At 41.5% G+C, this 139299-nt stretch overlaps 7 protein-coding genes and 1 pseudogene across 9 annotated transcripts in view; 2 read left to right on the top strand and 6 right to left on the bottom strand.

The window, feature by feature from the left end:
• Positions 1–9464: 9464 nt before the first annotated feature.
• pafah1b1b (platelet-activating factor acetylhydrolase 1b, regulatory subunit 1b) lies at positions 9465–31343 on the bottom strand. The gene is made up of 11 exons (XM_080835867.1): positions 31218–31343; positions 20038–20389; positions 17096–17180; positions 16706–16780; positions 15993–16199; positions 14276–14444; positions 13066–13168; positions 12320–12548; positions 11985–12086; positions 11322–11478; positions 9465–11017 (listed from the first exon to the last, which is right to left on the bottom strand). Exons 2-11 carry the CDS (start codon positions 20067–20069, stop codon positions 10944–10946), a joined length of 1233 nt encoding a protein of 410 aa, XP_080691993.1. The 5' UTR covers positions 20070–20389; positions 31218–31343; the 3' UTR covers positions 9465–10943.
• Positions 31344–34027: 2684 nt separating this feature from the next.
• On the bottom strand, positions 34028–47754 carry LOC308360026 (clustered mitochondria protein homolog; the record flags this gene model as incomplete). Its single annotated transcript, XM_080831766.1, has 27 exons — positions 34028–34094; positions 35909–35982; positions 36353–36487; positions 36697–36790; positions 37069–37190; positions 37803–37928; positions 38169–38249; positions 38489–38628; positions 39072–39225; positions 39415–39499; positions 39833–40077; positions 40177–40239; positions 40363–40515; positions 40595–40695; positions 40976–41074; positions 41293–41525; positions 41903–42199; positions 42435–42829; positions 43113–43205; positions 43387–43534; positions 43632–43757; positions 43905–44059; positions 44328–44449; positions 44794–44937; positions 45313–45484; positions 45979–46169; positions 46404–47754. 27 exons carry the CDS (start codon positions 47752–47754, stop codon positions 34028–34030), a joined length of 5166 nt encoding a protein of 1721 aa, XP_080687892.1.
• A 2216-nt stretch (positions 47755–49970) lies between these two features.
• On the bottom strand, positions 49971–52628 carry ccdc92bb (coiled-coil domain containing 92Bb; the record flags this gene model as incomplete). Its single annotated transcript, XM_080852313.1, has 3 exons — positions 49971–50677; positions 52004–52051; positions 52499–52628. 3 exons carry the CDS (start codon positions 52626–52628, stop codon positions 49971–49973), a joined length of 885 nt encoding a protein of 294 aa, XP_080708439.1.
• A 2405-nt stretch (positions 52629–55033) lies between these two features.
• On the bottom strand, positions 55034–59864 carry LOC308371003 (TLC domain-containing protein 2-like; annotated as a pseudogene). Its single transcript has 4 exons — positions 59848–59864; positions 58854–58934; positions 58180–58261; positions 55034–55404 (listed from the first exon to the last, which is right to left on the bottom strand). The product of its transcript is annotated as a TLC domain-containing protein 2-like (transcript).
• Positions 59865–61287: 1423 nt separating this feature from the next.
• Positions 61288–70172, top strand: aifm5 (apoptosis inducing factor mitochondria associated 5; the record flags this gene model as incomplete). Its single annotated transcript, XM_080845795.1, has 19 exons — positions 61288–61321; positions 62589–62682; positions 63185–63294; positions 63658–63767; positions 64440–64484; positions 64824–64905; positions 65218–65330; positions 65811–65897; positions 66162–66253; positions 66467–66597; positions 67090–67205; positions 67322–67393; positions 67994–68057; positions 68167–68243; positions 68346–68463; positions 68997–69095; positions 69427–69502; positions 69747–69851; positions 70124–70172. The coding sequence occupies 19 exons, from the start codon at positions 61288–61290 to the stop codon at positions 70170–70172; spliced, it is 1674 nt and encodes a 557-aa protein (XP_080701921.1).
• Positions 70173–106874: 36702 nt separating this feature from the next.
• Positions 106875–108559, bottom strand: LOC308379370 (beta-crystallin A1-2-like; the record flags this gene model as incomplete). The annotated part of the gene is made up of 5 exons (XM_080856485.1): positions 106875–107022; positions 107329–107471; positions 107793–107934; positions 108185–108303; positions 108503–108559. 5 exons carry the CDS (start codon positions 108557–108559, stop codon positions 106875–106877), a joined length of 609 nt encoding a protein of 202 aa, XP_080712611.1.
• A 7520-nt stretch (positions 108560–116079) lies between these two features.
• On the top strand, positions 116080–133857 carry unc119a2 (unc-119 lipid binding chaperone a2; the record flags this gene model as incomplete). Of its 2 annotated transcripts, none has more annotated exons than XM_080855083.1 (5): positions 116080–116374; positions 131856–131969; positions 132172–132265; positions 132952–133124; positions 133745–133857. In XM_080855083.1, 5 exons carry the CDS (start codon positions 116080–116082, stop codon positions 133855–133857), a joined length of 789 nt encoding a protein of 262 aa, XP_080711209.1. The 2 variants fall into 2 exon arrangements, with proteins under 2 accessions (XP_080711209.1, XP_080711210.1); XM_080855084.1 differs by having other exon boundaries at positions 116251–116374; positions 131856–131980; positions 132177–132265.
• Positions 133858–136843: 2986 nt separating this feature from the next.
• The window catches only part of slc13a2 (solute carrier family 13 member 2), a gene marked incomplete at both ends in the record, with an annotated part of 7074 nt that continues 4618 nt past the window's right edge, over positions 136844–139299 (bottom strand). Inside the window, 5 exons of the mRNA XM_080852564.1 lie at positions 136844–136978; positions 137222–137359; positions 137862–138023; positions 138702–138817; positions 139142–139299. The exon at positions 139142–139299 is cut by the window's right edge and continues 21 nt beyond it. Coding sequence (XP_080708690.1) covers positions 136844–136978; positions 137222–137359; positions 137862–138023; positions 138702–138817; positions 139142–139299 — 709 coding nt within the window. The remainder of the gene's footprint in view (positions 136979–137221; positions 137360–137861; positions 138024–138701; positions 138818–139141) is intronic.

Genomic DNA, 139299 nt, shown 5'->3' on the forward strand with positions numbered 1-139299 from the left:
TCCATCATTGCCCTGCGCGTCATGTCTGTGTAGAACAGGGGTCTCAAACTCAAATTACCAGAGGGCCGATGAGAAGAAGATGTGACACATGTCCTGGAGGATCTATCCAGCTTTCCTGGAGCTGGCTACAATACTTTCCAAGGTGAAGCTGTCTGAGTCTAACCTACTGCCAATGAGAGACCCAGACAAGCCACTGGAATTCTGCACCTACACCAAAGATCACCACCCATCGCCATCTGCTGTGGCTCCGGCTTGTCATGTCCCTTGCTGTTGTGTCACTGCATCAGATGCAGCTCGGACAGATGGCGCTAATTCCAATGCACATCTCCACCCCTACACTGAGAGATATCAGACGTATACACTCAGTCACGCTACTGTCACCACTGGTTCCCGCAAAAAAGCCTTGCTCAAGGGGTTGGGGAAGAGTTTGTGAGGAGAGGCCAATAAGGGCCCCAGGAGCCCCAGCAAATAAAGGTCTTGGAGATGATGGTGGTCTAGCAGTACACTCAAGGTCGCTCTAGCGGCAAGGGTGCTGAGGTGGAGACCTCAGGTCTCTGGTGGTTCAATATGTTCCGGGCATGTTGAACTAGGCAGCTGATGGGGCACCTTGACAGGGAAACAGGGGAGCAGCTGTGGGCTCTGTTTGGACATCCGGTCACAGACCTGTTTGCCTTGAAGCAGAATCACCTGTACCCTTATATTTTAAACTGACTATGCCAAGGATTTGATTTAGAAATTCCAAGACTTGCTAACATTTTATATTATTTTCACAATATCACTGCCTGCCATTGTCTCATATACTCATTACTAGCAGTGGAGAGTCTGAGTAGGGTTGTTACAGGATATACCCACTCATGGAATGCCTTTTGTTCATTCAGAAATAAATACATTATTCAACCAGACTAAACTGTTGTATTAGAGTATAAACTAATCATTCTGAGGTATCAAGTTACATTGTATTTTAATATTTGCCTGTAATACATTACTGTTTAGCACTTGTTGAGTCTACAGTGGTAAATAAATAGGTTTGTGGGGTTATGGTGACCAAACTGACTGCAAAGAACAGGGCCTCGGAATCCATACTCCGGGTTTTAGCAGCAGCTTTTCCCGCAGTGTATTTGCATCTGATTAAAATATGTCGATGCGAGGGAACCAATGGGCGTGGAGAACAACAAGGCATGGTGCCTGTCCACATGGGCACCCGCTAACTCTGAGTCCTGCTTATTTGCATGTGTAGAGCGTGGGCACAGCCCGCTGCCTTTGGACGTGTCAATCACAATGAACAGGCGTCCTCTTGGCCACGCCTAAAAGACGTATTGAACAGAAAACAAAGTAGACTAATCGAGGCCATGCACTTAATTTATGCACAAAGGGAATTATCTATCACTCCCGTAAGACATCATAATACACGTATGATATGAAGCTTTGATTGCTCGCCGGTTAAAGATATGAAGATATGATTGCTCGCCGGTTTCGGAAAACGTAAACCTTTCAGATCGGTGCTGCAGACCGCAGGGCTGTGGGTTCTAAATGAAGTTATAGTAACCTATATATTAACCAGTGTACGTGTCGTCGTGTTTTCTAATCCAAATGTTCAAGCAATTGTAGCCTACTGTTGCGCAACTCAGGGCGCGGTGCGCTATAAGAGGAGGTTGGAGTCAAGTAAGTTCCTTGTTCAGAGCCTGCCCTGCAGGTCCACTTCCGTGTTGGCTAGTCTTCGTTTGACTCGCGAAATGTATCGTATCAATTTATTGCTTCGACTGAAAAACCCAAGTCTCTTGTTAGCCAGTCAGTAGCTGTTTTTAAATATATATTTTTGTTAAACTATAACCTACAGCTCTTTCATAGCAAACACAAAACACTGACCTGGTAGACCTATTGAATATATTCTTTTTGCCTACTATTATACGTCCTTGATTGCCCTGTAGAAACAGATTTCTTAACAATACCGATTAAGTCTTCTGATTTTTTTTTAAACTATGGTGTCTGTCATGTGGATTACAGAAAAGGTTTCAAAGATGTCCAACTAAATCAGATGTCATGCAGGCAAGTGTAGCGTGTGTTGGAGAAAGCGTTACCCTGCCATCGCATATGCCCTGGTCTTCACAGGGGCAGCACGACAGATGCTCTCTCTCTTTCTTTTTCTATGTATCTCTCTTTCGCTTTCTTTCTTTCTCTCTCTTTCTCTTTCTCTCTCTCGATCTCTCTCCCTTGCCCTCTTTCTCTCTCTCTCTCTCTCTCTCTCCCTCTTCCTCTTCCTCTCTCTCTCTCTCTCCCTCTTCCTCTTCCTCTCTCTCTCTCCCCAAACTAGCACAATACGATTATTTTACGTGGAGGGATTAGATTTCCATGAAATAGTTGACACACACATACTCCTACAATTCTGTACTCCTACAATTCTGACTCTCGCTTAAATAACAGCCTCAAACCACATGGGGGGCAGCTGGCGCAGTTGTGTAACATACTGCCTCTCATTCCAGTACAACACCAAGCCTAATAGATTTCCCAGAAGTTGTTTCAGGATGAGTGATAGAGCAGTACTTGAGCTGCAACAGTATGTGTTGTGGATTAGGGGCAGATTGGAGCAGGGGTGCTACTGTAGGCTGCTGTCCTGGGGCATGCACCGAGAGGGGGGATTCTACAGTGCATCAAACATGCAGGTCATGTTACGAGATGTATCAGAGCTAGAGTGGGTATGTGAGTATGAATGGGCGCTTGCATGGTAACATGTCTCTGATTGGACAGTAAAGGGGAAAACCCTGATCTGCCATTACAGTGTCAGAGGGTCTCCTCCAATCAGCATCACAGTCAGGAATGGATGTGCATGTGCGCTCACACACAGACACACTTACGGCTCACACATACACACATGCAACATTCTCATACTAACGTGGGCTGCAGACCCTAGATGCATGCACGCGCAACCCACGTGAACAGTGCAAACACCGTTAGAGGAATGTTTACACTCCCTCTTTCTCACACACTCCACAGCTACTGTCGGGGACGCTGATTAATGGAGCTAAATTAAGCAGACAATCAATCTTCGCATGCATCTCAGACCCAAATACAGATTGGAAGAGCCCCTTCCAGGCCATCACCCATAAAGGTTTCATTTTAATAGTGCATACATCATAAGCAAGTACAAAGGCATCACAATTCTTTGTATTCAGGCTGAGTTTCTTCTCTTCCTGCTCAGCCATGTACAAAGGCCACACAGCATGAACTAGTAAAAGAGTCAGTGGTTGGTGGCATTTCATTTGAATTCAAATTCAGAATTTAGAAAACTGAATAGGCAAACACATAGGGACAAAGTAAAGGTTTTTGCTGAGTGTAAGGAAAGTATATTGGGATTTGTCACAGCTTGAACATCAAAATGTCTGTGCAGCATGAGTACAGAGCAACGAGAACTGGTAGGTCATGACAAATTTAACCAGGAGGACGTGCTCTTGCTTGAGACAGGATGTAAAAACATGGACATGTTCTCTTTTTGCAGTGCATGGTGGTACAGCTTTTGAGTAATGAATCACCTCTTGAGACAGAAAGAAAGTCTGTCCTCGCAAATTGTCATTGAGTGCGGCGTATCTAAGACGTTAGAATGCTCTCTCGGTTATCTGTATGGTTTATGTGTGATGTGTGTCTAACAGGGAGTTTTTCCTTGCCCCTGTTGCCATTGTGCTTGCACTAAGGGGGTCCAGGCTGTGGGCTCTGTAAAGCGCCTTGAGACAATGTATTGTTCTTGCGCATTATACATAAAATTGAATTGAATTAAAGATGTGTTTCTAGCAAGCTGATAGCTAGTAAAGAAATGCCATTGGTGGTTGTTGTGGCTTCAAGTTCGTTCATGTGACGGAACACTGTTAAACCACTGGACACTGAAAACATCATATGGTCCTCAAGGCACTGACTTTAATTGCTGATGGATTATAGTCTTTAATGTATGTGCATTCTGAAAGTATGCATTCAAATTAATTTTGTCCCTCAAAGACGAGATTTCAGACATTTTTGTAAATATATAAAAAAAATTACGGAACAATTTTGTCAGAGCCCTGTCTTGCGCCCAAACCTCTGTGGAGCGATCTGGAAATGGCTGTCCACCAATGGTCCCCATCCAACTGCAGAACATAATGGGTCAAGGTTCTGAGTACATGCATCAACGTGAGATCTCAGTTTTTCCTTTTTAGAACATTTTCAAACATTATAATCCTGCATTTGATTTGTCATTTTGGGGTATTAAGTGTAGATTAGATTAATTAATTGGAGGGGTTGAATGATTTTTAAAATGTAATGTAAATGTTAAAACGTACAGGGGTTGTCACTGACTCTTATAGAGAATCTGTCATCTTTCAGCAATGTCTGGAATTTGCATGTGGGGCAGGAGAACGAGATGGCAACCAACAATCAATTTCCTACATTCTTTTTCTTTTTCTTGTTTGAATGCAAACTGCACATCTTATCAAAACTTTGTTAATGTCTGACTTGATTTATGATCTATGAGGTTTGGAAAGTCATCATGTAAAATCACAAATCTTCCTAATACATTGATTAATGCACTGCATGTACAGAATTAAAGCAGCTGAGTGAAAAATCAATCCATAATTTCATGTTCTTTGTATTGTATTATCTAATGATAAATTGCATATGTTTCAGGGCAGTAGAAATAAAGTCAGAAAAATGGTAAGGAGGAACTTTTTAGGAACAGCATTACAGTTGGAAAGTACATATAAAGAACCTTAAACATGTTGACAAGATGCACTTGTTTTTGCTTATACAACTGGTGTGGTAAGGATGTGAGGGGACAGATCAATCTGGTGCACCACCAGCTTAATTTAATGTTTTCGCTTCATAGAACTTAATGTGCAGTTGAGTTCCCTCTTGTGGCAATGAAAAAGACTTGCATGGTGAAAATTTGCTGCGTGACTGTGCGTATATGAAGTGTTGCATAGTAGACTAGTGGTAAGTCTGGTCCATTCCTGCTTCCTTGTACTTATACTTCCTCTAGCTTGGGCACTTCAAGTTGGAGTTAAATGAGGGCTTATTTGATCCACTTTCCTAGATTTCCTAACAATCGCATATAGAACAACAGTAGAGTGAATTCCTTCTACTATTTTTTTTTTTAGGAAGCCCTGATGACTAGATGACTGCACTTTTCTTTGTTTGTTGTTTAATAGGGTACTCAGTGAAAAAAAATCAGCACATCCTTGTTGGCTAACACATTTATGGATTTAAATTTTGTACCTCCAGAGAGTTTGATCCATAGATTACTTCATTTTTATGTTTTGCCCAGTTTTTTCTTTTTCTCCCCAAAAAGAAGGATTAAGACTTCAGACCATGGCTGGCCACATGTACGATGAATGAGAGAGGGCATCCTATGATGGTCAGTGGTGGGCAAAGCATAGCCAAGAAGCGGGATGGCTCAGGTTGGAGCCTTTCCAGCTAATGCAATGTTTCAACGGAAACCCAGACACGAGTCCTATTGTGTAAACAACCTTTATACAAGCTTAAGTGGTTAAAATGAGTATTCTCCAATCATTGCCTTTACTTGATACATTGACCTAGCTAGACAGTTGAAAGTACTTTGATCCAGCTTGATGAGCTAAGCTGATTGAAATGGTGCAGGTCATTACGAGTATGCAAGCAAATAATTTTCCTCTTTGCAGCATGTGCCTAAATGCTACCAGTAGAGGGCGGTCTTTTATAAGTTTCTGGCCCACTGACCCCACTGTACCAGGACTTCCATGTTGTCTCTTTTAAATGAGATTACTGGCACTACAATACCATGGTAACCAAATTGCTTCGTCAAAATTAGATCCCTGGCACCACAACTGGGATGCAAATTCTGTTGAATGAAAGCATGTTTCGGTTTAGGTTTATAAAGAAGTGAACATAATCAAAGACACAAAAACACACACACAAACAGACCCGTAAGCTCTGTTCTGGCATGGCGTTACCAAAGCTATTAGGAGGTTTACCACTTACTCTTGATCTAACTTATCCATGTTTGTCATTAAACCATGTCCTTGGAATACTCCCAGATCCTGTTAGTCTGTTTACACCTGCATCACAATGGTACAGTGCAATATAACACAGGTCTGACCTTCCCTCATCTCTCAGAGCTGACCCTCTCAGCCCACTAAGGTCAGTGACCAAAGCACACTTCCAACAGTAAAGGCTTAGGTAGGAGTGATGCACAGGATCAGTGCAACAAAACAAACATCACAAGGAGAGCCTTCTTGCCTCAGTTTTGCAGGATTTCTTTAAACTCTGAATGTAAATAATACAAAGCATCTCTGAGTGCATACATGCATATCTGAAGTGTTAACAGGAGGGAAAATGCAAGCTGGTTAAAAAGGTGAGAAGTCAATGATGCTGAGAGGCATGCGTGTTTGAGTGTGTGTGTGTGTGTGTGTGTGTGTGTGTGTGTGTGTGTGTGTGTGTGTGTGTGTGTGTGTGTGTGTGTGTGGGTGTAAGAGTTGAAGGCAGATCACATTGTAAGTACAAATGTGGGTCAATTTTTCTGCCCCACTGCTTCCTTGACTATCTACTACACCCATCACCAACACGTTTCTGCAGAGCAGGTGTACACAGTCTCCCATCCTCCTCATGTAAACATCTCCATCCATCCAATTATAACTAATGCCTGTCCTAATCTGGACATCTCTGCCATCTTCTCTCACCACTGCTCTCTCTCTCTCTAACAAACAATTGAATCATCATCTTTTGTTCCCGGACTCCCTCATCATCTGATATTCTTGTCTGTTTGCTCCCCTTGGTCAAGCAGTGTGGCTTTAACAGACTCACGACAAATGTCTGCACCGCCCTGGCGACTGTTGCCAGGATACGGAGGAGTGGGGGGACAGGAGCAGCTCTGAGTGTGTGTGTGGGCTGGGCGTAGGTCTGGTTGGGAGCAGAAGGGATGCATTATTAAAGAGAGGCCCTGAGCCCCCGTCTGCCTTCTGCAGGTGGGATCGAAGGAGCATGTGTCTTACAGAGACGTGATAAAGAGTCAGGCTGACGTCCACGTACTAGAGATATTAAAAAAACAGCACAGGAAATTATTTATAGAGTTGAAACTGCTTGGAAGTTACAAGTTATAAGTCTTCATTGGAGAAAAATCCATCCTTTCATTTCATGTTTCATTTTTAATAAAGGAGGTTTAGGGGGAGGGGTAATGAGCATCTATGTGCTCAAGAACCATTTGGAACTGGAGACTGGCAGAGACTTCAGAGTGTGTGGATGGGATTCGTATTTATTTCAGTAAGGTTAAGTCTACATGCCTTCTTCCACAGAGCTGGTCGAAACAGGTGTGAGCAACAGAGCATTTTTGCAGCATCACTGCAGTGGGCTCCATTTCCATGGGAACCATCCCCCGTCATCCGTCGCTATGATACAGTCCTTATGATGGGGGTGTTGAGAGGTCTGACGGTGTCATCCATTGCAGGAAGCACCATTTCAGGCAGGTGGGGGTGTGGGGGGGGGAGGTGGGGGGGAGGGTGGCAGGGCACCATCTGTCATTTCAGCATCCTGTGAGGGATAAGACTGGCAGAGGCTGAGCGCGGGTCCCCTCGGGCCAAGCAAAGGGTGGCTGTTACACTAATGCTTCAGATGGGATGATGAATTCCTGTTTTTCTAGTTTCTATGACAAAAATAATGAGGGTAGCCCATTAGGTAAACATATAAAAAAAAAAAAAAAAAAACAACCCAAACACAATCTGGGCAAAAGGTGCACAGGCAAATGCTACACTGCAAGCAAACATCCAAGATGATTTGTGTGATTTAGTGGTAAGCCGGTCATGTCATCTCAAATAGGCTTTCAGCATGTGAAATAAGGTTGCACTCTCAATCTTGCCCTCTCTTGGCAAATGACAGCATGGCTTAGGGCGTCCCAGGGGAGATGACACTGTCCTAGCCCCTTCCTCTTATGCTCTGCATATTTCATACTCCCCTGCCCCAATTACAGTCTCTGTGCTCAGACTACAGCATGGTCTGTCCACTGTGGCATTCAACCAAGTGCCCCCCCCCCCCCAAATAAAGTGCTGGTTTGGTGAGCCCTTCCTGGCTGCTCTACATAACTGTCTACCTGGCCCACATATCCATCTGTTAGTCATTATTAGAAGTAACTTTTTTTTTTTTCATTAGGTGAAATCGATCAATCTCCTGTTGCTGAAAAAAAAAAAAAAAGTGTAGATCGTGAGGCTGTACAACTGACCGTATCAGTATCTGCACTGTTGATAAATGATAATGCATTGTTGGCAAATGATACCACAGACAGGTCTCATGTATTTACACATCTTTATTATTTTTAATTATGTTGCAAACAATGACATCCAGATATATCGGTACACAATTTTACCGTGTGCATGTGTGTGCCTGTGTCAGTGTGTGTGTGTGTGTGTCTGTTTGTGTGACTGAGTGAGGGAATGTGTGTGCTTGAGTCGGTGTGTGTGTGTGTGTGTGTGTGTGAGAGAGTGTGTGTGTGTGTGTGGGTATATATATTTATATATATATATATATATATATATGAGTGAATGAGTGAACAGTGAGATCACAAAAGCAGAGTAAAATCCTGTTAAGTCAGACGGCCCTCAGTATACAAGGCAGAGAGAAAAAGACAGATGAACATTTCAGCGGTCTCCAGGCCACCACGCCCTGGCTGGCCAGGTCACACAGTTATCTACGTACAGAACGACGGGATTGGTTACGTCCTTTCAGCTTCTAGCTTCCTTCTCCTGAAAAGTGTATTAGGGAGATGATTTGCCACCCCTCTCCCTTATTCACCTCCTAAACTATTCTTCTTCCCCTGTCATTTTCAGCTTCTTATTTCTTCCCACAATTATCCTCTTGAAAGAAAGGAAGTGCTTTTCCTATAGTCGTGTATATAGCTTGCACAAACATACATACATACATACATACATACATACATACATACATACATACAAAAACGGAGCTCTTGAGACGCACAGAGCAGCCTATTACTTATTGCACATATTGATCTACCTGGGTGGGCTTTCTCTCTAGACGTTACAGTTTTGTCAGTTTAGACAAATGCAAAACATACAAACACACACGCAGAGACACACACACACACACACACACACGCAGACAAACATGGAAACATAAAAAAAAAAAAAAAAGAAAGGACACAGACTTTTGTATGAGACACACTCCGAGCTGAGAGAAAAGCCTGACAAGATAGCTCATTCAGTGCAACGACACTTGAGCCGTACCACTGAACAGGTCAAAAGCTTTCTTTAGATGGGTGATGCGCGCATGCACACACACGCGCACACACACACGCACACACACACTCCAGCGCAGCAGCTGACAGGTTCATGTACAGATACACAGGCAGATGACAAAAGCAGAGAAGCAGCAGAATGGATTGGTATCGCAAGCGAGAATATTCTAGAAAGCACCCAAATTCCCTCCCCCCCAACCAGCCCCCCCCCCACACTCCCCATTCAAGCAGATGGTTCTGTGAAATGGTCTTTGTACACTCAGTCACTGTGATGACTGTTCAAGAACCCCCTTGGTGGACTAGCTTCTGTACTAGTCTAGAAGGCCTGTGGGCATTTGAATGAAGGAACACACTGCTGGGCAGTTGGGAGAGGGGACAAGACAGGAAAACGGCCCAATCTGTTAGTGCTGGGACAGGTGAACTTCTCAGTCTCATCTACGGTGGAAGAGTAGGTCTCTTTCATTGGTAAAGAGCCAGCTCACCTACAGAAATGTCAATGCTTCTCTTGCGTTTCGGGTGCGGGAGAAGTAGCTTGAGCCGACTACCTCAGGACTAGACACTGTGAATGTGGAAGTACTGGCTGTCTGTAGAAGTGCATGCCACGAGGAAGGGACTGAGCACTGGTCAGTTTGCCCCTCTGCAGAGGAGGCCATGGCAGGGGTCAAACATACTTCCATCATTTAGAAAAAACAAAACAAAATCAACATTTGGAAAATGTTTAAGTTACTTTTTTTTTTTTTTTTAGGTTTAAACGCCTCTGAACTGCATATGGTTCTCATGTGCTCATTGAGGGGAGGCGAGATGTCGAGGAGTTCCTGTCTCACAACCGGAGAAGTGGAACCGTGGATCTGAGATCCCTCTCAAACTTGTGATCAGGGTTGTCCCCAAGCAACAGATTGACAGGGAAGTCCATGACATGACTTATAAACGCCTTGACTAACTGGATTGGGAAAGAAAATCAGCCTTTACGTAGAGGAAAGAGTATGCACTGGATGTCAGCCACATTCACCTGCTTGTTAAGGACTCCAGGCTGACCTGAGATTTAAAATACAAACACACAGGGGTTTCCATTATACTTCAATGTAGGTTTAAAACAAGTTCCTCTGTGCAAAGCAATGGCAACACGCGGGGTAGATTAAGTTGAGGGAGAAAAAAATGCACTATGTTGTCTTAAAATCCACCTCTGGCCCTCTCCTTCTCTGTCTCTCTCCCTTAGGCACTGACAGTGTACGAACTGCGGCAGCAAGAGATACATGCAAGAGCAGGAAAATGAGAGAAAAGAGGGGAACAAAAAAAAAAAAAGAGAGAGAGAAAGACAGAAAAGTTTGGTTTAGTAGTGGCCTGTGTTTCAGGTCCCTGGACTGCACTCGTCTCTTGCGATGTGTCTCCTTGTCCAGGGTTCAGAACATCAGGCCATGTGTTTAACTCTACCATACTTCTACACAATGGCAATGCAAATTTACAGTGGACAAGTTTGGGATTTACCATGCAAGAATACTTTTTTTTTTCCTTCTCGTGTGTGTGCCATGTGTATAACATTTAATAAGCTCAGTTCTACACCCAGAATAATTTACATAGGAGGACGCTAGTTATGTCGACAGCTCGGATAAAGGGGGGTGTGGTAACCACGGTGATGAGTGCTTCCTGGAGGATGAGTGACTTGGAGGGGGTGGGCAGACGGGAAAGGAGCGGAGTCTGGTCAATAGGATCAGCGGCATTCCCAGACTTTGACTGTTTGATCTACGCTTCCGGTCACCACATAGGGAGACGTCTTATGGAAATCTGTGAAGGGGGAAAACAAAGACAACACAAATTAGTTTACTTTTTCATATTATGTAAAGATCACAAAACAAACAGCAGCATTTGACTTCCAACATAAATATAATACGCAGACATTTCCATACTACGACTTCCATGAACATTTAATGTAAGCGTCCCTGAAACTGCCTTCACAAGGAATGGCTTTACTCACTATCAACCTACGTCTGATCTTCCAAGCTACACGCTTGAGAAGTGAGTCACAGCTGCTGCACACATGCTTGAACCAACAAGATGAGTTGCTTCTAAGCAACGTCTGGCGACTCACCCAGAGAGGTCACAAAGTGTTCATGGGCAGACAGGGTCTTGGTGCAGCGCTTGTTCTTGTAGTCCCAAATGCGCAACGTCTTGTCGTCGGCACAGCTCACGATGAACTTCCCGCCGGGGTGGAACATGAGGCCGCGCACCCAGTTATCATGGCCAACCTGAGACGGGACAAGGGTGGGAGTGAGAGCGAGTTCAGAGCGTGGAGTCAGGGATATGGACACTGGAGCACGTACACGTAGCAATACGGCTAGAGGGTTCAAATAATGACACCCTTTTCTAGACATAAAAAGGTGCAGTCCTCAATCCCGGTGAAAGACTGTTGATATTTCAACACCAATGAAACCAATGAAATACAATTTTTTTTACAGTGCTTCTGAAGCAATGTTGTTGATTGGATGGAAAACGTGTTGTGAGCCAGGACTGCATAGAAACACCAGAGGCCTTTTTTTAAACGCAAACACTGAACGGACAGCTAGAGGACCGCGAGGAGAAATTATGTGATTTTGACAAAAGGTGTATTGGATCAGAATCATGGACTGCTCCTTTAAGTTGGTGTACCTTACTTCTAAAGCACTGAAAGGTAGCAGATGAAACGAAATACCGAGCTAGTGAACCTGCCTTTTAAACAGTGGCTGTGGTGAGGACGTAGAGGCAGCACACTTACCAGTGTCATAAGGCACATGCCTATACTGACGTCCCACATCTTGATAGTCTTGTCTCTGGAGCCAGACAGCAGGAATGGCCCAGGCTTGCCACTCTTCTTGTTCTGCCACGCATCAGAGAATCAGGTTAGGCTGGCATAACATAAGGTTTGAGCATCCTCTATGATGACAGCAATTAAGAGGACTGTTTTTACATGCAAGGGTGTGAGAGCAAGGGTCTTGACACCCAAACACACACTCACAGTATGCGCGTGCATATGCAAAGCCACATTTTGTCTCAGTCACGCTGTCACACACACACACACGCACGCACGCACGCACGCACGCACGAACACACCTCTGAGCCAGTGGCCTCCAGGATGGTGGGGTGTGCGCTCTCCGGTGCCCAGGAGATGCACTCCACCACGTGCTCGTGCTCCCGCAGCTCCGCCTTGCACTCTTTGGTGGCCACCACCCACACGCGCACCGTCTGGTCGTTGGAGCAGCTGGCGATCAGCGTGCCGTCCTGGTTGGGCCGCACCATGCGCACCCACTCCCTGTGGCCCGTGAACGTCTTCACACAGTAGCTAGAAGCCAGGGGAGGGAAAAGGAAAATGAACTGCTTTGCGTGTTACAAATGTGCCAAATCATAAATCATAAATTTCCATTTCACATACATCATTGACATATGAGCAACCTCCTTCTGAGATAAATACAGCATGTATGGCGAGAGGATGAGAGCCTGTGGGTGCTTGGAGAACCCAGTCTCATGACTGAACACTCTTTAGACAAAAACAAGCTCTGCCCTCTGGTCAAAACAATGCCTCCAGTTCAGCTGGGGTCAGAACGAATGCAAGCAAGCGATTGTCTTAGCGGGAGGGAGAGAAACATCCTCATGAATGTGTAGTGTGTTTGAGGCATAAGATCACAGGACAGCCAAAGGAATGTACTGCGTTTTTTCTAGCAGGTTTTGACCCAATTGACATGTAGTCCATAAATGTTCTTCAATGCTCACTCACAAGACTGTAGAGATTTGTCAAGTGAACATCCTTTTCATTTTTTTTTTTAGATTTAATAACCCAGACTTTCTTTATTAATACGTACCCAGTGGCCACCTCCCACATCTTCATGGTCTTGTCTCTGGATGCAGAGATTATGTGATCACCATTGGGCATGATGGCGACTGACGACACGTTGTGGTCATGGCCTGCAAGAGATACAGAGGAATCAGCGCCTGCACAGAATGGCTAATTCTCAGAGGGGTGAGGGTGTGTGTGTGTGTGTGTTGGGGGGGGGTTAAATCTAATTTGTTTACCATCTACAGCCATTAACAGCTGTTAGATGTTTGCACAGGCTCTGAGAAATGCTGACTCAACATGAGCGTCCCCAGTATACCCAGGCAGATATTATGTCAAAGCCGTCCTGTTTGGATAATGCATAGAACTTGTATTGCCACAGGAACACAAAAACACACACGCTATCGGGAGTGATCCGCCATTATTGTTATGCAGGAACACTGTGCCTAGCCTCGATGGGTGGGGAAGGTTTGGGGGCGGCACGACTGTCACCTAATCAGGGGGGGGATAATTAAGGGCGGCTGGTCGGAGGCACTAATCCACCCAAACAAGCCGACCCCCTGGGAAGGCAGTCTGATGGCTGTGTGGACACACAAGGCCACCGGAGGGGATAGAGGCGACGAGAGGTACTGTGAGGTCTAAGCTGCAGAGATAGAATCCATGTGACCAAAAGGGAAGCCTTGTAATTGCTTTACATATCCAAACCGCTGACACACAACTGTAGTATTTCACACACAAAAACATGCGTACAAAATAGCTTTGCCATTACACACCAAAACAAAACTTGCAACAGGGTTAAGCGGTTCAAGCAGTGAGGCGGTGGAGAGCCATGACCCTGAGGACCCCGCCAGGCCGATTACCTTCTGGCCCAAACAGAGTTGTTAGATTAATCCAAGCTGGGTTAATCGTGCAATCAGTAGGGTCCAGATAAACAGTAACACAGTCAGGAGCAGTTTCGCTCTGTCTCTCAGACAGTCAGTGGGAGTTGCAGCCAATTGTTTGCAATGCCCCTTGGAATCATAAACAACTCTTAAGTTCACGGTCAGAATTATCTTCAAAGATTACAGAGCAGGGGAACCATTTGCATGAAGGTGGTTAATAGGGTTAATAGTAAGTATGTCAACACGGATGGTTCTTTATTGTATTACAATATGGCTTCACTTTACAATCCCTTATCCCCATAACTGCCTAAATATTCATGCATGTTATGAACAATCCAGTGAGCAATGGCGCCTCACCATGCATGGTCCTGATGCACTCGAAGCCCTGGAAGTCCCAGAGCTTGATGGTCATGTCTGCGGAGCACGAGGCCAGTAGCTTTCCCGATTGGTCGAAGGAGATGTCCTGCACAGAATCTGTGTGGCCTTTCAGGGTGCGCTCAAAGTCTCCTGCCTCATAGTCCCAAACCTTCACAGACACAGAGAAACAGACACAGAGGGAAGGAGAAGTTCAAGACAGCTGTAAATAAAACACTTTAAGTAGACACTAGGATATCATGAGAATGAAACAATATGTAGCATCACTGAATACATTTGGAGCCCCAACATCATCAGGCTAAATGATGACAGAAAAAACAGAGCTGATCACAGCCCAGGCCATATTGAAGCCCTTGTAACAGCAGTGTACACAACACATGCATCAATCACGATTCTCAAACAACTCATAGATGCAGGCAAAGGGGAGGGGTTTTGGGGGGATGGGAAAGGGCTGTGGGCTGTATGATGTATGCTGTGAGCATTCACACATTCAAGAGTATCAGCAGCCTCCTGCCATCGACTGAGTGACAGGGTATTAAACTTGTAAAAGGTCAGACGAGTTCACACATGAATTGCTGGTCAGATCAGTGTGAAATGTCAGCGACTGACTTCAGTGAGAGGCAATTGCAGAGAGTCTGACAGTACAGCTTCCCGGTCAGTCCAGAGAGACCCAGTGTTAAAAAGCATGTGAAAACCTATTCAAAATAGATGGGGGTGGGGTGGGGGGGCTTTGTCTGGATCAATACATGTGCAGAGGGGGACAGATGAAAAGCCAATAGACCCAATTTGAATTGGCAGCAAACACATTTTGAGTCAGGGCTGGAAAACCAGTATTTTCTATCCAACATTGCCAGCAGGAAATTTAATACAGCCTGGGTAACAATGAATACTACAAGTATCCACATACTTCCACTCGGCTTTTTAGGATTCATGCCCTTTTCTGGTTTTAAATGATAACCAGAGCCAAACTTGGCTCCCTCTATCAGACCACCTGCTGCCATGAAATACACAGTAACCATGGAAACCAACACACTAGGATCAACATTGACCTTTTCTTTATGAAGAAAGGTGTTGGAACACATGAACATGTGAAAGCAAAGAGAGAGGGAGAGGCTAACAAGGGGAGGAGAGCGGGAGGAAAGGGAGGCGGGGAGCTTGGCCGCATCAAGCTGAAAGCAGTGCCAGGCCTTTGTTGCCCCTGGAAACCACAGCATCACCAGCTCTCCATGGAGACAGTGAGTGACTCAGCAGAAAAGAGGACAGCGCATGTCTCCTCCTCTTCCTCCTGCAGTTACACCACCCGCTGCTTTTTCAGTGGACAGCCAGGAGAAATGTATTTGCTGGCTCCACAGCAAAAGAATGGCATCAGTAAAATGTGATGCAAAAGAGAACGTATGATATACAGTATGATCTCTCCATAAGAGCAGAGTCAACCTCACCAATGAGCGAGAGGTAAAACCAAACACACATGCTCTGGGTGCTTCATACCCTCTCTGATGAGATCTGCTTAGATGCTAAATCTACAATAGGCTACTAAGGGCCCTAGAGGTACTCGTAATAATTTAGACAGATTTATGAGTCAACCCTGACTCTATACAACTTCATTCAGATGCACACATACATACATAATGAACAGAGAGATCCTTGCTTTTTCCTGTTGGACATAAAAACATGCACAGAGGCGCACACACACACGCACCTTAATAGTGGCATCTTCTGAGGCGGACACCATGACACTGAAGAGTGGGTGGAATATTACGCGTGTGACGGGGCTCCTGTGGCCACTCAGGGCGTACTTCTCCGGGGGCCGAGGGATCCACTCTTTGGGGTCCCTCTTCTGTGCGATGGGACCTCCAAGGGTGATCTCTTCCTTTGCCTCGCTCAGCTTGGACTCCAGTTCCATAACCTGAAACATGCTACCAGGGCTCAGAATCTACCAAGGGCTGTAACTGCATGGTAACATGTTGTTAATGGGCCTATACCATCATGTGTACCTTAATACATCTGAAGCTAGAGCCAATACCTTGTTGGCATTCTCATTCATTCACAGATACCTAGACATGGGTAACTGTCACACCATGGGTAGCCCTCAACATAAGGCCCAAAGTACATGCTTGTACCTGCACATCTTTTGTTTACATAAAAGGCTTGATTGCATAACATAACATACCATTCACACAGCCTCAGTAAGAGCTAAACACTAGCCGTTTTTCAGTATGAACAGCGCTCAACAGTCCCAGTGCTCAACATGTTTTAAGTTAAGCTTTAGAGGAAATGTTAAGCTGTGAGGAGACACATATTTTGCAGGCCATGTGTACACAGGATCATGAAAAGGAGCAAAGTTGTGTATTTCTTTACCAGGATAACCATCAGGCATGAATAGTTTCATTTGTATTGGAAAGGACAACATACTTTCTTTTGTAATCTGATGACTGAGGTCCATTTCTTTTCCAAAAGGCCTGCATATTTCTTATCTAATTCTTCATTCTGGGAAAGGGAGAAGATGAGAAAGACATTTGTTACTCATATTACTACCATTTACTGTAACCACTATGAAGATGGGTTTAACGGCTACAGTAAATGTAAACAAATAGGCCAGACTACTTTAAGGCTCATATTACATTCACAGAATTACCACAATGCTACATTTATTTTGAGAGAAGACATCTAAATCATTGTATTCTAGGATAAATGCAATTTTAAATGGCCAGTGCGTTAGGCACCATCGTACGACATCTGCTGCTAGTACCCCATAGATTTTTTTTTACTAACATGCATGCCACAAAAATATTTTTTTCTTACCATATCTAGCTCCGCCTCTTTCTTAAAAGAAGAGTATGCTTCTTCATGGCCGTTAGAGCGGAGGTAATCAGCTATTGCTCGATTTCTGGAAAACAAAAATGGAAAGAGGGTGAGATTGGAGTGCTACTCAGCAATGGTGTAGTGGTGTTGTGTAGTATTCACTTTAGTTATCTGTTAACAGACATCAGGCCACATGCCTCAAAAGTGGGTACACACTGAAATTGTGCTGAGCACTTTTCTACATTTATTAAAGCGCAAAATGGAGTCTGATCTCAGTAAGACTTCATTGTCAATATATCCATTTGTCCTTCTCTTTATTTCGTATATCAGTCATAATTTAACCTCGAACACAGATGTGACCACATGGCAGCTGAATCCCCTAGGCAAGCCTTTTGTGGGAAGGTTTACGTGGAAGGTGTAGACTCTTTCGTTTGTAGGCGTTTCGACCCATATAAGGATAACTGTTGGACCGATCGTTTACTGAATTAATGCGCACATGATTTTACACCGACTCCCTCATGTTCAGATTTATGAAAAGAAAGGGCGTACATTTTGTGGGAGTGTACAGCCTACATGGTCCTACGGCAAGTTGTACACAGAAGCTGATACATTTGGCCCATCAGCTCACACGGTTTAGATTAAAACATGGAAATACTTTCTGTAGGTCACTGAGGACAGGCCCATGAAATTGAGCAGGGACATAATTTCTTGCCCTACACAGAGAAGTGCAACCTGCTCCAAAACCAGCTAAGCTTTCAGGTCCTGCGCAAACAGAAACGTTTCCAGGTGCAGCGTGATATCTGTGAGATAAAGTTGATTTGGACCGATAGCCTGAGGGCATATCTAATGCAACTCTCCCTCTGCCCTGACACTACAGAGATCAAAAGGTGCGATGGGGGGAATGAGGGCAGCCAAGCGAGAAATGAAATAATAATAATAATACCTTTTATTTATATCGCGCTTTATCAATGACTCAAAGCGCACAGTCATACCAGTGACGGAGAGCGAGGGAACCAAGCCCATACTTATTCTCTCGCTGACATACTCACTCTCTCTATCACACGCACACGCACTCACATACTTTGGGCTTGGCAGTCCCCCCCTCCGACCACCAACATTCATTCTAACAATCAGTCTTACAAGCATACGATGCATGTCTTTATGATGGTGGGGGAAACCGGAGTACCCGGAGTAAACCCACGCAGTCATGGGGAGAACATGCAAACTCCGCACAGAAAGGACCTGGAAGGAACGGGATACAAACCCCAGAAACAACCAGGATTCGAACCCACGCCCTCAGGGCCTTCTTGCTGTGCTCATTCACATGCTCATTCACTGCCAATCAAACCAAAGCACGAAACGATTTCGCCGTAAGCACTTCCCGGACGGACGGGAGCTGTGTGAGGGCTGTGGTAAACCACTAAAACTGATAAAGTCTGGTGAAAACTGGACACCAAGAACATATTTTTTAATGTGCCTGTTGATCTGGGGGGACAATTGCATATTCATGAAAACCTGACATTTTCTTGAAGAGCCCTACACAAATAAACCTTAATGCATAATAACATGCAAACAACACCAAGCTTTTTAATGGTGATAACTCGAATCCCCATCCCTCACACACAAACACTTTGGGAAAACATGAACTAGGAAAGAAGGCCATTTAAAGAGGGGACATGGATTTCGATTGATGCTGATGGCCATAATATTGTCTCCATGGAAACCAGTCGCGGCATGGAGCGAATACACGTCAATACAGAACAAGTGACATAATCCACAACATTACATAAACATAGTAGTTCCGTCATACACACAAACCATGTATTGAAGTAAAGAGGGACCTAAATGTTTGGTGACTGCTAACCTACTGTGCTGCACAGACAAATCCAACTCTAAATTTCAGTCTTACATCAATCACATTTAAAGCACAAGAGACTTGTTGTCCATTCCTGATGAGATATACCTGATGTGAGAGAGAGAGAGAGAGACACACACACACACACCTCATCTCATCTCCTTGTCCAGTGATTCAGCGTTACACAAACACGCCCCATGTCTTCTCTCTGAGTGTGGTGAATATTTCATGAGCTCATTGCAGAACTAAATTTAGGCCCTTGCCATCAGCACATGACAGAACCCCTCATTTACCCTATGGTTCTCTGGCTTTGATTTACAGAAGCTCTACAGGGCTGTGGGGAGTTATATGCTATACGTATACAGAGAGATTTAAGGATTCTGTAAGTTAGCTCAAGCTGCTGTGAAACAGTATAACCATATGTTCACGTCTGGCAAGTACTATTACGCACAACGTACGAGGGTCTATTTCGGGAAAGACACAACATAAATAAATAATTAATAGGCTTTTAAAAAAAGCAACATGCTGGCGAGGATGAAAAAAAAAAGTTCAAGTGAAGCAAAACCCTGAAGAAACCGGGGATGAGTAGCTGCCTAAACTCCATTTTAGGACGCATTTCACCCAAGAAGTGGGGAGAACATTTTGGTCACTCAGTGACAACTTCCAGGTTGTTTTTTAAGGATGTCTGTGTCAATCCCATAATGCTTTGTTTGCAGGACAAACTCTCCAACTGTGCCATGATGACACAACCATGCTGCGAATTGACATTTTTTAATGGTGAGCCGTGGCATTATGTCATCCTGTCTAATGTTCCAGGGCACAATACAGCTCGACAGGACGGGGTTCTCGAGCTGTACTCACATTCAATTTTGGGGTTTCAAACACTATGCCTATTTCTTATGTTGTGGTCCTTATTCAGCAATAACACTGAGGAATTGAATAATGATACATAAAGATACAGTCATGATGGACATGCAACAACTGAGGACATTAAAGTGCTTGAACAATTATGAGTAAGTACGATTATGAGTCACTACACTTCCCAAGGTTAGTGTATGTGTGTATGTGCAAGTTAATTAACACTTACAGTTCGTCACGTTGTCTCTGCGACAGCACCATGGTGGCTGCAGGGTTGGGGTGCTGCCTCTGCTGCAGCCGTTTGTTGCAGGGTGTGTGTGTGTGTGTGTGTGTGTGTGTGTGCACGTGTGTGTTTGCCACTACACGGCACTCAGCTCAGCTCCTTTCAGGAGTGTGTGTGTGGGTGTTTGTGTTGGAATGTCCCGCTCGTTCTCTAGTGTGGAGGCCGAGATGTACAGAAGCCAGCACTGGCGACACACTCCTAGGAGAGGTATGGTTTATGGAAAGTCCCCAAGTGTTGAGACCAAGTGATGCTCGCAGGTGACTGGGGCCAAGATTCAACAGAAGGATCTTCCTTTCATCTGGAGAGACAGGCAGAGAGAAAGAGAGAGGAGTTTAGTTTCTAACAATAGTTTGTCCTGTCAGGCATATTCCCAAATACTACACATTGGAACACTGGAAGACCAGCTTACATTTCCACCACAGCATAACATGTTGATTTGCATTCACTTCCTAGACACAGGCAAAACAAAAAGAAAAAAAGAAAAAAAAACACAAAAAAGGTTCCCAGTGATTATCTTACACCCACCATTCACTTTCTTGACAACACTATGCGTACAAAACAATCATTCCCTTAAATTCTGATCCATACTACCAAAATCTGAGTAAACAAGGCGTGGTCCTCCTTGCACCAATGTACACCAACAACATCCCGCAAAGCCTCCAGACTGGTGATACCTGGGGCGACAATAGGCTTAAGGTTCTTAGCCCCTCAGAGTTGGGTGGGTGGGGGTGGAGGGGGTGCGATCTGGTGAAGGGATTACTAATCCCTGGGGCAAAGGGAAGAACCCTTAGCAGAAGACCAAATGGCCTATCCCCTCAATCAATCAACCAACCAACCACACACAGTTAAAACCGTAATCTGGACAATCTGCCAACACAAATAACACTATGCAGGTGAAATGAAGAGAGAAAGATATTGTCAGTGCTACTAAACCTGGTATTAGGACTGTTATAGTCTCAAAAAAAGAGGTACTTCTTATTTAAAAAAATAAATAATGTGATATCATGTACTTAGACTTCGTTACACAATCCATATGAATCTTGGTTAGTGGGTTGGTTGGTTGTAGCCTCGTAGGCTAATACATAATAGAAGGTTTGTGTCCCTAGGTGTGCATTTCTCTTGATGCTAGCACCCCCTTAAGTGGGGTAGGGGAAAAGCACTTTTGGGGCAATAGTTTGAAAACTGTTTTTCCAGAAATTAGGACATTTTCACGGCAAGATGGCCCCTAGGTAGGAGGTTCGTTACCCTAGCTCATTACTATTCAATTCTGGAGTGGCGCCCCATAGTGATTTATGTTCAAAGCAATAGTTGCATGGGCGCATCCCAAATTTCGTTCATAGAGTGTAAGCTACTGACTAAATTCCATATATCTAGATCCGCTACATTTGCACGAATCCACTACATTTTCATTTGACACGTTTGCTAAAATGGCTGCCAACAGCCAATCAAAATTCAGCAACCAATAGGCTACATTCCTGTGTGAAAAGACAATTATATCTAACCTTTGTGGGTTCATGCCATGGCATATTACGCTACTTGAGGCCGTTTGCACATACTGCTTGGGCCCCGATGAACGCTGCTTTCGGCTATATTTTAACTTATTATTATGACTAGTGCAGTGCCCGTAGGAATTATGCATTCTGTAGTGTAAGCAGACGTAGGTGTAGGCTAGCTGTTGTTCAGTGCAGAACTGGGAGGATAACATGACGACGTGGCCCGACATAACTTACAGCGAGAATTGCGCGTATTTCGTGGACTCCAATGCAATGGGAAAGCAATGTACAATCTGAAAGCCTCCGAAGCTTATCAATATAAGCTACCATTTGTAGTGGCCACTCTTGCGTTGTGATTTTGATTGGCACCCAGCCGTTTATTCATACACTCTGACAGGTTTAATGAACACAGAGCAAAGGCAATCACACACAGTATCTTCCGAATGACAGCCTCTCCCAGCCAGGGTAAATGCAGACTGAGGTTTATAATATTGCAATAATGAGAAAACAAAGTCTACACACGAATTACAACAGATACATCGGGACACATCTGAAAACCTCTCTCATTGCGTCAGTAGATGCATGAACGCATGGTCACTGGTCTAGGCTTACCATCAACATTGAATAGAAAGCTAACTCTTATACAAATACATCAAACTACAATATACTACTTAACATGGTAGTGAGAGTTGGTTACATGCCAGGCCCATACGCATCAGCTGGGGTAACATCTATGACAACGACTGTTCTATGACTATGACATCATTCACGTCGCGCGGGTCCGCTACATAGTGCCTCACTACAGTGCCTACCGCGAACGGTAAAATACAAATATCTCGCGAACTATGAATTCAAAATCAAGGATGCACAGGTTCATGACATGCGTAAGCTATACGCCCTAGACAGACTTTGATGGATTACTATTCCCTGTCTGTTAGATGACTGTACAACTCTAGACATTACTTTGAAACTTAATATAAAGAAGCTTAAAAATAAACGAAACGAAATCAATCACTGTCTTAAGATTACCTGAGCAAAAGTCTGTATCTGTTCACCAAGAAGAATTTGAATGCGGACCTCCTTATCGTATCCAACGCTATTCTGAACTTTGAGTGAAGGCAGGATAGTTTAATACTGTTAGGCGTATATTGTTTGATTGTGACGTCACTACCCATAGTGCCGACGGGACGGGAAACGATAACCCATTGTTTCCTACGGGAAACGGTAAAATACAAATATCTCGCAAACTATAAATTCAAAAATCTTCAAAATCAAGGATGCACAGGTTCATGACATGCGTAAGCTACATGCGAAATCTCATAACTAACGTAACTACCGTCAGGGAGATACGCCCTAGACAGACAGACAGACACACAGAGATTCCTGGATTTATAGATAGATAGTGTATACCTGTCCTGCTTACAGCTGCTTACAACCTGAAACACATGCATCTGGGGGCATAAGGTCGCAGCAGCCTCTTGTCATCAGAGAAAAGTGAGGTCTATTTTCAGTTGGACTATGACATAATCGCCAAGGCAACGCGGCTCTGGCACTCCAGTGAGAGGGCACAGTTCACTCTTGGAAGGGAAAGTGTCAGCCATGTGAGCACATTCTATCACACCACCTCGCCCCTAGTTCGAGGCAGGTTCCAAGATTGGCAAACATACCTCTAACATGTACATGCTCTTTTCATTCCCAAACTTTCTGGGACATTTCAATCTTTCCACCTTAGCGTAGACTTCTTAACTGACACAGGACTCAAATCCGTTTTGAAGAGATTCAGCCAACTAGCTCAATCTAGGAATGCATGTTGAGAGAGTAAGAGCTAATTAGGGCCAACCCTTTAACTGACATTGTATGTGTTGAGTTTATATAGGACTTAATGCATTAACAAGACTGCATGAACTGCTAGAGACAGCACAGTCTGTGTCGAATCAAGGTAAGGGTATGAGTTTGAGCTGTCGCCAGAGTTAATCCTTATCCAAGATAAAACATACTGCCTGGTGAAAAAACTAGTCTGTGGTGTAGGCTACGCACTGAACTTAACAGCTGACTTCTGATGCATTCCCCAAATGCTTCTTTGGTCATTACACAACCCGAAGCGACTATAGAACACGTAAAAAGGAACAAGCCATTCCCATGAAGTTAATCTGCCCTTCACAGTATAGGAAACTACAGAACAATGGATTACATTCACAGAGTTCATGTGGCCCCTGGGAACTGAACTATGACCCTGCTAGCACTATGGTCTACAACCTGACAGGGTACACCACAGACAAGGTAATCTGACCAGACTGTACTTAGCCGGAGGCCAACCATCAGCAGCCCAATCAACACAGTTGTGTAAGGTATATAGATATGGATGTATGCCCAAAAAAAATAAAATAAAATAAAAAAAAAAATTATTGGTGGTGTCAGGCAAAATGTACTACCACATCACCAACTCTCTCCTCTCTACCATCCTCGAATTCATGGGGCCGTCATCTTCATATGCTTATAAGGACCACAGTCATAAGAGCCAACATGAAAGACAACTTACTGACAGGAGGACTGCCTATTTGGCAAAAGGGAGACAAAAGTTGACTTTTACTGCTGTTGAAAATAGGCCTTGCCCCTCTGCAGTAACTTATCTCTGGTACTGCAGGCCATGCAGGGAATCCTAACCCTGTGCAGCTGTTTTGCAGCAGTCTGGGAACAGCGCTTCACTGTACCTCCCTTGCATCAGCCACTTGACTTTCGTTTTAGGGTTTAGTGTACGAGTGGAGTCCGAGGGATACCCAGAGTAGTGTTAGCTAGTGGGCAGTACAAACAAACCCAAAAGCTTAATTAAAAAAAGAAAAAAAAAAACTGAAAAGGTTTCGATAATATAGGCAAGGGAGATTGTGAAAAAAACGAAAAGGAGTTAATTATTGTACCATATTGTGTTCACATGTGCGGAAAGTCTTTCAACGCTCACATCTATTGACGTTAACACGTCACACTGCTGCTCATAATAAAAGGTTCAATCGATGGAAAGATAGGTTAAGTGTAAGCTTTAATGCACATCTTATACTCTTGCTGGATTACGGTTGTCTAAGTCAAGGGACTTGAGTGTATGCGATTTAATTGATTGGTTAACTGAGGTGCCTTCAAAATAGCAAACTAAGGCCAGAGGTCTAAAATCTACTGAGCGCATAATATAGTAATATAAATATAAGTTTCAATGAGTATAAATTGATCATTCATATAACTATATATATATATATATATATATATATATATATATACACACAACTATATATCTTTTAACAACTAGCCTAGTCCTATTAAGAATCCTTATATATATACATATATATATATATATATATATATATATATATATATAAATAACTGGGGATACACATACTTCTGGACACCTGTTTTTATTGCTGCTTGCAAGTTATGGTAAAGTTAACATTACCAGTGTGAACATTGCGTTTGCATAGAGATGCTAGGTTTGAGAGTGGTAAATAAGCTAAAAAGAGCTAAATCACTGCACTTCATTGCCTTGTCAAACTATGATGGTGAAAAAAGTTTGTCACAAAATAAATCACACTCTTTTGGCTTATATTTGAGGGCATGGGCACGATAATTATTTTATCACATAATTTGACTTTGTGGTGTCTGTGCTGCTTTGTTCACAAGCCTTGGACGATCGGCAAGATCACAGTTGGCACACCCACCACGCCTGTAGGGAGTTGAAGCACAGCGGTGTGCACATACAATGCCCTGCTGTCGCGTATTACACATCTTACAAACAGCTTTTATTAAAATACAGATTCTAATAAAAGGGGGTATCAGTAAACCATGCCCCCCCCCCCCCCCCCCCCCCACACACACACACACACACACACACACAGAAAATACAATAGCATGCATGTCAACTCTTTATTATTGACATAGAAGATCAACTTTGGAGGGATGACGACAAACGCTCAAGTTAGCGGTCTGCATCCCTGCCACATGAACTCACTGTGCAGTCTATATGCTGCACCGCTGCCATTCATAATAGTATGAAATATGCAGTCTGCAGACATTTGAATCACCAAGTGCTAACTCAGGGTCTGATATATTTAGAGCGGCATAACTGGAGCAACAGTTGAGTGTTGTGTTTGTCATTTATGTTCCTCAATGTAGCCTAGAGTGTCAACATCATTAAACAAAATTAAGCAGCACTTGGAAGCCAACGTACCAAATAAAGCTCACATTAGGGTCTTAGGCTATGGGTCAATTTTTTTAACTGCCATTTAAAATAAAATCAGAAAATATCATACAGGGATGAATCTAGATTTCCATTCATTCCAAATGAAATGGAAATGATGGGGACCCAATATGCACCAAACCATGCAATACTGACACACAAAACGCATGCAATTTGCAAAATAGATAAAACCGCAAGCGATGCACCCTTTCGGACAAAACATGGCAAACACAAATTCTGGCAGCCATCTGCAGTCACACACAGGGACCAGGACACAACAGCACAACAACAATAAAAACCACCCACATAGATACTCACGAGGTGTGTGTGTGTGTGTGTGTGTGTGTGTGCGAGAGAGATTGTGAAATTTTTCCTGTTCCATGAACTCCTGAGGACTTTTGTACCTCTCACAAGGTCACACACTTACCCAAAACTTCAACACAGCATACAATGATGCATGGTATCCTTGTATCCATATAGACAGCTAATCTAGGCAAACTGTGCTGGCTAAACAAGCAAGAGCCAATTCATCCGATTTACATAATTTCCCTGTAGATATCGGACCCATGCCACAAAGTGATTAAACAGCCATGAACAGCCGTGCCATGAAAGGTTTGGGAACCGCTGGCATAGAGTGAGTAGATGAATAATAGCCTACAGAATATGTTTGTCTAGAAATATGGACCCAAACTAAAATAACCTGATAACCAAGATCAGTACCCAATCTGCAGAGCATTGCTGTGTCCCCAAACTCCAGACTTGCACACATCAGAACAACTGTACCCCGAGAATGGGTGTTGAAGACCCAACAACAGCCACAGTGAGCTATGGGCCTAGTTAGACAACATACACTGAATGGTGCAACCACCATTTGAATATGCAGGAAATAAAAGGAATGGGGGAACAGAGGGGAACTTGTTCAGTAAGAGCGTGTGTGTTTTCTAAACACAGACCACAAGTCCCGCATGAAAATATCATGCTCTTTCCTCGGAGAAATGAAAACAAACTCCTGCATGTGCACACATGTGATCTGCAACAGGGTAAAACCTCAGGGGAATGATGCCCATCAGGCACCTCTGAGGTAGTTGGACATGCCTTGACATTTTTATTTTTGATCTACAAACATTGATCCCAAAGTGCCATGTGCCATTATTTAGCACAAACTTAACAATAAAGAGAAGTAAGAATGTGATTATAACATTCATAGACACTAGTATTAGCCACATCAAGGTATTTCAAGCATTCAAACACTAGTGTTTGCCACATAAAAGCATTTAGTGTAAAGCGTCATTTCAAGCATTCATCAGTTTAATTTCATTTTCAGAAGTACTGAGACATTGTTAAACATACCTATTTGTTTATTATTATTATTATTCCTTTTATTATTATTATTATACCTAGTGTTTATGACAGGCTAGCATAGTTGATAAAGCTAAAACCCTGCTAAAATAAACCAGTCCACTCTAGACACGTAAGACTGGAATCGAGATAGCAGAAAACACTGATTTTGTTCTCGGCATCACTGATGATGGCGTAGTCAGCGATGCAGAGAACAATTAAATCATTTTTTTCTGCATTCTCGATTCCAGTCTTTGCACCGGATTACCCCACCAACAACACGGCAATAGTGTTGCTGTGAACCTTAAAGGCTTTCCCTTACGATGAATACACTGAAATAAAATGACTGTTTGAGAAACACCTCAAATAAGTTAAAATGTTCAGGATGTCTACTGTAAAGAAATCGTCTGCTCAGCTCCAAGTTGAATTCCTTTATTCTAGGGCAAGCTCTTCCAGGGTTCAACAAAGATGCTCTCATGTTCAGTGGCTTCAATCTCTTTGTTCTTCCAGTGGTGTTTACAAATGTTTTTACTGCCCACTTAGACTAATTACTCCGAGGTGCACTTAGCACATCATAGTCCCAGCTAATCAATTTTTACTATTTGGTTTGTTGGGGTTGAGATGGGGGTTGGGGTATGGTGTGGGGATAATTAATAAGGGTTCAGCTGTAGGAAGTCTTCAGATGGATGCTGTGATGTCCACATAATGGTATACATTGCTTAGCATGAACAGACTACCAAACCCAGGCTGAGATTTAAAGAAAGATATTGATTATCTGTCAGCACAGGGACAGCACCGTTCACCCGATATCTGCTCATTTCCACTAAATGGCCAAAATGTCATGAGGAAAAAGGATGTGCTCTCCGATGCTGATGACTACACAAGGCACACATGGACACATGGTAGGGCCTAAGTCAAACATTTCAAATGGGCTACCTTTAATCCATTACATGTATTCACTTAGCAGATGCATTTATTAAAATAACCTGACAATTAAATACAGTAGGTAGGCTTTGCTTTTTATCAGTTCCCTGTGTAAACAACCAATAACCATGGTGTCATGTGCACCTAGCTCTGCCGGGTGAGCTTCAGGAAGACAATACACACAGGCTTGCAATTGTATATGAACCTCTTTACAGACAGAAACTGTGAAAACAACACAAAATCAGTTTGCCCACTTTCTCACACCAAAGATAATGCAAACGGTAAAAGCTTTGAATGAGGTCTAGCTGGTTGAGCCCATGCCTTAGGGCATCTGACAATATATGGACACAACGACAGTAAGAAGATACAGATAACTGTGTTTCAAACACTTGTTTACAGAACAGAATTTCCTGTTACTTTGATTTAGGTACTCATAGTTTGACATCCTAAAGACATTCAAAAGGTCTATGGACAACTTCAAGGCATCCTTCCATTAACAATATAGCCCAACACTGTATCCTTTCACAAAATAGGACCTTTGAGTGTTGTACAGTGAGTAGGTTACTAAAGCTTGACTTTGCTCCGTTTCCACATGAGCTGTCTTAGCTACATTGTTATACTGTGAATCTCAGATATGCTATATTCTCCAATATGCATAGACCTCTGCTCTGAACAAGTCAATTGAAAAAAGGCAATCTTAAAAACCTTTTAACCTGACAGCCCTGCACCTTCTCCCATCACGTTATGTAGTCTGTGAACCGGTGTTTGAATTCAACAGACATTCACAAAACATCTCTTAAATAATTTGTGCCTCAATTCAACTAAACCAGAACAGCACCTTTCTCCACTTCAGTGTACATACAGAGAAGCCCACCAACAGGCAATACTAGGTTTCTGAACTTGGACAATCATAGATAACTGAGACACGTGTCATACCGTGAGTACATGTACTCACAGTAAAACAAACAGGCTTTACCAACAATGTTGCCCACTGTCAACAAGAAAATGGTGTGTCTGGGTTGAAGCGCCCTCAGACATTCAGGTGATGAAAAATGGAAAGTGACAGACTGCTGAAGACGGTTATGACTAACCTACGTTACAATCTTAAACAGCCAACGATAATCCTATGAGAAAGAAACCCTTCTCCACACGCCTATGGAGTTTCTCAAAGTCAGATTATTTTGTATTATTAAAGCTTATTCTTTTAACCTAATTTGACATATTTCTCCAGACCTTGATGCTAAACATCTTGTTTATACAGTGAGTTCTGTAATAGTGTAAGATCCAAGCATGCAATTCCAGAGTAAAGAGAACAAATTACCAACCATTACACCAGTAAAATTGGTTTAGCAGACCAATCATTGTGTTGCATAGTTCCTGCTGCCACAAACAAGCTGACCAAATATATTCTTGCTTTTACATCATTTGGTCTAGCATAGCTTTCACGGTTTGCCAGAATCTGCTCCAATACAAAATCTAAATTCTATAAGGACTATTGTGTGGCACAACACAAGTGTTTGATGTAGTGAAAAAGCACAGAGCTGGAACAGCAGTTTCTCTTTCCAACAAGACTAGCCATGCATGAGTACTCTTTCTAGATAGTGGGCTTCAAAGCTATTTATGAGTGGTAAACAAATGATAGCATAACAATGCAAACAGACAAATTTGGACTGCAGTGACTGTGGTGTGATCTGCCACATGATGAAAACTCCACCCAAAAAGCTACTCAATGATTTATCTGTGTGCGAAATGTCTCCGTTAGCCAGCGGTCATGTCTAACACAAGCCTAGTTCACTAAAGCAGCATATGCAAGCTATCTGTGAGTAACGGTAATGCCACCGTGAGTTTACTGGTACCACGAAACCAGAATTTTTGTAGAATTATCTGCCGGCCTTGTGTAGGCCTCAGAACATCCTCGGGTAACAAGCTGAGTGATTCATAAAAAGTACAGCAATGACGACATAACGTTAGATCGTTTTAAACTGACATAAAAAGTAACAGCAGCAGGGAAAGAGATGATAAACGGTCGCATATACAAAAATAATCCCCGAAAGGTTTGGCCAGGATCAACTTGACACGGTTAAGACAGACAAGTTCTCAGGACACTTGGTTAATGTTAGCTTGAGCACACAATGACAGTGAGATGGTCTATGGGCTAGCCGGACTATTGTGTTACTTGATTTTGCCATACATCATTTCTGAGAATACATATGAACTGAAAGACAAGGGATTGGGCGATGCTTGCATGGGCTACAATTTCTGGCTAACTGTTCAATCCTTTACTACAGCTCCTCCTTGCTTGCTGGGGTACATAATATGCTACCAGCCGTCATTCTATACCATTTACCAAAACAACTGCACTACAAAATATGACGTTATGTCTCTGCTTAGCTGTTGAGCTTTGGAGCTGCATCAGTTTGTGGGACAAAATAATGTTCTGGCAACGTTAATTAGCTAGCAGTCATTTATGATGTGGCACCGAATCCCCGATACACGCCCAATTTGCACTCTGATACTACAGTACTGAATATGGGCTAAGGCTAGTAGTTCGATATCATACATTTTTATCTGTGTTGTCTTCATCACTATGAATCTCTTCATGTTTTGAAATACGACAGTATAGATGACAGCAAACAACTTCAAACAACTGCATTATTGTTACAGTCATGTACCATATGTTTCACCCCTTAACTTCAATGTTTCTCACCGTGAACTTCACGTCTCTGGTTCACATTAGCTACTGTTGCGTAGGCTAGAAGTAAGTAATTACTAACCGGTCAGCTTCCTCGACACTAACCTTAGCTATTTTGCTACCTAGCTAGCTAGCTAGCAAAGTCGAGTGGACCCAGTTGGTGAGGAGTGCCGTTTTGTTTTACAGATAACAATGATAACCGTATACACACTATATTAATAGAAGTCCAAAGACTCAAAAGGACATACTCGTTTACAAAAATAAGGTGAAAACGAGCATGAATCACGATTCCTTGTTTGGTACAATTTCGCCCTTTGCAATGTAGCTAGCCAGCTAGCTAACGGCCTATTCGCCATTTTGAGACAGGCAGGAGGCGCAGATTTTGCAGCCACATCGGCATTTTAAGCACTTCCTATTTTAAACGAAAACTTCACAGTTCAGAAAAAACAAGCAGTCATACCTTATTTGCAAACCCAGTTGTCATAAAATAGTGACCATCAGTAAGTGAACGGTAAAATATAAAAGCTTCTTAACAGGACGAGTCACTTCCGACAAACCAATACTACCCGGTGAGGTCAATGTTGTTTCTCCTCCTATGTTTCTGTACCGCAATCGTACCCGAACGACGGGCACGCGCACGGACGTCGAGATGTGGGGCGCCTACGTTACGTGCCATAGTTGCACTACAAGAGATGTGTATCTTTGAAAGCATCTATAAAATTACTTACCAGACAGTTGCACGAATCGTATCGCTTCGTTCGTAGTGACTTATTTTAGTTATAGTGAGCACTTTGCGCATAAGGTATTCCGAAACGTCACTATAGAGCTGGTCACAATCAAGCCTCCATTCTGTTGTAGCCTTGAATGGGCTGAAAATAATATGTAGCCTATTACATTTTTTGAGACTTACGTCAGTGCTTTGAGATTTACATCAATGATGTAAGCTACTTCAAAGCATGACGGTTGACAACAAATTTCTTGCTCGATTTTTGTCTCAGTCTACAGGTATGTTATTGCACTCATTTGTAGGTTTATGGCTTTAAAACGTGAACAAATAAACTGTGCAGTTATAGCCTAGTACTGAACATTATTTATTGGCCCATCCAAATGGAACTGCTTGGTTTGAACTCTAGCCTTTTTCAACAATAACACCTTGCACCTTTAAAGTATGCACAGGTGATTTTATGATGGCTTGCAAATAACCTTTACAAGCTCCACTAAATTGCAGCTGCATTTAAAAAGGAGTAATTAGGCCCAAAGGATGCCACACATGTTTGGGCATGTGTGTCTGTGATTGTTTGTCTACACTTCTTACATGCTTGACATCATGCCGAAAGTTGATGTGATTAAATAGACGTTTCATGATGACGATATTGGAACAGATCAAATGTTGGCCCAGCACTGACTTCTCTCTTATCCACATTCGTTCAACACTTTCACGCTTGGACAGTTGGCATGCACAGAAATCTGCTTACTAGGCCAAGTAGCCAAAGTCCTGTTTCTAAAAAGATGCCAAAGGTAGATAGCCTTCACTGCACCCCCAAGGCACCATCTTATGGTTGACTCTGGTATTGCACATATCTCACTTACTCAACAGAGGGAGGCAAAAGCAGAGAGTATCATGTCTTGTGTTCAAAATTCTGATTCATGTTTTTAAAAGCTGTTGAGGAAGCTCAGTCATGGGTAGTTTTTTTTGCTCAGCTTTCTTTACACAATGTTGAAATCTAAAAAAAGTCTGCGGAATATTAGACAAACACATCACACATGAGCATTCATAAAACAGCAGAGAATCTTCCAAATCAACCGTTTATTAGGTGTTTTTTCTTCTTTTTACTTTTCATGGAGCCAGTAAATCAATTTCTTGCATTACAATCTATTAAACAATTATTACTTACTCCTAACAAATGAACAGAAATAACAACAGAATTATAAAAAAGCAAGAGTCATTTTACATTACATCTGTTTTCTGGCATACATCTGTTCATTAATGTATAAGTCAAACAACTCATTCAATTTTTTAAATATATTTATCCTTTCAGACAACTGACATACAGGTTTCATATTTGTATCAGTAATAATTATTCAGACAGTTACAACACATTCAAAAGAAAGATGTATAGAAGTTCAAAGATACATCCTTCAATCGTTCAAGATTCTATTCAGGGTTCTTTTCTGAGCTGTTTTTTTAATGAGTGCACTGTAATTAATTGAGCAATTCATCACAGGCATTATTTTCTAGGCAGAAATTGTCACCTAATTCATACAAACAATCCAACGAACCATCTGCAATGATAAAAGAGTTTAAACATTTTTTAAGTAGGAATTGCCACATTCTTGGAAAACTTACCTTGTCCCTATAAATTTGCCTTTTAAGGGCTTTTTATGCCAGACAACTGTTCTTTAAAGAACCAAATGGAGTTGATTTTCTAACCAAAGTGGTTCTTATAAAATCTGCCAGTACAAAGAACCATCAGAGAATTATTTCAAGAACTCAGCTCAGAGTTTGTTAAGTGGAACATTTAAGTTTGGGGATAAGTACATTTTTCCTGAAGAAAAGGTTGATATTATCGGAGAATTGTAGGCTAACTGAACGTAATCAATAGGCAAGCTGTTATCCTAGTTTCAAAATGTAAGGTCATACTATTTAGAATGTGCCGCCCCAATGTTTATTGAAGACTTCAATGAATTGGACAGAAAATGCTAAACTTATGGAACTAAAAAGAAAATGAATGAATAAAAAACAAAAAACAAAACACCCAATATCCCAATTCTTATATATTTATTTAAACCTTCCCATCCTTAAAGGAAAAATCTGGTATTTTGTAACCTGGGCCCTATTTTCCCATCTTTTTGTATCCTACTACTATGGCAAAGACAAAATTGGTCCAATATTGAGTTGGAACAATACAACTGGTAACCACAAAATGGCTATAAAATGTAATTCTATGGGGCAAGCATTGGCATGAAAGTGAACCGTTTCTTTCTGCCACTGACAGGCTCATAATGTTCTTTTAAGTGTCTGACAACATAAAAAGGATCCCTACAGAGATACCTACCTCAACAACTGTAAATAAACTGTAGAAAATTACTGTTTCTACAGTCATTAGTTTTCCCGCAGCGGAAGAAGAGAAGAATAAACTAATGACTGTAGTACACCGATTACGATCGTTTTTGTCCCTAGTAAAAATGGGGGGAAATAGGGCCAGGGTTAAAAAATACCAGAGTTCTTCTTCAAGGGGGCACTGTGATTGTGGCCATTCCTGTTGGATCTCAAGCCCTGGCTGCCAGTGACTGTGTTTTCAGTCCCTGGTCCCTTAGATTCTCCAGATCTTTGTTGCTGCCAGGAACAGGAACGGAGGGGGAGAAGGAGTAAGGTCAGCCATATCAGTAATATTACATATCCCATGTGCCATATCAGTAATATCACATATCCTATGTGCAATATCAGTAATATCACATATCCCATGTGCAATATCAGTAATATCACATATCCTACGTGCCGTATCAGTAATATCACATATCCCATGTGCCATATCAGTAATATCACATATCCCATAACTGAACATCCAGGTAAGCATCTTTGGAGTGGGCCAATCCATTTCTCCTAAATCAGTGGTTCCAAAACCTTTCATGGCAGGCCTTTAACAATGGGGAAAAGATACCCCCAAAACACAGTGGCCCATTAATAATGGGCCATTATTAGGAAGATACAAATTATGACCTTCAGCTGTTGCATAGCTCTTTGACATGGTTTGTACATTTGAACATTTGAACATTTCCATGTCATAAATCAATATACTTTTTATTTGATCAGAGCTAATTTCTGGACCAAATAAGTTTTTTATTTATTGGCTATGTATTGTTCCATTCTTGCATTGGTTCATGTTTGGCGCATGTCAATTGTATTAATGATTAGGCTAACTATCCCTTCTGACAGGCTAAACGGTAGGGCCTGACCATATTATATATGTACAAAGTATAAACCCATCACCAAATAGGTTAGCTACAGGCCACTATGCTGTAAGAGCACTGCCATACTTCATTTGACCCGTAGTTGGTTGTTTACGGTTCTCATCAGTTTCTTTGCCTTCAACAAAAGCCTGCCTGCCCCACACTTTGGGACCCAGTGTCCTAAATTCTATGCAAATGGTCCCATGCATACACACACACACACACACACACACACACACACACACACACACACACACACACACACACACACACACACACACACACACACACACACACACACAGACACACACAGCAATGATTGCACTGCTCCAAAGTAAGAATGTGTAATGTAAAGTAATGTGTGTGTGACCGTTTGTATGTGTACAGTCGTGGCCAAAAGTTTTGAGAATGACACAAATATGCATTTTCACAAAGTTTGCTGCTTCAGTGTCTTTAGATATTTTTGTCAGATGTTACTATGGAAGACTGAAGTATAATTACAATCATTTAGTAAGTGTCACTGGCTTTTATTGGCAATTACATGAAGTTACTGCAAAAAGTCAATATATGCAGTTTTGACCCTTCTTTTTCAAGACCTCTGCAATCCGCCCTGGCATGCTGTCAATTAACTTCTGGGCCACATCCTGACTGATGGCGGCCCATTCTTGCATAATAAATGCTTGGAGTTTGTCAGAAATAGTTTTTTTTGTTTGTCCACCCGGAGGAGTGATAACTAAGTGGCTCGGGGAACAAAACATTGATATTTTGGGTCCATTGGCCAGGAAAGTCCCCAGACCTTAATCCCATTGAGAACTTGTGGTCAATCCTCAAGAGGCGGGTGGACAAACAAAAAAAACTATTTCTGACAAACTCCAAGCATTTATTATGCAAGAATGGGCCGCCATCAGTCAGGATGTGGCCCAGAAGTTAATTGACAGCATGCCAGGGCGGATTGCAGAGGTCTTCAAAAAGAAGCACATATGCACATATTGACTTTTTGCATTAACTTCATGTAATTGCCAATAAAAGCCTTTGACACTTATTAAATGCTTGTAATTATACTTCAGTCTTCCATAGTAACATCTGACAAAGATATCTAAAGACACTGAAGCAGCAAACTTTGTGAAAATGTAAATTTGTGTCATTCTCAAAACTTTTGGCCACGACTGTACGTACATGTAAACAATCCTTTTATCTCACCTTAGGGGGATGAGGACAACTCCACTGATCAGATTGAGCTGTTCAAGGATCCATATCCGGCTTGGAGGGTCCAACTGCACACAGAACACAACAGACATGATTTTTATGTGGAGTCGTCTGTATGGTGGGGTCTCTCTCTCTGCCAGCAAACAAAGAACTTGGCCCTGCTTAGTTCAGGGAAATTGTGTCTAAGGGAGGGTATGGTTACCATTAATGACTTGGCTTGTTTTTTCAACTGGTGAAATAGACCAATATAAATTATTTGAATTTTTTTTTAAGTCAAAGTCTCTCCCTCTCTCTTCCTCTCTCTCTCTCTCTCTCTTTCTCACTCTCTCTCTCTCTCTCTCTCTCTCTCTCTCTCTCTCTCTCACACACACACACACACACACACACACACACACCAAACATAAACATAAACATCATAGTAAACATTAACAAACAAACATTGAGTGGAGCAATGTTAGCATCATGGCCCGTGTGGTAGATCATGTTCATGGTGCGCTGCAGGGTCACGGCTTGTTGAGTAAGGTGTTTCAGATACTCTGAGCTCTCCCTTGTCTTATCATGGTGCTCTCCAAGCTGCAGAAAAAAAAGAAGAAATGTTTGAACACTAGAATACTCATTTGGAACCCCAAAGAAGGCCCAAAATGCTATTATAGCACATAAGTGCCCCACGATAGGTTAACAGATAAACCCTCTTGCTTTGTACTATCTAATTCTCAAGAAACTCAGTAAAAGGTCTTGTAAAGGCGGATATAAGGGGCTTCTCTGTAATATGGATTACTCACCTGGTTCTTATAAATTGCATAGCACTCTTTCTCATGCTGGAGAGCTGAGCGGAACTCCCCCTTGCTCTCGTATGCTTTGGCCAATAAGAAATGGCTAAAGAGGAGAGAAGAGAATCACAGGGTGACAAAGGTAGAAGAGGGGTGTGTGTGACCACTAAGCTTTGGTATGACCATAATTCAATTATGGAAAATATTGAAAACGGGAAATAATTACATATTTCATTCATATTTCAATGACAAGAAATATTTCATCGAAGATGTTAAAACTGTTGAAGTCTTGAATGACATACTAAGCTTTTGAGATCAAATAGGTTAAGTGAGTAGGCATTCTCTTAGTCTGTGAGCCAAACCACTGTCAGCGCATCGCTTTACCTGTGTGCTACTTTTAGTGAGGAGGGTCCATGATACTTGATGTTGATGGACAGAGCATTTTCCAGAAACCTCAGGGACAGAACATACTCTGACAATGAATGCAGCACCAGACCGATCTTACTCTGCACAGAAACAACAATGCAATTGAGCCAAATCGTGCACAAACAACAACAATCTTAAAAATGAATGCCGTAGATCTAAAAATAGATTGGAGTTCCTTGTGAACTCTCTGCACCAACTCTAACAGCTACGAAGGAGGTGCCGAGTTGTTTTGATTCTTATTACTTCATGCAAGTTAAAGAGTGGTCAACCTGCATCTCCACACTTACCAGGTACTGTCAAAATAAAGATAAAAGCTGCCATTTCAGTGTATTGTGATGTATTTTAGAATATTTTAAAGCCTCCAAATTATATGGTTTTACAATATTTTTAAAATGTAATTTTTGTTTATGTTTGTTAATATGCTACTGAATGTTTTACAAGACACTTTTTTTTTCAAAAGTCTGAGAAATGATCTGGATAACATATATATTATACAAAAGGTTGTCAGCAGTTTGTAAAGTGGGCAATGTAAAATCATACAGAAGTCAGACAAAACCACAAGTCAGATTACATCAATATACAATATATTCAACACCCACTTAAAATATAAACTTGTACATTTCATTTTTGTTTTGGTTTGAAGAGCTCAGCAGGAGACCTGAGTAGGGCCGCTCCCCACTGGGTGCACTCACGTCGAGCAAGGCCATCTCAGGGTGATCCTCCCCACACACCATCAGGACGAGGTATCGCGCCCGGTACAGCAGCCGCAGGGACGTCACAGGCTGTCCTCCAGCGAAACAGTACAGACCCAGGTGCATCTGAACGCAAAGAAAACAGGAAAAACTGTGAATTTTCTTTTGATTGAGTCTGTTGTTTCTCCCTTGAGATGTTGTGCCCTTTCTATGAAGAATATGACAATTCATTACCACATGAAGGCGTGTCTGTTGTTTCTTTGTTATGGAGTCCTTGCTATGAAGAGTATCACTAATGCATTCCCACATGAAAGAGTATTTGAACATAAAATGTAGCAAATGTCAATGATAATAAGGAAGACTTACGTATTCTTGAACAGTGTGAGGATGTTCAATTCCCAGTACTCTCTCACTCATTAAGACAGCTTTTTGTTGGTTGTATAGAGCCTTGCATGATGAACACACACACACACACACACACACACACACACACACACACACACACACACACACACACACACACACACACACACACACACACACACACACACACACACACACACACACATACACACACACACATACATACTTTGATTCTTCATGTAGACCCGCCACATTACAGACAACATTTCATGCAAATCGTCATTTTCATTTTTCCATTTCAAGAGCACTGTGAATCCACAAACCTCAGCATAGTCTCCCAGGATGTAGTGGATTCGTCCCAGAAGTCGCAGACAGGCACAGATCTGTTCGTGCATAACTCCATACACATTAGTGAAGAGGCCAAGGGCCTGAGCAATCATCTCAGATCCTTCTTTCAGGAGTCCTGAACCCACACACACAAAAACACACACACACATGCACACAGATAACGGTATCAGTTTTATTACTTTTAAAGGAAACCATATAGTTTCTACACTTCAACCTGCCCTTTATTGGTCCAATCTGCAATTCTCGTGAAAGATTGTTGATATTTGAACTCAACAGCCAATCAAATACACCCCTACCTACAGAGCTCCTGAAGCAATATTGTTGATTGGCCAGGATGTTGTACGAACACCAGAGGTTTATGAGTGCACACATAACAGACAGCTAGAGGGCCGTGAGGAGACATTCACTGAATTTGACAAAAGAGTGTATTGGATTACAATCACGAATGGCACCTTAAAGGAGAACCACACTCCCAAATAAGAGTATCATTACTGAAACTGTGTTGTGATGTAGCGCACTGAACGTTGGGCAACTACTGTGAAATTGAATTCAACATACCTTCCTGCACTTTTGTCTGCCCGCTATGGAAGAAGAGAATGGCATCAGAGGCATTGGGCCGAACGTGTTTCACTACAGGGAACATGTTCAGAATGTCCTCCTCTGTGAATGTCGGACTGCGTTTGTTCTCAAAGTGGTATTCCCTCAGTTGGACCTAAAGGATATACAGAAAAGATAGCCAGATGACCCACTATCATTTTAATGTCAGTGCACAATTAAGATGCAAGAATATTAAAGAAGATTTCTTCTATGGGGTCAAAGTAAAATGCTGCTGTTAGGATTACAAAGTGAATGTGAGAAAAAAAAACCTTATCGTGATGCAGAGAAGAGAAAACTGTATCACCTGGATTCCTGTTTTAATGGCGATCTCTCTGAGCAGAGTGATTCTCTGGACACTGTACTTCTCCACCGCCTGTTCCACACTCTCACTGTGTCGCAGAGAAATGACAGGTGATAGATATGACCATAAGGGGGCAGCACACTGTAGGGACACTGTCAGAGGGCACTGAGAGGGTAATGCTATTCCAGGTGCCATTTGCATGATTTTATAAATTATTTTACACTGAAGTTTCTTTAAAGTGCACTATGTAAGTACACCTATGTAGCCTATGCATGAGTATACAGCAATATTCTTTCATGGGGATTTCTTTGGAAGAAAAAATAATTGAATTAATATATTTTCAGTGACATTACATTCTTTTGCCCCTGATATGTAAAGCTAAACTGAGTCTGTTCATGTCAACACAGTTCACAGTTCTCACCACAGGAGGGCGTAGTGGTAGTACTCCTGTGCCTCTGCTGAGATGGTCCTCCACAGCTCTCTAGAGGTCAGGCCCACCCACGAGCCACTGCCTCCCACTCCGGCGCCTGCCCCTGTCACCCGGCTCTTGCGGCGTCGGCTCCTGCGCCTGTCAGAGGTCTGGTGTCCGGTGCAGTCCGAAAACGAAGTCAAGAAGCAGTTGAGGAAATGGGCAACAGAGGCGGAAAGTGAGGAAGGCTCCACTGCCTGAGGAGGGAAATATTACACACATACACACACAAGGTGAATAATGTCTTACTCTGCCGATCAATAATTTTGTATGACCACAGGAAAATAATCTCTTACTTGAAGATATGTCCGGAATAGATGTTTGGTGCATCTTGTGATCAGCTCAGTAACCGATATCCTCTGCAGGCAAATTAAGTCACATGACATATTGACAGATGCTGATCTTTACACTCATGTACATATGATGGTCATAAAATGCACAGTACACATGACTCATTCACGTGGTATAAAAGGCAAACTCACATAGACAAAGTCAAGCTTTTCCCTTTCAGGCATGATTTCTATGGCATCCAGTACAGTGCCCAGGTAGCGAACATTTATACCATGACGATGTAAGGCTTCAGTCAGTGTGGCACCATCCATTGGCAAGGTGGTGTGATCCATGTAGCTCTTTACCTGCACAGAGACATTCTCTATGAGGATTCAGTGACAGTGATGGAGAGGGGGTCATGGTGATTGTGGAATGTGCACATACCAGGGCCGGGATCTGTGTAGTGATGAGGAAGGTTGCGGCTTCCTTAATTAAGAGCCTTTGTGCTTGTAGATCCACAGCATTCTCCTCAGGGAAGTGCACAACTGTGTAGGTCAAACAGAAACACACAAAGGTGATATATGTAAATACACACTGACACCCAGAAACACGTGGAAGCTGAAAATACACACACACACACACACACACACACACAGACACACACACACACATATACACAGACACACGCACACATACACACACACACACACACACACACACACACACACACACACACATATACATACACACACACACACTCTCTTAAATAGATGACTTTGTGATATTTTCCCACTAATTAGCAAACACCAGACTCAGTATACCCACCTGGACAAAAGGCATTAGGGTTGAAACGGATGTCAAACGATGTTTCGCTGGTGGAGCCCACAGTTTTACAGGCTTTAGAAAGCACACTGTCTCCACAACCTTTAAGGGGACATGGACAAAGGGAACTTCAGTTTGGCTTTCATAACATCTTTGTCCAGGTCAATCTCTTACAGAAAAATACCATACTGCATATTGTTCTCCTGCTGCAGATATTTTTGGTCTACAGGTAGCCAGTTTGGGGATTTTGAGCAGGCAAGACAGTATCACCCGAGTAACCAATATGATGCTTAAGCAAACCTTACAAGCAGAAATCTTACCTGAAATGGACTTGTCTTGCGACTTCATAACATCATAAGGACAATTTAGAATCTCTTTGCTACCTAATTTCCCCTCTTGATCAGAGTCACCCAGAGAGATCGCCTCTGTTACAGCTACAAGAGAGGTGTTATCACTAGTATCCAGACTAAGCAGTTGCTCATCCAGCTCTTCCTTGCTTGTTGTTGTAGATGGTTCAACTCGTCTGTTGACCATCTCCAAGAAACGATAATATCTGGAAAATGATGGGATCATTTAGTGAGTGCTCCCACTGGTAATTCAAGCTAATATTTAAACCACCTTAGTGATTTGACCTTGTACTGTAACACGTTCTCACTGGCACTCTCTGACTGAAGTTATTTATTTCAGGAGTATGGGCCAGCAAGCCATCACGAGCCTGCTGAAACAGTTTAAGTGGTTTCAGTCTATCATTACGGCGCTTCTCAGCACATTCAGAGAGAAGAAAAATCTATCCTCCTACGGGCCAGCATCATTCATTCCAGTGCTATACCTTCCATTTTAAGATTTGTGCAACTGTGCAACAACTTCAGATGTTTGATATAGTTGAGTGGAGTTAGAATAGCAATAAGGTTTTTCATGTATGCCTTTTACCTGTGCTCGATGAACAGCTCAACCAGTTCCTGCCTCAGGCACACCAGACGATGCTGGTGCCGGCGTGGGAAACCGTGCCCCTGGGATTCTGCGGGAAGTTCCTCCTCCGAGGGGAGAAAGTTGAGGTCTGGTGGGAAGGTACGGATCAAGTCCAGGATGTAGCAGCGTCTGTCGTTTCCCATAATGCCTTTGCATTCCACAGAGGAACACAGCTCCATGCATTCGCCCTTCTCGTTCAACACGAAGTGGCGCAGAATCCTCAGGTGCCTGCTGGTCTTGTCCAGCATTTCCACAAACCTTTGTGAAGGGGGGAGACCACAAGTATAATTGACTTACTTGTCTAAGCAATGACACTGAGGACATTTTTCAGGCTAAATGAAGAAAAAAAAACAATACTTAACAATATGCAAGATCATAATCAAGTAGGACATTCTATCTTTTGCATATTTACTTGTAACAGCACAGACTTTAAACAAACAAATAGATTTGATTTTATCTGATGTACAAGTCATTCTTAATTTTTTTTAAATACCTGGCATCACTAGCAATGGTTTTGCCAAAGTCGATGGAACCATAGATGACACTTTGCTCTTGGTCTTTCTCTAGCAGGCCAGGGACAATGGACTGGGCTGTTACCCGGTAGCCCCGATAATCCACCACTACAGTGCCAAGTGTATAGAGACCCTCAGCATCTATGGAGGCATAGGCTCCAACGCCTTTGAGGTCATTTGTAGGGGCGCAATGAGCAGCGGCGTCCCCGCCCTGTTCCAGGTAGTGATCTCGCACGTCAAAGCCCAGGCTGAAGAAGATGCTGTTCCAGATGAACATGTGCATACGTGGCTCGTCACCAGGGTTGAGGGCCATCAGGCTGCCATCAATTACTGCCATGGCACCTCGTGTTGCCGTAATAACAAAGTCACAGTTTGTCTGAGGGTTATATTTGATAAGATGTCAAGAAAAGACAAGAAAAGAGAGAGGGAGATCAAGAGAGAGGTTGTGCTTCCTGTTGGTTACCACTGATGCAATTTTTTCAAATGTTATTCAATTTACTTGTATTATTTATGGTACTTAGTGTCATTAACAGTTAACATTGTCTCAAGGTCTAAATCCCTGATGGCAGGCAGCCTAAGACAGTATCAGTGTGGATGCAAATCTGAGACATCTTAATATTTATTGTGTGGGGCAAAGGGACAAGCTGCCAAGCACTTACCTTAAAAACAGCTCTTTCCCTCAGCAGACGCTCTGAAAGGTTCTTGCGGGGGAGTTCCCTGGCGGACTGAAGTTCCTCATTCCAGTCCCGTGTCTAGGCAAGCCCACATGCCCGACCCCCCCCAAAATAAATAAATACATTCAATGAAATGGGCACCACTTTATAACCTCTGCAAGCAGATTGTATCACATCTTGGAGTCTAACTGATTATCTACATTTTACAATACAGATGACACAACCATGCATGTGCACTTTCTGTGGTGCTGCACCCCACCTGTCCAGGTATGTGTTCCTCATAACCCGTGCGGGAGGTCTGGGCGTCCTCTGCTCTCACAGAGTCTAAATAGTGGTCAACCTTCGGAGCTGCCCAGCTGTACAGCTGGTAGGGGGTTTCCAACCTTTCAAAAGGGTGCCTGTGGACCCTAGTGATGTCACAATGAAATGCAGTCAAGCATTGCATTCATTCATATAATGGTAATGGAAAGTGATAACGTTTGACCAGATGGAGACTGAACACACCTCTTTTTCAGCAAGGCACTGAAATTCTTTTTAAACGAGGGGCTGATCTGATTCATAAGATCCACTAAATCATGGCTAAGGACACTGGGGTTCGCTGGCTTTGGGTTGAAGCTGAAACTGGTTGACCTTAAACAGCACCACATCATACACACAAACGAGAGACAAAATGTATAGAAATGTGGTTATTTCACAAGCAGCAATTCACTCAACACACTTAAAATTCAGTATACATATACCTAAAACTGTATTATTAAAGGCTTCTAAGTGACTCACTGGTTGAGGTAGAAACCACGAACCGAGGCAGTGATGCTGAAGTGGCGCTCCTCCAGCGTCACCACGTTCAGATACATGAGATCTCCGTGCATTTTTCGGTTTCCTGGAGGTGGGTTCCAGTTGCTCATCGTCAGGGCCCTCAGGAATTCCAGAGGCTGTATGGGGTGGTTCATATGTTCATAAGTGTCATCATCAAAACAGGAGACAACAGCCGCAGCAAAGTACATTGTGCTTAATTGAAAGAGAAAAATATTCTGTTTCAAAAACTGCTGCGGTGCTTTTACATAATACCTAATAAGCACATCTGGAGAGTTGGCAGATTTTAGAGGACTACCTTCAGAATGTTCCTCTGTGAAACCAGGTGGATATTTGACTGGAGCAGCGTCCAATGCGCCTTTCCCAGTGGTACGAGCTGCAGCCTACCTTAGCATCCTCATCCGCAGGCTGCAGAGGCCAGAGAGGGCACTCTTTGCTCCCTGGCAGGATGTACTCTGGAGGTCCACAGTTCACCTGCTTCAGCTCGTTGCCTTTCTTCCCGGGCTTTTCTGTATGGGGAGGCAGCATGAGCAGTTGAGAGAATGCACCCACCATATGTCAGGCATTTTTCCTGTTTTGCTGAGCAACCAGGCACCATCCAGTAGCATCGTTTAAGGCTATGCATGCTGGATTGAAGTGTTGTATACACTCCTTTTTAAGCCACAGGTTATTTGGTTGTGTGGTGCCTTAAGCCCAGCGGAATGCAGTAGATCTGCAATAGATCTGTGTATTAGGCTTATAAATGTGCTCATATTTCTAATCATTGCTTTTGCAGTGTCTTACCATCAGTATCCCCAACCAGGTGAGCTGAACGATAGTTGCCATGTGCATGATGATCAGAGTCATGTCCTACCTCTCATGTCCGTGTCAGTGAAGTGCCTGAGAAAGGATAGCGATCTGCAGTCCACTCCATTGTAGGCATCAGTGGGGTCCAGGCTCCTCAGAAGGTTCCGGATGTGGCGCAGGTGAATGCGCACCTCACGGACAGTGTAGGGTTCTGTAGACACACAGGAGGGTCAGATCTCAATATTTCCTAAGCTTAACATAATTGAATCCCTAGAATCAGAAAGCCCAGCACACACAGTACCAGTGACTAAAATCGTGTTTAGAAAGAAAGGTTTCTCATTTCAATTCTGTATCTGGGTGTAAGAATTACACATGTTTATCTATTGTGTACATTTTCATCTGTTGTTTATTGTAGTTTGGCACCTAATCAGAGGATCCCAGTATTAAGCGGTAGGCAGTCTTAAAGTGACAAGTCCTGACAGGCTTATACCACATGTCTGCTGGGCCTACATAGACTCCTACCATCTATGGTTTTAAGCACACTTCCATCCTACCATCTATGGTTTTGAGCACACATCCATCCTACCATCTATGGTTTTGAGCACACATCCGTCCTGCAGGTCACTGATGGACTTCATGTGGATGTAGTTGTCCAGTGTGCTTCCGTTCAGCTGCAGGGAGAAGCAGGTGCGATGGCAGGTCTCCTCGTAGTCCATCAGTAGCTGTTTCAGCTCCTGCACCATCGCCATGGGAGACACCTGAAAGACACGGGGGGTGAGGCAATAAACATGAGTGGCCAAACACATGCTATGACGTTGTCAATGCACAATAATACTACTCTCCTCAAGCTTTGTCAAAAAAAAAAAAAACATTTTAATCCTGTGACATTTTGTGCAAGACTTTTTGTGGTTTTATTTTATAAGGACATTTCCTACAGTTATACAAACTGATATAAGGACTTATAAGTTGCAACAAAAAACTTCTCGCAGTGATTATTTTGTAGCAAGCGTCCTTGTTTGGATTTTAGCACAAACACTGAATGTACAGCTAAAGGACTGCGAGTAGCCATTAGCCGTATTTGACGAAAAGTGTATGGGATTAGAATCGATAGAATATTGATGTATACCACAAAGCAAAGCTTTAAAGTTTACACACAGTTATAATGATGTGGTCTGATAACTGAGAGACAGCTTTCCTCTGAAGTAGTTCCTCTTTAGAGGTTACACACTGCTAGAGTAATTGGATTTAATACCTGAAAGTTAATTGGCTCGATGCCCGGGGCCTGGATTTTAACTGTGAACGTCGTGTCCTCATTGAGGCCCACTTCCTCCATGTTGGCGTCGCCATGTGGCCCTGCTTCATCGTCCCCTTTCAGTGTTGCCATGGCCCCCTCTTCTTGGTCATGAATTATGGGGCCTCCTTGCATTGTGTTGGCACAGTGCCCTGGAATGGGTGATCATGAGTATGGTGATTGTAATAATGCAAGAGAGGGTACAAATGCCTCTGCATGTTCAAAAATGTTTAACTAGATGTAATTTATATTCACAGATGTATTACTTTAATATATTATATACCATGAATATCTAAAAATATCTAAAAATATAAAAATATTTTGACAAAGAAGCATGATAAAGGAATAAAAAGTATTAAGGCTTTAAAAACATGCTTACATCATACCTGTGAGTGGTTGGGTGGCCAAAAACAGTCTGTCCACCATGAACAGGGTGAGCTGTTCTTTCTGCTTCTCCTCCAGTAGTGCATCATCCTCCTCAGTCACATTCACTGGCATCAACCCTTGCTCTTTGGACAGGGCCTGTCCTATGCATTGCTCTTGATCTTGTTTCTTGCATAACTGTACAGCGTTGTTTTCAAACTGGGCTTCATTAGTCTGGACTCTGTCCTGCTCTGCTCCTGAACAGCACCGCTCCGTGGGCCAGAACAGGGCCTGGTCCGTCCCAGAACCGGCCCAGATCACTGTCCGATCTGCCCCAGAGTCAACGGTTTGGACTAAGCCGTGTGGCGTCTGCTCTTCAGCCTGTTTGACCTGTATTGCATCTTGCCCAATCCGTTGCGCAATCTGTCCAATCTTCTTTGAGTCCCCTTTAGTTTGTGTTACATTCTGTCCCATCTGGTCTAGCTTTCTCCCTGTGTCATCTGTTTGAGTTGGGCTCCAGCTTAGTTCTTTTGGGGCCACATTCAGATCCACCCTTACACCTTGTTTAACTTGAGACTCCTGCTCAGACGTTAGCGTGCTCTCTTCTACCAGATCAACAATGTTTGGAAAAGTTCCATGTTCCAAAGGCTTTTCTGTCTGCCCGGTTCTCTGTTCCATCTGTTCCATCATCACACCCTGTGCTGTCTGCTCCACGCCTGGTTGCTTTTGATTACTATTGTGTTCCATATGCTGTGTCCTGTGTGTTGTCCTCGCAGCAGCAGCCTCCTGATCCAACTGCAATATGCCTCCCTCTGTCCATCCAGCAGCCACAGCTACGTCCTCAAAACCAACTGATTCTGCCTCGTGGACACTCTTTTCCATATGGGCAGTGCAATATTCCATCAGCACCATGTTGAGCTTATTATGTCCAATGCCCTTCTCCTTTGGATGTACACTCTGTTTTAAAAGTTCTGTGTGATGCTGAAGTGTTTCATGCCCATACAGAGCATGTTGATCCACCCGCAACACATCCTCCTCTCTGTACGCCTGCATTATGACAGTCTGGACGGTTTCACTGTTTTCCGGGAGGAAGCCAGGATTCCACAATCCTTGGTCGCTGTGTAGAGAATGCCCTGCTACGGCCAGGGCTGCCCCGGGGCTGCTGCTTAAGACAATATCTGGGAAAAAGGCATGACCCTGGTCCAGGACAGGGGACTTCTCCGCATCCCCAGTTGTCTGGGACGGGGACGGGCTCTCCTCATCACTGTTTTCCTCAGACAACAACGGGGACCACTCCTCCAACGGATCACTCACTTCCTTGTGTTGAATTTGTTGGCCTGAAAGATTATGGCAGCAGCTGAGAGCGTTCCCCATGGTGCCAGGCAAACAGTATAACAGTCACAAGACAGAACAAAAGTGAGTGTGCGAGGGGGCAGTAGCCTCACAGAAAGATACCCCCCAATGCTAAGCAATCACTTAGCCAGAGGCTCCTGCTCTGCTGTTGCTCTGTCCTGACCTGCAGCCAGTCAGCCAGTTTCCCCCTCAGGTATGCAATGAGAGGCAGCTGCTTTGCCCTGGCTGCCAGTCTTGGCTAGCAGCTGCTCACTTCAACAACAGGGTCAGTCCCAAAACACGGAGAGATAAATGCCAGAGTAAGTGCATGGTCAGATTAAGCACCGTGTGCAGTTACTTCACCAAACAAATGACAAAGGAGAAGACAAGTCTCTGGAGAGTGATGAGTGAAACAGCAAAGGCAAAACAGTAGAAAAAGGAATGACAATCAGCCAAAGGAAAGAAAAAAGTCCCATAAACATATTGGTAATGTTCAGCAAAAGTGCAAAATCATACGACTAAAGGTTCAGCGTTATAAAATATCTGAGCACCAGCATGCCTGTAGAAGAGATCCTCAAGCTGTCCAGTGACTGATGCAATAGAAAGGATGAGAGAAGGTCCGTCCGAGGCCCACAGAGTCCCCTGCTCCAGTGACACATTACACAAGCCCCATGTGTGTCCTCCAGTGCCCTTCACACGTTCTCTCCCTCCGTCTCCCGCACAATGGGAGGGGAGGAAGAGGGAGGCCCCAGCCCCCCTTCCATAACAACCAGCGTGTTCCCAGAAGGACGACCCAACTCACATGAATTCAGCCCCACGTATAAAGGCATTGCCTACGTCGCCACGGCTACTAAACTGAGCTCATGTCTATGACTCACAGGATTCCTTTGAATCTGATCAGCCTGCAGTCACGTGAAGCACTGTTCTGAAGCTGTCAAGCCGGAGCCGGTGGGTATAAATAGCCGAGACAAGTGGTACGGTTAGCAGATTGCCCTGGCACTGACGGGGTAAGAACCATGGCAAACACACCTTGTTTCTGGCGTCTCCGAGGAGAATGGCTCGAATGCTGCTCCACACTGGTTGCTATGGCAAAGTGCTGCAGTAGCCTTCTATTAACATTCAGAGGAGCAGTTGGTGTAGTGTGATTTTTTTGGGTCTTGGAAGTTTCTCGAACGACTCGGCAAATAACCGACAATTTTAAGTAAATTACTGATGTGATTTATTTATTTATTTGTACAGTCCTAGTGCAATTTAGAAGACGCTGGATTAGATAGCTTCAAACAATAACAGCGGAGAAGACACGATGAGCTGACTGAATACATACAAAATCAAAATTCTCCTTGGCTACCCACTAATAAACGTCTTCAAAAACTACCTACCATGGACAGCTCTGATGGAACGTTACAGAAGAACAGGCGTTAAACCACGATATTTATTTTTTTGTACGTCAGAATGCCTGCAAGAACGTTCAACAAAACTGGACAACCTTTCTATCAGTATAGCTGCTACACAATACGAGCCATGTAGTAACACAACGTAATATCGAGAACAAAGCAACGAAGGTCATTTATGGTCGTATACACAAGTTTTATTTGACAGTTACACCATCCCTGTTGCTACTTCATTTACTCGACATCATTATATGGCTTCCTATGAAACTGGTTTTGTACAGGCACAAGTGGATTACTAAACTTCAGCAACTCAAATATTTTTGAGAAAGCTGCACACTTTGTTAACTGTCATGATAAAGTAATTCTTTATTTTAAAGTGACATTGACGCCTATTCAGGTTTCATCAAATTCTGTCATACACCTGATACAAAAAATAATACAATCATATTTCAAGACTGTATTATACTAAACATATACATACCTTTTTGCTTATCTCAGTAAAGCTTATTAGATTGTAACATTATGCAATGGTATATGTTTCTCTAACAGTCTAAGGCCAGCATTATCAGCACAGTATTACTGAAATCAGTGAGGTTCAAGTGAGTGACTCATTGAATGTACCAAGATTACAGTGTGTAGTTTAATAAACATAATGATGATAAACATGAGAATGAGGATTAGAATGATAATGTTTTTGATCTTGACCCCAGTATTACATATTTTAGGGCTAGGAGGGATGGAAGTATTTTTTGCCATCACAGTATCGTTAAGGTTCAAATAAAGACCTTAAATACATTTATTTGACTTGCTAACTAACCAGACCTTTTATGGAGGTTTTTACTTCCTTTACACCTCTAAGTATAACATTTATAATTCAGTGGTGTCTGGCTCCATTCTCCCCCTGACTGGTGATTGGTTGCTGTGTCTGCCCTGTCTCTCCTCTGAGGTCTCTGATTGGTCACTTTCCCTGCAGAGCCGCCCCAGTGAGGCATGCAAGGGGAGGAGCCTATGCCTAAAAGGGTACAGGAAGAGGGCGGGGTCAGGCATGGGTCTTGGCTCCTCTGGCCCGTACACCCTCAACCGCGGCACACACTCCCGGACTCTCTCTGAGCGGCGGGACCTGCTGGATTGCATATAAACCCTTGGCGGTCGCCTCTCAACCACCTCAGGGGACGCTTGCGCTGACAGTGACCAGTCTGACTCCGGGGAGCCCTCTTCGCTCTCCTCCACATCTTCTTCCTCCTCCTCCTCCCCCTCCTCCTCTTCCTCTCCACCTCCGTCTTTCTCGTGGTACAGGCAGAAGCGGGCTGAGTGCAGCTGGAAGGAGAGCTGTGCCGCCACGTCCGTCTGCTGCCGCAGCTGCCGGCCTAGCGCCGTGATCTTGTGGCTGCGGCGCTTCAGCTCGTCCAGGAAGCGTCGCTCTTCGTCGCGGAGACGTGCCTGCAGGGCTCCCGCCAGCACCCCCTTGCGACGCAGCTCCAGACGCAGGTCGGCTAGGCCACACTCGCGCTCTGCCAGCTGCTGCTCTGTCGTCTGCAGCCGAGCCTCCAGTTGCTCCTGCTCCTCGTCCACGTCTACGGGCGCACACACATGCACATGGACACACACACACATGAACACAAACACAGAGCATTACACACACTCATATACACATGCACATCCATACATGGAAAGATTTATATTGTAAGCCACATACATTACAGTCCAAGCAACAGTAGGCTACTTTAAGGAGAAGTCGCTGAGAATAAACTGACATAAGTGCTACTAAAAGTGAAGAAAATGAAGAAAGCACACGCTCACACACACACACACACACACACACACACACACACACACACACACACACACACACACACACACACACACACACACACACACACACACAAGATGAATGTATCTAACTTGTATAAAAAGTTTAACCATTTCTAAGAGTATTCCCATGTCCACTCAACGTTATCTGTTCAAAAGCGTTACATGCAAATGTCCGGTGAGGTGAACCACTTCTCAATGACTTGATGTTAGTTTCCAGTTCCAGGTTCCAGAGTCTCTCTGACCTTCAGCAACTCCCCTTTGTGTTGGCATAATAAACCACACAATTTATTTCTTGTCACTTAATTATAGGTAGGCTGAATTGCTCTTTTCTAAAGCAGATAAAAGCACAAAGAGCATGTGGAAATATGGCAAAACACAGAGAACAGCAGTCCCTAGTGGCCTAAGATATGAAAGTGTTTTATGTGGAATTGCAATCACACATGCACTGCAAACACAGAATCAATGAACTGAGACTCAATACTCTGAAACATACCTTGCCTTTACATTAAAAGTACAATTACTTATATGTTGGCATGCACGCTACATACCATAACGAGCTAAAAATAAGAATGCTGCATAGCCATAGGCTAAAGTCTATCTCCATCTTCCATATAAAGCCCTCATCATTGGTATCAGTTGTCCTGTCTCATGTTTCTGCTTGCTGCAAGTCTGTTGCCTGTCATTTTTTATGACTGTTCTACTATAACCTTTTATAATTGCTTGTTTTATATATTTTATATAATTGCTTGTGCATTTATCTTCAATCAACTTAGGCTATTATCTAATTAGATACAGTTTAGGGTACAATTTCCATTGTGCTCTATTATTGACCATCTTTTTGTTGGTCATTATAACTGTTCTTAATATCTATCTATTACAGCTTTTCTTCGGAAATGTTGAACACACAACTACAACAGAGCAGCACATTTACTTTATTGACAATTTACTTTAAACACCTTTGCAAAATTCTCCACCTGCAGATGAAATATTTCCCATTCAAAACTATACAACATCACATTAGTTGTGACCAAACCATATCCATTTAATTGTGCTGGCAGCTCATTGGTGAATTTCACTGCAGTACTCACCAGCTTGGGTTCTCATGGGTAACCTCTCACTTAGCTCACAGCTCAGCTCTGTAGAAAGAGGTTAGGACAAACCAGGTCATCAAATGATGTGTCCTCATACGTAATACTGTTCTTCCACCTTAAATGTTTAGACACACAGAGGCTGTGTGGAAGAGGTGAGGACTTGTACATTCCAGATACCACCAACATGAGTGGACCACCTATACACACCTTGTCCAAACACCTCTTCAGAAGTGTTATAAGTGTTATTAATCACTCCTTTCCAATTTCTCCTGGTCACAAAAGGTTTAACATTAAGTGATACAGTGTGTATGCCTTTCTGATATCAATTCAAACATTTCAGTATTTGTTTTCCCCCTCAATATTGTCAGAACCCATATGAGACAATTAACGAACTTCTCAAGGGCCACTGCAGTATTACAAGGCCACTGCACTTGAGTGAGGAAAGTGAAAAATGCTGTAAGTCAGGATGTGACATCCTATCACATGACCCACCGGCACATCGTTTCCTGAGGTGCAGGATCTCCAGACGGAGCCCGGTGAGCAGCACTAGGTGTTCCTGTTGCAGGAATGCCACGCTGCGCTCCACGCTCTCCACCTGCTGTGCCAGGGCGCTCGTCTCCATGGAAACCACACGGCTCACCTGTGTGGGAGGACACGGGGTCAGGGAGCGTTGCTGAACACAGAGAGGGGGTGTTCACCTGGTGAAATGTTTAAGATGTGATGTCCATGTTCGCTTTGAAGATGATGTATTGATTTGAACGGCAGAGTGCCTTCATCTGTAATGATGATGACCACAGGGCCAGACTAGTTTCCCCAGAGCCACATATCTTGGATGAACTCAATAAGCTAAGGTCAATTTGTGGATTTTAAATGGGTTAAGCATACATTCTCTGATTATGTATCAAGACTATCAAAGCATAATCATTCAATATCTCATTATGCAGAGTAGGCTACTAGATATCTATAAAAAAATAACTGTGGTCCAGTTGTGTGCACGTGATGGAACTGCTGTGTGCAATGTAAAGAAAATAAGGGTAAGCCTTATTTTGCTAAGTCTACAGTGTAGGCTTACTAATAGAATACACCATCATATTTTCTTCAAAATATAGTAGACTGCTATCTAGTAATCTTTTCATTTTCGATGAAAACCAAACCAAAATCTCTAAGGTTTACCCAAACAAATGCATTCATGTAGAAAATCAACCAGTACATCAAGAAGTATACAAAACCCGTGAAGCTTCATTTTAACTGCAGGGTCTGTTGTCACATGACCTAATGGATTACATCATTGGAGGAAAGCATCAATTAAAGGATGTTTTTCAGCTCCTCGGCAATAGCTCAGGTCCTCTGCGACTATTTGTTTGTTACATTTCAATGTGTGTTTTTTGTGGCATGACGCTGACGCCGCAGTATTTTCAAAGCTCTGCGAGTACTTTTGCTAGGCCCCTTTTACACCGTCTCCGTCATTTAGCACCACTGTCGGTTGAAGCAGCACTTCGGTAACTGACCAATGCTAGCCTTACATATGATGGTGGTGTCAACTCGTACTGTAAGAGCACATAACAAGTCTCTCGCTCAAGACCATGTACTTTCGTCAACCATACCTGAATTTGTGCGAACATTAATGGAACTTTAACATCGAGTCTAATTTACTTGAGTGCCTTATTATAAGACTGAGCAGGTGGCCTACACTGGTTTACAGGACAAAAATAAAATACCGACTTAATTGGCTATCTACGCAGACTACTCATTTTTGTATGCAGGCGACGATTTGCACTTTTGCACTCGTGGCATACAGGCTGCGTATCAGACACATTTACTTGTCAATTTCGTAGCCATTCTAAATCTTGAGCAGTACCCTTCACTGTTCCCTACAATAGGCGTGTTTGGGAAACACCAATGTCAAATTTATGTCGTCAGTTCAACTCACCTTTTGACTAGATGGAGAATTCCACAGAGGTACGGCTGTATCAGCGCATCGTGAACTGACGGCTCAGTGAAACGTTTCGTCTGTGGTGGGCTATGTCCGACACAACCAGAAAAGCAACTAAACGAATCAGCGACACAATTAATGGTTCTGAAAAAGGGACAATCACACAACCAGCGAATAGCTTTTCCGCAGATCTTCCTCTATTGAAACGAATAACTAACACTCACTAACTGGATCAACGTTTAGTTTCAGAACGAGAAGCGAACTAGCCATTGGAAGACTGCAAAGCTATGGTTAAAAATGTGGTCCCCTTTGCTGCAGCGTAATCCAAGACATTGTTCTTGTGTTACTTTCCTTGACAGATTTTCAGTACCTTGGACGGGGATGGAGGAGGATACCCTGGCGTTATGTTGACCCCTAGTGGTAGAGACTACACACTGAAAAGGCATGTGCGATGCCTGCAGCACTGGGTATAGAAGACGGTGTTTATCTTTGTTTAGAATCCACCTTGTATACGTTAAATAGGAGAAAACATTGTTTTTCAAAAACAAGTAACTGAGACATGAAACATGTCTACGGAGACAAATCAAGGCAATGCACTTTTAGTTCCATTCAAGTGAACCTTCAACTTGATGGCAGTGCCCCTTATCGTAGGCCAACAATTCTATGCTACCACAACCCCTGATATCGGCCCTTTTTTAAATATCTACTACCGCAAGATGAGCATTTTTTTTGTCAAATAACCCATGCAAACTTAATGGCCCTTTTTTATTTTTTGCAGATGTCTTATTATAGGTCAGTATGACTTGTAATGGGAGGTTATACATCAGCCTTTTGATGTAATAATATGTTTTGTGTAAAGCCCATTTAAAAATGAATGATAGTACAGTCCTGTATCCCTGTAACATTCTAGAGAGATCTATAACACCTTGCTTAAGAGATCTAACGCACCTTGCAATGTTAAGTATTAATAACAGGACAAATAGGTAGGCAGTGTATTGAGTTACAGTCTGAGTTGCCCTTGTAATTGTAATGTGTTGGGATGAGGTTTTCACTGGGGTGGGGGTGGAGGGGTGGAGGTGACACCGGTGGCACCTTCACTCATCCTTCCTCCCTCCTCCTCGGCTTGCCGTGAGGAAGTCGCTGTGCAGTAGCCGAAAAAATAGCACGGCATTCATCACAATGATGAGCGAGAGGCCCACACTCCCGGCTGCGAAGCAAAGCAGCGGCACCCGCTCATGGTTCAGAGCCAGCCAGCGTGTCATCCAGGCCAGCGTACTGATCGCCACATAGGTGCCCAGGTTCAGCACGCTGTTGAGTCGGTACAGGGTCCCGAGGCGGCCCAGCCGGACATGCACAGCAGCTGCCGCAGGTGCAAGAACACAGGGTTGAGCTCCACCAGCAGGGCCACCACAGCGAAGCCCACAAACTGACGTGCCACGACTGAGATGCTGAAGCACGTGCTAACCTTTGGAAGTCGGGAGCGGGGGTACAGAGATCACATATGTAATGGTAATGTTAATAGAAAAATGCTGTTAGAATCAGAGCACAGAAAACACTTGAGTTTACCTACAACCTAACCTGGGTTAGTGGCCCATCATGTTTATCAACAGGGCACAGCTCAGGAACACACAAAATATACGGGGTACTTAACAATCATTTGCAATGATACTCCTTTACCAATACATGGCTCTTCATGATGACAAGCTTAGATGATTGGATAATACGTGTGACCGATAGTGAGTTTGTATATTAAATCTGATATACACTTATGAAAACTCGATTGAAACAAACTGACTTGGTCCAAAGGCTATTTAAACGTGACATCATAAATCTCTTAAGAATAGGCTTTAGCACATGTAAGAACATTTTATACATGAAAAAAAGGGCAAAACAACAAAAAAGGACTAGGTACCAAGCTACGACATTTAACAATGCACTAGCCTGCTTTTTAAAAGGGTGCACTGATAATTGTATACAAGTCAGGTCAGGTGAAACTGCCAGTGGTGCAAAAGAATCCTTAAAGAGATCATGTGAAGCAACTTAACCTCGCCCTCTGACCACTCATTTATGGAAGGTCAATGGTCTCACACACACACACCCACATGCATCATACACTTACACAAAGACACACATACACACAAAAAACAAACACACCCACTCTCTCTCTTTCTTTCTCTCACACGCAGACGCCGTGAGCACCTCCACACAGGTAAGAGGGGTCAAACAATCAGGCAGTGAGGACTAAAAGCTGCTTTGTTTTAGGATTATTACAAGTTACGTAAAACCTTTGCTTCTACAAAAATAGCATTAGTAGGCAACTTAGGATGAATCTAGTTTCGGTGCTCTATACTCTTAGCTTATGACTGTGGGCACGCATTGGACTTTAGACTGCACTGAAGACAACATTTGTGCTGTGCTGTGCTGTGCTGTGTGAAGACACACTGCAAACGCTCAGTTTCTTGTGTCAGGATTAATTTCTGTGACAGCTTTTGTGCAGCGCACTTCATCCGCCCAGGGAAGTGAGAGAGCGCAGCCGCCTGTGTTTATTTATTAATTTCTGGTATGCTAGTGTTATTAATGTCTGTAGTGTTTTTATGCTCCTGGACACCGTTTCAGCAAGATCATAAGGAAAGCTAGATGTATTCAGACTTGAAATAAATTCTCCATAACATTATAATAACACAGATCCCCCTCCTCTGTGTCAGGTTTAGGTGTGTGTATGTGATGACCATGACACAGGCTCCACTGAGAGTGTTCTGAGATATCTACTAAAAGAACTGATGATCGGGGGGTAGATAAGTAGTGAAGTTGGTGTCATTTGCCATTCAATTTTCAAAAGATTCATCTTTTTACAAAGAGACAATTTTGTTACACAATTCTTGACCTCAAAAAGTGATATGATAAGGTGTGGATGGGTGTGTAACCATATAAAGATAAAACATTAATGACTCTATTGGTGTGGTTGTTTATGCACAAGTGTTTATGTGTGTGTGTGTGTGTTGTCTTACAGTACAGATGACCAAATTTCAGCTTCCACTCTTTCTCTCTTCCTTTCTCTGTCTGTTTTCTGTCAGGGGCCATTAGAGGCTCGTGAGTTGAATTCTAATGGGGCCTGGACCTCCCACATCAATAACAAATAACAACAAATGTAATGGAGATTTTTTTTGTGTGTGTAATAACAGCAATCCCAGAGGTGTCAATTATAACAGCTTTCATGTGCTCTCCCTCAACAGCGATCCCTGTGTTTCCTTCATTTCTCATGTGAATTGAGATAAGGGCATAGAAGGCCTTTGTTTTCACAAGACACTCTTCGTCTAAACAGGTCTCACAGATTTAGGCTGTGAGAAAAAGAAAAAAAACAAATACTGGTTTTGCTGGTTGGGGTTTAACACCAAATTAAAAAGGCGTGTGAGAGGCCAGAGGGTTTCTCTGCATGGATGAAGAGGAAGGGCCACAGACTATATGTGAATGGAATAATACACCCCATCTATTATCGTTAAAAACAAACCACATTTATAACTAGGTCCTCTCATATGTACAAATGCTATGTATATGTTTTTTCCACAATACATTTGTAGAATAAGGATATCAGAATACACTCATGTCTTTTGTGTTACACTAACACTTTAACGCCAACCGATCTCATCCCCAGCGTAATCCACATAGCCCCTCCTCCTTTTGTGGCTGTTCAAAAGCACAGTGGAGCCCAGCTCACCCTGCTGTTCACAGTGTAGGCCATCATGTTAACCAGCTGCACTCTCCACTCATGCACTTTCACTCACACTCAAATCAAACCATACACACACTATGCATGATCACAAGCCGCATCTGGGGAAAGGTAAGACACAAACACTGCCTCGCCTAACTAGAACACACTCTGTCAGGTAAATGGTTTATTCCATTACTCTTGCAAAACATTCATGCCATTACTGTTCAGTGAAAGCCGTCAACAGATATCTGATGCCGCCTCAGAACTGACAAAATGAGAGAATAAATCCTCTACATTTAAATGCAAATACAAGAGCAACCCCTCTCACCACTATTAGGCCACACTGGGAGTGAGTGAGTGAGTGAATGAATGAATGAATGAATGAATGAATGAATGAATGAAATGAATGAAAACAATGACTTACAAGGTGACTGTTTTGAGAAAAAAAATCTGAAACAGCATGTTTTACATGTATTTTCAATTAGACAAAATATTTATAACGCAATGTACAGGCATTATATGCAATCTTACCACGGAATGGTGGCATAGGAGTTCCCAGTTATTCCTGAGCTTCTGGTTGAGGCCATGTCCATAAAGTCATAGATGAAATAACCTTAAAAACACAAGTTTATCATTACAAACAAGCCATATTGCTGTATTGTTGACTAAAGTATAATGGCCTTGTCCTTGACCCATAAGAAGTGAAGATAGCAGGTCCACTCTGCCCAAGCAGCTATCTGTAGATTTGCACTGAGGGACCTACTTATTATCAACCAGTAATCCATGTCAAGTTGTACAGTGGGGCTGGAAAGTCTATGAACCCTTTAGAATGTTCTGCATATCTGCATACATTTGGTCTTAAATGTGTTCACATCTTCATTAATGACCTGAAAATAGTTCAACTAAAAAACACAAAAAAGAACCCCTACAATAATCAATTTATTTGAATTGGGGAAATTGGAGTCAGGTGTTTCAATCAACAGGAAAACAATCAGGTGTGAGTTAAGTGGTCACTGCCTATTGAAAAAACATAAATCGTTGTTGGTTGAACTGTGTTCACTTTATCGATTCAGATATGATCACATTTTAGATCAAATTAATGCAGATATACATAAAATTCTAAAGGGTTCACAAACTTTCTAGCACCACTGCAATTGTAGATTGTTAAGAGTTCAAATGCTTCCGTACATATTTCGTGTACATACCTGTTGAAACCGACACTAGGGCAAGAGAAGACAGAGTGTGTGGATATGAGATCTTCTGCCATTTCAGGATGCAGATAGAAACTATAGGGAAGAAACTAGTATAAAAGGCCTATCTGTATCAGTGACAAGAGGTTGCAAAACAAACAAACTGAATTCAAACATTTGGGGAGAAAAGGGTATTCCTCAATGTTGGATGACATTTTGTTGTGAATAAGGAAAATTTGATTCCCACCAATGTCTTAAAGGCATTTGCATGGGCCACCCCAACGTTCACAGGTCTGTCATTGATTTATATTCACGCAGCGAAAAAGTAATGAACGCTGTCATTGGCAACAGTTTTTTTTGCTTCTAATTAACATCTTTCATATCATTCCGCAAGTAGTCCAGTCATTTATCGTTACAGAAACTCATTGTGAGTGTGAGCAAGTAAAGGTCGGCGCATGGCTCTGCAACTGCGGCTACGGCTTTTCACGCAGTTGTGTCAAAGGACTCGTTTCAATTTATGGTTCTCCAAGGGTTGGACGTGTTGCAAAGCAATTCATCGCCAGAACAATAGGTGGAGTGATGTTTTTTGTCGCAGAAGACCTTAGTGATTGCCTACTATCTCAAGACATCTGTTGCCATGGAAGTCGTTGGTTTGTTTATTTACCCGGTATTCTTGTCCACATACACAGTGAACGATGGCAACCGAGAGACAAAGACAAATGATTGAGTTGTTGCACACGCAGTTTCAGTGCTGCATTCAGAAGAGTAAAAAAAGTTAACAAAGTGGCTCGGGCCGAACCATAAACAATCATAGCGGATCAACACGAAGCTTCAGGAGCTCAGAAGAGAGAAGTGTAATTTGAGTATTTGGCTGTTGAGTTTGTATATAAACCTTTCGCGAAACCTACAGACTACATCTTTAAACGATCTTCGTAAAAAAAGCTGTAGGAAGCATTTCCCAAATCTTCTCTATCCATGCAATTTGAAGCAATGCTTCAACAAACTGTACTTCTTGTAATCAGTCATTATCCACCCTTTCAGACGGCAAGCCCCTCGTGGCTCGCACGAATGAAATTATTTTCCTAAAATTCGTCAGCAGAGGGCACACAAAATCTCAAGTGAAAGTTGTGGGAGTTCTTCAGGTGTGTGCTTGTGGGAGATGAAGCCTTGCGCGCAACCACAATAACACGATGATTTATTAATGATAATAATTTCATATAGGCCTAGGCTAACACATTCGTAGCATTTCGATGATAGCTTACACTCAATGTCCATAACAACTAGAAAATGCATTTCCTGAAGGAAATACCAGTGCGTGAAATGCAAAAGCTAAGAAAGGAAGAAGAAAAGAAAGAAGAGTGAAAGAAGGAAAGAAGAAAGGAAAGAAGAGTGGAAGAAAGGAAAGAAGAGTGGAAGAAGGAAAGAAGAGTGGAAGAAGGAAACAAGAAAAGAAAGAAGAGTGAAAAAACTAAAGCAGAGTGGAAGAAGGAAAAAAGAAAAGAAAGAAGAGTGAAAGAAGGAAAGAAGAAAGGAAAGAAGAGTGAAAGATGGAAAAAAGATTTGAAGAAGGAAAGAAGAAAATAGAGAAGAGTGAAGAAAGGAAAGAAGAAAAGAAAGAAAACTGAAAGAAGGAAAGAAGAGTGAAAGAAGGAAAGAAGAGTGGAAGAAGGAAAGAAGAAAGGAAAGAAGAGTGGAAGAAAGAAAGGAGAGAAGAGTGAACAAGAGTGGCTCTGGATAAAGACAGTAAAGAGAGAGTGAAGAGGGAAAATATTGGAAGAAGGAGAGAAAAATGAAGTGATGCAGAGAGATGGAGTGTGAGATAAAGAAGACTGAGAAAGATGGAGAAAAAAAAAAGTAGAGTATGGAAGGTGTCTCTTAATATTCCTAGTTATACGGATGAATGGACAGGGACAGAGAGAAGAGGAGCCTCGGAACATTGGCGCAGGTGTCAGTGAAGCACAGGTGCAAGCCAGTTTAATTACCCTATTATGATGTCATAAAGGCCCAATGGGAAACATTTTATTCGTTTGTCTTTAATATCTTAAAAAGTATAAAGTTCAGAAAAATGAAAATGACATAGTATAAGTGTCGTTTACAAGAGAAGAAGAAGTATAAGAAGCCTATGAATAACAATGCAGGGCATTTCATGCACTGTAATTATCTTGTGATATATATGGGGAAAGATGGACACCATGTCTTATTCCACAGAAGTTGCTTCAGAGATGTTGCAGTGCTGGATGATAGACAGGGGTGTACGTAATCACATATTTGGCACCGCAGCTAGTCACTTTCTCTACTGGAGACAATGGAATAGCTTTAGCTGGCCACTATCTATATATTTAATTATATATCCTCCACTGTATTGTTGATTCACGTGTGAGTTAACTACTTCTTGACAAATAAGCCCTCATAAATCACACGCTATCAAACGTCATGCTACTGAAGCAAGATGCAAATTACCAAAACGGTGTGGTTTACGCAAGGTGTGCAGTGTCACGTACTTTGTTACAAACGGACACCATTGTTGTAGCTGGTTGCCTCGTCAGCCATTCTGAATCTGTTGTTGTGCTGCTGGGAAATTGTCCCCTGTACTATTCAACCAGGCTCACTTTCTGATTCAAAGTAGGCCTTCCACTTTACGAAGCACCGACTTTGGGAGCTCGGTCAATGGTTTTGTAAGAGTGAAACACCTCCATCCGCGGGCTAATCATAAGTGGACTTCCATTTTTCTACCAAATTCATGTTTCATCAAATTCCTAGTGTGTACCCCGGCCATGAGGTGTGTGGCAGAGCAGTGTGGATGCCGAGGTTATGGACTTCAGTTCCCTCCAGTTAGATCCGTTTAAGAGTGACTAAATCTTGGCCACGTAAAAAGGCCTTTGCGAGAGTTCCATAGTCTGAAATCAAAACGACTCGTCACACGGATTTAAAAAAATAAACTGAATTTCTCTGCTAATTGAAATGGACTCGAGGCAATCAAGTAAGTATCCATCTTGGTAATTTCATTAGATATCTAGTTTTTCTTCAATTGAAAACCGCTTCAATGCTTCCCTTTATAGTTTTTTTTTTATTAATAGTATTAACCTATGAATGTAAAGTATCTAGATGCTTAACAAAAATATACAAACTTGTTCCCAAATGACTATATGATAATTTAAATTCAGGAGCGCATATACCTCTCTTATATACCGCCTCTTGGTTTCGATGGATCTGATGTGTTAATCTGCAGATGCTATAATAAAAAAAAACCTCTGTGGTCACAAATCGTCCTTTTGAAATATGCTATGATTTAGTTGGAAACAACAATTCATTATATGCAAAGGCATTAGCTTAACTTGTCACATATGATGTGATGTATTTGCAGCTCAGTGAGTATGATGTCATCTGTACTTTTTCACAGGCCTAACATTCTTGTGACTACGTTGTACATATTCTGATACAAACGTAAACTCTCAAGAATTGCAGTCCAGAGGACTTTTTTTCTTACAGTTTAGGATGTGTTGTCTTGGCTGTATAGAACCCTGCAAGGTTCTCCTTCAGACTGGTTTTAGTGTTCTTTTTAGTACTCCTTTGAGAGTGCACTATTTACAGGTTTATATTTTAAGTTGTGATGAATTCAAAGTAGAATTATTTCTGATACAGCTCATTAATTAAAGTGCTTTATGTTGAACCTTTAAAGTCTCTGCAACTGTTATGTCGAGCCATAGTGTGGGTCAGATACTGTGCTGGTGTGGTGTGTCCCCCCCATAGGTCAGACCAATCCCAAGCCAGACGTAGACGACCCTGAGGAGCCTGAGGAGGTCACAGAGGCCGTGTGTCTGGAGTCAGAGCTCCAGGATGGACAGTAAGGCCCACAGACGAGGACGGTTTTCACACAGATCTCAGATCAGCTCACACCCCCTTCACATATGCACCAGTTTTCAGCACTAACAGTTTTTCAGATGTTTCCTAGCTCAACAATACTGTGTCAATGTGACAAACCTATCGAATCATTTAATGTCATAAGTGATCCAAGAGGTGAATTTTTTATTTGTCCCAGGTGTAAAACAAAAAAGCGTCAAGTGTTTGAGGGGTCACTTCTCTTTGTCCAGATGGTGTGCAGACATAAAAAATGAATACAGTCCACTACAGCGTCATTTTAGGTTGATGGATTGCAGGCATAATTTTTCAATTATGAATCTAGCAAATCTAAAGTCACGTACTCTGAAAAGTTCGTTATAACGCTACGAGATCATAACATTACAATAGCAGAACTAATTCTTTTTTCAAACATTCTGACAAAAAAGCTGGGAGATGATGTTGCTTGAGGATGGCCAGTCAGAACACGTGCTCTTGCTTTCACGCAGGATGATGGAGGTAGAGGTTGGACACCATAATGTCCTGTTGGCGCGCTGTGACGGAGCTTACCATGCCGTTGGTAACCAGTGCACTCACTATGGTGCCGCACTTAGCAAAGGTACATGAAGTCTTTGGGAAAACTCTGGTATGTTATGGTTGAAGAATATGGAACTAGTGAGCTTTGAAGGGATGCTGAATATCATAAAGCCTTTACTTGGGTGTCAGGTACCTCCCTGTCCCTGTGGGTCTCATTTGGTTAATATTTACTATCTGGGAAGATCCCATGAATTCCATTTATGTTCCTTTCATTTGTCCTCATTTGTTTCTGTACCGCAAATGCTACACATCTGGACTCTATCTAGCTGTCCAAATATAGCAATGTGTTTTTGGCTTCTTTGCACTTTTTACCGAAAGGTTGTTAGTTTGGAAATGTTTGTAAACATATGAATCATCCACTCACACCATACCTATGGCTCCACAGGTGTACTGATAGGCCATAGGGTCCGCTGCCCATGGCATGGGTCCTGCTTCGACCTCCAGACAGGTGATGTGGAGGAGTTTCCTGCCATGGACTGCTTGCCCAAACACAAGGCACTGTTGCTTAATGTTCTTATTATTTCTTAAATCTTATTCATATCTGAAGGTGTTTACAGTATAATACTGTATATACAACGATATATATGCAATATGCAATAAATGCAAGTATCTCCTTAAATAGCCATCAGGCACTTACAGACCAGATCCATACATTAAAGAGAAAGGTGTGGGCCGCCTTAAAAAGGATGAACTCCGAAACAGGCAGCACTCAGTACATGTCATTTGTCAATTATATCACTTTTTGACAATGAAGTGAGTGCTTCCAAGCCATATTATGGTTTCGGTCCTTTTGGTGTTGTATAGAGATTTCTGTGATCAACATTTTGCCGATTGATTTAAAAAGGAAGGATGAAGCGGATCTCGGTTAAGATGAAAGGAACTGGGTGGTGTGGATCGATTCGTTTTTGTTTGTAGGCCATTTGCTGATGTATTCCGGTACTGTACTGTACAAAGTCACTTTGGGTTATACATTTAATGGAAAGGATTTTGTGAACATGAATATGGCCTTTCAAGAATAATGGTTGAATAAAATAATGTATCTTGAGGATTTGTTTCTCACATAGCGTAAAATACTTACACTTTTAACAGTCACATTTCAGTATTTTACAATGCATGGACCCATCCACAGTGTCTGATGCTGTCATAATTTCCCCTTGTTTTCTTCAGGTGAAAGTTGAGAATAGTAAAGTATATGTGTCGATCAACAAAAAGGTAATTTAGCATTAAATGCCTTCTGAGTTTTTTTTTTTAAATAACGGTGCCTCAGTATTTTGACCTTAATTGTATTTTAAGTCATATCTCAGCACATAACAATTTAATTGTATCACAGAATGTATAAGAAGTATTGAGAGGCTCTAGGCAGTTTTTTACTGAAGCATATTTTACCATCCTCCCTTACTATGATGTTTATGTGTGTGTGTATGTGGGGGGTGGGTGGGTGCTAACATAGCTAACAGTACCACTTACAACATTGTGATTTAGTTCTGCACTGTATTGAAATTGTGTAATGGGTGCATTATGAACTCTTTGTAAATTAACTGCTCTCTTTAGTTTCTGAAACAGAACAAACGTTTAAAGGAGATGTCTGGCAGAGTTCACGGGACCTTCCACACCATCATGTTACTAGGGGGAGGTGAGAATGGAATCTTTTGTGGCTGTTCTTTACTATGTGTATATACTTCACAAAAGGTAAAACAGGAACTGCACAATGCATATGGCTTTATTCAGTAGGATGAGTAGGACATGCTAAACAAACTGATGGCAAATGTAATGTTAAATGAGAGGTGAGAGGTTTTGTTTTCCTGTATATCATGTCTCCAAGTATGCTTTGAGACACTTCACCTTTGACATTGACACAAAGGAATACAACATGTGGGGTACCTCTTATGATGTCATCACTGCCACATCTCCATCTCAATTCAACTCATTGTGTGTGGAAGTGTAGGGTCTGCCTCTTTGGTTTGTGCTGAAACATTGCGACAAGAGAACTATGGCGGTCGCATCATCATGGTGACAAGAGATGACCTCCTGCCGTATGACAAAACCCGACTCAGCAAGGTATGGGTTGGCACGGGGAAAGGGGCAAGGGAAGGCTTGCTAAAGTATGGTTGACAGATTCTGTGATGGTCTTTTCTTGGAAGCTCAGACTTTGGATAATGGCAAAATGGTTAAATAATTACATTTAGTTTACATTTAGTAATTTAGCAGATGCCTTTGTCCTAAGCAACGTACAATAAATAAATATGGCAAAAAATATGGAAATTCCATTCAATGTGTGTAATACTGTAAGTGGTCACTGACAGTGTGCAGTGATATGTTTAACAGAAGATGGCATAGGCTAGAAGGCTAGAATGACGTATTCTTTTTGCGAATCAAATGTGCAAGAACACCAGGGTATAGTGGCTGTTTATCTCCACTGCTCAAATGAGCATTTTCAGCGACCTTACAGAAAAGGAAACCCAGTCTGAAAGGGTTTATTCAAGTAGTGTAAAAAGACCACTGGTTAAGTTGTAATAACATAAATATTATCTTCCTCAGGTCATGAATGTGGAAAGTGACAGTATCCTGTTGAGAAGAATGGAGTTTTTCCATCAGTATGACATAGAAGTGTGGCTCAGGAAAGAGGTAAGCCCAGTTTCATCTGCATTCAGTTGTCATCCTAATAAAAGCAAGATAAACAAACTACTTAGCTACAATTCACATTTATATTTAGTCATTACCAGAAGCTTTTATTCAAAATTACATGCGATATTGGACAGATATACATTTTTATCAGCATGTGTGTTTCTTGGCATGGAACCCATGGCCTTGGTGTTGTTAATATTCTACTCTAGCGGTTGAGCGACAGGAACACTGTCTACCTGCTTAGGAGAATCCATTTCTTTCCAGGCTCTGTCAGTAAACACTGACAAGAAAACAGTGACATTCAATGACGGTATCACTCAGTGTTACGATCAGCTTCTAATTGCAACAGGCTGTAGGTAAGTGTCGGAATCAAAGTTCTACGTGGATATGGCTGGAACGGTATAAAATAAGCACTGTATACACCACAACATATAAATTCATATATACAAATACATTAAAGGTCCAAGCAGAGCCAAGCTTAACGTTGTTTGGATGAGTACGGCATTTAGATAATAATGACAGAAGGTGAGATGAACTGATGCAGAACTCATGCTGGTGCTGTTCTTTAGAGCCAAGGGACTGGACTGCCCTGGTTCTGACCTGGAGAACATCTTGATGTTGGAGACCCCAGAGGATGCCAGACGGATCCACTACTCCTGCATTAACAACAGGATAGTTGTTGTGGGCACATCCTTTGTTGGTGCGCCGCTCTATCCCTCCATTTGGTCGTAAATGATAGGCAAAACCGTTTCCTCTTTAAGGAACTAAAAGTTATTGTAAGATAGTATTCCACTCACAAGGTGCTTGGATAGAGTAGCTATCGAAAGGGCGTAAGACATCCAAAACTTCAGTATTTTAATAAATGTTGACATTTATGGTGACAATAGAGAAAATGAAAGAAATACCTGAGAAATAACGTGAGTTTGACAGTTACCCAATCTCTTCCCTGGGATCAATGATTGTTTCAAGTTTCGCAGGTAGCTTACGTTAAGCTTTGATTCAGCTAATAAGGCAGTAATTGTGATAAACGTTGGTAATTATCAACAGGCTCCATGCTGTGCATGGCATGGCTTGGTGTGGTATTTCCAACTTCTTATGTATTAATTATGGCAACGATTAAACAACCTGTAGCTGTATGTCATGTGCTAAATAAATACCATTCATGAACACAAGCTTCTCTGTGTTGGCAAAGGCATGGAAGTGGCTTCCTACATGACAGAAAAAGCACTCAGCATCACCGTCATTGGTAGCAGTGAAATGCCTTACCAAAGGACCTTTGGATCCGAGATTGGGAAAATTACTATGATGGTCAGTAACCTTGGAGGTATTTCCATGGCCATGCTGGAAAAAAAACCTTACTTAAAACAGTAACTTGGTATGCAACAATAACAGTAACTTCTTGTGTTGATGAATTACTCTTTCAGATACTGGAAGAAAAGGGGGTGACATTTTACATGAATGACAATGTGACAGAGATCAGAGGGGAAAACAAGAAGGTAAAGAAAATTAAAATATAGAGTATAACACATTTTATTTGACCATGGAGGACAATATTGTACTTATCTACAATTCATTGACCCTTAAAGCTGCTTGAAGAGGTGTTTTTGGGAATGTTTAGTCTAAACATCTTACATGATCTGACAGCTAACTCTGAAAGTCTGTAAACAGCTGACAGCTAACTCTGAGAGTCTGTACATTTGATGGTTTTGGGCTCTGTAATCTAGTCCTGTAGTTTCAACATGTTCCAGCTGTATTAACAAATGAGGAGACTTCCAGAAAGAAGTGCAGATTCTTTATGTGTGTGGACATGTCATTCACAGTAGGGGGTGGGATCCGATAGCAATTCAGATTTGTGGAAGTTAACAAGAAATGCCAACGTCTCTTACAGCTGTTTTGGTTCACAGGTTCAGCTGTAACAATAGAGAAACTGAATACTGAATAGAAGAATAGACACTCAATAGAAACTGGGTCGGAAATATTTGTAAATGGAAAATGAAAACATTAATGCATGACTGCAGGTGTGTCAGTATGAAGCTTGAGTAAGCTTTACAAGCATAAAATGCATAACATACAACATCTGCATGCCTGTCTTCCAGGTGAAAGAGATAGTCCTGAAAAGTGGCACAGTTATCCCTGCTGATGTTCTCATAGTCGGCATTGGTATGTATAGGAGGTGTGGCCCAATGCTTTTTACCTTTTCAGTTCCTCAAACATGCCATATCATGTACACTAACAAAGAAATCTGACACAAGTTTATATTTTTCCCCAGGTGTCACTCCAAACTCTGAGTGTCTGCAGGGGAGTAACATTACCATGGATGGGAAGAATTTTGTACTTGTGGACAAGGTGAACTTGTATCATTCAGTACCCATGAAATTGTGAGAATGTCAAGACAGTTGAGCCAACTTGGCGTCACTGTGTGTTGTAATTGTTTCCTTTCTCCTGCAGTATATGAGGACAAACATAATGGACGTCTTCTGTGCAGGAGACCTGACGACCTTCCCTCTAAAAATGGCCAAAGATCAGAGAGTGAACATAGGCCACTGGCAGCTAGCACAGGCACATGGTAAATATGTCTAGCAGCTACCACAGACCTGTCATGTATGGACAACAAAACTTATAACAGAAAATTATCAGGGAAGAAATCTTAAATATATGTTTTTTAAAATGTCTTTTGTTAAATCTGGGTGAGGTTTTCCACAAATCCCACTTGCTTTAAAATTGTTCTCTGGTGGACCCAATCATTAATATGTGGACACCCAAGGTGGTGAGGAGACAACAAATTATATTGTTCTTTCACGTCAACCAATCAGGACTTGGAGATGTCCAGACAGGACTTCAGGATTCTGCCTGTCAATCAAACCCAGACACAGCATGTGTTTTTGGGGAGGTGTATGTTAACCGCTAGCCTCTAGTCTAGATGGTTCTAGATTTCACTTTTTATTTTCCTCTGTCAGTGTTAAAGCATTCATCATTGTACATCACAGTCCATGGAGGAAAACAACACAATTATATTACAGTAACAGAAAAACTTTGTGAAGTTGTGTAGACCTACGTTCTCTTCAAGTCTCATGTTGGGCTTGACTCTCCTCTTACCAGGAAGGGTGGCTGCCCTGAACATGCTGCATAAAGAGGTTGAGTTGAACTCTGTGCCTTTCTACTGGACCGTCCTCCTGGGCATGACCATCCGTTACACAGGTTCGTGGGTTGGGTCAGGGTATGCCCCAGGGTGCTTCCTACTATTGTCTGTGCTTGATGCCACTCATGCGTTTCATGAATGTTTGACTGATTTTTTAAATGACAGCGAAGCAGACTCTTACTTTTCTTTATGTCATTATTTTCATTTGACTCCTTTCCTACACCTTCCCTTAATAAATAAGAGCAGTTTTTTGAACAAGGTAATTTCTTAGCATCATTATTACACGTTTGGTAAAATCATGCCAATCAGGGTCATTAGATTACTCACTGCTAATGTTTAATGGCCCAATATGTTTGATGTAAAACCTGTGTTTTTTTATATGTTGTTCAGGTTTTGGGGAAGGCTACACTGATCTAGTTGTAAAAGGAAAAGTTGAGGATATGAAGTTCCTTGCATTATATATCAAGTAAGTGAATGCAAGTTACCTTGAGCTGCCCTAAATAGTAAACTTCTGTAGTTGTGTTATTACATTAGTTTTAAATAGCTTGTGAATTCCCATACTTTCCAACACTTCTGCTAGGGTGTAATTCTTTCCAAAACTGTAAATATGTATGTGATAACATACTTAAGTGAGTCCAGTATCATAACATTATGCCCAAGAAATGCCTCTAACCAGAACTAACTGGCATCAATTATCCACGACTCCTCAGGGAGGACAGAGTGGTGGCCGCAGCAGGGCTGAACTTTGACCCTGCGGTGTCGGTGGTTGCAGAGAGGTTAGCCATTGACAACTTCATTTCGAAGGCAGAAGCTGAGTAAGTGGTCTAGTGGCTTTTACATTTAAAATTTTAAATGATGAATTTGTTCATGCATCCTTTCTAATTTCAAATTTTTAATTTAGCTATTTGTGATATTATCAGTATTTACAGGTAAATTATCCTGCAGGACAGCTCATTTAAAGTGCAAAATTAATTACTGATTTCATATTTACTTTTCATTTAATTTTCTCTTTTTTATGCCTCTGCACAACAGTTTCAACAGTAAAATCTATGAATAATCTGTAAAAATTACTTTTTGTCTTTGAAAGATCGGATGATCTCACCTGGTTGAACCTGCCTGACCTAAACCTGTCGTGACACCAGCCTGAAATGTTCTTCCTTCTGACCTCTCAGTCTCATCCAGATCCTCTAATCATATACTCTTGTCTTTCTGTTTAGAAGTATGTGTCCCGAGATACCCTCGAGATTTTCAAGCAATTGTATTTAGCGTAAATTGTGCAAAAAAAAGGCAAACACTCTTGTTACATGCTGTCTATCTGTCTGACCAATAGAACGTAGATAAGATGGATGACATATGCATGGCAATACAGTGACTGTTTTCAGGGAGACAAAGCAACAGTGAATGACCCTGGTGGCTTTTGCTGCTGCCCTTGTAAACCAAAATGCCCCAAACAGAACACAAGAGGGGATTAGGTGAACAGTGGCCTATGGGTAACATCAATGAGGAAGGGGTACAGGATTTGGCAACGATGACAAAAAGGGCAACACACAATAGGACTGGACGAGCACAGCACAAAAGGCTAAAATGAAACAAGCGGGGCCCTTTACATCAAAACTGCTGTGCTGCCTCTCTTTTTCTCTCTTTCTCTGTCCCTCCCTCTTATACACATACGCACACCAATGTTATAGCCTTCTGTCTGTGAGTGTCCCATTGACCACTCCATGACCACATGCCAGTGCATGTCGGTTTGATGTTGTCTTACACAAGGAAATGTCAGTCCTCTGCATTCAGTGACTGATTCAGGATCAACTCCATACCTCAGTCTTGTGTCAGTCTCTATACCTTGTGAGTATCAGCATGACTCAGCAGAATCCAACCCTGTTGTTTTTGTATCCTTTCTTTTTTTTCCTTTTGAGGACAATCCATGCTTGGATCTATCCACATCATTGCTACTACTTTTGCGTGGGAGGGGTGCATAGTGGGTGCTGGAGCACCCAATCAAATTACTGATTGTCTGTTAATTGTCAGCATTTTAGTTACCCTTAAAAACAGCAAATTAAATCTGGCATTTGTGTCTACAAGACATTTTGTTTTGTGTGTGTCCATACAGGGCAGAATTCATTAGAATTGTGACAAGCTGGTATTTTGTCAAAGCAGTGCTCTATGTGATTTTAGCACTGTTTGCTAACTTCTGCCATACTGTATATAGTTTAGCCACAATAGGACTCCACCCCCTCCCCTCTGCACAAAGTATATGCAAAACAACTGGCCAGCGGTGATGCCTACTGGATTGATTCATGCTGTCTGACCATGGCGGCTAACAGTGAATTTTTTTTTTTCCCTCAGAGCGTAGATTTTAGTGGTAGATATACGAATAAATAAGAGGCCAGGTAGCTTAAAGGGGCTATATGTAAGCTTGACCAGATGTTGGCTAGCAAGCTAAATTACTTCATACTCCCCACACCAAGCAGATTGGAGACCGTGTATCACTACTTTTGCACACCCCTACCTCCTCTCCCTTCATATAAGCAAATACGTTTGGCCAAAGTGGTGGAGGCTGAAGACTACATGTAGCATGAAAACATTTATGACTGAAAGATATCTATGCTTCCATTAATGTTTCTTTCTACATCAGTTGATTAACTGAACTTTTGAGCTAGCTAATAGTTTAACAATTAATGTTAACCGATGGGTTTGCTACTGAACTACTTGTTGATACTAACTTCAGGATAACCATACTTACTTGGGTCTGTTCATTGTAATCCTGCACTCTGGAAATAGATTAAGGCTCTGTAGTTAAAACAATTGAACTTTCCATTTCTCCTCGAATTCACAACAACTTCCACTGTCATTATTTTGACCTCAGAAATAGGATTTTAGCTATTAAAAACACTATTACTGACAGTTTGAGCTTATGCTCATGATGGCACCCTTGCTTTGCCTTGCTGTTTTCGCTACAGTGACGCACGGACAGACAGGGGCTACCTGGTTAGCATGCTAATCTTAGTGGATATCTGGCCAACAGAGTGCATAGGCGTTTTTGACATTGCAACAAAATGGTTATTTCTTGACATTCTGTTGCTGTTTCTAGTTTGAATGTTTTAAACTAAACTTCTTACATATAGCACCTTTAAGATGGGAGAAAATAGGTGGGGGAAGAGGGTGAGAATATATTTAAGTAACATGTGTTGTTTTAAATAACACAACACATTAACACCCACAAAATGGAGGTTATGTTTTGTCAACTTTGTGTGATTAGCACACATCTTGCAGTTCTGTAGCAAAGTGAGAAAGTGGCCTGCTCAAGTAGAAATCAGTATCTGTTATGGTCATGATCCCCGTTTTGTTCAGTGTTCTATTCAGACTTCTTATGTATCAGTTTTTATCATGCATCCGAGGTTCAAATGTAACAGAAAATAGTTCAAATCCATCCTTACTGGCATCAGCAAAAAGTTAAACCAATATTAAAACAGTTATGTCAAAATGTACTACTTGTGTTGGCAGTACCCCTGCCAACCACCTTTTGTCTGTGCTACAAATGTATGTGAATTGAATGTGGTGTTACCTAGCCTGATCATCCACCTGGTGCTTTATATGGTATGGATTTCGTACTGAGTGATATGTTAATTCTAAAAATAAATACAAAATATCTAAAAAGAATATATACCATTATTTTGAACATATATTCACATATGGAAGTATTGGCATTTTGTCTCCAGGAACACAAAGAGTTCTCTGAATAAAGTATTTTATCTGATCTCATTCATTGTTTCCTTTATTATTACATCTCAAATATGAGGCATTTATATTAGCAGTCCACTGGTATGGTGAAGAACACTTTAGGTCACACTGTTTATGAACTGTAGGGTCATTGGAAGGTGATACTATTACTAGGGTGTTTCTTTCTTTTATAATCAACTCAAATGCATCTAGGCTATAACCTTTATTACTTGATGTACCTCTGACTGGGCAATCACATTCACTGAACAAACGTATTTTTATTGAATTAATCAAGGGGATTTAATGTGTTGGCCAGAGGAGATTTTTCTTTTCCAACGAAAGTGAAATGATTCAAATGTACAGGTTTGAAAATAAACTAGAAAATGCATTTCCTGAAGGAAATACCAGTGCATGAAATGCAAAAGTTAAGAAATGAAGAAGAAAAGAAAGAAGAGTGAAAGAAGGAAAGAAGAGAGAAAGAAGGAAAGAAGAGTGGAAGATGGAAAGAAGAGTGGAAGAAGGAAAGAAGAAAAGAAAGAAGAGTGAAGAAAGGAAAGAAGAGTGAAAGAAGGAAAGAATAGTTGAAGAAAGAAAGAAGCATGAAAGAAGGAAAGAAGAGTGAAAGAAGAAAGGAGAGTGAAGAAAGTAAAGAAAAGTGAAAGAAGGAAAGAAGAGTGGAAGAAGAAAGGAAAGAAGAGTGAACAAGAGTGGCTCTGGATAAAGAGAAAAAGAGAGTGAAAATATTGAAAAAAGGAGATAAAAATGGAGTGAAGAAGAGAGATTGAGTGTGAGAGAAAGTAGACTGAGAGGGATAGAGAGAAAGATGGAGAGAAAAAAAAGTAGAGAATGAGAATGGAAGGTGTCTTAATGTTTCTAGTTACAGTTAAATTGAGAGGGACAGAGAAGAGGTTACTTGGATTCAGTGAAGCACAGGTGCAAGCCAGTTTAAAGACCCTATTATGATGTCATAATGGCCCAATGTAAGTCAATGGGAAAATTTAGATTCGTTTTTATTTAATATCTTAAAAAGTTGTCAGGTGTCAGTGAAGCACAGGTGCAAGCCAGTTTAAAGACCCTATTATGATGTCATAATGGCCCAATGTAAGTCAATGGGAACATTTAGATTTGTTTTTATTTAATATCTTAAAAAGTATAAAGTTTTGAAAAGTGAAAACATAGCATAAGTGTCCTTTGCAAGACCTACGCGACAAAGTTTGAATGAAGTTTCTACGTTAAGCGGTTCGGGCTGAATTAATCGCAGAAAAAGGTAACAAGAATAAGAAGAAGAAGAAGCCTAGGAATAACAATACAGGGCATTTCATGCACTGTAATAAGAATGTATTTTGATTAGTTGTTTTGTTTTTTAAATGTTCACATCACAACAATTTGAACCTCATATAAACAATTGTGTTGTGCTATGACATGATAATGAAAAAGCCTTTGCTATTCAATTAATTAAAAAGAAAACAATATAGCACCCTCTGTTGGAGAACTGCTATGTAAACCACAACACACCCAGAGTTTCAAAGGGGTGGTTTTCAGGTCATGAATTCACTGAAATATCCCATTGTTCAAAACATTTTGATACTCACACTGTCCCTGAGTATGTGTTTATTCATCATAATGTTCAAACAACCAAATATAAATTAACTAACTCTGAGAAAGATAGTGTGGCAGCTTTTCCAGTCCTAAAGATTGTGTTATAAGAAAAGAAACAGGTCAGGTCTATACAGTTCACCTTACTTGGGAGGCATGAGTGACATCTGTCTTTCCGAGCTGTCGTGCTGCTAAATAACGTTTGCGACGGTTGGCCTTATAAACCTCCAGCCTCTCTGCTTCGGACACAGGGTCATCAAGGACTCCTTCCCACCTTAGACTCTCCAGGGACTTTGTGCTGACCTCAGCTTTGGCCTTCTCAGCTGAAGGGGCAGGGGCTGTCTCTTGGTTCGAAACGGACTTCTTCAATTTTTTGCTCCGTTTGCCAGTCTTGCCTTTGGTCGGGCCTCCGCCTTTTGTCAGAGAGGAGTTGGAGCTGGACTTGGCTTCAGGTGGCTGTTTGTCTGAAGGGAACACACAATCAGCACCTTGCTAACATGGGGGTGGTTAGATTACAACGTAATCCCCCTACACAAAGGTGCTATACAGCAAGTGGGATGGGAGACACTAATGACAGTGACGTCACTGGCCATTCTACACTGACCACAGGTAGGGACAGCTTCTCTACCATGAGCATTTAAAAGACTCCATCTAAATGGTACATTATGCCTTTCACAGTAATAAGTCATCTGGTCTTGACACTGGAGATCTAAATGTACAACATCCAAGAGTGTCAGAGCTAAAGGTCTGCCCTGTGAAAATGTCACCCACACAGATTCCTGGTGAAGATGCTTGATGAAACTTGACTGTTAACTTTGAACATGCTTGACATATATTACTGACTCCTGTACATCTCAGAGAGCCATATAGGAGAACTTGTGTTTACACTCTATCAGGAGAATATTATTATTATATAAGATCTCACCCTTCAGGTTATTATAGATACAAAAAATTAAACTGTGATGTCTACCTTATATTATTGTTTTGTTTTGTTTAAAAAATAAACATATTTCGGTATATCACCTTAACAAGGACTATTAATGTGGTTGTTCTGTGTTCTGTTCTCTAGGCTATTTCATACATACAAAAATATAAGTCCTATGTAAGTGATGTGTAAGTGATGTTTTATTCATATGACTTTAAATAGCATTTTGTTTTCCACCGGAACTATCTATAAATTATAATGTGATGGAAAACAAGAGGAAACGACACAGGCTTACTCATTATATCATTCATTAGTATTAGCCTAAGTATAGGCTCCTGGCTACCATGTTGATATGGAGGCGTAGGCTACATAACCAGGGTTAAGGTAAGTGTTTGGTTATGAAGCTAAACAGAATAAAAGTGTCTTAACATGCGGTTAATTAGCCCTTCATTGTTGTAAATGAACATATGCTGTAACATTATTAATAAAGTTACAATGACATTGTTAACTGTAACTATATGAATAGACTAGTATACAATGTTACAGGCTGAAAGCGGATAGCTGAGACACAAACCTGTGTCATCTGAATTCGGAGGGCTGCTGGTATCGTCTCCTTTCTGTATTCCACTGCGTGACTTGTTGGTTTTCTTTTTTTCAGTTTCCGACGTTTTTTCTTTGTTTTTCTTCTTGCACTTCTTTTTGCCTGATGTGATTTTGTCGTTATCGTCAGACTGAGGTGCTTGCTCCATTGATGAAGTCTTATTTTGCGTAGACTTACTTTTTGGAGGGTGAACCTCAATATTTCCTATTCCTTGACCAAGGCAGTATTTGTTTAAAGTAGCCATACAAGCTAGTACTTGGTTGCGGGAGGCTATAAGGCAAAAGAATATCGCCCAACAGTAGGCCTGTAAACACAGGCAACGTAGCGTATGACAAAACTATCAGCTAGGTTTGAAAAAGATTTGTTTTCTCCACTGGGCTAACGTCACGTAAACTTTCAAAAGCAGAATTAAGTTTAGCATGCCCAAGACGTCTCACCAGCCAGAATACTGATTAAAACTGTCGAAGACCTGAATAGGTTAAGCAAACCTGTAAATTTAATCGCTGCTTCCCATGGCCAGGCTTAAAATATGGAGCTCGAGTGAATGAAGGCATGCTACTAAGAGACGCATCTCCATGGAAACCCAGACCAGCTCCTCCCATTCATTATTTCTCCTATTTTTGCAGGATTGTTAGGTCTGACTCGAATCATTAAAAATGGCAGAAAGATGAACGCGACTCGCAGACACGCAACATAGCATTTACAGGGGAATTACCCAAGAAAACCCTCACAGTGAATATTAAATCTAAACAAAACATGCTGAGGGGGAATGCATAGTTAGTAGGCCTAGAATCAACTAGGCTACTACGTTTTTTACGTTCTGGTTACCTCATATCAAATGACTCTTATAAACGATATCAGCAGTCTCTTCTTATCACTTTACACTTGATGGTAAGGGTTCCATAGAGAACTAGATTCAGTCATCGATGGTGATGATTTAGAAGGCACGGCTTTATTTTGCCATGCACAAAACTGATTCACAATTCTCTCATAAACTCACAGAGTAACTTCACCACGTTGATTCACAAGTCTCACTATTTCAGTCTAACATTCTCATACCCAAATTGACACCACATCAAAACACTTCATGGCCAACAGTCATGGGCAATTATTTCATACTAGGTAATAATGGTAAACATTTAGACCCTTACATTACAACCTCTAATGCAGAAGAATGTGTTGCAATTTCATCTTCTCCAATCATCCCCGCTATTCTGTCTCCACATGATGAAGTTTACAAAAACAGAGTTAGCTATCCCTATCTATAGCTCTATCAATAGGCCCAAACCTCTCAGCTGTACAGACTGCCAACAAGAGATGGGGGCAAACACAGAGAGAAGTTATCTACTCTTCTGCCCTTGGCCCCAATACTGGCAACATGACTTCAGAAACCTATAGTACTTGGCGATCAACCATTAAAGTTGAAGACATATATAATACAAACATATAAAGCACAAAAATCTACAGTTTACATAAGTCATAAAAACTCCAAAAGCAATAATGAACAAAACTCAACTCCATAACTCTAACTCTAACTCTAGTCTAAGTCTTAAATTGCCACTAGATGGTGCAACCTACATGTCCTCATACTTGATGATTGTCACAAAAGGTCAGTGTGCCTCCATGCTGCACATATTTGAAACTTGACTTAACTTAACATGCTGGTCCATGGTTCCATGTTTCTGGTCCATTTAGACTTGTTTAACCTATCAAGTCCTCCCTCTTTCTTCACCCTCACTGCTTCTATGGCCCCTGGCAAGTAAGTCTTTTTCAGTTTGTTCGATTTTGATTTATTGATAGTCAGTCTTCTCCATCAGTAATTGACCATGCCATCTGTCACTAACTGTTTTGACCTTTTTTTAACCAGATTCCATGTCTAAAGAGCAAAATTCCAGTTCTTGGACTTTCACTGCAAAGTGGGAATGACTGTTCCAGATGTTTCTTCTATAATATCATATGTGTTTTTCAATCCCATTACCTTTTACCCTTTTTCTAAATACATTTCTGATAGAGAGTAAGATATGTTCCTCAAAAAAATGGATTGTCTTGGCTGTCTCTTTTCCTCTATAGCTCTGTATTTACTTTCCCCACAATCTGACACCATTTTCTTGTTCTCCTTTAGTACTAAACACTTAAACACAGTAAATCGCTTGCCCTGAGCACATACTATACACTGGAATGTGGTTTGATGCAGTCTAAACTGCATTTGGCTCGGAAACGAATACTAAACTAAACTTAGAACAGAAAATGCATCTGTTATCACCCAGCACTGGAACATTATGCATGGGAGCCAAACTTAGCAGTCATGCAGGTTACAGTGTACACATCACGCAAATAGAACAGAACTACTGGGATAGATGCCATGCTACATGCTGGGTGTGTCTTTTTATAGTAACAGGGTAGACCCCATATTATTGAAACAGTTAACTGATCCCACCTGATGTAAGTGAGATGTTTTTACAGCTATTACTGTACAAACTAAAGGATTTACAGGCGTCGTAGCACGTGTGAATTATAGGCAAAGCAGTTTGGTTCATGAGGCATCTCCTGAATTTTAGACTGTAGTTCATTCAGAACTTCTAGCTGTCATGAAAGGAGATGTAACGTCATTGGATGTAAATATGTTGATATGTAGTCTTCATTTAAATAGAGTGCCCTGAATAAACACATCTATAAGTATATACTGTTTGGAGACTTTTCTATAATTATGCAATACACAGAGTTATTGTGAATATGAAAAATAGAGTGCTTTGCTGGTTTTAAATCTGGTACTTGATACATTTGATTACACTTACCTGATGCATTGCATATGTATGAAAGTATCAGGATGTGTCCATGCAAAACAAAATGAGCATTCAAAATGTTCATTGTTATTTATGAATAACTCACTTATCCTGTGTAAAATGGCTATGTGTATGAATCTGGGTGTTCGTTCATTATGTTTCTTTTGGTCCTGTCTGTGAGAACTTCCATGCCGCAGCCTGACTAAGACATGGGTGACATTGGCTAATGATCTTTGTTCAGCATCTGTATAGCCAAATCATTTCTGAGAAAGAGGTTGAAAACAACGCCTTTTAAACCATCCCATTGTCCCAGTGTGGGAGAAACCCACCATGCATTGGATCATGTTTTAAGATGCCTGTCTCATTTTTTATTTTTTTAAATGAGTTTATAAAGCTGAATGGCAATGGCAATGGCAATGGCAATGACAATGGCAATGGCTTGGCAACTAGGGCAGTCACCAGGGGAGACTGTGTTATACAGTATACACAGTACGTTTGGACAGACAGTCTTCTCAGTACGCGCTTCTAATTACTGGAATACCCTCCCTACTGATGTGAGGGAGTGCGCCAGTATTTCAGTGTTCAGAAACAAACTTAAGAAATGGATACAAAATAACCAAACCTGCAACCATAATTAGGCCACTGCATTACTTACACCGTAACTTATTTTTATGTTAAACACCTTCTCTGTCTGGTTTTTACAATTTGTTTTCTTAAACTGCACTGTTTAGTCAAACTGTTGCTTATCTTTTTTTATTATTATTTCTTTTAAATATATCATTTTGTATTATTATTTCTTTCTTTTATTTCCATATCTCTCTGTCATGCCATGCCAAGGGACAACGGATGAAACATTTTCTGGGAAATGTTTATACACTGTCCCTTTTCAAATAAACACATTCATTTAAAAAATGTTGTCATAAGCCATCTGTCCTGACTCATTTAAGAAAGGCTATCTAAGTATTCTGATCCCTGAAAAGATATGCTCTGCCACACTTGAACTTGGGGGAATCCCATGCTGATTTTTAGGGCATTCCTCTTGGGCACACAGACTCCTGAGCCCTTGAACTGACTTGTGGGCTTCAGCCAGTAAAACTTCTGACCCCAATCAGTTCCACATTTTGCCATGAATCCACATTTTGTATTCAAGTCCCTGTCCCTTCAGGAAGTAGATACTTGCATGATGTGTATGATACACATACAGAATTCCAGAGGCAGAAAAGAGGCCAACGAGTAACTGGGAAATAAATGCAATTCTGTTCATTGACTTGAAGGGCATTAGGTCATACTGACAAAAGCTTTGAGTCCAAGCTATTGGTTAGAGAGATTTTTTTTTTTTATTCCTAAAAAATAAAAACACTTGATACTTAAAATAGCTATGTCATTTTTAAGCCATGATAAAAGACAATGTTGTAATGTACCACTATCATATCACACTGTGAAATACTACTGCGTGAGTTTTGCACACAGACACAGAATGTTCTCCTCCTGTACAAATCACTGCTGGCATTCCAGAAAATGGTCTCACCATTTCTTGTCACATGTCTCTCTTTCCCTGCTTTGCACCTTGATCTTGCCAATATTGTTGAAGAATTCATGGCTAAGCAACATACTCGAACATTATTAGATGCCACCAAAACTGGTAAACATAAAAATGTTTTGACAGGTTCGATGTTATGCGATAAAAGCTACTCCATACAGTCTGGTAATGTCCTATTTGATTCTTCAGTAAAGTTTTTCGTTTTAAAGGTTATGGTTCATTGGATGGGAGAAAAACGTCATCGAAGCGACATCGTTTACTGGCTCAGAAGTCTTTGGTCCGCCTTATATCTCAACGAATCAGAGGAGACACTGGATGACGGAGGAAACCTTCACAAGCTGGGGGAGATGATCGTCACAATTACTGTTTGACGTTGTAGTTTCATTGGTCAGCTGTGTCAGATCGCGTCACTGCCTTGCCAGCTGATCACAGTAAGAAACTGGCTGGACTGAGGTAGGTTTGAGAAAAAAAATGCTGTGAGCCGGTGCCGAACCAACTTCGTTTTTTACCAGAGAGTAAGCCATCTGCGGATCTATGGGTATTTCATTAATTGCTTGCTGTTTTCAATCTTTAACAATTACGCGCAACTACAGCTACTGCATTCTGTAACTGCCCTTGAGCTTCGGCTAGGCAAATTTGTTCTGCTTGTGGGCTCTGCTGGACTAACCGAACGTATCGATGATTGAGGTGTGGCATTTAAAGATCAGTTTGAAACGATTCCCTGCCGAGAGGTTGAGCGCCTGTAGAATGTAAGTAAATTATGGAAGTGAGTTGACAGTCTGACGCAAGACTCATAAACAGTCTGAACATTTTAGCCAACGTAAATTCGATTTCACAACTGTGAGTCAACTCAAAGTCATAGAAACTTCTCGTTGTGGTGCTGGGTGAAACTACTTTGTCTCCGTTAACAACATGATAAATGACCGAGGCAGTTATCTCATGACTGCGTAACCGATGTTTTAGTTGTGACGTGATCCACTGGAATATTCCAGCCCAAACACTGCTTTTAATAACCATTTCAAATTAAAGTAGCCAATGTACTTACATAACTCGCAAGCTATACGACTGTTTCTGAAACTGTTACAAAAATAAAATAGGCTACTGAAATGAAATTGAAAACGTCTCAAACTGCATGATGCTGACACTGTAAGGACACAGATTTGTCCTGAGATTAATCATTAGGCATGTAGGCCTACAATTTAACCTCACATTTAAGTAATACTCAAAAGCTTGGTCCCCAAGGCCTATAACATAAGTAGGCCTATACATTGCCCATCATAAAATGGCTTTTCATTCCACTGTATGCGAATTAAGAAATGGACACACGATAAAATCTAAACAAATGCGATTTAATGCGAATAAACAAGTTTCCACCAGCCTTAGTCGCATACTATATATATCTATGCGAATCGGTTTAATCCACCGTTTCTTATTCGACTTGAAATATTAAATACATATTTCAAGTGTTTCTACAGGATCTACTATTCGAATGGTCAAAATTCGCATTAAAAAGATGAATGGAAAGTTTTGGTCTGGCTGCAGCCAATGAGGCCTAAACGCAGCCGCAACGGAGAAGAATTAAGGATAAAACATGAATGATTTCTCGCTAGCGTGTTGACTCTTTCTTCTGGTTTTTTTTTCTACAGGAAGCCTTCAATTACCGAATGCCAGTAGATCTTTGTCTCAGTTTCGTTTCCTTTGCATCACACAACAGCCACCGATCCGCATAGCTCTGGTTGCTTAAGATACAAACGCGCAGTCCATGTACATAGTGTCCTGACAGAGAGGAATTCCGAAGGGCCTCACCCTTATTCGACGATTTCAGACGTTTTAGGTTGTATTGGGAATGTTACCTAAATGGTCTTCATTAACCCTTCACTCGTTCACAAATTACTTCCGTTTTAATAACGTCTGGCCTACCATTTGAGATTCAGCAGACACAGCATCAGTTGCCTAGCCTACTTGTCTCAGGTGGTAGAGTGTTAGACAGTTACCACAGCTGACTAATTATCTTCACAGCAGTCTCAATAAAAAAAGCAATTCTTTGTTTGGATACCATCTTTTTTCAGAACTAGGTCTTGTCCAGTTCATTATCCAGACTGGCCGTGATCAACTACATAGGCTGCTGTCTTATGCAACAAGGTTGTGTGTTGCCCTGGAGTCAGAAATGGGAGCTCTTCTCATTGTAAAAATGTTGACCCATTTTGATCATGATCACACTCCAGAACATCCATGTCGGTTCCATCCATGTTAGCTCATGTTTAGTGGCCTAATTTTCAGAAGAGTAATCACTATAGGCTTGAGACTTTCTCATAAGAGTAATAGGCTACAACGAGCAGCAAGCAACAGTCGCAGATGACCAAAAAGCCTCCGTCTGGCCTAATGATGCTGCTTTGGACGACAGAGGACTGTGCGTGGAGGCCGCAGGAGACCCAGTTCTCGGCTGCTTACTTTGTTTTATGATTATGTATTTTTTTTATTAAAGAAGGAGCTCCCAGCCCGGGCAGTTAAAAGTCAGTTTATAGGACACCTAGCTGCACGGCTAACTAGCTAAGGCAGCTACAGTTGCAGAGCGAGACATTAATACTACTCTCATGAAAGGTCTCCCCTTTTACATGTCTTTAAGCCCTTGCAGTAATATGCTGCTTTGATCAAATCTTCGCATTTTACCCAGGGAATAATAACAACCGATATCAGGGATTCGGCTTCATGTCAATAGCCTTCTACCGATCTTTTTGTCTTTTCATATCTGCAATGCATGTGTTTCAGCATTGAGTAGCCCTTGGTATTTGGGTGAACTGAGGCGTGTGTGACTTCCGTTCGTATGCTGTGGTTTTCTAGGCCTCGACTTGCACTCTGGTCTTCTCAAGCCTGCTGATTCATGTCTATAGGGGTGGGGGTGAAAGCTGAATGAGAGCAGTCAGGAAACTGAAGTCGTGAAAGACCTACGCTGATGGTGCTGATGACAAAAGATGAGCTGTTTTAACATCTGGAGTAGCATGAATAGAGCTGGTATGCCACAGTAGAACGAAGAGAGGAAGAGCGAGAGAAGGAGAGGGAGAGACGCACAGGAACGCAGAGATAGACAGACAGACAAACAAACAAACAGACAGAGGATAGGACACTGGATTAAAGCACCCGATGGCAGGGAAGGATGAGGCTGCTTTTCGTGTGGGCTGAACTCTGGGACTGTGAGATGCTGACATCCTAATCAAACCGGAGCTAGGGGCAACCAAACATGCCTGTGGAATTTCAAACATATGCACTAGGAATTCTTGGAATGTTGAGCATTCAGAGCTGAGGGGAGAACGAGTGAGTGCGTTGGAGAGAAGGGAGGGTGTGAGCAAAAAAGAGAGGACACAAAGAGGGAAATGGAGAGACTGAGTGGGAGTGGTCAGGGTGGGTAACTAAGAGAGGGAAGAAGTGAACTGAACATGCTGGATAGAAACATAGAGTAGTGAAGCTCTATAGTCAGTGTGCAGTGCACACAACACAGAAGGCCCCAGCAGGTAGAATCAATAAGAACTGGCTTCCTAATGTTAATTACAATTGGACTGAGTGCACTGGCCTAGCTGGCTGCTTGTTTCTGAAAAAAAAAAAAGATTGGGCTCAGACCATGGCCCCTTTGGATGAGGGTGGCAGGATCTTTTTGACCTGTTAGGAAGGAATGGTGACAACAGAGGAATTTCTTTCTCGGATGTTATAGATGGTTGTCATATTTCTATCCTACACTCCTTGCTAATTTAGTCAGCATGACCGACTTTGAATGGAGGAATCTGCCTTGGTTTACTGTGGTACGCAGATGGCTGGATGGCCGGTAGATGACTAGAACTGAGAGCTGCTGACAAAAAGGTTTCAGTTCTGAACTTCCTTGCATTTGACAAAATAGAATACTGCATCTTCATAAATCTGCTTCGACAACTGGGTTCACTTTCTTTTTCTCTCTCCCTGTGTGTCTGTGTGTCTGTGTGTGTGTTCCTAGCTGATACTGATCGTACTTTACAGGGATAAAAACATTCCATTAGCATCTCGGAGGTCATAGCTCTAAAACATCTGATATCCTGTAGTGTGGCACATCTTGCTCTTTTGATGTTTGTACTAAATTGGCTTCCTTCAGATGTCATCATCAGACAGCAAAACAATCTTTAATAATGACTACTTACCTATTGATGAATGAAGTGGGACTGTAAGAGATTAAGATGATTGCCTGCACAGGGCTTGAAGGCCTTGTAAGGTATGTATGCTTCTTCACATCTAGGTACGTAATCTTACTGTAAAGAATTGTACAGGAAGGCCACATTTTTTCCACGACCTCCTTCCAGCACCAGCCTCCCTCCTGCCATCCCCATCCTGAAATGACTTCCCTGCCAACACTGGAGCTCAAAATGAAAAAAGAATTCTTGATATGACTGTTTGTTCCGTCACCTCAGTGGCGTGTCTATTGTGATGTTGGATTTCCTGCCTGCTACAAGCAGACTGACCATTTGTACAACATTTTCACAAATACGTGTATGAAAAGGGGTGGTGGCCAGGAGTCTTAAAGAAGCCTGGTTGCTCATTGGAGTAGGAGACTCTGGCAGGAGGTTGTGCACTTAATACTACGATTTATTTATGCCATAGTTTACAATATTTGTTTTCTACTGTGGCTGTATCAATGCATATTATTTAGTGCTGTCAAACGATTAAAATATTTAATCGCGATTAATCGCATTTGTCATAGTTAACTCAAAATTAATCGCGATTAATCGCAAATGTATTAATCGCAAATTTCTATCTATTCTAAATGTCCCTTCAATCATTTTTTTTTTGTAATGCTCTTGCATCAACATGGAAAAGTGGATTGGCTTGCTTTATGCAATGATATATTGAAAAACAACATTGCCAAACAGGGCGGTACAAAATAAAATTATAAAATGCACATTTCAGATAAACAAGGACTATAGTGCAGTTAAACCATGGCTTAATATTTTCTTTTTTTCAAGTTTTCTGTGAACATAGAAGTCAGGCCTCTTATTTAAAAAACAATGAACCGTAACAGTTAGGTTACCAATAAAAGGTAAGCCTACTACTTCTGTGCTTTCAGCCAGCTGCCTGTTGACATTTTCAGACAACAGTCAGTACGTGCACATGATGGCAGTAATTCGGTTTCCGCCAAGCCCCGATTTTTCTCTCCATGGGGTCTCCATGGGGGGTTAACTGCGTTATCTCACGGCACATGGCAGTGACAAATTCAGATCTTGGCCGTGTCAGTTCAAATCAAATGAGGAATGTTTACAAGCGGGCATCTGCTACCGTTGATTATACAGTAAATAAGTTGTGAAATGAAACAAAAACACACCACAGTTAAAGTTGTATTAGTATTGATTGATTCACATCGATATGAATGGATTACATGACTAACAAGTGGTGGAAAAGTAATATGAAAATATTTGTTCACTGAATTAGCGCGTTCTGTCACCAACAGTTGCGTTTCAGTTTCATAGTTTCAGTTTCGGTTTCAGTATTTCAACGTGAATGAGAGGGAACACAAGAACTGAGCGTCTAGCAGCGATTATCATATCATAGACATATATGATGCATGTATATGTCTATTGGCAAAAGAACGTTAATCTAAAAAAAAAAAAAATGTATTTTTTTTTTTTTTTTTTTTTTTACAACGCGTTAATCGCGCGATAAAAAAATTTACGGCGTTAAAATGGGCTTGCGTTAACGCCGTTAATAACGCGTTAAACTGACAGCACTAATATTATTGTAATATATGTCTTTCTATTCTCTATAAATGTTGCATGGAATGGAAAACATCTTACCATCTAAGTGCAGGCCCGGGGTAGGTAATCGGGAGAATCGGGAGAGTTCCCGGTGGGCCGCTTCACATCTGGGCTGGTCGAGAATTACATTTTTTGACATTTGTCACGTTAGTCCATCTTCTCTTAAAGTAGCCTTCACACGTTCCGCATTCGGACACCGCAGCCTCTGCATGGGTGGTACCATGCGAGGAAGTTCTCCCCTCCCAAATAGAGTTGGTTGGGTCCATAGCCGTCTTTTCCCAAAAGTTTTCTCAGATAGGCTACCGATAACTTGGCCAGCCCTAACGCAGCGATACGCGTATAGAAGAAGCTGAAAAAGCCAGGTTGGGAAAAAGAAAGGCATTGGAGGAGGATGCTGCCAAATGTGCCAAGCTTACCGATTTCTTTTTAAGAGGACAAACACAAGTGGTAACTGGTAAAGAGAAACATAGGTCTAATGATTAGCAACGTAACTATTCCGCTAATGTTGTAGCGTTGGTTATCGTTGTAGTGCAGTAGCGTTGTCAACCTATTCGCAAGTAAAATATTAAATTGAATTCAAATTGTAGCCTTTTTACGTCACCCTATATGGCGATCCATAGACTTTGCAAATATTGATATCAAAACTCAAACTTGATCTGTGTATGCAGTCAAATGACAATCTTTTTTTGTAGCTTCTGAGCAGCAGATAAGCCAGTCTCCTGCTGGAAATGATGAGCCTGAAATTTGCAATGAGGCCATGATTCCAGGGACAGGTAGAGAGGATAACAGGGTAAACAATATGAATTCAAGTTATTTAATGTAAGAAAGAGTAGTATGTAGACAATGACGTCCCCCATGAGGTCTCATTCCAACAAATCTGGCCTACTGCCTTATCTGAGTCTGACACCCCTGCATATGCCCTTCTGCCTTTTTTAATGTTATGCAATAAAGGTTAGTCAGATGCTGAGAGGGAAGATATAGAGGAGACATCCTCCAGTGGATATAGAGAGAAGACAGCATCCAGTGAGACAAGAGCCAAGCAAGAGATACCAGAGGCACAGACAGATGCTAGTGTAGATGAGGAAGCCTTGCTCATCCTCAAGCACAGGATCTAGACACGTTTTTCAATTACCATCCTCAGCAGCCAACAAAACACCACCTTCTAGCTAAAGTTTTTCAGAGTAAGCATGGCACCAACCGCAAGTGGTTGACGCAGTGAAAAATCACAATCCCTGTATTGTTCTGTGTGTTTGGCATTTGCCCCTCCTGCAAGTGATAGTCCTTTCATAAATGGAGGTATTAAAAAATGGAAACGTGTTCATCAGCGGATAGAAGAGCATGAGAAAAGTAAGATATATTTTGTTAACTTCTCATCTGTGGATTCTTGTGGATTATTATTTACCCTTTACATTATTTGTTTAACCATGGTATTAATACAAAAAAAACTACAGGATAGTAAAAGCTGAACTGTTGCTTCATTTATCCAATTTCCACTACCATGGAAAAAGTGGGCCAGTCTTGGGCCTGAAATTCCTGGGCTGAAAAGTGGCCCCACTCTGGCCCTGTCTAAGTGCATAATGCAAGTAATTTAAATATACTAATTCCATCTATATTGGTAAACTGTATGTATGTATAGTTCCTAAAATTGAAATATGCAGTATGTCTTATCTTAATAGTCATTGTATTCTCTCAATAAATGGAATAGAAAACATGATGATGGTTGGTAAGAGCATAAAGTTACACTTGTGAGTGCAGATATCTGCAAGAGCTTGCAGGGCTTCACTGAAGACTGTGGCCTGGTATAAGTCACACTGGCTGCTCCACTGCAGTTCTTCACTGGCATGCTTTACCAAGTACGAGCGAAAGCTGCCAGCTGAAGAACTGTTGTTGGGCTGCACTGACCTTCGGGGGGCATTGTTCACACAAGACTTTCTGGGAGGACGTTCTGACCTGAAATTTGAAACACTGGGCTCTCCTGCCGTTATGGTTTCTATTTGTTTTCTGTAGGTACAGCACACAGACCTATTTTTACATGCTGGGCTTCTATAATGAAGATGGTTGGACCACAGGAGTTGCTTATGCACTTTTTGGCTCTGTCATGGGAAAGGATTTCTATGTCAGTCTTTCTCTGTATGCTACACTTAGACTAAGTATTTGTCATTGTTTGCAGTGAGAATTTTATGTGGTAGCTGATACTACAACTTAGAATTCTTGCAATGCACGGTGATGACACCAAACATTATTGCAATATTTTGTAGGAACAATGCATTAAAAACGTTTTTTTGTAGCTTTTGTTGTCATTATTGCTCATGGTGGGAGAGATAACAGTAGCTCACTGTGTCCAAAATCCTACTCTTTGGCACCCGAAAATCATGTGCTTTGTGATATCTGATAAAGTCAAAGAGATGTGATCCATGTGTGATGTGAAATCCAGACCACGGACAAAAACAGGCTATGCACCTCACGATGTGTGTGATGAGAGAAAAGTACAGAAGGGGAAGAAGAGCTTGGATAAAAATAATGGTGTCAGATGATCACGATGTCAGATAATGCCAATGCATGTCACTCGCTTCAAAATGCATTCGGGAGATATAACAGTTATATTATATAGGGACTCCGCTTTAGTCTACCATTTCGAAGTAAGCCTGCCTTCATATGAGGTCGCACCACTCTACAGTTGATGGACAGAAAAAACACCAAATTATTTTGTCTTACATGTAAAATATTTGACTGGCAATATTAGCCTGATTCATCAAAGCTTTCAATCTGCATTGGAATTGTGAGGACAATCAAATCACCATTAACAATTAAGAATCCAAATGGGTCATTGGATAATACTGCACCAAATATGATATCACATAATCAAGGACGTGGGGACTATTTTCTGGGAGGGGGTACCGTTAAACAGCTTAGGGTTTGCATGGGGCATGGACTACTTCACCCGTCGCACATTATAGACTACCCCTCGCACGGTCATCACTTTCACTGGTTAAACGTTCTTTTACCTCGGACCCCTGTCCAGCACAGCAGTCGGACCCCTGTCCAGCACAGCAGTCGGACCCCTGTCCAACACAGCAGTGCTGATGAATGAGCCTGACCCAAGGATTTCATTTCAAATATCAAACCGGGTGACCTGATAACCCAACCTGTTTGCTTGTCATCATTGGGACTTCATCTGGACACATTCCAAAGTCTAGTGCAGTAAGTCAAGCTTATACCATTTGACCTCATAAAAATATTAAATCCTCAAATATAACTATCCTTTTCCTTTTCTTATTTCCATACATCCACAGATAGTAAAAAGGCTATTGTAGCATAGTATGAACCTCTTTGTATTATTTATGTTAGTTGAATAATTACTTTCAAATTGGTTTCAAGGTTTTGTAATTGAAGCATTATATAATATGAACCTCTTTGTATTATTTATGTTAGTTGAATAATTACTTTCCAAATTGGTTTAATGGTTTTGTAATTGAAACATTATATAATGGGCCTCATTTATCAATACTTCAAACAAAACAAAAAAATGTCCATGTGTGTCAGAGTTTAAAAGATTTTATTGTAATCTAATTTGAATTAAAAATTTAGTTTTGGTATATTTATAAAAGCTCTCCATTCAAGTGTTTGTTTATTTCCTATCACTCCAAGGCTGCCCTTGCAGCTCTCTGAGGCCCCCTTGTGGGCTCTGGCTTTCCTGCACCTGCCTTTTGAATAAGTGGGACCAGCTGCTGCTGCCCCTGTTGCTGTCGGCCCACTGGCACATATCTGGGAGGTGCAGGTGTCGACTTGTCAGCTGACGTTTCTCTCTGTCTCTCTCTCTCTCTCTCTCTCTCTCTCTCTCTCTCTCTCTCTCTCTCTGTATCTCTCAGGTGGTTCACTGGCTCAGAGGGCGGGTTTGTTTTATTCGCACCCCAGGTCAAAGGTTCTGACATTCAACACCTGACATCTACATGACATACTCATTTCAACTAATTTCTTACAATCACATCACTAGGCTATTATAGAACATATACTTTATGTTGTAAGACAGAAATGGAAGTCAGACAAATGTATGCACAGATTCTTTATATTATTGAATAAATTAAAAACTGCACATAATTTAAAGAGTTCGAAGTGGTGTTTGTAGGGCTCAATATGTTGAGCAATCTGTTAGGCAAATAATGTTACAATATATTTGGACAGAAAAGAAATACAGGCAAAAGAACAACATTATTATTTCTCAGTATATTTTCCACTGTGCAGGGACTACATATTGCTGTTCATAGAGATGTGTTAATATATTGTTAGGCCTTCTGCTTGTTCTTGTCTCCATCTGTAGCTGTGCCAGGTGGCCTGGCTTGAGTGTCTGATTGCTGTTGAGCTGGTGTCTCAGAAGCCCTTTTAGCTGCTTGAAGGACATTTTTACTTTGGATTTTGCTTACACAATACTGCACACACTACATATCGCTTCTAAGAAAATTCAGATCATGGTGATCAGCCATATCAACTGTTCTACATGGCTATCTACTGAATATCAGGAACATCAGCAGGTAGTTTTAACAAGACAGTTAGTGAGTAATCTTAAAACTTTAGCTCTGATCAGCCAAAACAAGTTTAGCTGGTGTTCATAAATAGACGTACAGTATGGGATTCATATTGTCTCACAGTGCAGTTTTGATAATTATCTTGTAGACTGTTGAGTGTTGAAATATGCTTAAAAAATGACCTAGATAGAAACAATAAACCATGCAGTGCTCTACTGCTCTTCATCCCTAAATACTTGAAAAGTGCAAGTTCCAACCCAATAATAGCAAAAATTGTCAGACCCAATGTTTTTCCTGCTGCAAAAAATGATTCGCCAACGTTCTAGGTTGCCATTGTTGGCTACTCCATGTCAGACCCCTCCTCCCGGGTCAGATCCTCCCCAAGTCAAACATCTTTCTGAACTGTGTATATATTTATAGTATTGTGATAAACCTTGCTACTGCTAGAGGGCGCTATTAGCCTAATACTGTGAACAACGGGTTGTTCATAACCCTATCTCATCTGGCAGAGCAACGCACGAAGGGTACAATATGAATAGAAAACCACTAGCTATGGGATTAATCTGTAATTCTGGTATTACACATCGGTACAGTCCAGAAACAAAAAAAACAGTCAAATAAACATGACCTTTTGAAAATATCTCCTAAAAATGTTCACGCAAACTAATTTAAATACACATTTCATGACCATTTTAAATCCTTCAAGGACATCAAAATATCTTGTGCTACTACACCATATGACCATTTGCATTCGAACCCAGTCTTGTAAGGTTTGTACTGAATGATTATAGTAAACTGGACAGTATTATTGGTCCGTAGGTATCGAACTTAGTCGGACATTAAAAACGCAAAGGGGAGGAAGCCAAATGGATGTGTATTGTTAACATTATTAAAAAAGTAATAAAAGATTTAAAAAATGATTAAAAGGCCTTCTGACATATGACCAGTGCTTGTATGACACCTGTGATACACACAGACTGACATCCTGCAATGTTCATGAAAAGGTCACATATAATCTATCTACAAACCATCTGCAGACCATCTGCAGACAAAGCAAAACAGCTAAACTGCTGAATAATAACTAATACACTGTTGAGTCATAACTATAGCCTATAACTAATAGAATGTTGTTGAATCATAACTAATAGACTGTTGAGTCATAATTAAGAAACTGTTGAATCATTACCAATAGACTGTTGTTGAGTCATAACTAATGAACTGTTGAAATGTTACCAATACTCTGCACTGTAAAAAAAAAAAAAAAAAAAAAATCTGTTAAAAAAAGGTAAATTACTGGCAGCTATGGCTGCCAAACAAAAACCGTAAAATTAAAGTAAAACATCCTAATTCAAATAAAGTGCAAAAACGCTATATTTACAGATATTTCAATTAAAGGATTTGCAGAGAAACACTGTTATTTTATAGATTTGTCCTCAATTAATACAATCAACCACCATTAATAAAGTGACAGCCCTTACAGTTTAGCAGAGAAAAACTGCTATTTTACAGATTCTTCCTAATTTATTACGAGCAAACACTTTTAATTAAGTTAGGGTATACTAAAAGTGTAGCAGAGAAACACTGTTATTTTACAATGTTTTCCTCGATATTTAAGATTAAAAACCTTTAATAAAGTGGCAGCCCTAACAGTTTTGCAGAGAAACACTGTTATTTTACAGATTTTCCCTAAAATAGTACAATCAAACACCTTCAATTAAGTGACAGCCCTAACAGTTCAGCAGATAAAAACTGTTATTTTACAGATTTTTTAATCTATTATTAATATCGAACACTTTCAATAAAGTGACAGGACAACAAGTTTAGCAAAAAAATGCAGTTTTTTTTACAGATTCTCCCTAATTCATTATGAGCATACACCATTAGGCCTAATTAAGTCAGGCTTCTTTAATTAAGATTAAACACCTTTAATAAAGTGGCAGGCCTAACAGTTTTGCAGAGAGACACTGGTATTTTACAGATTTTCCCTCTTTTATTACAATGAAACACCTTCAATCAAGTGACGGTACTTTACATTTAGCAGAGAAACTATGTAATTTTACAGATTGTTCCTGCATTTTTATGATCGAACACATTCAATAAAGTGTTGACACATGCTCAAGATTGTAAAATGATGGTTTTATTTTGGAAGACAAAAATAAAAACTCTAAAAGTACTGTATAAAATGGATTACAATTATTTCAAACATTGACTATCCGTCAAAGCCACTCCGGCCCCACGTAGCTCGTAAAGACTGTGATTGGCCTGCTAACCGACGGACGGAGAGTCAGGTGGAGAGTTTCGGGTGATGCAGAGTTTATTGATGGAGAACAGCGGGGGAACAGGACACAAACAGAAACAGAGTATACAAATCCACAAAAGGGTTTACAGACAGAGGGAGACAGGACAGACACGCAGACGAACTTCGAATAGATGTAAACCAAACTACACGGAGTCTTACTCCGGAAAAGACTCACAGGGGGTGATGAGCTAAACAGAGAACACAACAAAGAACTACGTATTTAACTAATTACACACTGAGACAATCACTAGACATAAACTAAATCACAAACAACAGCGTCCAACTGTGGGTTGTGATCGCGAGGGCATGTTACAGAAAACACTAACACAAAACGGGGAGAAACTAATAAACTAACAACGTACAGGGAATACACTAACACAAAGAACAAGAACTAGGAACATGAACTAAAGATCGCACAGAGTCTCACTCTGGCTACTGTGCGAAAGGGCACAGAACAGAGGTACACGGCTACAAGCCCATGACAATGGGGTTGTAGTTGCCGGTGGCCGGGAGGCGGAATCCCAGGGACGTAGAGTGGGTCACAGAGCTAGAAGGCGAGAAAGGTTTCGTCCTTGTAGCGACGAGACCAGACACGAGAGTGAGGGGAGTGCAGGTTATATAGGGAGTGAATCAGGTGTGTGTGATCGTGTGATTTAGAAGATGTTAATGCAGTGCAGCTGGGACAGTGAATGATACTGATGACATGCAGCTGGGAGTATGAGTGAGAGTGAAACAGGTGTATTTGCTTGTGTGATTGGGAACCTGAATGTGGTGAGTTAGCTGAAGGGGGCGTGGCGAAGCTCAGCAGGAACGTGACAATAGCCTCTACCCACAGCATAGCCTCTACCCACAGCAGTTACAACATTTGACTTCAGACTCATATTAAACTACATGGAGTGCGTCAGTCCATTGCAAAGTAATTTCCCCCTTGTCTCGTCTTTATTGTTCTGCATTGCTCTGGGCCAGCCAGATCCAAGGTTAGGTCAGGTCAAAAGTATTGGGACACCTGACCATCACACATATCAGCCTATATGAGTTTCACACACATCTCATTCCAAAACTACTCTATAACAGCTGCCTCTCTTCTAGGAAGTCTTTCCCCAAGATTTCGGAGTGGGTCTGTTGTATTTAGTGCCCATTCAGCATTAGGGAATTTGGACAATGCTCTTGTGTGACTAGACCATGCTTGCCGATGCCGTTAGAATGGGTCCCAAATATGTATAGTGGTGTTTAGTTCAGGGGTGGCTTGATTTTAACCGAATGAACAAAGTGAGGTCTGTACAAAAATCTTGACGCGAAATAGGCACCAATTCCCACAGACACACCAAAATCTTGTGGATAAGTGTTTTGTGTGGGATGGAAGCTACTTCCGGTTCAGGCAAGTCTTGTGTTGTACACGGATAAAAGCAAAGGTGTATATCTATGGTTGAAAGGCCATCATCTAAGCTCTTCAATGACCCCTTGCTTATCAGGATAACCCAATCAGCCAGCAAGATACGCAAACCTGTAACTAATATCATAGGTTGACTGACCTGTCAGTCTGACACAATGCGTGCACCCAAGACTATTTTACAGTTGTTATATGCCCATGGTTGCTATGGTAAACTATGCTAAGCCTGTAGCCTACGTGGAAAACATAAACTAATACTTTCCTTGACTGGCTCACACGTGTGTCAATCATGACTGTAGACCAATGAGAAGCAAAGATACCCGAGTGCAAAACAGAGAAGGTGGGATGTAATCAGTAATTCACGTGCATTTGTTTTGCCGATTAGCCACGCAAGTTTTAGACAGTTCTTTTCTTTTTTTTAAGATTTGTTTTTGGCCTTTTATGCATTTAATGGATAGATTAGTGCAGAGTTGGACAGAAAATGATAGGGAGTGGACAGGAGAAATGGCATTGGGCCGAATTCGAACCCGTGACCTCCTTCAGCTTCAAGCCCGAATGTGGTCGAGGTTACTGTGTGAGCTACAGTGCCCCCCAGTTTTAGACAGTTGTATAACGAAATGCAGTTGTACAACGAAACACATCATCATGGCTTCTAAAAATAAAACAGAGAATCAGCCCCAAAAAAGATTGTTTTTATGGGGTAACAGCAGTATTGGAAGAGCTTCAACGGTTGGATGACAAGAAGATTGAAATAGAGTCTGGTAGAATCAGAAAGCAAAAGTCACGGAAGAGTATGGAGAGGTCACCGATTATTTATCTTCTAACTTTTGATTGGGATGAGATATCAGTTCCAAATTTGTTCAGGTGATGGCATACCATTGGGGGCACATAATTATATGACAAAACTGGCCATTTCAATTAATTTTTTTTGATCCACAGCAATATAGATGTAAAAGAAAAACATAATTGGGAGCGCCTACATTTTTGGAAGGTTATCAACATCTTTCTAAAATTTTAGATAACATATATGGTACTCTAAAGGTATTTTATCATAGCTTGAGGGGTACTCTGTAACATCAAATTGAATTTTGCCACCATACTACGCCTAAGACTCAAAATTAGGCCTTTACATTTGGGCATGGAGTTTAAGGTAGAATTTGCCAAAAAACATCAAGTTTCTAACATGTTAATGAAAATGGGTTTGCAAAAATGTCTATGCTGAATTTTTGAGGAATTCACTGTACATTTACATAGAAACATGCTAAATTGTTAGTATGTACATAAACCTTAATATAATGAGCTACATATTTAATTACAGATTATCAGTGTAATTTTATTTACATTTGGGTGTATTTTAGAAAAATGGAAAAATTATGTATAAATAATACAGTTATTTTCTGTAAAAAAAATGTGATTTGTCATTACTGGCATTATCCTTAAAATAGCAGTCATGTTTTTCATTTATAGTAAACCTCCATTATTATACGTAGTTTTGTATCAAATTTAACGAAACAGAAAACCACTGTAAAAAAATTAGAGTTATTTACAGTGTGTATACCCTCTGTAGGCAGACTATCCAAATAAACTGAATTCTTTCAAGAAACAACTCTGTGGAGGATTAGCCCTGGCACAACACAAACTTAAATGCGCAACAGGCACATTCTAAATCAGAACATTCATCACAGATGATACATTGACATGGAACACACAGAATCATAATCCCCCCACACAAGAAGTACAAAGTCTTGATTATATAACTATGAGACCAAACAATGACAGTCACCAAATATTTTCCTTAAAGGATGCCACTGTAACAGGGTTTAATATGCTTCCCTAAATTTTCCTCCCTTCATGGGTTAATTCTCTAGCACGGTCAAGGTGCAGATTATTGGTTCCCGAGTATTATTTGGATACAATGTTTTGAAGTGGGTGTGATTGAGAGGTTGTCTCTGTGTTCTTCCTTTTCTCTGTCTCTTTCTTTGGATGTATGAGACAGAGGTAGGTATACGTCGTACAGACACACACTAGCGAGTTTTATTGATTTGTTTTATTGATTTGTATTGACAGGAGCTGAGTGACTTGCTAACTTCTGTCCAAATGATTTTATTTTGTCATTTGCATGTATCATTGGGGGCACTTTTTGCACTTGTGTAGTTTGTGCACGTGTTAGTTCTTTCTTTGGATGTATAAGACAGAGGAGCTGAGCGACTTGCTAACTTCTGTCCAAATGATTTTATTTTCGTCATTGCATTACCAGGTCGGTTGCTGTGTCCTCCTGAAATTACACAAGGCAGAGTGAAACATCGAGGTAAAGATTACCTCCGTTACACCATCATCTACGGTACCTATCCTCTGACCTTAGGAGGCTTGGCTTTCTGAGTATCCAGGTGACCAAACCTCTTCCTTTTGCCTGGAAGGCCTCACTGTGTTCTGAGTGACAGGAGACTTCGACAATCATAGATTCATAGTAATAGTCATAACTTAGTTATAATAGTCACTCAGACAATCTTCACCTTTGTTCCTAGTGACACAGATGGTAACAGTCATCAGAGGACTGCACACCCTCACATCCTCGCCTAGCAGCTGAGAGCAGAACAGTGGCACCCAGTGGGGCAGAGGATGGCAAATTCATTGGTAAATTTGTAACTTTTTGTTACTGCACAGTTTTGACTGCACAGATGATGCATTTTGACAGGAACACAAGTAACAGGTGGTTGTGATCAGTAATTTCCGACCTAGAGTATCCTTAGGGTAACTGTGTTCTATTCCAATTATCTTATCAAATAATAGGGGATGTCGGCGGGACCATAGACATAGTATAGATACTATACTATCTATGTCTATGGGCGGGACACCCAGGTAGCAAGCATATATCCCAGAGGTATTTTGTCACCACCCCACTGGGGTGGGATCATTGAGGTGGAACACCCCCTAGTGAGATGCCTCAATTCAATAATCTTTAGTTTAACTGGGTGTAGATATTAAGACATTTACATTACTACTAACCCTAACAATACTGGAATTTCTAAATCATATCCTTGGTATAGTCTATTAAGAATATCAGCAGAAGAAGATTCGTAGCACTAGAAGGCTAAGTTGAAAAAGGACTTTGTCAATTAAAGACTTATGTTACGCACTGGTAACATACAAAATGTTCAAGGTTGACGAAAATCACCAAAGAAGCATAAATAAATAAAAGTGTTTTTAAAGCAAGCTGCATAATGGTGTCCCATTTGTTTGTAACGCACCATTGGACTGACCGAAACCAATTAGCACCAACTCCTCCCCCAGTGGGCGGACAGTGGTCCACTGGACTTTTGCCACCAAGGCAATTAACACGCATTTTAATCAGCTGAAACCGGCAAGCCCATCTAGCATGTTAAAAAGGCTAGCCAATTTTGCGAAGATGTGATGTCCTTAGTTTGTAATTGGCCTCTTCAGCACTGGGACGAAATCACACTTTCATCATTCTTGAAAATGAAACCATCATAAATCACCTCCGTCTTTTATTGGACATGTCGTCGCACTGAATCACAGTCCGACTGAGTAAATTCAAACCTCTCTTCAAGCGTTTATGATGGTCGTTTGGACCTTTCATTTCTGTGTCCCATATCTCTGAAAGGTTCTTTCCTTACCCGCCTCTCAGGTCGCGTGTATATAAAGATAGTGTCCGAGATAAGTCTTTCAATCAGGCATATAAATATATTTTCACTATGTTGGACGCAAACTAGGGCACATCACGCAATATTCGGCGGCATTGTTCATCCTGTTTTTCTTTAAGAGGCAAGCTTATAGTGAGAGAGATGCAATGTGTCGGTAGGTCACAGTCATCACTGAAGGTCTCCTCGGAAGTTGGAAAGGGAGGGGTGGGAAAGTATCTCAGCGATTGTGAGCGGAATAGTATAGGTCAGTGCAGTCTCGTTATTGTGTTTTACAAGGATTGACCAGTAAGATTTTTTTATTTTACGACAATAAAGGGTAATTTGATTGGGCCACAGTTATTTCTAATCATAAGCTATCAATTACGTTGAATATTGCAAATTAGATTTGACCCAAATTAGGTGACATTGATTATAATATTTTTTAGATATGGCAATCAACACAGACGTCGCCTATGAAAAACACGGACTAGGCGAGAGTGAGCGTGGGGCTCCTCATCCCACCGCCTACAAAGACACGCAGAAACTTCTGGGTGTATCAGCCACGGAGCACAGTGGAGGACACTCTTTGGAACCTTTGGATTCACTTTCTTTGAGTTTAAGAGGCAGTGCAAAGTCACTAAATGCCGAACAAACTGGGCGCAGATCGCCAGTGAAGTCCGGATCTGATGGAAACATTGCCGTCCCGTGCCTTTCTCCGTCTCGACTCAGCTTTAGCCGCACGTCATCTCTGGGTCCACAGGCAGAACCTGCGCCTAGTTACCTTTGGCTCGCATTTCTATCCTGCTTTTGTCCTGGTTTCCCATTCAATCTATTCGCGATTTATTATGCACACACGGTAAGTACTGCTGTATGGCTCCGAGTAGTATCACTCAATGGTGTGACAGATTAGAGACAGGTGCATTACAGAGGGTGCGGTCGGGTTCGGCCATGGAAACAATAGTAGCCTACATTTTGCTACAGTTGGCCAGCCAGTGAACATTTAGATTGGTCATAAACAGTTACAGAGATATATTTAGTGGCATCAAGTAAAAAGGAAATGTAATATAATTCAAATTATTTTCTCCTTTGTAACATCTAACGCGGTTGAGATGCTGGGTGCCATTAATACTTGCTCTGCAATTTTGTTTCTTAGTCCCGGTCACTGCTACAGGTTGGGGATGTTGATACGGCAAGACGACTTGGGAAGCTTGCGCGACTTCTAAGCATCTTTGCCATCCTCATCGGTGTGGGCATTCTTCTCTTTATCATTATAGAAGGTACCAAAGCACAACACAGACACATAGGCGCATAACTTAATCTGATGGTATTTTTAATGGCAGGTGATTTCTGAGTCTTGTTTTATACCTGCTACATATTATTGATTGTGTGTTGGGAAATTGAACAAAATGGACAAAACTGGTAGCCTATTCAGTTATACCAGAACCTACCTATAAGTTGTATAGATTGGTTGGTGATATGGAATTGTAAGACATACGTTTTTACATAATAACTTTAGAACATATGTAGTGTGAATGTTAGTTGTACACCATTTTTTTCATTATCTGATAACTCTCTCTCTTTCTCTCTCCCTCTCCACTTCTCCCCCTCCCCAACGCTATCTATAATTTTGTGTGTGGTGGCTTCTGTTCTCAGAGATTATGTGACACCTTTTATATACACACCTTTAATATAGAGTGTAATGAGATGGATGGAGGATAAAGACGACTGTGCTTTAGCTCTATATAATTATATGGATAACAGAGATGCTGGGAAAGAGCTGGTTGTACGTCCTCAAGGGTTATGTTCTCTCCCTAAACAAGGAATACCAAGGCCAAGCCTCTGGGCGTAAATAGATATCGTCATTCATACATACAAAGCTCTGTAGCCATCTACACAAGTACCCGTATTGTGTGCAAGAAGAGAACCGTAGCTACAAGGTTTAAACCAAAGATGTCTAGTGTAATACTCAGAGGATGTTTGAAGACATGCTGGTGTGTGTTGGATTTTTTATATATGTCAAGAGGTGTGTTTGTGTGCTGTTTAGTTTAAGCATTCCAGGTCTGCTGTCAATGGACTCAATGGTTGATCTATCCCGTTTTTTGACCCATATTTCTCTATGTCTTGGTTGGACTTGCATGTGCATGGACATTTTGCATGTGCGTACTGATGTCTGAAAAGAAAGAACTGTATGATGGCACGATGGCTACCTCAGCTTACTCATACACAAAGGGTGTGATTGAAGATCATGTCGGTTAAGGACCGGATATTCTTAGCAGGCATGACACTGTTACCATATGCTGTCTTTGAACATTTCCGGCGGTTCGTTTGAAGAATGTCATTCAGAACACTAGGTGGACTCATTACTCAAATGATTGTGGATAGAGATAATTGATCTGTTTGAATACCTACAGTGAATCAGCTTTATTGATATGTACTATTTGCACTATTTCCACTATCTGTGTTGTTTTAGGCATTCAAGAAGTGTCACACAAGACAAAAAATGTTGATGGACAGTATTTTACCCTTTCTCTCTCTCTCTCTCTCTCTCTCTCTCTCTCTCTCTCTCTCTCTCTCTCTCTCTCTCTGTCACTGATACATGGACTCCAAATGTAGCACAGTTGCTCTGTGGATGCTATATAGCATGTCTCCAATAAACATGAAGAGCTGTATGAACTTCTGTGATTGTACTGCATCCATTTTTGATAAATATCTCAACAAATAAATCCGTGAGGTGTACTTGTGATGCCAAGAGAAATGAGTAGGCCTATAGTGATACAGCAGATTATAAAAGTAAATTAGTTTCTTCTAAGTGCAAGCTCAAAAGGGAAGTTTCAGATGTAGTTGCTCATAACTTTGCAACAAGAATGGGTTCCTACTGAGTGACTTCAAAAAGTCCACAAAGAAAAACAATCAACACCCAGCCTAACCTATGAGTAAATTTGAGAGGTGTACCGTAGTGATTTTCATCTGAAAAATGGAAGACCTCCTTGCTAACTTCTCTAATTTTGAGCAGAAGTGACTGTATTTTTACAGGCACATGGGAAACTGCTATTCTCAGGACTCTTTGAAGACAGATAATTCAAGGGTCACCACAGGGGAAAAGGGTTCATTTTTAGTCATCCTGACATAAATGGCCCAAGGCTCTGATTTTATGTTTTATACACATCTATGTGGAACATACAGTATATACTGTATATAGATATTTGTATGTATATGGGGTGCTTATCCCAAAAAACTTTGCACAGTGATCTTAGTAAGTCAAAGAAAGAAAGTTTGAAAGGGTAGTTGCTCTTTCATTTATGAGTGTTCATTGCACAACGATTCTTCAGACCTCTCAGGTCTACAAAGAACTGCACAGGAGATAGAGTAGCATTCGTTTAGTGATTGTGTGGGGGCTGCTGTGTGTTGACTCACAGGCATAATTTTGCATCATTGATTAGCCATTACATGCTGTTAAAAGGCAGAATGAGCCAGAGAAAGCGATTTCAACCATCATCTGTGGACCACTGACTGTAACAGGAACAGACAGGCAGTGCACATGTGACGTTTATAATTAATTCGTCCATCCATCCATACATGTGTCTAACCATTATTTCATTCATTCACTCATGAGCATGAAGGTAACATGTATTTTGTGTTCACACCAATGCCTTTCATCTGTGAAGTTTATAGTGAACAGTATGTGTTGCCTGGCCATGCTACAGCCGGATGCCATAGATGACGCTAAACAAAAAAAAACATATTTCCATACTGGTGTCAATGTCAAAGTTGTCAGCATGATTGCTTTCTGTGCAATAATCAGGATGCATGCACCTCCACGTAGACATGCAACCATGCAGTGCTCCTTGATGGAGATGGATAACATATCATCTGGATATCACGAGATGGATAACATATTATCTGGATATGACTAGATGGATAACATATCATCTGGATATAACTACATGGATTACATATCATCTGGATATCACTAGATTTTGTAGCATTTGGCGCATTTGCATTTCCACGTGCATCATATAAGAGAATTTGTTTGGGTCACTACTTAGCCATCCAAAGCTGTGGTAAGCCAGAGGCAGAGGATGCAGGAAAGAAATAAGATCAAAAGAGAAGCAATCAATATTCTGTCTCCTTCTGCAGTTTTTACATACATCTGATGAACTGGTCTGCATTAGCTACCCAATGACTGTTCTTTCCTCCATGCCTCCATGCAATAAGAGTGCAGTCAATGTCCTGTCTGTAACTTGACACCAAATAAGCATTTTTCACGAAGTGGGTTTTCAACACATTGTTTCTGAAGTGATTTTACAGTTGGGTTTGCACACCTTCTTAATGTGCATTAGTTTATCGGACTTTAACGCGTACTAAAATCTCTGTCATAAAATGCTTACAACAACTTTCCTTAAGTAAGGAAAATGCTTAAAGTGAGTCTTCTGCATCCTTTTCTGATGCATTAGTCTGTTACGTAATGCCCTCTCAACTTCTCAAGTTGTGCTGAGCAATGTAGCAAAAGTACAGCCACGGCGTGCTCATCACTGCCCACTAACCTCTGAAGCCACAGGCCATTCGAGGCTCTCATCACCATAAAATGGCTCAATTTCCTAAGCTGCTCAGACCTCTGCAGGAAAGGCCTTACATGCTGGTCAATACCAGAAAAGTAACCCCCTGCCTTCATAATTATACAGTTAAAAAAATAGCTAGCTAGCTACATATATGTGCACAGTTGTGTTATTGTTGGGTTTATTGAAAAGTACACAATATCTGTAATCTGAGAAGTACACTTCAAAGGCTTCAGTGGCATCGCACGCAGAGGTCTGAAAGAAATGCTAGGTTAGGTTTGATGAAACAACAGATCACTGTCTTCTGAACAATGCTGTGGAAGAATTATAAAAGTTGACATCTGACCATTGTTACTTTAGGTCAACACAAATCAGACACAAAATAGAGGATTGAAAAGCACATAAATATAGCAGACGGCATTGAAAGCCTTTGCAGAACTGCAATGCATACCTGCAATCATCTCATTACATAACAACACTGAACGTATTAAGTAGCATTTTACATTTCCCAGTAATAATCCAGTATTTTTTCTTTGTTTAGTGTATATCTGTTTTAAATATTCAGTTAAAAACAAATAAATATAGCCAACTTGATGCTTTGTGGTGATCTATTGATAAATTATTTTCGGTTGACTTTAAGATATTGGGTTTTGGCTACCTTCTCATATTTTGACTATTTACCAAGATGTAAAATGAGAGCACCAATTTTGCTGTGTATGGCTGGGACATAGTCGAGGTGATGTGAACCTCATACTCAACATGAATGTCCATTAAATGTAGAACTAAACGAAATGAAGCTGTGTCTTCGTTGAGTTCAGCTGTGCAAGAAGTGCTATTCTAGCATAGGAATGAGAGACCAGATGAGATGATAACGTTACTTCTGAAGCAGTAGAAACTGGTGCGTAGACTAGCCTCAGCTTTTTGCCTTTTAAACAAGACTTGTATCATTAAATCTAGCCCATAATACCTTAGGTTTCTAACATGAGCTTAGTAAACTGGGACATTTCTTGCCTGGTATGCATGCATTGTGTAGGCTAATGTTCCAGTAAAAAAGTAACACGTTAAAACATACAAGATGTGTCATCCCACAGACATTCCATCTTGTTTTTTTGTAAGTTGTCCATGGGGGCTGTCAGCATCGTCAAACAAACCACAGGGAAAGAGTAGGGGACTGTCGGTAGAGGATGGGTGGTTTGTAATTCTGGTCTCTGATTGCTTGAGACCTGTCACCTGACCAGAACGGGAAACACAATTTGCTTGATAGGCTAATACCAGGCTACACAGGGACTACACAATCCTTCATGTTATTATTTTGGTAAAATAGTGTTTAGTCTCTAATGTTTAATGGTGGAGTAGTCTGAAAAGTTGATGGTAGATTGTTATTTTTATTATCAGTATTTAAATGTATTTTGTATGTATTAATTTTTTCGTGGTTTTGGTGCCCTGTGCACAGTACCTGCCCTGCATGCTTCTGCTATGATCTCACACCATGTCTTCTCGCAGACCTATGTTGAATTTATTCTGCTTCCTCTAAAATATGTTTCCAGTAACCAAGGCGGTAATGCTGAAGTAAAAAAAGTAAAGAGCATGAGAAAAGCAGCACTATCCCAAACCCTCACAGGTGCTTCCCATAATTATGGTTAAGAAACTTGCCTCAATTCATGGATCTGCATGTTGAAACAGTTTGGATCCGTCACTGTTCAAGTGAAGTTTTGAAATCAATACCACTCTTGGCTAGGCAGCCCATTCCCTTACAGGAAGAGAGCCGAGTCTCCTGGGAGGCCTAATGTAACAGTCCATTAAACTTCACATTTCGGGGTGCACTGCTCCACTGACAGAGACATTATAATTCTACAGCAGACTGACAATCTGAAATGCCTACTAGAAACGGAGAGAACAGTCACCAAAGGCATAGTGTTGTCTTTTGAAAAATGAAATATAATATAGTTAGACTACACCATTATCTGGCTGACTTGAATGCCTCATATTACCATATTGCATCTGTAACATTAAAATGGCCAAAATGACTCAGATAATATTGAAGTTAATATTGACTATAATTACCAACACTGCTTTAATGCACCATTTTGGCATTGGTCAGCAAAGTATTGCATCTAAGTGATAATGGAACAGCGTCAATGCCTGATCCGCTGGCCATATTTCATGCAGATTGTCACTATCATGATTGGAGTACAGGATCTTTTTCAGCCTTTCCCCGTACCATTTATCCCCCAACCTCAAAAACGACCACGGATGAGGCCATCAGGAATTACCTTGTTGATTCATTGTATTATCATCACTTGCACTCTGGTTAAAAGGCTTCTGGTTACCAAGGATGCTATACGGCCAGCCACTTAAGAACTGAGAGCTCCCTGGAGAAGAGGGGAGAACAGAGAGATTTAAAGGGTGTGGAAATGATGAAGATTTAGAATCCTGACAGAGGTCATCAGATGGCTTTGTGTGGAATATACAGGAACATTAGCAGATCCAGATAACGGATGCTGACTGCGTCAAGAAGATCATCCCAAATGTGTCGTAAATTAAAAATGGACCAAATGCGACAAGAAGATAATAAGGTGATGTCAGGGCTATCGCAAGACATGTGACCATCATTAGATAGTATTTTGTCCACTGTCTCATGATGATACAGAGAATAAGCTCGGACATATTATTCCATCAGTGTGGATATTTTATCTAAAATGAATTTACTGAAGTACTGCAAGATCTTTGTAGGTTTTTGAAACAGCAGTTATCACTAATCTACAAATAAACATTCAGCATAACGCTGGCAGTTGCAATCACATAAAGAAAAAGTCTGAAAATAGTAGGCTCTGCACATCCACACATTAAAATGGTAGGCTCTGAACTATATTTTCATCCACACAATAAATTGCAGACAAATAAATTATGCAAGCTGCTGCCAATGAATTATTGAGTTATTATTATTATTATTATTATTATTATTATTATTAAGTAATCATTCTGATGCCAAATACTTAAAAACACATTAAACCAATAGTCTTAAATCAGCTATTTGTCTTCTCCAGCACGAATCAGCATTGTGCTGCTTTCAGTATCGCATAAGCCTTTACAGTCTAAATTCCTATGAGACTGATCAACCAGATGTATGGTGTGACCATAACAGAGAGAGAGAAAGATGTAAAGAGCTTGAGAGATTACCGGTGGAGATATTTCAGTGAATGCTACCACCTGCTGGACATAGATAGCTCTGCTGTTTCCTGGTGACATTAGAGAAAGACATGTCAGCTATCTGTTAGATTTGCTTAGAGCAGCCCTAATGTCCCACAGCAGAGCATTCACTACATTTAAAGAGAGGAGGTCAAAGGAAAACCATTGCAATCATTAATGTTGGTGGTGATGGATGTGTGAGCTTTACAGCATCAGGAAAAGTATCTGGGGATGTTAGCATATGGTGGAGGGGTATTTGAGAAGGGTTTTGATGTGTTAGATCTGGTTAGGCTAATCTAAGATGCACTCTTGAATATATCACCTAGAGACAGTGTGCTGGTACTGAACAAGATGGGCCCAAGGATATACCCCTGTGGACCAAGAACTAATGTTTTGGATGTTTCGGAGTGTTCTGAGAGGATTGGACTTGAAAGGTACCCAGATACAGTAAATACATTATACTATACATTAATTTGATTATAAGTCTCTCAATTCAAACTACTCTCTTAGAGCATGGCAGTGGCAATGTGTGCTTGTCAATAGAGACTACCACTGGCTGTATTTAGAGTGCTGGCAGACTGGATCTTATACAGAGCTCAGAATTTGATCTCACCAAAAAATTGGGCATGTGCTTTTTAACCCTTTTGTCTTTCATGTTTTTTCATTCATTTTCTGAAAGGAATTGATTCCTTTTTAAACTGTATGATCCAACGCTTGTGATCGTTTGATGGGTGTACAGCTTCAAAGGCTTAATATGACTTCAGTACATTTTGTAAATGTAGAATAATTAAGCACAAAAACAAATGCACACTACACAGTCAATTTATTTCATAATAATTACACCCTTTCCGTGTTCTGATTTGCTCACTCTCTTTATTCATCAATCTCGTTGTCATGGTTACCATGATGACTTCAGAGGTTACAATCATGATGTGTGATGATGAAAAAGAGGAGCCATGTCTGAGGCAGCCTGCCACACCACAGCCATTCTGTGATACTGGCGATTCTTGCAGGTGGTTTGTCGTTCCTTATGTCTCATTCCTTTCAGTTTTTTACTTTCCTTCTGTCTTTTTCTCACATCCTATCTTTCCTGAAGTGATGGGTAAAAAAGTGCTGTGAACAATGTTACGGTGGTATACCACCAGGTCTTGGGGCCTGTGGTCCTTGTGGTCTAGCCAGACCTGCAGGGCTAGGAGCAGTAAAGTGGAAGTGGAGCCATGAGAGGGGTATCAGGGGGTAGGGGGGTAGGTGGGGGCATTAAGGAAGTGAAGGGCTAGGGGAGGAAGGAAGGGCACCGGAGGGTCCTCTTACTGCTGGATTCTACGGATGGACTGGATCTGGAAGGTCTGAGCATGGGAGCCCCACTCCCTGTAGTGCTTGAACTCTCCAGCATGACAATCACACTCCATGATGTACTGGTGTCCACGGTAACCAGGATACTGGTAGCACACCCAACTGTTGAGGGGAAAGGGAAACAGAGAAGGTTGTTAATTGCACACAGTTCATTTTTGCTATAATTGCTTTAGCTGTGAGAGGGCTAGGATAAAAAAGTGTTTCGAATTGCTACCAGAGTAGATGTCCTAACTTAGCTGGAATCATATTTCAGTGACTGAAGTAAGACAAACACCACAAACATGTAACGCTCTCTGCTTCGAGGTCTGTGTGCTGACTCCATCACTAGTGACTGGCCTGGATGGGGCTCATGTGATTTCCATAGACAGACAGCAGTCTCCTGCCTTATGAGTGGGTGGTGAGACTTACGCTCCGCTCTGCACGTTCATGGAGCCGACCTCGCTGATGCCCCAGCCCATGGCCTGAAGAGAGGGGTAGTCATCGCACATCTCCCACTGCTTGCCCATGAAGTTCTCGGAATCGTACACCATCATGCGGCACTCCTTGTGGCTCTGCTCCGGGCAAAGCATAAAGAGGGGACATAATAAGTGATAGGTAGGTGTATAGGTAGTGTATGTATGTATGTATGTATGTATGTATGTATGTGTGTGTGTGTATGTGTGTATGTATGTATGTATGTATGTATGTATGTATGTATGTATGTATGTATGTATGTATGTATGTATGTATGTATGTATGTATGTATGTATGTATGTATGTATGTATGTATGTATGTATGTATGTTATGAATGTATATATGTTTACATGTGTATGACAAAGACACAGATGTTTATGTTGTTCTAGTGGACATGTGTCTGATTAAAGTTACTCACAGCGGAGTAGATGGGGCGGAAGGACATCATCCTCTCGATGTGATAGGCGTTGCTGCCGCTGTAGGCCTCCCAGCAGGGGTAATCTCCCCTCTCCAGGACGAACTGCTGCCCAGTGTAACTGGAGTGCTCATAACCCACCCAGCTAAAGGCAGAACACAAGAGAGAATAGAGTAGAGAGAATCGATGAATGCCAAACATAGATATGTAGGAAAGATAAGTATTGGCAGTAAAGGGCAAAAATGGTAAGTTATTAAGGTATTCACAGGTTGTTTGGAACTTCTATACGAGATTCAATCAGTTAAAATGGGAAAAAGCCTGTTGTGTTTTGAATAGTTGTGGTGGACCCTCACGTTTGGCCTACATAACTATCCATTCTCCACTAGAACACTTACGCGCCGCACTCCACCTTCAGGGAACGGATGTTGTCCATGCCGCACTCCATGATGTTCTGGCAGCAGGAGGTGAACTCCATGCGCCTACCCTGGAAATGCTGCTGGTCGTACACGGTGATCTGGGAAGGCACAAATTTAAAAGTTAGACAGTTGAGTGTTAGTAGTCCTGGTTGTCAGCTAGTTTTGTTTTGCAAACCAGCTCTGCATGAAAATTAAAATACATAGAAAACCTTTGGGAAGTCATTTTGATGTGTGTGTGTGTGTGTTTCTGTTTGTGTAAGTGTGTGTTAAAGTCTGTGCTGTCCAATTGATACTCACCTTCCAAGGGCCCATAGGCATGGGGTTCATGGGGTTCATGGGATTTGTCTGAGCCATTTTGTTTGATTCCTGATTACTGACAGACATGAAGAACAGAGAGAAATGCTGTTATCCACAAAGAAGATGAAAAGGATAAAGAACATTACATCCAGAGGATTCCGGGTGACCCCGGGATATTCCCTCTAAGCATCAAAAGGACCACAGAGGTACTAGAGGGCAGTTACATCATTGTTGCTTTTATCCTTTTCGCTACATTATCAGTCTGAACAATCAGTCCCTCACACCAGAAATGTACTGTCACAGAATGTTGTACGAAACACTTTTCAACATTTTACTGAAGAGAAACAAACTCAAAATGACTGAATTTGTGATGGAAACTCTATATCTTATGTCACTTTTATCAGATGTACTTCCGGCTACACCGTCTCTCTGACTATAAGTGAAATGAATATAGAAGCCGTAATCTAGTAACCAAATGATTACCATCAGGATCTATGCTCCATCAAGTACAAAGAATTTGTATATGCACAAATATGCCAATTTAATATATTACAATAATAACTCCTACTACAAACAGAACTAATTATACTAAATATTTTTTACCTTTACGTGACAGTAGTAAAAGTATCAATATACCAATATAATATGTTAAACTTTCAGATTTTAATGTTTTAAGTCTATATCATCCTTACGGATAATGATACATTCTTACACTAATACACTGAAATGAGACTGCTGGAAAAAAATATCTATTTTTAAGATATGAACCAAACATGAAATTAATCCTCATTAGAAAACTGTACACCCTTTTTTATCATTGGCTTACCAGACCTATCCAAAAATGAGCTGTGCACGCTGACGGGAATACCAATCGGTCTCGTGTCGCGGATGTTGTGGGGGTATTTATACAGGGCGCGGGTGAATGGTCGGTGACTCATTTGACTGGGCTGTCGTCAGCACTTTGCCAGGGGCCCCTTTGTCTCTGGGCTGAGCCTGAGCTTTAGTGCCTTCACACACCCCCACACAAAGCAGGTAGCACTGCCCTGGAGCGCAAAACAAGACGCACGGTTCCAATAGGTGACACGATCACAGCCAACATGGTGAAAATGTTTCATGATAGATATAGATGCTGTACGCATGTTGATACTGGTGGTCACTCAGGCACACTAGTTAACATGTTACATGACTGTTGTTAAAAAATATAATCGTAATGTCTCAAATCAATCAGTAAACATATGTGTTGTGCAATAGATTATCACAGTTAGGCTATGTGAAATGGAGTGAGATGTGGTACATGAGGCTCAGGGTGCCTTTCATTTCCATCACATCATTATTATGGAGGACGAATAATCTCAACTGGAATCTAGTGGATTAAAAGCACTTGGGCAACGAGTTTGCAACAATGTTTGTTGCCTGATGTGCCCTTACCAAAATGTCGGAATGAGAGGAGGTCGTAGGCCCTAAGAAGTCGTAGGTCATGTTCTGTACTACTTTAGACATCCTGTCAGTCTGGCGTGTTTTCACACTGGTGTTGTAAGGACAGGAGACACCATTTTATTTACAGCATAAGGGACTATGATCCATATCATCTGAACACCACCATCACCACCCCACCAACCCTTCCGCAACTTCAGCAACAGCCACACTCTCGCAGTGAGGATATGTTTACCGGCAGCTCTCAGACTCTACACTCAGCCCTGCAGCTGGGTGGGAAGAGTTGTGGGATTACTTTTTGTTATTGTCATACTTCTGTTCAGTTAGCGTCTTGGGAAGAGCATCCTCTGCACCTGGGATACTCTGTACAGCTGTACTGCATGTCAGTGTCCTGTGTCTGTATTCGTATTCAGTTCCAAAATACTGTGTGTATGTTATTATCAATTATGAATTCTTAATAGCCTTGCGATTAATTCATTATGGATTCTGAAAAGCCTTGTGTATGTAACTTATTTTTGGTGATCAATAACTTTAGTGCTAATGAATTGATTGTTAAATAGATAAGTACATACGTTCATTACATCCTATAACTATAATGATGTAACTATAATAATATAATGTGAGTAAATTAAGCAGGCAATAGGGAAGGCAGTGTCACAACATCTTCTGTTATTTCAGACGTTGCAACTTTAAATGACAGATAAATTAAGACAAAACACAACAGTGATTATTTAGGTAGGTATTGCTCATGGAAGTCAATACTGATAATATTGTTTTGATTGTTCTTGTGTTTTCATAGAAAACAGATGCAAACCTGCTTTAGTAACAGTTCGAGGGTATGATAAGAGAGCTTTAGGAGAACATTACAGATTTTTACACCAGCCAAAAAACTGCAGGTCTGCTACTGTCCTTCAAATAAAATTTGCTTGGATCAATAACCATATTTCAATTCAACATTATTCCTAAATCATAGTGAAATGCTTTTCCTTTTGGAAATAGAGGTGGTTTGAGGCTACAGCAACAGGATACCCGAAACATTTTTCTTTACCACATTTGACGAAATGTCCAGTGATATCAATTCAGGGAATGGTTTTGCCTGACCTCTTTTAGTTGAGTCCATAAAGGGAAATTTGTATACTGACGTCCACCAGAGAAACACATTTCTACACCACATGAAAAATCTGCATGTGTGTTATTTTTTTTTTTAAATGCTAAGTAGTTAACACCTGTTGTGCATGAATGAATGTCTGTCTGCCTGCCTGCCTGGCTGCCTGTGTGTTGTGTGTGCGTGTGTGTGTGTGTGTGTGTGTGTGTGTGTGTGTGTGTGTGTGTGTGTGTGTGTGTGTGTGTGTGTGTGTGTGTGTGTGTGTGTGTGTGTGTGTGTGTGTGTGTGTGTGTGTGTTTGTGTGTGTGTGCAATGCATTTCTGCTGATGAGGACAGCTATCCAGCAGTGACAAAGAGTTGACCTAAGTCAGCAAGCCAGTGCCACACACACAAACAGACACACAGCCACACACCCACACACACACACACACACACACACAAACACACACACACACACACACACACACACACACACACACACACACACACACACACACACACACACACACACACACACACACACAAACAGACACACACTCACTCACACACACACACACAGCCATACATGTCCTACATTGCTGACAGAGAGATCATGTCATTCTCTCATACACCTCAAACACTGTGGAGAGACTACATCTGACATCTGACTGAAAGAAGAGTTTGAAGAAGTCATTATTTGACTTTTTAAAAAGGTTTCATATGCAGAATTTGAATATTTTTGCACGAAACTTGCTCAACAATTGATCCCCAAATATCTGAACTTGTACAATCCTGAGCTTGGCATCTGTGTTAAAAAAAGAATGTGTCAGGATCTAGTAATATATAGTATATCACTGATGGCATAATCTATGGTGTGAAATCAGAAGAAACTTTGTGCTTGGGATCAAAATACACAGTTTGACACAATACGTAATATAACAAGCTTTTGAAATACAACGCCCTGTTAAATATTAAACCAGTGGTTTCCAACCTTTTTGACTTACAAAAAGTAGTGAGTAGTCAGGGTCACATTTTAGATGTCTATGAGTTGTTAAAAGCTCCACCAAATAGTGATGTTTTTTTTTTTTTTTTTTAATGATCCAATATCTCACCAGAAATCAGAGATTAAAGAAAAAGTCTAAAAACTTAAAACATTTGTGTATCAGAACTTTGTTTTTCTTCTTTCCACTCCCATGAGTCATCTCACATCTCCCCAGATTGACCTGGTGTATAAAACTGTTTATCTCCCTCTGGAACGAAATACTGTTTTCTGATTGGCTAATGGGGTGTACATTAAGTTCGTATAGATGGACACCTTGGACGTAGTCCCAGTAGAAACGTTAAACCGCCGTTCCATATCAATGCTCTTGAATGGTTACCATTGACAACCAACGTAACGTTTATTTTTTGACAGCTAGGATAATTTGAACCAAGATGGCGGCGTGTTGGGACAAGTTAGTGGGCAATGTTTTATGCCAATTAAGCTATCTACACGACTTTTTATATGTCTAAATTTACTCGGTTAGTTGTTTATGTTCTACACGAATGTTGCAGAGTATAGGAATTCTTAACTGAAAGTCTCGAATATTATTTGTAGGCGGCTGTTAGCGCTTAGAAAAAAAAACTATTGAAACAGATGGTAGCTCAGACGGCTAACTAGCCGGCTCGATTGTGAGCCTTCGACCAAAATGACTAAACTTGACCTCCCTGTTGCTCTGTCCAACTTCACCATCAACGGAAACGTGGAGTTCAACTGTAAATAGTAAAACCTTATGAACAATACCTGTGTCCGTGTATCCGTTTACTTTACAGAGGTGAGCTCATGAGTGTCACTTTGCAGCAACGCCCGGGGAAACTAAAGGTCCAGTTCCACGCACTACTTTCTCACTACTTTCTCTAACGGGAGCACTAGGCTTCAAATCAAGAATTCATCAGGTTATTATGCATATTAAATTTCCTAAAGATAAAGGAAATTCTAAAAAATAATAATAATAATAATAAAAACATTTTTGGATGTTGTAAACAGGAGATAAGCGGGATAACGGCCTCCGAGCTGTCCAGTTATACGAAGTTAATGGACTTCTGCGGAGCAACACCACTCCGCTCCGCGTCGTGGTGTTCTTTGCCCCGCAGCGTCCATTAACTTCGTATAACTGGACAGCTCGTCGGCCGTTATCCCATACATATTAAGTAGTTCAAACTAGCTCCCCCTCCAGCAGCTACAACAGTAACATGCTGCTAACACACTGATTCTTCAGTATCAATGATCTAATGATCTCATATATAATTGAAAAGGAGGTGCAGGTTGGCTGGCAGAGTCGCGATGGAGTAGGACGAGGTCAACACAGCGAGCAGAAGGCCGGGTTTGCTGGCTTGGGCGCTCGGGTTGAGGTGCAGGCGTTGGAGGACTGGACGCCATCGGTCATCAGGGCTCCGGCTCGAAGGACCATGAAAAGAAGGTGCTGGAGGAGGTGCAGGTTGGCTGGCTTGAGACCAATGGAGGTGGTCGGTGAAACACACTAGTCCAGTCAGGGTTCAACGTTCAAGTCTTTATTATAGGACTGTAGGATGGGTGTGTGTGTGTGTGTGTGTGTGTGTGTGTGTGTGTGTGTGTGTGTGTGTGGCAGGAAGGTAGGTGTGTGAGGAAGGAAGGTAGGAAGGTGTGTGGAGGGAAGGTGTGTGGTTTATGGGTCAGAAAACGCACATGGAAAGAGCACATGGAACAGCATTCAGGATTGTGTCTCTGAGTGAAAAGAAGGGAGTGAAAAGAAGGGGCTGTGAGCACAGGTGTAGCTTTTTATCGGTGGTGGCGGGGTGGCAGGTGATCATGGCTGATTGGGGCTAAGTGAAACCAGGTGGGGTACTTAACAGGCTGGGAAAGGGGCGTGGCCATGAGTGTGAGGGAACAGGGAAAGGGTGAATCTTCTCAACAGCCGCCCCCAAATTTGTAGCGCAAATTTGCTATAAGGGGGTGGGAGGCATCATGCCGCCCCATGAGCAGAAGATTGGGGGTCGCCGGGTCTGGGTCATCATGCCGCCCCATGAGCAGAAGGTTGGGGGTCACCGCTCTGGGTCAGCAATCATGCCGTACTCCTGGAGTAGTAGTCTGTTCCGAGTTCTATATTCTACTAGTAACTGCCGTAGGTGGCAGGTGATCATGGCTGATTGGGGCTAAGTGAAACCGGGTGGGGGAATTAACAGGCTGGGAAAGGGGCGTGGCCGTGAGTGTGAGGCAACAGGGAAAGGGTGAATCTTCTCAACAATAATAATTTATCAGTAAGAGGGACCAAACCAGTATTTTCACTTTAATACTTCTACTACATTTTGCTTCTAAGATTTATATACTTTTCACGCAGGGGCTTTTTTTTTGTAATGGAGTTTTTGTACGTCGCTGTGTTGGTACTTTTACTTAATTCAAGGATCTGAATACTTCTTTCACCACTACCGAAGAGGCCAATTGTTTTCCCAGCAGGACTTAAATAGTTAAACAAAGACCTGTATCCTGTATCTAGAGTCTGTGTCAAACTTGAGAGTGAATTGTTTTGAAATCCCTCTAGCTAGTGAAAATACAGTGCCAGAGCCAAATTAAATGTAAATGATCACAAGGAAAGCACATAGAATCACATGCATGGGGGTTCCATGATCAGACCCGATCTGGCTCAGATTAATGCCAGATACTGCTGCTCTTTGGGATAAGTCAGCGCATGAGTTTTAGTAGAGTTAGGGCCTTCTTCCACACGGCTCTCTTTGACCAAAATGTGATTCTGCCTGTATGTTTTAATGTGTGAGATGCTCAACCAGGATTTTCCGTAGCTGCAGTGATTTTCACAGCTGACAGAGGCTTGGTCGAAATATATGCATTTACATATTTTAAAAAAATAACAGTAAAGTAAATCTAGTCGATTTGTATTTGCATTGAACATATACAAATGCCAACATCATGTTTGTATGCTAGGCCGTTGATATATGCTTTTAATAATGTTTCAGCAGTAAGTCCACTATGGTAGCAAACAGTCGTGCACTGCACTCTGAAACAAGTGTACCCAGACCTACGTTATACTTCTGATCACAAGGTGACCCCTAGTGGTGAAATTGAGCGTTGTTATAGTTGCCATCATGCTATTCAAATGCCCGTCTTCAGGTCAATGGTTTATGAGTTTACTTTCATAATAAGCCTAATGAATTAATCCGATTTTTGAGATGAACAGGCTAAATTATTATAGTCAGGCCTGATTGTATTTGGGGAAGAGTCAGTGACCCTGTTCTGATTGGCTGGTTTTAACAATTCACCTACAACTTTCGGTTTGTTTGTTTGTTCGGTTGTTTCAAACATGCACCGTTGGTGCTTTACATCTTTCATAACCTACATTGTAGTCCCTTTTTCAGTGATCAATAAATGTCTGGCTTTTGTACAAAATATAAAAATGAAAAGGTCAGTTAAAACAATTGGCCTGTCCAATGTGTAATAACATTGTGAAAACATGTTCTGTGTCAAGATATTTTAAACAGACCTTCCAATTAGTCTATTGTTACATAGGCCTACCTCCTCCACCAATTATAATTATCAGATGACATGTTTAGTTATCATCTTAATGACCTATATCCATTAAGCTAAATGGGTTGTATCAATTTGAAGAGGGAGGAATTCTCAGTTATCTTTTGCCCATGCATGGGTTAACCTACCACAGTGTAGATTAATCTGACTACACATCCGTTTGGTGAGTTATTTTGTTGGGTTAATCGTTGTTATGCGTTGCCCATCATCAGACATTGCAGTGCATGTTAGCATTCATTCCCTGTATGATCGCATATATGATTAACAATGCGTAAAGGTGACTGTATGAGACTCTCAAGGACCGCCTGAGCTTGCTTACTCCGACGAACATTTGTGGGAGGACCGTAGTGCGTCTGTGCGGATGTCGAGTCTGAGGAGATAGCTCGTCGAGAATAAGGGATTTAAATTAAGAACTAAGCGGGCGACCTGCTCAGCAAGGGCGAGGGAGGGTAACTGTTTTGTATCTTGCTCGACCAGGAGGAGGGGGAGGAGGGAGGACGGATAATGAGCTATTCTTGTACTAACACAGGCAAGAGCCAGGACCCATCTAGCGCTAAGAAGTCCGGTGGTAATAATCCTGGCAGTTGCGGCGGTAGCGGAGACACCGGCAGCAGCAACAACAGCCACAACAACCGCGGTAACAAGGCGAACGCGAAATCCAATACAGCGGAGGCGATGAAAGTCAAGGTGGGCTCCAACACGACAGATGGTAGGATCCCAGCTACGATGGAGGAGGAATTGCTGGCAAATACGATAATTACGCCCGACGATGTATTGGGTTTAGAGAAGATCACTCAAAGTAAGTGAAATGCATGTCAGTGGAGAATTCAATGTGTAAAAAACGTCTACAGCTTTAGGGTTCATGTTGTCGCGTCACACCAATTGTTGCGGTGTTGTGATGCAAAGTGCGACATATCAAATACAGGTATTTGTGCCAGGCAAATTGTATTCATCTTAATTAGACATTTCACCTGTGAGTCGTGTGAGGTAGGCAACGCATCATTCATTTACAGTCATGCGTAGCTGTTTCGATGAGACGAAACTTACACATCCTAATAGGCTACACATAAAAGGACATCCTCGTATTGTGACACATTGTCTGCTCCGGTCACAAGCAATTTCATCTAAACTACCTGTACAGTGTATTCAGATGAAGCCAACGGGATTGAATTAGCAAAAAGATGTATCATGACACCATTCATTCATGTTTACATGGTCGTCTCTTACTTCACGAACTCCGGTTCCAATCCATAGAATAAACATTAGGCTATCAATCATCACAGCTATAAGTTAACAGGCTATATCACAATTCCAATATGCTTGACCTGTGAAATTGGTTGTGGAATTGAGTAGCCAATGTCATCACACTGACTGGAATAAAACCTCTAGCCTCTGAGAGATAATTTCTTTGAGCCCTAGGCTGTGGCATGAACATGCCGATAGTCTATTTATGGTGATGGGGTCATTGCAGGAAAAGCATGCCTGAGCTAACAAGCACAGAGCAATGAACATAGATCAGGCGTGGAACTGATAAGCTCTTCGTTAACATAGCCTGAAGCAAGAATGCCTTGGCACATCTTTTGTCATTGTCCATCTACAGGTTCACAAAGATGTTCACATACACAAACATGCAGATTACATATAGAAGATTTTACTCCTCATATAGCTGGCACATTGCTAAAGGATAAGGATTAGCTGATTCGTTACCTCTTCACTCTTAAGAATGGTTAGGTAACAGGTGGCAAGTAGGCTGCATACTACTGTATTTAAAGTGTCACATAATGACTTACACAACACCCAGCAGGAAGCCAATCCTCGTGCAAAATTATCTCTTACACACCTCAGGAAGTTAAGACTTAATGACTGAGGCCCTTTATCTACGTAACATGCGCTTGCAGATAAACATCAGGATGTTGCAGTGGTACATATGGTTTCTGCTCAGGGCATGTTCTAGTAATGTTCCAATGTTCTAGTAGTGTCTTATGTGGATCACGCATGCTTCACAAACAACCTCCATCCAGACACAGTGGGAACAATTTGGACCCCCCAACCCCCCCTGATTTGAGTGAAGATGTTGCTGATCAATTATAAAGTGGACGGCTGATTGTACAAAAGATTAAAATACATACATACATACATAAACACACACGGAAAGAGAGACACTCTTGCCCTCACATGCACACAGACAGACATTTAGAGAGATGAGTGGCTCTCACCCCTTTTTAGGCTCTGCATTTGTACAAACACACAAACACAACAACCATACTCCACGCATTAAAAATTGCAAAACTTTTTAGGTTTTTCACTTTAATGAGATTCCTCTGACTTTAGCATGCAGGCTTTGCCATGGTGCCTAAACAGGTGCCTAAAAGTCTTATGCCTAAAACAAAACTGATGCACTGGTTGACTGTATTTATTACCAGTGGTTGTACACTTATCTCAGCATAGATGACATCAAGTGAACCAAGTTGGATACTCTTAATCACATGGATTTTAACTGAAGTGCCTCTGGGGTTGGAGATCACCCTGAAGCTCATGCTTCTTCCTTACTTGCAGGAGTGTTTTTTCTCTCACAGCATCCTTCCTGTAAAAAAAATGACTTGCAAGTGAGTTTGACAGAGATTCAACCAATGCCAAGGTTTTGCAAAGAAATTTGGTAAAGCTAATCAAACATCTGAAATAATGTCTTTAATAACAGGTGGTGCTTACTAGACAAGTCACATTGATGTATAGGAATTTGTTTTGATAAATATGAAAATAGAATAAATAAATAAATAACACTCCTCTTTACCTTAAACAAAAATGCTTGTGCTTGTTTGGGCTTGCGCCTGAGCAGCCCAGGGTAAATAGAAAAGGCTTTCACTTTTTCCATCATAAGAGCAAGCTGCTTCTGCATCCTCCAACACAACCAATAGCAAAACACGAGGACAATAACAGAGACAGCAAGTCTTTGATATGGGTCTGATCCTGTTGCTTTCCAGAGTGAGCTTGTATGCTCTTATTTCATAACTGCTGATTGTCTGAAGGTTGTGGAAACTTTTTTTGGAAGGGTCCTAACTGAGTGAAATGATACTGAAGTATCTAAGTGACAACCATGAATAGAGCTGGTCAAATCCTCTAAATGCTAAATGCCTCTAAGAGCTTTCATTCCTCTTTAAAGCATAAGGTACCTTGCAGAACATGACCCACGTCAATAACATCCATCTTCGTATAATTAGTAGCCTAGTGTAAGTGCAGTTGGAGTCCTTTCCTTATGAATTCTACTTCACATCTTTCCTTGACCCTATTACGTTTTCCATCGAGGTCAAGGAAAAGACGGTAGGATGGATTATCCGACCGCAGCCCAGATCGCCCGGACAAATATATGCTTTAAAGTAAAGTCTGGAATTAGGTGATCTTCATCCTCCTGCTTTGAAAAAATGTGCAACATGTAGATTAAATATAGTAAGTATAGTAATATAGAGCATTTCTTGATATATAGATATATTGTTCAAAACCTCATATTGTGTTTGTTCATGAGACTTTTACCATGGTTACAGGGACCCATGGGGTCTGTATAGGACCCCTCCCCTTACAGTCCTAGTAGAAAGCCAGTTTCCCAAGGGGACCTTGAAATCTGAGAAGGGGTCCACTTGTATCAGAGTATCTCCCATATCTGTCTCTAGTTTTCTCTCCCTATCACCGTCTATGTCACACCTTTTCTTTGCCTTCTACCTATTTTTCAAAACAGAAAAGACAGGCTGCAACACAGACAGATTAAAAGAGTGGGAGACAGAAGGAAAGAAAAGGATGCGTTAAGTCAGGATCTACGGTTAGCATGGTGGGAGTATGTTATTCTGGTAAATATATTGCCATGTGATCTCTAAAAGAGAAATACAATTGATCTCTGATAAATGGCTGTGCTGTAGATATTTAGCAACATACCCAGATTGACCCTTACCACAGAGGACTGAAAGGAACATTTACAGTTGCCATGGTAGACAGGTACATTATAAGTGATTCCGTTTCTGTGAAAACCTGTAATAGTTCCTCTGGGTGTTGCAACTCACTGGAGTTGTTTTCTCTCTGCTCTTGACCCAGAGGTGATGTAACGCATTTGCTAACCTGAATGGATTATTTTAACAAATGCGCGCACCAACACAGCAAAGTGCTTTAGCATACAGAAGTGTTTTAGCATGAGTGTGTGTGTCCAGTGTACCTTAAGAGGCTATTATATGTATTTGTCCACGTACTGTAGCCTGTGTAACAGTAGTAGATTTTACATAAATGTACCCTGCAGTCCTAGCAAATGCTCAAACCCTGTTCTTCACATTAACTAAGTTATACAACTTCACCGTTTAGATATATATTTTTCCAATTACATTGTCACAATGCTGTGTCCCTTCACCATTCAGATTGTCTTAGACAGTGTGTGCACAAAAAGCACAGCGATGCTTTTCTACTATGCTGGCCTATGTAAAGAAGGTGTGGTTACCTGTTGGCGTAAACAGGGATGCCTCTGGCACATTGCCTTTTACTGTTCGTCTTTATAGCATCTAAAGCATTATAGCATAGTCTTAGTGTATCATTTTATAGCTCACATTCTTTCTGAGAACTTCTTGTTTGATTTGTTTTTCCTGGCCACTTTGAGCAGAGTGTATCCATTTTAATTGGAATGGATTTTCATGTAGTCTTTCAAACACGACTCAGTTATCAGCTCACAGCAGTGGACGGTTCATTGGCTCTTCAATGCCATAGTGAAATATTTTTCCACGTCAGGACGCTCCTGATAAATTTAGGGGGTCAGCCAGAGGCCATTATTACTGCTGTTTTGAATAGGAATCCATTTCCCATGCACCATCGCCATCTTGTTGGGAGTTGCGTTTGACATGAACGGCCCATTTAAGGCTTGCCTGCATAGAAACTACTTGAGTGTGGTGACTGCTGCGATAAATTATAAAAATACTAGTTGTTTCGTCGACACTGATGACCTCCTCTCTGTCCCTCCTCTGTCCTGCTGCTTCTGGACATTCTGCCATAGTGATATTAGAATGCTTTGAGTCAGAGTAACAGACACAAACATTTGAAGTAGCAAGACCTAATGCACAACTTAATTATCAAATTAAGAGCTTTTTATGCCACAAGGTAATTTAGCATTTTGTCTTGGTATGACATGAAACTGGATTTGTGGGATTTAAATGTTCCAAATGTGATCCATGTCTACATATATTGTCTTTACAATTAACAGCACACAAAATGATCACTGGGTTTCATTATAACTTGTACTGGAAAGTTGAGGGTTTGAGGTAACATATAGTGTTGAACTTGTCGCACATGAGCAATTATTTCTTAAGTTCCATACTTCACATTTGATATTGTATGGATTCTACAAAAACACACACACGCCCACACACACATACACACATACTTCCTTAGGGCTCAGATACACATACGCGTTTTTGTAAAAACGCGACGCTAGGAAATGCATTGATTCCTATGGTACGGGCCGCTTTGCGTGAAAGCCACATCAGGCCCATTAAGCCTGCTGGTCTCTTATTTTATCATTGCCCCCTTGAGGTGTGTGTATGTATGTGTGTGTGTGCGTCTGAGAGAGAGACAGAGCAAGTCTGCGTGTGTCTGTGTGTATGTGAGAGAGAGAGAGAGAGAGAGCAAGTGTGTGTGTGTGTTTGTGTGTGTGTGTGTGTGGGTGTCTGTGTCTGTGTGTTTGTGCTTATATAGCCCCAGGAGAGCCATGCTCAATTCAGGCCTCGGCTTTATTGATATCAAAACGCTGCTATAATAACCACACTTCATAGCTGGATTTGTTCTATAATCCCCTTCTGCAATAAATTATTAGGCTGATCCCCAACCGGACAGCACATCAAATCTCACCAAAAGTGTGATTTCTTTCCCCCTCGTCTCTCTCTCTCTCTCTCTCTCTCTCTCTCTCTCTCTCTCTCTCTCGTTCACAGTAATAGTGAATCTAGTGAAATAGTGAATGGTGAATTCCTCCCTGTCCTTTTCTATTGGGACCCTCAGAAGCTCACATAGCAATGCCAAAACAATCTCTCTCTCTCCCTGTCTTTCGCTCTTTCTCTCTCTCATTGGGTTTTGTTTTCTCTATCTCTTTTTTGTACCTCTTTTTGGTCACTTGCTTTGTTCCTGCCTGCTACCACACTGTCCACGTCCATCTCCCCAGCTCCCCTTTTGGTCTTCCTGTGTCTTGTGATAAGATGGATTTACTCCTATGCAAAGCGCTAAACCGGATTAGAGGCGTTGAGCTCCATCAGACTGGAATACCTTCCTCCACCCTTTACTCACACTGGCACTCAGCAGACATCATTAATTACTTTACGTGTTTTTTTTTGTCACACTTTTCACTAAGTGTGTGTCAAATGGCACACTTGCGAAGGTACAAGCCAAAGTCTGAAAAGCCAACCGATGTAGCTATTATTAGTCAAGCTAAATATGTGATGCTATCTGAACTGGGTCTGGACAACTGGACTTTTCAATTGTCAAAGCCCCTGGAATTACTGTGAAGAAGGCAAACCTTCAAATCCAGCCTGTGCAGATACTATCAGAGGTTAAATGAGAGGCTATGTAATAATGAATTGTATTTATACAGCACACTTTAACAAACTGAGAAGTCTTTTGCTTTACAAAACAATCAATCAGTGTCACAAATCATAATAAATCAAAGACAGTTAAAAGGGGGGGGGGGGGGGGGGGGAAGAAGGCAATCGAAACAGAACAAAAAGAACCAAGACCTTAGGTGAAGGCAGAGATGAAGAGGTGAGTTTTTAGGTTGGACTTAAAGTGTGCGCCTAGGCCTTGTTGTTACAGCTGAATGGTAAATAGTAGTGACAGGCATTGCCATCTGCCTGTGGCTTACAGATCTGCCTTGACTGACTGGCCTCCTGAGTGATTTGTCGTTGTGCCGATGCCACAGCACGGTCCCCGAAGCGACCGTAGCCCCGAGCCCACTGGTTCCAAACTGTCCATTATATAAAGGCAGTGTATTTCCAGTGGTGCCTTCATGCCTATTTTACAGTGACCCAGCTTCTCCGTGCGTTAAACAAGATTGGGTTGTCATTGATCCAAGGGAGAGAGAGAGAGGGAGTGTTTGTAATCTTTAAGTTTGCTGGCATGCACTCTCTTCGCTCCCTCTCTTCTCCATTCCCGTGTGTGTTTGGCTTTATGTAGCTGGAGATGAGACCTCAATGCTATCTGAAAGTACACATTTTTGAATAAATGCCTGCATATTTTGCCTTTGTTGTTCCCAATTGCTAGTCACCACCACTGAGAGCCCTGGCAATGCAGTTTCTCTAAATTCAACAACACATCGAAATCTGAACATGAGATCCAATTTATCCAAATAAAAATTGCTTCACAGAAGACCTGGATCTACAGAGCAATGCCATGGATATTATTTCCATTGCTTCACATGTACTGAGAAAATAGTGGAGAATCTCTCCATTCTAGGATGCTGACCCACCATGATACATTAGCTCCGGTTTGTGGGAAGAAAGGTGTTTGGCCTAGAATGTAGCTTTAATTAGTGCATTACAAACGTTGCTATCAAAAGGGAAAGTGGCTATACGAAGACATTCAGACAATGTCCACCTGACAGTCATAAAGAAAATTATGCCATCTCAGAGGGTTGTCAATAAAGCCATATAGCTTTGGGTTGCTTTTGGAGCCTACAGTATATACTGTATATCATGTTCCATTCTTAGTCATATGGACGCTGAGATGATGGTGACCTAATTGTGGCCTTAAGCAATTACCCTAAACGATTTTTTTATTCAAGTGATCTTTACTTCATATTGTTAAAATAACCTGTGGTCTAATGGTCAAAAATCATTGATGTCGTTATAGATGTTCATTTAACTGTCAAATGTCAATTGTCATAACCTGACCCTAATCTTAATTCTAAATCCATTTGTCCCCCATATTCAAGTAAGTGCCAACAGAATATTGTTGATCAATAGTTTGTAATGGCCTATCCAAATAATATTTATTCATTGTTTGTAGAGACCTATTCAAGTGAAGTGGGAGCATCAGATCCTCCCAGCATTAGAAAACAGGGCAGTCACACCATGAGCATGAAATGTTCTAAATCTCATCAACATTCAAAAGTGAAGCCCATCTGTCAGACTGAAACTGCGTTTGAACACAGAGTTGAGAGGTTTAGACACACACAGAGCCACATTTGTTTGGGGAAACTACACATCATTTGATATGGCAGTGAACAGTGTGTGGACTCCATGTTCTTTTCCCACTATCAACACAGTTCCCAGATGGTACAACACTGAGGAATTACAGATATGTTTTAATGGCACATTTAGCAGTTTTGAATAAATGTGCTAGATTACTTGTTATTACACGTCGTGGAATCGCTGTAGAAACCCCCTGGAGAGCTCTGATTTCTTTTATTGTTATTATGTCATGTTCTCAGCTTTTTAGGACCCATCTGGTGGTGTAAAGTTATTGGATGGGTTCATTCTTAATTAATTCTAAAGCAAGAACCATTTAAAATCATGTAAAAAATATGTCTATGTTGAATGGTTTGATCTGTTTTCAGATACTGTGGTAAAAGGTATAGTCTTGCTCACCCCACACTGTTAGTTTTACCCGCCTACTAGCCACACACACACACAGATGTATACACAGACGTAGCACGACTGAAAAAAAAGGTTTCAGTGACTCTGAAAAGGGTCATAATGGCTTTTGAACTGTCGAGTGCCTTCTGATGAATTTCACATGATGAGCTTTTTTAAATTCAATCACAAACTCCATCTGGTGCCAACATTACTGGAATGATAATTTCAATAAGTATATTGATCAACTGACGACTGCCATGTCTAAAGTTGACACTCTCTTCAGAGATACAATTTTTGGTCTCCTTGTAGCAATTTCTTTGTGTCTTTTTAATGTAACATGTTGAATGGTTCATTTTATTCGATAGTTTTCCCTACGTTGTGTGGCTCTTTGTCATTCTGCTCTGTGTTCTTTTGCGATGGTGTGGAATAAGATGGAGAGATGAGGATAAGGAAAACAGCACACCAGCATCCCACGGTGGTGTTAAAAGCCATGTTGCTAGGTGACCGTGTCAGAGCCAGACAGTGTCCACGCTGCCGAGGTGTGAGAGGGCTGGTGGGCCACGCATCACATGTACTCATTATGCATGTGTGTATGTGTGTGTGTGAGAGAGAGAGCGCGATAGAGAGAGTGTATGTGTTGTGTGTGTGTGTTTGCTAGACCAATTTTTAATATTCAAATTCATTCCACCCCTGTGGAGATACACCATTCATGCACACTTAACCTGCCGGGCAATATTATTATCACACAGCGAACAGGCTAACATTGAGGCCAACAGGTCAATAATCTGTTGGTTAATGCTGTGCCAGTATCACACACTCCATAAGCATACTAATCACTTCAAGCGACAGGGAGTGTGCTAACGCTGAATAACACAAGAGCTTGATATATGCCATTGTGTCAACCCAAACAATAAGCTGAACCAGCACAACATGTAGGTCTCACTAGAAATGGTTTCAAACAAGCCAGTCATATCGACCTCTCTTTATCCAAACGTATCTCTGTCTTACAATTGCTTGGTTTGTGGTCCCCTCTCTTTTCCAAGCTGATGTTTTCAATTTGTTGTTAAACTTGAGGTTCAGACAGTGTGTCTAGTGCAGCCTCCTGCTTTGAGGTTTGAACGAGACCTTTGAGTCGGGACTCAAAAAGTACCCTTTGAGGTTGCTTAGTGTGTGGTCATGTGACATCTGTGACTTGTTTGTTCTTTAAGATGCCTTTTCCTTCTACAAAGAAATGTAAGTGTTGGTGTGTTGATGCTTATTTTTTATACAGTCCTTTATTCATAAGAGCCCTGTAGTCTGACCTTTGATGGATGAAACACATAAAAAACAGACGAGTTCGTTTCAGTTTTTAATCTGCAAAGGCCACCTGTATTTTGCTATTATTATTTGAGTTGAAGAGCCAGTCAAGCACACACACTGAACTGCCAGCTAGAGGACCATGAGGAGCATCTTGCTGAATTTGATTGGCTTAGAATTGTTTAAAGCTATAAAACCTAAAACAAACAGGGAAATGCAATTACATGAGTCAGACATTTGAAGGAATCCTTGTATGTTTCTTCGATAAACGCTAGTAATTAGGAAATACCTCCCTCCCTCTATTAGCCTACGCTGGCCATATGTACACCAGGTATGAGGTAGGGATTAGGGTTATTTTTAGTTACACACAGGAAAGATGTTAAATGATTCGTGCTATTGGTTGGGGTCTTCCCACAGTGGCCAATCCTCTTACTGTCACATGCAATTGCTCATATCCAATACCCTAACCAATATAACAACTGCCCATCCATAGATCCTGAGCAGCAGGAAACAACAGCAACGCACAACTGGCTGGCGACATGTTGTACAGGGGATCGGTAGAGGCACTCCTTCACAGTACAACATGCGCTATCTGTAGCCCACAACTGCTAAACAACAACAGCAACAAAGATGCCTTTGTGAGCATTTCACTGGGTTTACCTTCATCAGTGTTTTGTTGAATTAGGCCCATGACACCTCCAGAAGGCTCAACAGTGTTGTCTGGCGTCCCAGAGCCACCCCCCTCTATTCTCATGATGGGTAAGATTAAATGCCACTACCAGAGACAACAACAGATACTCCTCAAGATAGACCTCGAAAGGACGTATGTCAGATTAAGTTAGTTCACGACTCTAAGTAGTCTGTGAGCACCTGGAGAGGTCTGGAAAGGACAAGTTATTCACACCTTAGGCCAAATTGTTTCAACAAAGCATGTATTGGGAAAATATGCAAAGACTATTATTGAACTAATAAAATGCAGATTACAGTTCATTTTCATTTCAATGAGATGTGAGGTCTTGCTGTTAAGTATTGCAACTATTGGCTACTTGAAGATTGCCTGATAGCCTAGTGATCCTTTTCCCTCGTGATAATCACATTGCTTTTTAATCACTCACATATCATATGCATTAGGTTGTGGTACTAGTTCAGAAAATCCTTGTCCATTTTCCCTCTACTTAAATTGTTCAAAGCGGTTGCCTAAATCATTTCATGAACCAATCATATGATGATGGGCTGAATGTAGTATAAACTGTTGTGAAGTTGTATCTTTTCGTGGGTTGTGGTTACAAATGTTCTCGTGGTTGCACATGTCTTCATCAGTACTTCCTGTTTATGCAGTGAACCAGCCTGTAACGTCATAACCTTGTTAGGCTGTCTGGAGTACTCTGCATGTTTTGAATTCTGGGTTTGGTTGCAGGCCATCTATGAATGGGCCTATAGGGTATTCCAATAACTAGTTAAGGATTCCCTTTTTTTTTTAGATTAAAATGCAATGCATCCCTTGTCAAAAGATGTAGTCCTGCGGAGTACTGTTCCAACTTTCTGTTCATCTGTATGAAGAGAAGGGAAGGCCAGGCAAGTTACATACACAGAGGCAATTCAATGTTTTACATAAATAAAAGCAAAAGGAACATTTAAATGAAACATAAGGATAAATACAAATAATGCATGTGCTTGTGTGTATATCTTATAATAAAATAAAGAACACAGTACATCATTACAGATACGTTAAGTAACCTGCTATGTGTGCCTGAACAGACAGGTGAAGTTCTCCTGTTGTGATCTCACATGATACTGAAGTACTTCAGTGAGGTCTTCCCTAAGGGCAGATTAAACACTCTTGAGACTGGATGTTAGCATGGGATTGGTCTCCGGTTTAGAGCCCCCCGTTTCATAACACAAGAGAAGGCAGCAAGCGAAGCAGACAAATCATTCTATTAAGACTCATAGTTGCCATGACGGAGCCAACAGAATGACCAGTAACTCAATTGTACATGCAGGAGGACAGCTGAGTGCACTTTTCCTCGGGTTGAATCGATATGGGAATACTGCTCTCCTTGTGTGTGACCAAAAAGGCATCTCTATAGTCCTCCTACTGATGGTCGATCTTTGGTAGATCCAGATCCAGATTTGATCTATAGTGAGTTTTTTTTACCAAGAACTATTAGAATAGGAAGGCAATGAGAAGGTGAGTGCAATAGCCACAGCAGTCGGGGTCAAGGGTGTTTTGACCCTCCTGGCTGTGCTTCTGTACTCCAGTCTATCCACGAGACCGATCTCACCGCCACAACTCTTCACTCTTCACTCTTCACTCAAATAGTTTTCATTAAGGCTTTGCAGTGTAATTCAGTTAGCCACGCTTGCCTTTAGATCTTTACCTCAAACATCCTATCCACATGCCTGCCATTGTGTCTCCAGACACTTGGAAAACTACTCGGCCTAGGTATTTCTCCTCCTCTTCAGCCCTGTGTTGGCTGACCCTAGTAGCTGCGGTTCTGCAGGAGTGCACCTATGGGATTAACAAGCCCAGCGTTTTTCTTCTCTTTCTCTTTCTTTGGTTCCTATCTGATAAAATGGTCATCCCTGTGATTGAAAGAACATCCTGTGTTGACCTGAGGCTGTGTTTGAGCCTGAGCAGTAGTGTGATGTCTGTGTGACTGAGGGAAGGGTCCCTCCCGGTAACTCTCCTGGCTTCCTGTCAGAAATCAAGCCACCTGCAGACGAACTGCCAGAATAAATCCATAGAACGACTGGACCACTGGATGGATTTTTTCCTGATATCTTTTAGTATTTGAGAACTGCATTTGTTCCCAGTCTTTGTCAAAAACCCTGACCTCACACTCAGATCTAATATTGCAAAGAACATATCACAGCATTCTAAGCACTAACTGTTTTACTATTCCATGAATCTAAAAGCCGAGATTTCTGCCCCCGATACACGCAGACACGCACACTGTGAAAGTTTTCATTATATGTTAGGGGATTTCTGCCAACTTAAACCCTCTTTGTGAAATGGGCTCCCTGGTTTCATTGCATAGCATCCAGCAGGCTACTGATAAGTCTGTCCACTCCTTCTAATGCAGCCCTCCCTCGTGGGAATCCCTCGTGCTGAGGGATAGATAATCAGCCCCTGCAGTGCACTGCACTGTTCAGCGTGCCTAATGATAACTTACTGGGCAGTAGGCTGGACAGATGGACGGATCCACACGTGACTGCCTGATCCCTACTTCCCTCACAGAGACCGTGCAAACCAAATCTCTCTCTGTCTCTCTCTCTCTTTCTTTCTATCTCTCTCTCTCTCTCTGTCTCTCTCTCCTTCACTCTCTCTCTCTCTCTCTATCTCGCTCTATCTGAGTTTCCATTTCCTTGCCAGTAAATGGATCTGTTGGATGCAGGCCATGTGAATCACTCACAGGGGTGAAAAAAACAGAGTATAAAGGAATGTTCCTACTCTGTGTTACAGCTAATGTTTTGCTAATGTGGTGAAGGAGAGGAGAGCGCCTCTGATGGGAACAGACATACAGTGTATGACGAGTAAGCTGTTAGGAGTGAAGAGGGAGTGAGGACACACAAACGTCTGTAGTCTATTTGAACCACCAAAGCATAAACACTTTCTGTTTTGCATTTGTCGGTTTTAATAATGATGTGCTTTAATCTCGTTTTGCGTTAGCACCTTTTGATATGGTTTTAATCTTTCAGCGCTCTCTAGTTATTGTTATAAATCTGCCACAACATCAGTTGTTCTGTCTGGGTCCAACTATGTGATCTCTCTACTGTAAGCCTCTATGCAACCTGCTTTATTTTGACCAAGTATCATAAAATTCTCCCCATTTAAGAGTAGGAATATCTTCCACTACAAAATACAGGTCTAATTTTTTTTGTTCGTTTTAACTCCTTTCTGGTAGTGGTTACAGACATAGGTCCCCATATATGGTGTGAGTCTGAGTGCATTGGTAGATGAGATGGAACCACCTGTAGCCTTAACTGGGAAGCACCTCTGAAGTAGCTGTGTAATTACAGTCAGCCTAGGAGTGTCATAGCCGATTACCTCCTGATGGACTGACTGACTGACTTACTGTGAGGGGAGGTTATTTCTGGAAATGTACTTTTAGTCAGCAACTTTATGCAGTCACCGAAGAGCTTAAGTGCTCGGATTAAATGGGTGACAGTAGAAGACCTTAGTCTGAATATGGTAAATTTCCCAACAAAATGGAATCTACTTTCAGGTTGGTATTGTTAGACCCAGCCCTCTGACAGTGTAGCAAGAGATACAACTTCAGGTCAAAAAGTGTATGGCCATATTCCTGACAGATCCGTGTGAGTATTTATGGATTTTGACTTCAATGCGCTTCGCTATTCCTAGTGTCATTGTACTTGCATTTCATTTGGGTGACTTTTCACTAGAACTTGGCAGAAATCCAGTTATTGTTATTACTTCATGATGACATTGCTTCTGCAGTGCACATGTCCTCGTCCTGTCATTGGAGATTGTACAGTGCATATGGTAACTTGTAGAGATCACACACTGTATATGGCATCCCCTTGGAAGTTTCACTCTACATCTATTGAGATCAAACCAAAAAATCCTAATATATTATGCATCATACACTTCTGACAGATCAAGATTTAATCCTGTGTGTGTGTGTGTGTGTGTGTGTGTGTGTGTGTGTGTGTGTGTGTGTGTGTGTGTGTGTGTGTGTGTGTGTGTGTGTGTGTGTGTGTGTGTGTGTGTGTGTGTGTGTGTGTGTGTGTGTGTGTGTGTGTGTGTGGTGTTGCTTGTTGATGTTTGTCATGTTTGTGAATGAATGTTATGTGTGTATGTCCAAGAGTGTGTGCGTGTGTGTGTGTTTGCTTGTAGCACAGTTATCCTGCCTCCTTACCTCTGTCCCTTAGCGAACCCAGTCTAAGCCCAGTGTTACATCACCTGTCTCTCCTGTGCTGCTGCTGGTGGTGGCAGAGCGAGGTGCACAGGAGCCGGCCGCCCAAATCCGCTGATCGCCTCCCAATCTGCCCCTGTGACGCTGAGACGGCCTAAGCCACTTAGGCCCCTAATCTTAGCCTAGGGCTGGAGTGGAAGCCCGGGGGGAGGCACGCGCACCACGTGCCCCGCAGGAGGTGCCACTAAGCCTCCCATGTGAGCACCGGAGTGCCACTCCGTCCTGTGGCACAACAGTAGCCAAACATCTAGAGTTCGGTATCTATTTGTTGTCTTTTATTTGTGTCTCCAAACACCCTTGAGCGTCAGATCAATGCTTTCCACTCTCATTCCAAGCATATCCGTTGCTAAATTGTGTCATTTGGCAAGTCTTTATTGTCCTTTGTTCTGTATTCATTGCTTCCATTTGTATCTGTAGTGATGTTACAAGTGGCATATTAACATTTCTAATCCCTTCCCAGTTTACATTGTTACAAAAAAATGGCTACACACTGGTGTGAAAGGCCATTAGTTTAGTTACAGTATGCCCGCAGCGGTTGTCGGGACGATTAGACATGTAGATCAGGGATAAATGTAGAGCTTGGGCACTGCACTCTATGCCACAAAATATGCTACATCAACATATTTTTAAGGCAACTTGCCAAGAGGATGCAAACTGTATCTCTGCTTCTGTGCATATCTAATGCAAAGACACACCTTCATGCAGGTTGGGGTGTGTGATTTTACACACGGCACAAAAGCATAATTACGTATAAAAAACATAATACAATAAATACATAATTATCAAGTATAGCCCACACATTACATTTTTGGAGGCTCAGACAGTAAAGTCCATCTGGAGAATACTCGGGCTGCCTACTGCCGCTATCACTTCACCCGCAAGGCAAGGGAGTGGATGTTAGGTACATGTACCACCTGTAGTGACTTAGAAATAGCTGAGCAGAAATGTGTTTGAGTGTGTGTGTCTGTGTGTGTGTGTGTGTGTGTGTGTGTGTGTGTGTGTGTGTGTGTGTGTGTGTGTGTGTGTGTGTGTGTGTGTGTGTGTGTGTGTGTGTGTGTGTGTGTGTGTGTGTGTGCGTGTGTGTATGTGCTGTATTTGTGCGTGTGTGTTTGAGGTGAATGTATACAGTATTTGTGTGATGAATTGCATGACAGGTGGCTTGGAGTATTGGAAAACATTAAGGATTAAAGAGTTATGGCTGGTTTTATACAAGTTTCATCACAGTTACCTGCACATACATTCCTTTATCTTCATCAGAATTGTTGAATGTAAACGAAATATGAACATGATACATTCTTTGTCATTCTTTACTTAAATAACATTCATGCAGCAATCGGATGTCTAATTTAATTCCATTGAGTTCAGCATCTGACGGTGTTGTTTTCATTGACGTGATTACCCTTGAAGGATGTAAGCTTGGCCTTGTCCTGATCATCACCCTGCTAATGTTGCTAATGTTCTACAGACTACCTGTGTGGGCCAGAGGACAATGTGTACGACATTGACTTCACAAGATTCAAGATCCGTGACTTGGAGACGGGCACAGTCTTGTTTGAGATCACCAAGCCTCCGACCGCCAGTGAGTCCACTGTGTTATTTTTCTTTTTTTTCTTTTCTGTCCTGCACGTAACTCTGTGCTTAACAAAGGACTGGCTCAGAACATTGTTATTTTCTATTATTATTATTATTGGTTACATTGTTATTTCAATGTTTCTTGCCAGTAGCTGTAATTTGTAGCAGCAGATAATAATCTTGTGCATTGTTGTGGTTTTTTTCTTCAGACAAGGCAGACAAGCTTGTTGACCCCAATGCGGGGCGTTTTGTACGGTACCAGTTCACCCCTGCATTCCTGAAACTACGCCAAGTCGGAGCCACGTAAGTCTGAAGAAATCGTACGAATGCATTGTGAAGCACTGACGGACATACATTTATAACATAAAGAAATTATATATAGTAGTGCATACACATAGAAAAAAATATATAGCACGAATATAGAACATTGTGATATGTCTGTTGCAGTTTGGTTGTCGCCTACAAGCGAAATGCAGAAAGGCAGTGACAACAGCAGCTTATTTGCAGGATTTCGAAATAAATGGTCTGCATCTGATTTATGCTGTAATAGCAAGGGGAAGCAGTGGAAGCATGCTCAACAACACGGGGTAGTTTGTCCCAGTTAAGCATGGATGCATGTCAGGATATGGCATGCAAATAGTGAATATGATGGGAAATAACAACACATATACACTGCCTCCAATTTAAAATAATACTTTCCAGGGCAGAGTAAGAGATGTAGTGTTGCATTAGGCCAATCATGTCAGCCCTTTCTGTTGGGTTGCACTTTATAACTGATCATGGATGTATTTTAACTGCTTTTTTCTTTATGAGTAGAAAGAGAAATAAAACAGGCTTACACACAGTGAGCCATTTTCCTTGTAGGCTGTTGGAAATTAGTTAATTAATGGTTAAATGACAGCTTTGGGCCTACTGAAATGTTTGTTTTTATTTATTTGTTTGCTTGTTTGTTTGTTTGTTGTCCCTATTCCATTTATTCCCGCCCCCAGTGTCGAGTTCACCGTGGGTGACGTCCCCATCAATAACTTCCGCATGATTGAGAGGCACTACTTCCGGGAGCAGCTCCTGAAGAGCTTCGACTTTGAGTTTGGCTTCTGCATCCCCAGCAGCAAGAACACCTGCGAGCACATCTACGAGTTCCCCCCTCTCTCTGATGAGACCAGTGCGTGAATGTTCTTGTTACACACATATTAAGCCAACAAGGGAATACAATAGGTGTGGATTAGTGGACTGAAAGTCTTCAGGGGGTTTGAAACTCAATCAACATTGGCGGGGATATGAAATAACAAGACTGTTAATACGAGTATATCTTAGTTATACGAGTATAACGACTTTTCTTCATTTCAATTTAATTAACAGCATTAGTCTCATTATCTAATAGCCGTCTCCTCGTTCATGCTGATTTTTTTTCGCAAAAATGAGGAACATGAAAAAGACTTAATCTCATCTAAAATCCATTCTGTGTAACAGCCTAGCTGGAAATTCAACACTTGTGCCTTTCATTGACTTCAGTTTAGGCCTCAACATACAATCAACATACAATCAGCTGCCTTGTATACAATGTTTTCTTCACTTGGCCACAACCAAAAGGTTTTTTGGCATAATTTACAACAGGAGTCTGGATAACCCTGGAAATCTCTGTTTTTGTTAAAGTTGTGAATGGTGAAGAATTGACAGTATATATTGTCTGCATTTTAACGTCAGTGTATTGTACTTAAATTAAATTAGGTGTGAATTGTCAGTATATTGTACTTTAATCAAGGTCATTTCCTTTCTTTTCAGTGTGTGCAATGATGCTTCACCCTTACCAGACACAATCGGACAGCTTCTACTTTGTGGACAACAAGCTGGTCATGCACAACAAGGCAGACTACTCCTACAGCGGCGCCCCCTAGACGTCTGTGTACTATGTAGGAATGGGAGAGGGCCCCTAGACATCTGTGTACCATGTAGGGATTGGAGTGGGACGGGGCCCCTAGACGTCTGTGTACTATGTAGGGATGGGAGTGGGAGGGAGGGTAGGTAGGCAGTCAGGGAAGACCTTAGGACCACTCATATGCCATGTGTCCAACACCACCACCACCACCATCACCCTATAGCCATTAGTTTTGTTTCCTCCACCACTTTGAGGCTGTTTTTGTGGTGACCTGGGGGCTATGCAGGCAACACAGCTTCTAGTCACACTTTTAGTTGTACATATCGACTCTTGATAGTCATCCACTGCCATCAAACACGAAACACCAGCACTCGTGGAAGTCCTTATGTGGGACCCAGTGTAGTACACAAGATCAAGTGTGTGTGAGGGATACGGATGATTCATGCTAAGAGTTTGTTAAGGGTTTTGTGTGTGGAGGACAATGCACTGTGACTGGTTCTTTGGTTGTTATGACAGTGGAGGTTACATTCCAACTTTCCATTGAAATAGTGCTGGGATTTCGAAGAATAAACCTATAACTTGATCTGTAAGTGACTGCTCCACTGTGTGTGTGTGTGTGTGTGTGTGTGTGTGTGTGTGTGTGTGTGTGTGTGTGTGTGTGTGTGTGTGTGTGTGTGTGTGTGTGTGTGTGTGTGTGTGTGTGTGTGTGTGTTACTCATGTATGTATCTATGTCTGTGACTGAGGAATGTATATGCTTGTGTGTGTTAATAGTTGCTCTGCAATGGTTGACGTGAAGGTAATATATTCAGATATATATGAGTCCCGATGTTTTAGTTATAATCACCTCCATCATGAAATTCTGCATCATTTTCTCAAGTACTCTCTGAAATGGGGGGGGGGGGGGGGGGGGAGATACAAAGGCACAGTATTTGATATACTTGTGTCGCGTTAGATATATTTTGATAACGTGTTTGTTCATTTTTTTGTCATTTTGACATGACTTGTTTTAAAAAACAGCTTGATCCAGGCCAACAAGAGCATAAGCACAATATTTGAAAGGGAGGCAAAAAAGTGTGCAAAGAGAATGTGAATAGTTGTTCAATTTCACTCAGGCTCATGACTGAGATCCACCTTAAACTTTTAAAACTTCTCCATCTCACATCTTTGCGAATGCATCGCAGATACAATATGATTTCCATTGCTCTATGTTTGACGGCAGAATGGAAGAAGTAGACAAAAAAATGTAATAAATAAATATAACTACAAGCCTCAAATCAGACCGAAATCTGGTTAGAGTGCTCACTTTTTGTACTTCTCCGTTATAAAAAAATTAAACAACCAACTATTAAATTATCCCGTAAAAGGGGTTGGCTTCTATATTAAATAGTGACATTTCCTGTTAAAGTTTCTCGATATATCTTTCTGTCTCTATCTTTCTGTCTTTCTCTACTCCCACGCTATCTATCTATCTATCTATCTATCTGTCTCTTTTTAGTTCTCTCTATCTCTGACATTCCAGTGAGTTAGGTCCTTTGTGTCAAGGTACATAGCAGGTGCTGGTTACATTGTTTAGTTGTAGCTATGAACCACTTAATGTAGTGCGTTGTACATTAGGATGACAGTTTGAGAAAAGCATTTAAGTAATAGCATGGGTGTTCTCAAAGACTCAACTCAAACCATGAGAATGAAAATGGATGAACTTGAATACTGTTTCTAGACAAATGTGTAACAGCTTTATTTATTGTTGTGATTTACTGTACAATGTCTTTGAGAAACTGAAAATATGTAAAGTTTTGGACAGTTCCAATGCCAGTCTGGATTTAAAAAGGAAATAAATGTGAATTTTTGAGTTAATAAGTGTTGTTTTATGGTTGGTTATTTCGTGCGTGATGACATGATATGTCAAATGTTTATAATTTCTCGTTTTTGCTTCCTGTCTAATATCTTTACAATCATGGTTTCACCTGCATTGGAAGACAACGACTGATAAACCTTTGCCTCCATTTTAGAGTTGGCCATGCTCTTTACAAGTCCTCGGGCAATTATCTCTTCATATTACAAATCTGTTTATGATCACACAGTACCATTTTTGTATAGCCCACTGACTAAATAGGACTGAATGGCCCAAGAGCAGATGCCACATACCCAGCTGACAGCACAGGCGACTAATGCATTAAAATAAATGAGAGTGAACTTTTACAACTGTTGTTTATTTACAAGAGTTTATTTAGACATTGACATTAAATAAGATGGCCACATATTATAAAACTACATACAACATTTAATTTCGTTTCCTCAAGGAAACATTGTACCTTAAGGGAACCAGCTTGAGCATTTTGTTTTCGCTGACACTGTTGTTCTTTTTTAGCAATCATCAAAAGTCAGATGCTCTTAATAGTTTATCTATTAAGCTATTAAAATGGTGGTATCTGTATAGTGTCAGAACTTTGTGCCTGGTTCATCATTTAACATCACTGGTGATTTATTAGATCCCAAAAGGACCAAAGCTAACTGTAAAACGAATCTTTTATCAATACATGTGATTTGTATTAAACCACTCACCGGATCTCACTGCTGCGTTTTAGCAGCTACCTAATCCTTAGATTTGACTCGGTTAGACACACCGGCTTACAAGCCACTAATCCTGTAGCAATAAACACCATGTTAACCTTTGAACCTCATGTTCGTCATCCTTGATATATTTTTTATGCCATTGTATCAGGTTTTATCATCAAGGATGAAAGACACAAGAATGGAAAAAGTTAATAAATACAAAGTGATTTTTTTCTGTGCGCTTTGTCTTTTATACATCTAACACTTTCCTTCTTTCTTTCTTTCTCTCTCTCTTTCTTTCTTTCTTTCATCCATACTTACTTACTCTCTCTCTTTTGTTTCTTTCTCTCTTCCTTTCTTTATTTCGTCCTTACTTACTTACTCTCTCTCTCTCTCTCTCTCTCTCTCTCCGTGTCCATTTTAGCAGTGTAGCAGTGATCATCTCCCTGGTTCATATGCCAGGCTTGGATGTATTGAAGGCCCACTCAGGAAAGGTGTCCAGCTGGAACATGGCTTTGCCCCAAGTGTTTATACCCAAGTTGATGGAGAGGATTCCAATCACATTCAGAATGCAGCCTGCCTTTGCCTGCAGAAGGAGATCAAACACAAGTGTTTACACAGGACAGCATGGCCTGCCATGCTTACATGATAATAGACTTGGCAGCAACATGCTGTCAGGGGTGAGGGTAGGGCTGATGGCCGATGATTACATTTCTGGACTTCTGACAATGAAGCTATCTCTCTCTGCTAAGGACGTGTCCTGCTGTGATACTTAGCTCAGCCTCCACACTTAACTGGGTTCTGCTCTGTGACTGTGTGATGCTCTCACCATGTCAACGACTTTGAGGTTGCCGTAGGAGAAGGCGATGGCGTTCGGGGGCGTGGCCACTGGCAGCATGAAGGCCAATGAAGCGGCAACGGTGCACGGCAGCATGACGTAAAGTGGGTGGAGTTTAATGGTAGTGGCCTAAGAAAGAAAGACACGAGACACCATGGACTGGCTTTAGCTCACAGTTTCAACATAACAAGTGAAACAAAACCTGTGACCTTACAAACTGTTTCAGCACTTCCTGCTGGCTAGGAATGAATAGGTTACCATCACTATGATCAGAGGTTGTATGTTTCACTGATTATTTATGTATAGACACATATTAACATATACTGAAAATATATGATGGATATTGATGAATTATTAATACTCTCAAAGTAGAATATTTCTTGATTGTTTTTAAACGCATCGTTACCCCATGAAATGTGTTCCATCAAAAAAGATAAAAATACATTTTGATTATCAATATTTCAATGATGTCCACTGTGCAACTAAATATTGTGGATTACAGACAGAAACCCATTTCACACACCACCCTTATTTCTGCTATGGAAACTAAAAGCATGTAAGACTTTGTTGATGTGTTTTCCTCACTGGGCACAAAGGACAAAGGATTGGGGGGGCAGAGAAAGGACCTTACCATGGAGGCGAGGATGGGCAGGAAGAGGGTGGTGGTGGCTGTGTTGCTGGAGCACTCAGTGAAGGTCCCCACCAGCAGGCACAGCAGCAGGGAGATGGCGAACGGTGGGATCTGCTGCAGGGGTGCCAGACTCTCCCCCAGCCATTTGGACAGTCCAGAGGCCTAGTCAGAGATAGAGATGGACAGACAGACAGACAACACCTTCGTTGTATAACATGGAAGAACCAGTATGTAACCAAACCATTGCCTGGATTGCCTGTTCTTTTGCCAGTGTTACATGTGTCTGTCTTTTCAATGAGATGCAACAACAGATAGCAGCTAATTCGGGACTGAAGTGCTGTTTATACGTAGTCTAGTTTGTCTGCGTCCAAGCTGTTCATAATACAGATAGCCCTATCGTTTAGACGAACACTCTCTATCCGCACACGGTATCCGCAACGATCCGAATCGGGGGTAGAAAGTGAGTAGATTTGAATCGGTACGGGGGCTGGTGTTTGTCTGCACGCATTCTTCTTTTACGTTTTTCACGTTTATTTCAGTTGTCTGTAGCAGCGCTAAAGCGCCACCAACAGGCGTGGGGTATGTACTACAGCCCGTTCAACCCAATCTGGTGGCTCCATCTTTCACAAATCTCTCGTTACCAGGCTCCATCCTTACGGAATTAAAAGATTCGATTCGTGTGAAAAATGTACCCGATTCAGTGAAACTAGGCTCCGTCTAAATTCAGCCTGAGAAGCGTCCCCCTTATCTGGTGGACTCATTTAGGATCCGGCTGCTTATTGGATCACCTTGTGAAAGAACAGAGAGTCGCCAACATAAGCACATGTGTCAGGCTCTCACCTCACTCCCGCTGGCCAGTGCGAAGCCTCCGCCCAGCAGCAGGACGATGTTCCAGGGCATGCGCTCGTGTACCACATCCCACGTCAGCAAAGCCGGTGGAGCCTTCAGCTTTTTTTCTGCAGCAGGGCAGAAGAAGCAGCTTTTAGCTCCAGTGCATTCACTTGACACGCCTATTGGTAGTTCAAACATTGCAGTAGAGACATCGCTAGGACTTAAGAATTCATACAAAAGTACTGACAGGTGAGATGTAATCAAATACACGTATTTGAGGATTGACATACAATATACAGTGCCTCATACCATGAAACGAGCTAATCAATTTCACAGCACTTGCATGAAATCCCAAAACCGCCTCACAGCATTTAGCATAGCCAGCATTGTAAGACTTTCAGGAAATATTCAAAGTCTTATATTAGTGCTTCAAATATTAATCACTTTACCTGATTTTTTGGTCTTTTTGTCCTCTTCATTATTGTCTCCGTCACTATCGCTATCACTGTCACTGTCGCCCCTATTGTCCCTTCTGCTGCTTCCTGAACATGAAAACCTTGGCAATTTAGAGGGGATGATGAAGAACAGGGAGGACATGAAGATGGCC

Source organism: Sprattus sprattus (genome assembly GCF_963457725.1).
Source record: "Sprattus sprattus genome assembly, chromosome: 1".
NCBI lineage: Eukaryota > Metazoa > Chordata > Actinopteri > Clupeiformes > Clupeidae > Sprattus > Sprattus sprattus.

What these genes read in the sequence shown, in the direction of transcription:
- pafah1b1b (XM_080835867.1), bottom strand. Translation starts at nt 20,069, where the DNA reads ATGGTGCTGTCGCAGAGACAACGTGACGAACT. An exon ending in AAGAGGCGGAGCTAGATATG is followed by an intron (nt 16,781 to 17,095) that starts GTAAGAAAAAAA and finishes TCCCTTTCCCAG; the next exon opens with AATGAAGAATTAGATAAGAA. An exon ending in TGGAGGCCACTGGCTCAGAG is followed by an intron (nt 12,087 to 12,319) that starts GTGTGTTCGTGC and finishes GATGCGTGGCAG; the next exon opens with AACAAGAAGAGTGGCAAGCC.